The sequence below is a fragment of the Rana temporaria genome, chromosome 1 (genome assembly GCF_905171775.1).
Source record: "Rana temporaria chromosome 1, aRanTem1.1, whole genome shotgun sequence".
Lineage (NCBI taxonomy): Eukaryota > Metazoa > Chordata > Amphibia > Anura > Ranidae > Rana > Rana temporaria.
The window spans coordinates 575,701,590-575,845,768 of NC_053489.1; the positions used below are offsets into that span (position 1 = coordinate 575,701,590).

At 44.1% G+C, this 144,179-nt stretch overlaps 1 protein-coding gene across 3 annotated transcripts; it reads left to right on the top strand.

The window, feature by feature from the left end:
- Window positions 1-27,299: 27,299 nt before the first annotated feature.
- On the top strand, window positions 27,300-120,925 carry NMU (neuromedin U). 3 transcript variants are annotated; one of them, XM_040334796.1, is made up of 10 exons: window positions 27,300-27,640; window positions 71,572-71,630; window positions 81,587-81,631; window positions 81,714-81,773; window positions 87,621-87,650; window positions 87,745-87,795; window positions 101,043-101,117; window positions 105,091-105,144; window positions 110,251-110,289; window positions 120,578-120,925. In XM_040334796.1, the coding sequence occupies exons 1-9, from the start codon at window positions 27,487-27,489 to the stop codon at window positions 110,284-110,286; spliced, it is 564 nt and encodes a 187-aa protein (XP_040190730.1). In that variant the 5' UTR covers window positions 27,300-27,486; the 3' UTR covers window positions 110,287-110,289; window positions 120,578-120,925. The 3 variants fall into 3 exon arrangements, with proteins under 3 accessions (XP_040190730.1, XP_040190734.1, XP_040190733.1); XM_040334800.1 differs by lacking the exon at window positions 101,043-101,117 and having other exon boundaries at window positions 27,302-27,640; XM_040334799.1 differs by lacking the exon at window positions 87,745-87,795 and having other exon boundaries at window positions 27,309-27,640.
- Window positions 120,926-144,179: the final 23,254 nt, after the last annotated feature.

Consider the following 144,179-nt stretch of genomic DNA (forward strand, 5'->3'; position numbering starts at 1 on the left):
GCCGCCCAGGGGGGGGAAAGCATCAGAAACTCCTGCAGCAGTAAATTCTGGATGGTAGGCGGTGTTTCACATGTGTAGTCAGGATGGGTAAGAAGTAACCGCGTTCTCCTCATCCGCCTAGCCAAATGGGTAATAACTCTGTCTGTTAGGAAAAGTGACACATCTTCATTCTTGTGCTGGGGGTTTCTGTCTGGCAGCTTTAAGTGCTCTATCCTCTCGATCCAATCATTGTGCAGCCGAATCGGGACGATCAAAGAAGTGGGCCTCTCCCAGGGAGGCGTATTGTAAATTAAGCTCCCTGAGCCTTTTCTTAACATCATTGAATGTAGCGCGTCTCTTTTGCAATTCAGCCGAGAAATCAGGAAACAGTGATATTTTGGAGTTGTCAATCGCCATTTTTCCAGACATGGTCCTGGCCTTAGTGAGAATCGCATCCCTGTTTTTTTAATTGAGGAGCTTAAACAGAAAGGCCCTGGGATAGTTACTGTGAGCCCTTTCAACAGCAAAAAGTGGTGAAAAGGCATCTTTGCAAAAGGTGGAAATAAGACTTTGCTCTATAAACTCCACAGGGTTTTTACCCTCGGCCCGCTCAGGGATGCCCAGGGCGCGAACATTATTGCGCCTCATGCGATTTTCCATTTCGTCAAGTCGTGCAGCATATTGTTCAGTGAGGTGACAATTATAATTCAGGTCTCTCTGCATAGGAACTAGGGGTGTTGAATATAATCGATGCATCGATGCATCGCGATTCGGGGCCCCCCGATTCTGCATCGATGCATGTGACCCCAATAATCGATGTCGGGTGACGTCATCCCGACTTGCCACGCCCCTCCCGGGAGATCGCTCCGAGCAGGTCTTTTAAAATGTTTTATTTGTAATAAATGCGGTTTGTAATCCATTGTTTGGCAATCGCTGTGTGTGCTTTTTTTAAATTTATGTAGATTCATACCTCGTAGCTCCGTGTGTAGTAACTGTACATGCGATCATGTGACTCCATGGTCCGGCCCGCCTCTCTCTTCCTCTGTCCTCTCACATCCCTCGTCTCAAAGTCTCTTCTGATGTCAGCCCCGCCCGCCTCTCTTGTGATCTGTTACTTTAGCTATAGACGATGGGCGGGGCTGAGAACGGACATCAGGGGAGATGAGAGGCAAGTCTGAGCATGGAGTCAAATGAGGGGAAAGTAATATACACACGGAGACATGAGGTATGATTCTGCATATGTTGTAAAAAGCATATTACAGCCCTGGCTATAACAGCATTTATTATCACAGATATTTTATCAGCAGTCTGACTCTTACACGTGCTCTGCATGTGCTGACATTTCTCTGACTCTCTGCACATTCCACTGTGTTAACTCCTAGTGTGCTGGAATGTGCAAAGAGTCAGAGAAATTTCAGCAGACAGTGCAGTGCAGTGAAACTCACAGGGCTTTGTCAATTGTGAAATCTAATCCCTGAGTCCTGCCCCCCCCCCCTCCCAGCAGCCATGTGTATTCCTGTGCACTTTTTAAAGGGGAGTTTCACCCTATTTACACCCTTTAAAAATGCACAGATGACAATGAACCCTCAATAAAAAATATCAGCAAGGACTTGGAAATGTGTCAATTGTAATAGAAAATAAATAACACGGTAGTCCTCGCTGTACTGATATTTTCATTGAGGGTTCATTGTCATCTGTGCATTTTTAAAGGGCGTATTGATGACAATGTCAGCACATAAAAACACACTGAAAATGCACAGGCAAAATCATGTATTTTCCTCATTGTTCCCTCCAATCATCCTCTGTGCGCAGAACAGCATGTAAGTACAGAGGAGGAGGGGGTGCTGTTATCCGGGGACACAGGGAGGGTACGGGCATGTAGTGGAATCTGATGTGTCACCTGTGATAAGTTATTGTCACTGCAGGGACTGGGCTGTATGGAGGAGAAATATAGACCATCTCCTGTAGCATGTCTGCAGTCTCTGACCATCTCCTGTATCATGTCTGCAGTCTCTGACCATCTCCTGTACTATGTCTGCAGTCTCTGATCATCTCCTGTAGCATGTCTGCAGTCTCTGATCATCTCCTGTAGCATGTCTGCAGTCTCTGATCATCTCCTGTACTATGTCTGCAGTCTCTGATCATCTACTGTACTATGTCTGCAGTCTCTGATCATCTCCTGTACCATGTCTGCAGTCTCTGATCATCTCCTGTAGCATGTCTGCAGTCTCTGATCATCTCCTGTACTATATCTGCAGTCTCTGATCATCTTCTGTACTATATCTGCAGTCTCTGATCATCTCCTGTACTATGTCTGCAGTCTCTGATCATCTCCTGTACTATGTCTGCAGTCTCTGATCATCTCCTGTACTATGTCTGCAGTCTCTGATCATCTCCCTGTACTATGTCTGCAGTCTCTGATCATCTACTGTGCTATGTCTGCAGTCTCTGATCATCTACTGTACTATGTCTGCAGTCTCTGATCATCTCCTGTAGCATGTCTGCAGTCTCTGATCATCTCCTGTACTATGTCTGCAGTCTCTGATCATCTACTGTACTATGTCTGCAGTCTCTGATCATCTCCTGTACTATATCTGCAGTCTCTGATCATCTCCTGTACTATATCTGCAGTCTCTGATCATCTCCCTGTACTATGTCTGCAGTCTCTGATCATCTCCTGTACTATGTCCGCAGTCTCTGATCATCTCCTGTAGCATGTCTGCAGTCTCTGATCATCTCCTTTAGTATTTTGGGGGGAGAGCCATGCGCACTTGCGCTGCAATCGTGATGCATCGTGATGCATCGCCGAATCGAATCGAATCGAATCGTGGACTTGATAATCGTAATCGCATCGAATCGTGAGACCGGTGAAGATGCGCAGCCCTAATAGGAACCATGTCATCTTCCACTGTACTCACTCTGCCTTCTAGGGCAGAGGTTCTCTCTCTCAGTTTTTGCATGTCATGGCGCACATATGATATTTCAGCCTTATGGACAGATTGCAAGAAGTCACAGCAGTGAATATGTCCCTCAAAGTGGGTTCTGTATTAACCTCACTGGGGGAGCCATGCTGAGGCCTAGTGGCAGTGTCTTTAGGGGTACTCACTGCGTTCCATTCTGGAGATAATCCGTCGGCATCCTCCAAGGGGACTGTGTCATCCGCCTCTAAAATGCCCCCAGAAGTTTCCCCCACAGCAGGTGACCCAGCCAAGGCGTCTTTGTACGACTTTCCACCAAACAGGAGCTTTTGTGCAGCCTCCTTGTACTGTTCCTTAGCCGTGCGGTGTGGACCGGTACCATCTTGGCTGTGGCTGTCAGCAAGGCCTTTGGTGGAGTTGGTCCTTTTAGACATGGCTCAGTCGCCGCAGAGAGTCTGATTAGGATCCAGATGCCTCCGGGTACTGGTACTGAAGGATTAGGTGCAGCTGCAGTCCAGATTCGTTGAGGAGAAGGAGTATTGCATGGATAACCGGCAGAGCTGGAGACATACACGTCCTTCTACATAAGCTGCTAAGCCACGCCCCCCCCACATGAACACTGTTAAAGTCTATGGGACACGAACATGAAAAACCAAAAGTGCTAATTTTAAAGGCTTATATGCATGGTATTGTCATAAAAAGTGTTTGGGAACCCGGGTCCTGCCCCAGGGGACATGTATCAGTGCAAAAAAAGTTTTAAAAACTAACGTTTTTTTTGGAGCAGTGATTTTAATAATGCTTAGAGAGAAACAATAAAAGAGAAATATTCTTTTAAATTTCGTACCTGGTGGGTGTCTACAGTATGCCTGTAAAGTGGTGTAATTTTCCTGTGTTTAGAACAGTCCCCGCACAAAATTACATTTCTAAAGGAAAAAAAACTTTAGAACTGATCGTGGCTGTAATGAATTGTCGGGTCTCGGCAATACAGATAAAACTCATTGAAAAAAATGGCATGAGTCCCCCCCCCCCAGTCCATTACCAGGCCCTTTGGGTCTGGTATGAATATTAAGGGGAACCCTGAACCAAAATGAAAAAAGAAAATTGCGTGGGAGTCCCCCCAAATTCCATACCAGGCCCTTTAGGTCTGGTATGGATATTAAGGGGAACCCTGCGCCAACTTTATTTTTTAAATGGCGTAGGGGTCCCCCTCAAAATCCATACCAGACCCTTCAGGTCTGATATGGATTTTAAGGGAACCCTGCGCCAAAATTAAAAAAATTGCATGGGGTCCCCCCAAACATCCATACCCGGCCCTTATTCGAGCGCGCAACCTGGCAGTCCGCAGGAAAAGAGTTGGGACGAGAGAGCGTCAGAGGGGGGCAGGGGCACCCATTTACATCACTGGGAGAAGCATCACTTGGCGGGAGCTGTCCATGGAGGCGGAACTGTTGCTGTTTTTTTTTTCCTCAGGTGGCGCAAGATGGGTTTACATCGCTCAACATTTTTAATTTTAAATTTTTTAATAAACGACATGTCCCGAAGTGTCTGTCATTTTTAAAATTTTTGACACTTCTTTTTGTGAAATATTAGGGATACAGTGTACCGTTACCAATTCACATAGGGGGGGGGCGGGATCTGGGGGACCCCTTGTTAAAAGGGCTTCCAGATTCCTAAGGATAAGGGTCTGTTATGGATTTTTGGGGTGCCCCTACGCCATTTTTTTATGACAATACCATGCATATAAGCCTTTAAAATTAGCACTTTTGATTTTTCATATTAATCTCCCATAAACTTTTAAACAGTGTTCTGTGGTTTTCGTATTTGCCGCGAACACTGCATAATGTTCGCTATTTGGCGAACACCCAATGTTCGAGTCGAACTTACGTTCGACTCAAACATTGGGCTCATCCCTAATAATCACCAATAGGTTTTTTATTTTTTGCTATATAACGGGAAATTTGGAAAAAAACTTTATTTTTTGTTATACAATTTTGTATATAAATAATTTGGGTAAAATAACCCAAATCAGAGTATTTAGTTATTTAGTCTGTGTGAAAGTTATAGTCTACAATTTATGATTATGTATATATATATATATATATATATATATATATATATATATATATATATATATATATATATATATATATATTGTAGCAGAGCGTCCCAGAGAGAGCCTGGAAAAGTCCTGGGGTTTACACCTCTCCCAGGCTCCTTTCTTATACGTTTCTTATACGTTCAGGGATCTCTAAACTCTGATCCAGTACGGGTGTTGGCCCTCTCCCCCAGGCCAATTTAAGCTCACCTGTGCAGACAGTCTTTGCTCTGTCCTGGGAAACACAGTTGCTACTGAGCTGTGAGAGAGCAAGGAGGTTGGTAAAAACTCTTAAAGCCTTTGTGTGGAAGCTGACAAGCTGTAGGCTTGCTCAGCTTGGTAGTGAGGGCCTTGATTTTGTATAGTTAGAGCCAAGACGTGGCTAGGTTTTGTTTTGTTTCTTCTCTGCACACTGTACAGCACCTGTAAATAGACTTTGTGTATAGCACCAATAAACACCCCTCTGTTTTCACTTATCCCATGGACTTGGTATCTGTGCCTGCTCATCCCAGGGAGCGTTTGTACCTGCTACCTTTCCCCCAGCTTACATATGGTGGAGAATGCGGGCAGCAGTAGTAAGTTACTATTTAAAAGGCCAGTACCTAAAGTGACAACATGGAGGAAATCCTCAAACAAATCGTGTTATCCAATGCTGCACTGCAGCAAGCCAATGCTATTGCACAGGAGCAAACCAAGGCGCTGTACCAACAGATTAATGCTGCACAAGAGCAATCGCAGCGGCAGATTGGTGCTGTACAGGAGCAATCGCAGAGGCTGTTTGAACAGCTTGCCACTGCTGAAGAAGCGGATAGGAAAACCCTGACTAAGGTTGCAGAAACGCTAGCACAGTGGGCACCTGCGGAAATCAAGGATATTGGAAGCAAGCCTTCAACCATCCATGTGGCTCGCTTTCTGTCCAAGATGACTACAGATGATGATCCAGAGGCCTTCCTGTTAACATTTGAATGGACCGCTGAGAGGGAAGGTTGGCCTAAAACCCAATGGGCAGGACTGATTGCCCCCTTACTGTCTGGTGAATCGCAGAAGGCCTACTATGATCTGGAGTCGGCAGAAGCGGGAGACTATGAGAAGGTAAATGGGAAATTCTGGCGCGACTCGTTGTCACCTTGGCCGTTCGAGCACAACGGGTCCATAGCTGGTTCTTCCAAGTTGAGAGGCCCCCAAGATCGCAGATGTTTGGTCTAATCCACCTGGTGCGAAAATGGCTACAGCCGGAGTCCCTGTCTGCGCCACAAATAGTGGAGCGTGTGGTCATGGACCAATTCCTGAGGTCACTGCCAATCCCCCTGCAGAAGTGGGTGAGTCAAGGAGACCCCAATTCGGCAGATAACCTGGTGGAACTCGTTGAGAGGTACTTTGCTGCTGAGAACCTGGTCACCACCCCAACAGCCACACGGACTTTCCACCCAAAGCCACGGTCTCCCCAGGCAACCGGTAAGACTGTTCCAGGGGAAGTGGGTGGTAAGCATGGCAAGGAAGTAGGGGGGAGGATTTTTGGTGCCAGGACTGAAGTTTGGCATCCAAAACAAGGGAAACCACTGCCTGTCAGCAAACCGAACTGGGAAAACATCAGGTGTTTTCGTTGCCAAGAACTGGGACATGTTGCAGCAAACTGTCCATTGACTGATGAACCAATGCAGTGTGATCTGTCCATTAGAAGGCAGTCTATGTTTGCTGCTGTTTCATGCGCTGCTGCGCCAAATGTGGGGAAACACATGTGTCAAATGACTGTTAATAATAAGCCTATTATGGCCTTGCTGGACTCTGGAAGTCTGGTTACTTTGGTTACAGCTGAGATGGTTGAAACTATGAATTTTCATGCTAAAAAAGTTGCTGTGATCTGTGTACATGGGGATACCCGGGAGTATCCTATAGCCACAGTTCAGTTTAAAACTGGCTTTGGTATGGTGTCCCATGCGGTCGGACTTGTGCCCCACTTGGTGCACAAGGCCATCATTGGTAGGGACTTCCCTAAGTTTTGGGAACTGTGGGATCGTCCCGACCCGGTCGCAGTACCTGACTCAGTCGCAGAGCCAGAACTCCTGGCTACTTCTGATATTGGGGGTTCAGGGGACTCATCTCGGGGCTCTCCGAGCTTTCCTTTCTCAGTTATGGCAGGAGAGCTGGAGGAGCCTGAGGAAGTCCCCACAACCAGTAGAGCCGGACAGCCGTCTGCTGACTCTGAGCCTACGTTGGAGTTTGCTGACCTTAATGTGCACAAGGAAATTTTTGGTACTGAGCAGAGAAAAGACCCTACCCTCACCAGGGCCTGGGAAAATGTAATGGTGATTAATGATGTACCTGTTGAACCAGATTTTCAATTATGTTGAGGTCAGGAGAATGTGAAGGCCATGGCAAAACCTTCAGTTTACGCCTCTTGATGTAATCCCCCCATGAATTTTGAGGTGTGTTTAGGATCATTATCCATTTGTAGAAGTCATCCTCTCTTTAACTTCAGTTTTTTTCACAGATGGCATCAAGTTACCATCCAAAATTTTCTGAAATTTTATTGAATCCATTTTTACTTCTACTCGTGAAATGTTCCCTGTGCCACTGGCTGCAATACAACCCCAAAGCATGATTGATCCACCCCCATGCTTAACAGTTGGATAGAGGTTCTTTTCATTAAATTCTGTGCCCTTTCTTCTCCAAACGTACCTTTGCTCATTCCGGACAAAAAGTTATATTTTAACCTCATCGGTCCACAGAACTTGTTTCCAAAATGCATCAGGCTTGTCTATATGTTCATTTGCAAAGTTCAAACGCTGATTTTTGTGGTGAGGACGTAGAAGAGGTTTTCTTCTGATGACTCTTCCATGAAGACCATATTTGTACAAGTATCTCTTTATAGTGGAATAGTGTACCACAACGCCAGTGTCTGCCAGATCTTTCTGGAGGGATCGTGCAGTCAAACGTGGGTTTTGAATTGCTTTTCTCACAATCCTGCGAGCTGTTCTGTCTGATATTTTTCTTGGTCTTCCAGATCTTGCTTTAACTTCCACTGTTCCTGATGACTGCCATTTCTTAATTACATTCCAAACAGAGGATATTGACATCTGAAAACGCTTTGCTATCTTCTTATAGCCTTCTCCAGCTTTGTGAGCGTCAACTATTTTCAGTTTCAGTTTTCTAGACAACTGCTTAGAAGAACCCATGGAGCTGATTGTTGGGGCAAGGTCAGATGAGTCTGGGCATTTAAAACCTTTGAGATTGACATCACCTGGTCTTCCCAGCAAAAAAACAAAAGAACAAAAGCTGGACAGCCGCACTCCAAAATTTTCTTTAAAAGAGATGTCTTTATTTTCAACTGTGCCTACAGTCACTGCAAGCCCACAAAAATCAGTATGGCCAACGTTTCGCACTGGCGTCAGTGCAAAGCCATGACTAAGCACTGACGCCAGTGCGAAACGTTGGCCATACTGATTTTTGTGGGCTTGCAGTGACTGTATGCACAGTTGAAAATAAAGACATCTCTTTTAAAGAAAATTTTGGAGTGCGGCTGTCCAGCTTTTGTTCTTTTGTTTTTTTGCTATTACCGCATTGCCAGCACCCTGGTGGTTCAACAACCCCTGATCATCACGAGGCTCACCTGGAGCGGTGAGAATTCTACCTGGTCTTCCCAGACGATGATTGAGAACAATCCATGACACTGGCAGGTCTCAGGTTTGAAAAGGGGGCAGTACATGCTATAAATTCTGCAGGGTGCCCAAACTTTTTTGTTTTCTCTAATTTTTCAAGTGTAAATGATGGAAATAAAATCTAACTTTTTTTGACATATTATAAGAATGTCTAATCTGTAATTTGATGCCTTTTGGAGATCTTTTCATCTTTCCTTGTCTTAGTTATGCACATTAATACAATTTTTTACCTGGGGTGCCCAAACTTTCGATCCCCACTGTAACTAAGTTTAAAACAAATTGCTGAAAGTTTTTGAAGAACCTATATATACTGTATGTAAAAATTGATCGGTCCTTTTGTACTAAATGACTAACCCATTTCTTGAGGCCTGTCATGAATATGCATCATGTCTGTTTGCCTACCTGATCTCCATGTGGTCATTAGAGGCAGATCCTGTTCTGGTTTCCCTTCTTATCACTTCCTCTTCCTGTATGGCTCCACCCTAGTCCATCCCAGGAAGCCTATATTAACCTTTGCTCTACAGGTCTGCAGTGCTGTTCAACAGTGTTCCAATGCTCAGTTCCTGTCTGCAGTGTATTGCTAGTTCCTGGTTGCAGAGTGCTACGATCTTCTTCCGTGTACCGTTTTGGCTTGTCCCCGACTTCCCTGTCTGCCTGTGCCCCTGACTATTTGCATGTTCCACGGCTATCCTTGTCTGCCTGTTGCCCTGACCTCGGCCTGTCCATCACCACTGTTTGTTCTGCTGGCTGCTTCCCCCTTCTCCCTGCGGAGTGTGATCTGAGGAATCCCGGGAACGCGACCTGGACCCAGTTGCGGCCAAGACCATCCCTACCACCAAGGGCTCTGGTGAATACAAAACTGGGTCTTAGACTCCGCGCCCTGGGTGATCTTGGGTCACGCTTCCTCCCTGCCAGCAGTAGTCGGCTATAGGGTTCACTTCCCTGCGGTGCATCTCTGACCCCTACAGGGTGCACTTGTCACCTGGCCACAGGTGACCTGACAGTTTGAACAGCCATGAACCCGACCGACGTGCCGCTTCCTGCAGATGACCCATTACAGGGCGTTGTTCACAGACTCGAGACGCATGAAGCTAATCAGGCTCAGGTGATGCGTTTCCTTCAGGATCTGGCTTCCCGCTTTGATCAGCTTCAGACCTCGTTGGGAGCCCCGAATCTACAACCCCAAGTACAACCAGCGGCAGCGGCTGCGCCCGTCGCACCAGTCGCAGAGTCGCATTCACTGAAGCTACCACCTCCAGTCCGTTTTTCTGGAGACTCCAAGGCCTGCAGGGGGTTTCTTAGCCAGTGCACCATCCATTTTGAACTACAGCCTCAAAACTTCTTGTCTGATCGGGCAAAGGTAGCCTATATTATTTCCCTCCTTTCCGGTGAAGCTTTAGCCTGGGCTGCCCCTATGTGGGAGAGGAATGATCCGGTAGTTTCCAGCCTGTTCAACTTCCTAAAGCTCTTTCGGAACATCTTTGAAGAGCCGGCTCGGGCCTCTTCAGCAGCCAGTGCTCTGCTACGTCTCCGCCAAGAATCTCGTTCAGTGGGTCAATATGCTCTTCAGTTCCGTATACTCTCTGCTGAATTGAGCTGGAACAATGAGGCCCTGGTCGCTACCTTTTTACATGGCCTCTCTGACCGAGTGAAGGACGAATTAGCGGGAAGAACCATCCCCGTCGGTCTGGACGATGTCATCTCCCTGTGCAATCAGATCGATATTCGTTTTCAGGAGAGGTCCATTGAGAAAAGACACCAGCACTCCCTAGGTCGTAGTCAGTCTGTGCTTCCCTCACTTAGTTCCGTAGACCACCCCCTGCCTGCTGAGGAACCTATGCAGTTGGGCCGGACCAGACTAACACCCGAAGAACGTGCTAGACGCAGAACTCTGGGCTTGTGCCTCTATTGTGGAGGCAAGGGCCATCTTCGTGCCTCCTGCCCGTTTCGCCCGGGAAACGCTCAGGTCTAATACATTTAGAAGGTGGAGTATTGGACCCAGAAACATCACCTTCCCGTCTGCTCCTTCCGGTGTCCCTTCATGTAGGCACTTCTCCCCTATCGATCTCTGCATATCTGGATTCCGGGGCTGCCGGCAACTTTATGGACTGGAGAACTGCTTCTTCTATGAAGCTTACCCTTTCACCCCTCACTACGCCGCTGGTAGTCTCGGCAATTGATGGCACTATTCTCCCAGGGGGTCCTATTCGCTTCCAGACACTACCCATTAGGATGTCGATAGGGATTCTTCACCAGGAATGGATATCCTTTCTCATCCTACCTAAAGCCTCCACTCCCATTGTATTGGGCCTTCCTTGGCTACAGCTCCACTCTCCCCATGTGGACTGGGCTTCTGGGCAGATTCTGGCTTGGGGCCCTTCATGTTTCTCGTCATGTCTTTCCAAGGTGACTCCTAAGGGGGAACTTCCGGTTGCTACCACATCAGTATCTTCGGATCTTCCCACTGCTTACAGCGATTACCGGGATGTGTTCTGTAAGAAATCAGCCGAGGTGCTTCCTCCCCACAGATCTTTTGACTGTGCCATTGACCTTGTTCCTGGAGCAATTCTGCCCAGGGGTCGCACATACCCTTTGTCCATCCCAGAGACCCAGGCCATGTCTGAGTATGTCGCAGAAAACCTTGACAGAGGTTTCATTCGGAAATCGTCATCGCCTGCAGGAGCAGGGTTCTTTTTTGTTGCCAAGAAGGATGGTACCTTGAGACCCTGTATTGATTATCGAGGATTAAACGCTGTTACTATTAAGAATCGTTACCCCTTACCCTTGATATCTGAATTGTTCGATAGGTTGAGGGGTGCCTCCATCTTCACTAAGTTGGATCTCAGGGGGGCGTACAACCTCATTCGAATACGAGAAGGCGATGAGTGGAAGACTGCGTTTAACACTCGAGATGGCCATTATGAGTATCTGGTCATGCCTTTCGGGTTATGTAATGCCCCAGCCGTGTTTCAAAACTTTGTCAACGAAATCTTCAGGGACCTGCTGTACCAGTTTGTTGTCATCTATCTGGATGACATTCTAATCTTTTCGGAAAATCTGCATGTCCACAGGAACCATGTTCGCACTGTACTCCAGCGCCTCAGAGAGAATAATCTCTATGCCAAACTGGAGAAATGCTCCTTTGAATGTTCTGAGGTCCTGTTTCTAGGATGCTTTGTTTCAAGCTTGGGCCTTCGTATGGATCCTGGGAAGGTCTTAGCCATTACCAATTGGCCTCTTCCTGCTAGCCTCAAGGCCACACAGCGCTTTCTTGGTTTCACAAATTATTATAGGCAGTTCATCAGGAATTATTCTTCCATTGCCGCGCCTATTATCGCTTTGACCAAGAAGGGTGCTAATGCCAAAGACTGGCCTCCCGAAGCTGTCTCAGCGTTTCACGATCTGAAACAGGCCTTCGTCTCTGGACCTCTTTTGAGGAGACCAAACCCTGAGGAGGCATTCTTTATTGAAGTGGACGCTTCTTCTGTGGGAGTGGGAGCGGTGCTTCTTCAACTTTTTGAGAAGAGACGTCAACCATGTGCGTTCTTTTCCCAAAAAATTTCTCAGGCAGAGAGAAATTATGCCATCGGTGACCGGGAACTTCTCGCAATTAAATTGGCGCTAGAAGAGTGGCGTCATCTTTTGGAGGGTTCTCCTCACTCCATAACGATCTTCACCGATCACAAGAATCTACAGTACTTACAGAATGCTAAACGTCTGAATCCCAGACAGGCCAGGTGGAGTCTCTTCTTTTCCCGTTTCAGTTTCACGATTACATACAAACCTGGTTCCTGCAACGGTCGGGCTGATGCGCTTTCTAGATCCTTTGACACCTTGGACGAAGATCTCACTCTTGAACCTGAGCCGATCATTCCAACTTCATGCATTGTTGCCCATTCTACCACCCTGGACTCTAAAATTCCTCCTGGTAAGACCTTTGTCCCCACTGAGCTAAGAGCCAAGATCCTTCGTTGGGGACATGATTCCAAGGTGGCGGGCCATGCTGGTTTCCTCCGGTCCTTCCTACTCATTAGTCGTCACTATTGGTGGCCAAATCTCCGCTCAGAGGTTAAAGACTATGTCAAGGCTTGTCATGTCTGTGCTCAGTTCAAATCCTCCACACAAGCTCCTGCTGGTCTCCTCATGCCCTTGCCCATTCCCAAGGAGCCCTGGGCTCACATCGCCATGGATTTTATCACCGATCTTCCACTGTCTGACGGTAATACGGTCATTTGGGTGGTAGTCGATCGGTTCTCCAAAATGGCACATTTTGTTCCCCTTCCTGGTCTGCCTTCTGCTCCTGCTTTGGTCCCCATTTTTGTTCGAGAGATTTTCCGTCTTCATGGGGTTCCTTCTCATATTGTTTCGGACAGGGGTGTTCAATTCACGTCTCGTTTTTGGAGAGCCTTTTGCAAATCCCTCAATATTGCTTTGGATTTTTCCTCTTCTTACCATCCTCAATCCAATGGGCAGACGGAGAGGATTAATCAGGAGTTAGAGGTTTTTCTTCGTACCTTAGTCTCCGCTCATCATGACGATTGGTCCTCTCTACTTCCATGGGCGGAATTTTCCCATAACAATCATGTGAATACCAGTTCGCAGAGAACTCCCTTTTTTTCAGTGTATGGAAAACATCCTCAACTTCCACTTCCCATGACCTGTTCTCTGGATATCCCAGCTTTGGCTTCAGCTCAAGAGTCATTCAATTCCATCTGGAGCGACGTCCATGATTCCCTCCGGGCAGCTGCCGACAAATTCAAAGGCTTTGCTGACCACCGCAGGCGTAAACCGCCTTCTCTTCAACCAGGGGACAAAGTCTGGCTCTCCACCAGAAACATCAAGCTCCGAGTTCCTTCTCTGAAGTTTTCTCCAAGATTCATTGGTCCATACACCATAATGGCTAAGCTGAATCCAGTTTGTTTCAAGCTTCAGATTCCCAAAAACCTCAAAATCTCTAACTCCTTCCATGTTTCCCTTCTGAAGCCTTTAGTCCTTAATAGGTTCTCTCGTCCTCTCCCCACCACGGCACCAGTCTCTGAGGAGAATCAGGAATATGAGGTCAGTCAAGTACTGGATTCCCGACTCTGTAGAGGCGCTCTTCAGTACCTTGTTCATTGGAAAGGCTTTGGTCCTGAGGAGAGGTCTTGGGTTCCTGCATCAGAGGTCTTTGCACCTCGTCTATTGAAGAATTTTCATCTGAAGTTTCCCTCTAAACCCGGACCCAGGCAGGGAAGGGGGAGGCCTCGTAAGAGGGAGGGTACTGTCATGAATATGCATCATGTCTGTTTGCCTACCTGATCTCCATGTGGTCATTAGAGGCAGATCCTGTTCTGGTTTCCCTTCTTATCACTTCCTCTTCCTGTATGGCTCCACCCTAGTCCATCCCAGGAAGCCTATATTAACCTTTGCTCTACAGGTCTGCAGTGCTGTTCAACAGTGTTCCAATGCTCAGTTCCTGTCTGCAGTGTATTGCTAGTTCCTGGTTGCAGAGTGCTACGATCTTCTTCCGTGTACCGTTTTGGCTTGTCCCCGACTTCCCTGTCTGCCTGTGCCCCTGACTATTTGCATGTTCCACGGCTATCCTTGTCTGCCTGTTGCCCTGACCTCGGCCTGTCCATCACCACTGTTTGTTCTGCTGGCTGCTTCCCCCTTCTCCCTGCGGAGTGTGATCTGAGGAATCCCGGGAACGCGACCTGGACCCAGTTGCGGCCAAGACCATCCCTACCACCAAGGGCTCTGGTGAATACAAAACTGGGTCTTAGACTCCGCGCCCTGGGTGATCTTGGGTCACGCTTCCTCCCTGCCAGCAGTAGTCGGCTATAGGGTTCACTTCCCTGCGGTGCATCTCTGACCCCTACAGGGTGCACTTGTCACCTGGCCACAGGTGACCTGACAAGGCCCTAAAGTGCCAGGACAGTACAAATACCCCCAAATCACCCATGTCTGGAAAGTAGACAGTCCAAGGTATTTAGTAAGAGGCATGCTGAGTTTTGGGAAAATTTGAAAAGTAAATACAATTTTTTCACAAATATTGTAGTTTTAATAAGTTATTTCTCACACACAGAATAGGCATACTTGCAGTTATAGCTCAAAACACATTCTGGTATTCCTCCCGAGTATGGCAATACCGCACTTGGGAGACTTTTTCACATACTAGCTACATAGAGGGGCACAACATCTAAGGAGCACCTTCAGGTATTTTGGGGCATAAATTATTAATCTAAATCCCTGACTACCTCATATGTGTAGGCCCTGAAGCACCAGAACAGTGGAAAAACCCCACAGTGATTTCTAAGATGCAAAATTTGTCTTTTGAAAATGTAATTTTTTGCCACAAGTTTTTGGAAAACGTGGAAAGAAAATGTATATATTTTTTCTAACACACAGCATAGGCATACTTAGAATTACACCTCATAACACATTCTGCTGATCTTCCAGAGTATGGTGATACCACATGTATAAGGCTAGGTTCATACCTCTGCGTTTTGCAGTGCATTTTCAGTTATGCAGAAATGTACTACAGTAAAGTCCATCTTACATGTTCATAACTGTGCGTTTTCAACTGGTGCGTTTTTTGGAAAGGGTCAGGGACTTTTTTGCCTGCAACAGGTTGCATTTTGGATCCATAGACTTCAATGAAAATGCAGCAGAAATGCAGGGCTTGCGTTTTTTATGCATTTCAATTGCAATTTTGCTGGTTTCTCCTGCATGACAACAGATACCTCCTATAAACACAAAACACATCAAAAACACATCAAAATTCATGTGGAAAAATGTATGTGAACCTACCGTGTTTCCCCGAAAATAAGACCGGGTCTTATATAAATTTTAGTCACAAAAAACACACTAGGGCTTATTTTCAGGGTAGGGCTTATTTATTTACGGTATGTACATTGAAACAAAAGTTTTTCAAATACCGGTACAGTCATCTTCATTTTCTTTTGAACCATTGGTCCTAATCTCTCATTTACAGCAAGTCTGTCTGGCTGGTTGTTGCTTTAATAAAAATCCTGTTCCTTTACTCCCCCTTATCAAGTCAGGAGTCTCCGTTTTTTAGATCATTATTTTTGGTACTGTGATACTGTGTCATATTGTGGTCTGAGGTTCAGTTTTATACTGGTATACCGTTAAAAGTATGGGGTACGGTACCTGTTTTTTTTTCTGCACTGAGATCTGAGGTGATGAGGAGTTCGGATTTGGTGATGTCAGCCCACTCCGTGCAGTGAAAAGGGAGGGGGCGCAGACGTCAGCGGGAGGAGAGGAGGAGAAAGAAGAGCCGGATTGCCGCTGACGTCAATGCGCTGAAGACGGCATCTGGAGGGAGGAGGGGAGGGAAGAGAATAGCCGCGATCCCCGGCTGATGCGCTCACAAAAGGAAGCAGCAGCAGACATCAGCCGGGGAGAGAGAAGAGGACCTCCGGCGGGGCAGCGGTGGGTGCATACTTTGTTTTATATATACCGCAGCAAACAGAGACCTTTAGCCAGCATTTAAAAAAGTTTTATTTTCGGCGATTTACTAGGTCTTATTATCGGGGTAGGGCTTATATTGCAGCCCACCCCGATAATCCAGGTAGGGCTTATTATCGGGGTAGGGTGTATTTTCGGGGAAACACGGTAGCCTAGCCTAAAGCCAAACCATTAAGAGAGGCCCAACATCACTGCAACCTGTTACAATATATTGAGTTCATTTGCCACTAACCAGTCTAATGTTTTCTTTTGGATAAAGAACCTTAACTGTTTTCAGGGTATCAATATGTGTGCTTCCGGTAGCAGTGCAGTATCCATATGTTTAACCTGGTATGTCTATGAGGCTGATGTTGTTCTCAGAGTCAATGCAGTTGAACAGAGAACCCAATCTGTAAAGTGGCTCCTGTGGGGGTAGCACTACACAGTCATCTAGCAACGTTACATTCTCTTTACCAAACTATTTATTACAGTCCTGTATGCCTTGAATTTTGAGGACAAAGCATGTTGTACACGTTAAAAACCATGACTTAGCTTCCCTGTCAGCCTGGTATCCTTTTTCCAATAAGGACCTTATATGGATCTATATATGTAAATCCTAACAATGAACTTATCCACAAGCTTGATTAGGTCTCAAGGAAGTCTCTCCCTTTCCATCTGCTGTAAATCAAGTGCAGAAACACGGTTAGACTTTGGAACTAATTGAAGGGGGTTATTGCTCACTTGCCTGGGGAGGATTCATTTGTCAATACTGAACTTCCACCCTAGGCCCTTGATTATCATCCAGGTTGAACACATAGCCTTGCCTAGAATGTTTTCCTTAACCTCTTTTCAAATTTACCTGACTAATACAGAAAGGAAGTCTGGGGCTATAAAATTATGTTGACAAGCAATTATTTTATGTTGAATCCTGGACAGTAATGGTTTATCTAATAAATGGTTTTATTTCTCTCCATCCAGTCCTGCGAGCTACACAGCAATGCCACACAATAAAGTCCCACCTGGCAGGTGGCTATGGAATAGATCTGATCTTTATCTGATGCTGTTTCTCTTTCACTTTCAGGTAATCTCATCACCCCCACCCTGTGACTGGACAGTGAATGGTGAAGAACACTGGGTGAACTATTCTTTTTATCAGTCTTTTCCACTCCTTTCCCCAGATTACCAAGGTCTGGGGGCAAAGGTGATGCCCTGGACAAGATCCACCACCACTTAATCTGTGAAGGGCTGGAAGGGGGTGTGTCAGCAGCAGTCTGAATGTAGCGCCCTGCTCCTGTTGATTTGTTAATCTAGTTTTCTGAGCTGTAGTTTAGCTCAGAATGATTATGCCAAATTATGGGTTTCTGTTCCAGTTCAGCTACGTTGCACATTTTCCACTTGATTGTGGGTTTCGCTGTCACCAGGAGTCAAGGTTGGAAATGCAGTGAGTTGGGTGTATTGGGTGTCTTTTTCTCAGAAGCAGCCCAGTGGGTGTGGTCTCTGCCGCTGTGCATTCTGGGAGGGGATAATTAAGGGACAGACACCGTTCTGGCGGGGTCTTGCGATCCTGACACTGGGGCACAGTGGTGACAATTAAAGGGCACAGTGGTGACAATTGGCACAGTGGCAACAATTGAGGGGCACAGTGGCTGCGTTTGATGGCATTTGATGGCATGGCACAGTGGTGACAATTGATGGAACAGTGGCTGCGTTTGATGGCATGGCACAGTGACTGCGTTTGATGGCATGGCACAGTGGTGACAATTGATGGCACAGTGGCTGCGTTTGATGGCATGGCACAGTGGTGACAATTGATGGCACAGTGGCTGCATTTGGTGGCATGGCACAGTGGTTGCATGTGATGGGCACAGTGAGGCTTCAATTTTTTTTGCGCCCCCCCCCCCCCCCATTTTGAGCACCAGCCGCCACTGTTCCAGACATTTGTAATGTTTGTAGATCCTGGGACACACACACACACACACACACATGTGTGAAGGTAAAGTGTCTGCAGGGAAAAGTCAGGGAAGGGAGGGGGAGAGATAACAACCATCTGAGAGGAGAAGTGTGACAGGCAAAGATGAATGGATCTGTGTGAGGACTACAGGGAGCAGGATGGCCGGCCAGATAGTGGCTGAGGAAGGGAGGAAGATGCCAGGGAGAGAGAGAGAGCATTGTAGACACAGCCAGAACTGACCTGTAAAGCCAACGTGAGGAGACCTGTTACCACTGCTGCCCGAACCTGCTGGGAGGAAACTTCAAAGGCCCCCCATGCACCTAGGACCCCTGGGCAGTTCACAGAAGTGCCTGTGCATTAAGACAGGAAAGCCCTCCCCCGCTCTCACAGTGTCCCCCAGCTTTTAGGGAGAGGAAAGCAGGCAGCGCTGGGGGGAGACCAGGCACCTACAGGAGGATCACATGTGGCTAGAACAGGGAGGCAGATCGGTGCGCTGTGACAGTTACAGAAATGATGCCGACAGGAGGGAGAGATACACAGCATCGGTTCTGTAACTGTCAAAGCGCACCGATCTGCCTCCCCATCAGCGGGCCCCACTCGGCTGCGGGCCCCATAGCGCCTGCGTGGGTCGCTATGGCGGTAGTTCCGCCACTGATCATCATATTCCTGGCCTGGGGCTGCGTTCCGGTACGGGAAACCCACGTACTGGGCACGCGGAGAGGTGCTGGTACTCTCCAGGGCCATTTTTGGAAGTGGCGGTACTGAGTACCGCCGCGTTCCAGCCCAGTTAAAGCACTGTACACCGCTCAAAAAAATTAAAAGGAACACTTTGAAAATATCAGATCTCAACGGGCAAAACTCTCATGCTGGATATCTATACTGATATGGACTGGGTAATGTGTTAGGAATGAAAAGATGGCACATCATTTGATGGAAATTAAAATTATCCACCTACAGAGGCCTGAATTCAAAGACACCACGAAAATAAAAGTGAAAAAATTATGCAGCAAGCTAGTCCATTTTTCTAAAATTTCATTGCAACAACTCAAAATGGTCCTCAGTGGTTTGTATGGCCCCCAAGTGCTTGTATGCATGCCTGACAACATCAGGGCATGCTCCTAATGAGATGACGGATGGTGTCCTGGGTTATTTCCTCCCAGATATGGACCAGAGCATTACTGAGCTCCTGAACAGACTGAGGTGCAACCTGGCTGCACCGGATGGACCGACACATAATGTCCCAGAGATGTTCTTTTGGATTTAGGTCAGGTGTAGTGTCATCTGGGACTTAGCCCAGATGATTGACGTGCGGATAAGGCGCATCACGCGTTACGAAAATAGCCGAACTTGGAGTCGGCTCTATACGGCGCCTGCGCAGTCAGCTCTACACTGCTCCTAGTCTGTGCGCAGGCGCCGTATAGCGCCGTATAGAGCCGACTCCCAGTTCGGCTATTTTCGGAACGCGTGACGTGCCTTATCCGCACATCAATAATCTCGGCTAAGTGCCAGATGACACTACGCCTCTTCATAGGAACGCCTACTCCCCGCGGGAGTGAGAACCCGGAAGCCGGGTGGAAAAGAATAATAAGACGGTATGTACAGCGATAAAAAAAAAAAAAAAACAGCATACTGTACATGTCGGAAGTATGCTGGATGTAATGGTATACACTTGTTTTTAGGGTGAACCTCCGCTTTAACCTTGCACCATGAACAAAGTGCTTACTCCTGTTACTGGTTATTGGCTCTACTTTCTTTCAGTGCAAGTCCGGTCCTACATCAACTGGGTGGGACAACAATTTTTTTCATGTCACTTTTTCATGATATTTGCGCAGCCAATTATCAAATGCAATTTTTTTTTCTAAAAATACACTTAAATGAACTGTATAGCACAGAAACTCAGGTCCCATGGGACTGCCTTAACCTTCTTGGGCATTGAGTTAATCAGAGCTTTACAAGTTGAACAAGTCCTTTTCCACTCCTCCATGACATCACAGAGCTGGTGGATGTTAGAGACCTTGCGCTCCTCCACCTTCCGTTGCCCCACAGATGCTCAATAGGGTTTAGGTCTGGAGACATGCTTAGCCAGTCCATAACCTTTACCCTCAGCTTCTTTAGCAAAGTATTGGTCATCTTGGAGGTGTGTTTGGGGTCGTTATCATGTTGGAATACTACTCTGCAGCCCAGTCTCCGAAGGGAGGGGATCATGCTCTGCTTCAGGATGTCACAGTACTTTTTGTCATTCATGGTTCCCTCAATGAATTGTAGCTCCCCAGTGTTGGCATCACTCATGCAGCCCCAGACCACGACACTCCCACCACCATGCTTGACTGTAGGCAAGACACACTTGTCTTTGTACTCCTCACCTGGTTGCCGCTATACTGTACATGCTTGACACAATCTGAACCAAAGCTTATCTTGGTCTCATCAGACCACAGGACATGGTTCCAGTATTCCATGTCCTTAGTCTGCTTGTCTTCAGAAAACTGTTTGCAGGCTTTCTTTAGAAGAGGCGTCCTTCTGGGACGACAGCCATGCAGACCAATTTGATGCAGTGTGCGGCGTATGGTCCGAGCACTGGCAGGCTGACCCCCCCCCACCCCTTCAACCTCTGCAGAAATGCTGGCAGCACCCATATGTCTATGTGCACTTTAATTTCTTTGGTCGACCATGGCAAGGCCTGTTCTAAGTGAAACCTGTCCTGTTAAACTGCTGTATGGTCTTGGCCACTGTGCATGGTCTTGGCAATCTTCTTATAGCCTAGGCCATCTTTATGTAGAGCAACAATTCTTTTTTTCAGATTGTTAGAGAGTTCTTTTGTCATGAGGTGCCATGTTGAACCTCCAGTGACCAGTATGAGAGAGTGAGAGCTATAACATCAAATTTAACACACCTGCTCCCCATTCACACCTGAGACCTTGTAACACTAACGAGTCACATGAGGGGTGTACTCACTTTTGTGAGATACTGTATGTGCGCATTTGTGTGTAGGCACGCAGGGAGGGGGGGGGGGGGCCTTAACATTTTTTACAAATGTTATTATTATTTTTTTACACTTTAAAAAAAAAAAAATTCTGTCAACTTTATTCCTACCACAAAGGGTGGAAATCACCCCTTGTAATGGCTTTCAGCTTTGATAGGTACCATGGTCCCATGGTCAAGGGTCTGTTATCTCCCTAATTATGCCTCTGCCCTCCAAGTCAGCCAGTCCAACAGAGACCTGTTTCATAGGCTGCTTACTGGTCAGGGAAACACAGACCTGAAACTGAAAGTGATGAAATCCTTGTTGCTTCTGGGTTCATTCATCCCAAAGGAGCCAGCTTGAACATCTACAGCAGTTTGGAGCTCACCAGGGAAACAGAAGAGCCTGGGAATGGTGTTGGGTGGGGAAAAGTGATCGGTAAGCTGTAGAGACGCTCGGATCACTTTTATCTAAATGTCGACAATTGCCGTCTGAAGAAAACAATACCAGTATTTAATAAAACCACTCCTTCTGTATATACTGTGCATGGCCAGGACGGCAAGTTGCTAACCTGGTGTTCATGCCAGTAACACACATCTTGCCCTAGGTTGACAACACTCACTCTCTATACTGTATTTATAGAGTAGCAACATTGTCACCCTAGGACAAGAAATATGTTATGACTACAGAACATCTCCACCTCTCCTCTTTTCCGTATTAAAGGGAGGAGTTGTTCTGAAGTGTGAATTGTGCTGAGTAACAGCGCTTGAGATAAAGGCTCATTCACAGGGCCGTACCTCACCCAAATCAGCAGATTTCTACAGTGGGTGTGGCCAGGTGGGTGATCAGCTGTGGACAGGATACCTATACAATCAATGACAGACTGGCTGTTCCTTGAGTGATTACATGCGGCTAGGACAGATGAGCGGCTCTGTACTCAAACTATATGTGTCCAAGGCTGTTCATCCATCACTAAGCCCTGGTTCACACAGTTGCAGCTTTAAAATTGCGCTACTTCAGCGCGATTTAAAAGCCGCACATCATTGCGATTTGTACATCCGATTGCGACTTCATTTAACAGAAGCCAATGCAAGTGGCAATGAAATCGGAAAAAAATACTGCAGGACCCTTTTTCAAAGTCGCCACAGCATGAATCGCAGCTGCTGGATCGGTTTCATTGCATAATCACTTCATGTGCAACTACATGCAAACAGCTGTGAAGCCTTTCCAGACTGCCATTGATTTGTACAGCGCCACAGCTAATCTGGCCGTAACCACCACAGAAATACACTGATCTGGGTGCTGGGCTTTCATGAATTACCATGTGAGAGAACCCTTCATCGGGCTGGGACAAGAGGTCAGCAGGAGGGACAGCTGCCCTGGGCACTGTGGTATCATGTGAGGTGGGGGGCACCACAGGGAGATTGAGGGGGGGGTTTGTGTTGGGAGGAGGAATTTGGGGGGCAGCAGGGGGTAAAATTTATTCTAGGAAGAGAAATTTGACGGTGTGGGCTAGGAGTGGTGATTCAGAGTTGATTTTTGTTGGGAGGAGGGATGAGAGAAGCACAGTTTGGCATGTTCCCCCTGGGCTCTAGGTGACCTTGTCCCGGCACTGCCCTTTAGGGCCCTTTCACACGTACGGACAAACGGTCCGTTTTTTACAAGTCCGTTTACGGACTTGTAATGTATCCCTATGGGATTGTGGACGTTAGCGGATGATGCATTCGCTAACGTCCGTAACGATCCGCTTTTTCAGACGGAAGAAAACCCTATTTTTCTTCCGTCTGGCGGAACGGATTGGATTTGTATTCATTCGATTCCCCATAGGGGAGAGCGGAGGAAAGACAGGGCGGTCTCTGCACAGTGTGCAGGGCCCGCCCTGTCCGCCGACAGCTCAGCGGGGATTTACGGATGATCCCCGTTGAGCCGACGGACACACACGGGCGGATCAATACGGATCCGCTCCGTGTGAAAGGGCCCTAAGGGTTTGATTATACCAGGTGTAATAATAATGCGCTGGGCAGCCTTGCAGCCAAATGCTTTGTTTCCTATCAGGCCCATTCATACCACCCTATTGCAGTTGCCTGTGCAGACCACATTAGGGAGACCCTCTCTATTCGTCTTGTTTACCGTCTTTATCAAGAGTATTGCCAGTGGATCCACCAGCTTAGTGGAGAATCTGTCCGCTGATCCTCGCTGAGCAGGCAGATGACAGGTCAGCTGGTAGTTGGACAGCCAGTTTGGACTTCTGTCATTCGGTCCGATCCGTGTGACCCCCATTCCGTCTGTTTTTGGCAGATGGGATCGGATTGGATGTCGGTGGGTATAAAAGGACACATGTCCGTTTACATCCACCACTCCATAGAGTGCAATGGATGGTCCTCCTCAAAAATCATCGGGCGAACCGGATCGGTCTGCCCTTGTGAAAGGGGACTAAAAGTAAAAGAAAATCCCAAAATTTGGGTTGTCATTGCAACAGAAATAGAAGATACATGTACACTAGTTCTTGTGACCCGATAATCAGGATAACCAGGATTCCTCCACTTTGGAGATATTTTCTCCCACTTTTTGTTGTGGCTATGGGACAGGAAGTATAGGAAAATCTCCTTAATGGGAAAAAAAAGATTGTTATAACCCTCCCTTACTCTATTTAATATTAAAAAAAAAAATACTTTTAGCTATACAAACATATCATACTTACCTCCACTGTGCCGTTTGTTTTGCACAGAGTGGTCCTCGTCTTCTGGGGTCCCCCAACGCAGCTCCTCCCTGCATCGGTAAACCCCCTAGGAAAAGCGTTCTCCCTGGGGGGTTAACTTGCGGGCCTGCTCCCGAATCCAGTATTTGCGTCCATAGACACAGAATGTCAAACTTGGCCCCGCCCCCTCCTCATTTTGATTGACAGCAGCGGGAGCCAATGACATGCGCTGCTATCAATCTATCCAATCAAGGGCAGAGAACCCCGGTCAGAGAAGTAGATCGTGTCGCGGGCGGGGGAACGAATGGGCTTAGGTGAGTAAAAGGGCGGGGGAACGAACGGGCTTAGGTGAGTAAAAGGGCGGGCTGGGGGGCTGCTCAGTGTCAGAAGTTTTTTCATAGGATGCATTAAGGTGAAAAAATATAAGGGTTTACAACCCCTTTAATTTCACTTTTTGACTTTTCAATAAAGTAAATGCACCACTGCCATCCTCCTGCACACTTAACACTGCATTCTAGTGTAGCTGCTGGTGGAGCCCTGTAGATCAGGGGTCTCCAAACTTTTGAAACAAAGGGCTAAATTTACTACCCTTTGAACTAGGCCAGTGGGAGTATAAAATGCCATAGGCTTAGTGGTCAGTGGGAGTGGACTCTGTTGGGATTGCCTAATGTAAGGAGGGACTCCGCTGGGGGCACCTGATGTAAGAAGGGACTCCGCTGGGGGCACCTGATGTAAGAAAGGAAACTCCGCTGCGGGCACCTGATGTAAGAAGGGACTCCACTGGGAGCACCTAATGTAAGGAGGGACTCCGCTGGGGGTACCTTATGTAAGGAGGGACTCCGCTGGGGACGGGACACCTAATGTAAGGAGAGAGTCTGCTGGGGGCACCTGATAGAAAGGAGGGACTCCGCTGGGGGCACCTGATGTAAGGAGGGACTCTGCTGGGGGCACCTGATGTAAGGAGGGACTCCGCTGGGGGCACCTGATGTAGGGAGGGACTCCGCTGGGGACGGGACACCTAATGTAAGGAGAGAATCTGCTTGGGGCACCTGATGTAAGGAGGGACTCCGCTGGGGGCACCTGATGTAAGAAGGGACTCCGCTAGGGGCACCTGATGTAGGGAGGGACTCCGCTAGGGGCACCTGATTTAGGGAGGGACTCCGCTATGAGCACCTGATGTAGGGAGGGACTCCGCCAAGGGCACCTGATGTAAGGAGGGACTCCACTGGAGACGGGACACCTGATGTAAGGAGGGACTCTGCTGGGGGCACCTGATGTAAGGAGGTGCTCAGCTGGGAATGCCTGATGTAAGGAGGGGCTCTGCTGGGAATGCCTGATGTAAGGAGGGGCTCTGCTGGGGGCACCTGATGTAAACATCCCTTGTAATAGAAATAAAGCATGACATGACAGGTCCTCTTTAATGTGAGATCTGGGGTCAAAAATATCTCAGATCTCACACTTACACTTAAATGCAATTAAAAAAAAAAACTTTTATTTTTTTAAATAAATAAATATCCCCTTTAAGACCATTGGGCGAAAATGACGTTTGACGTTGCTCCCGTCATCCAATGGTATGGAGTGGAGCAGGGGCAATCATTCCCTCACTCGACTTACAACTTCTGAGGGGAAAGGACCGAAGGCTCCGGTAAGCAGCAGAGATGACCGGGACGCGGCGTGGGAGGGGGGTGGGCACCACCAATAAAAGTGATCTTGCGGCGAATCCACCGCAGAGACCACTTTTATCTGAAAGCGGGCCTGTCCGCCATTGAGGACTGGACTGCCCACTATCTGCTGCCACGACAATGGTATTCAACACCAAAGTACCGACATATAAAGACAGTGGGCAGCCCGGAAGTGGTTAAATGGTACATGTTTAGGAGATATTTACACTACCTATAGGCAGTGGCGGCCTATCCACTAGGGGTGCCACCCCCTAATCAATGCGTCCAGCCCCTAATCTACATACAGGGTAGCCGGACGCATGGAGTCCAAGGTTTTTTTTTTTTTTTTATAAAGCATGTGATAAGAGCCAGAGGCTCTAATTGGCTTAAAAAAAGGGTGGGCTCTGGGGGCGCAGAGCACTGCGCCATGAGCCCACCCAGTTTTGTGACAATTAGCAAATTAATATTCGCTCTTGTCTTCCTGATTGTCCTCCTGGCCAATCTAAGACCCGATTGGCCGAGAGGAGAAGTGAGCGTATTGCCTGCCGAGGGAAGGAGGGGGGAAGCCACCCAGGACGCCGCCACCGTGAAGCCGAAGATGCAGGGGGAAGATGCAGAGGAGGAAGCCGCCACCATGTAGGAGGAGACAGAAGGAGCCAAAGCTGCTAGATGGGGTAAGTGGTGGGGGAACAGAAGAGCGAGGGACCGAACGACCTGGGGGGGTTGGCGACGGCTGTCTTGTTTGACACCCCCCAAAATGTCCAGTACCAGCCTCCACTGCCTGTAAGTATTATTATTATTATTATTATACAGGGTTTATAGCGCCAACAGTTTGCGCAGCGCTTTACAAAATGAGTAATAGGTGGATTCAGAAAGAGTTAGGCCGGCGTATCAGTAGATACGCCGACCTAACTTGTAATCTGCACCGTCCTAAGTTTAAGTGTCTTCTCAAACTGAGATACACTTAAACCTATCTAAGATACGACAGCCTGCGCTGTCGTATCTTAGGGTGCAATATTTAGGCTGGCCACTAGGTGGCGCTTCCATTGAGTTCGGCGTAGAATATGTAAATGACTAGATACGCCTATTCACGAACGTACGTGCGCCCGTCGCAGTAAAGATACGCTGTTTCCGTAAGAGATATGCCGCCTAAAGATAAAGATGCCCCCTAGGTGGCGTAGCCAATGTTAAGTATGGCCGTCGTTCCCGCGTCGAAATTTGAAAATTTTACGTCGTTTGGGTAAATCGTCCGTGAATAGGGCTGGATGTAATTTACGTCCACGTCGAAACCAATACGTCCTTGCGGCGTACTTTGGCGCAATACACACTGCGATATGTACACGGACGGCGCATGCGCCGTTCGTAAAAAACGTCAATCACGTCAGGTCACCCTCCAATAACATAAAACACGCCCCCTCAGCCTAATTTGAATTAGGCACGCTTACGCCGGCCACATTTACACTACGCAGCCGTAAGTTAGGAGGCAAGTACTTTGTGAATACAGTACTTGATTCTCTGACTTAAGGCGGCGTAGCGTAAATACGATACGCTACGCCGCCTTAAAGTTGCGGCAATCTACCTGAATCCAGCTATAAGCCTAATTATAGGCTTACCTATAGGTAAGAGCAAAAGATGGAAGTTTTCTTCCTCTTTAGGAATACATACTGTAGAGATTTTTTATAAGCAGAGTTTAGTGTGACTGTAAGAGACCAGAATGGAGCAGATAAGAGAAGGTCATACAGGAGTTACAATCACTCTTGGTGATCTACTTAGTATTTGACGTTTACAAAGAATAATACATAGCTAGCTTCCAAATCTACTTTTCAAAGTGACTTTACCAACAAGGAGCAGTTGCCCTCTGGGGTAGGAAAGGGTGTATTTTTAGCATTTAGTGGGGATCGGTGCTGTGTGATGCACTGTGCACACTGACAGGCGGAGATACATCGTCTGATGACGCCAATCATCGTAGTGCTTACCGCGATCCTCTGCCTGCATCAGCCGCCGGGCTCCGCTATATAAGTGCTCCGCGCACACAGAGCCGGGAGTTGTCTGTAGGTACAGCCAGGAGGGGTGTATCTAGAGCTGCGCGCTGTCCAGTGCTGACCAGGAGACCTCCAGTGATGCTGAGCCCGTGCAACAAGCAGATCCCAATGCAGACCAACAATGAGGAGAGAACGCAGGGCAAGTCCCAGCACTGCAACTTCAGGTGGCAGCCACCTTATGGGCTCTTGTTGCTTCTCATCATTCTGACTTCATGGACCAGCATCTGCCAAGGTAAGGACACCCCTTATCCTGTGTCTCTGAGACCCCCAAACTCCCCCTTACTAATCACTGGGCAGACATCCAGTACTTGCAGTGTGAAACTCCCTGCACTCAGTACACTGCTTTGGAAACTTTTTATCTTAACTAGAATAAATGCAAGAGGAAGACACAATTATCTATTATAATTATCTTTAGCTATTTTTCTGGCAAATCTTTGAATATATTTATTTTTGCATTTCCAGAGATAGATGCTGCATCAGGTGTCTTGTAGTACTACAGATCTCAGCATTTAGACTTATATATACTTTAAATACTTTGATTCTTTGTAGTTGCAGAATTGTGGATTTCCAGATACAGGTTCAAAAGTAATTTCTCTGCCAATGGTTTTAGTTTTTTCAAACACTGGGGAGCTATAAAAGTTTATTTGAGATAGGGATTTTCTATTTTTATTTTTTTAGGATCTAGTGGGGCTTTTTCTAAAGAAGAAAAAAAAACCTGCAAGACAAAAGCTCATTATGAAATACTTAACTTAATTCAAGCTATTGCAGCAGTCCCTGTACACCACTGTGACCGGCGACATGTCTCCCGGAGTTATTTCCTGGTTCGCAAACTCCGGCGCTGTGATTGGCCGGAGCCGCAATGGTGTCATGCATTCGCAGCACAGCTCCTGAAAAAGCGGGACACGAGCGAGCCGTTTCTTCAGTGCGCATGTGCCGAAGACGTCGGCACATGCAGGTACAGTGAATATCTCCTAAGACCCCTTTAACACTAAGGTGCTTTGCAGGTGCTATAACACTAAAAATAGCGCCCGCAATGTTCCCTGAAACAGCCAGACTGGAGCGGTGCGCTGGCAGGACGTTAAAAAAATTCCTGCTAGCAGCATCTTTGGAGCGGTGAAGGAGCGCCGCGGTGTGTATACAGCTCCTCCATCACTCCTGCCCATTGAAATTAATGGGCACCGCGGCCATACCGCCCGCAAAGCACCGCTGCAGTGGTGCTTTGTGGGTGGTTTTAACCCTTCTTTGGCCACTAGCAGGGGATAAAAGTGCCCCGCTAGCGGCCGAATACCTCCGCAAATGTGATGGTAAAGCGCCGCTAAAAATGGCCACCGCCGCCCATGCCCCAGTGTTAAAGGGGCCTAAACTGTGCAATGGTTTACGAGATATTCACGGTAACTACAGTACAGGTAAGCCTCATTATAGGCTTACCTGTAGGTAAAAGTGGTGTAACAGGGTTTACCACCACTTTAATATAAGATAAGACAATCTGAAAATCTTTATTAGTGTGTTAAAACATAAAAACAAGCTTTTGTCTCTCCAGAGGAACCCCTAAAATATTTTTCAGGTCTTGGGGAACTCAAACTAATTTCACTGGGAGGCAATGGCAAAAATGCTCTTATGTTAGTGGTCAGTAGGAAGAGTGCAATACGTAAGTGGTCAGTGTGTTCCCTTTTCAGACAGCTAAAAAGGTCATTTATGTCATACCCCTGGCTTTGTCAAATGCTGTTGGACCGGAAACTATCTGGACACCTATCAGATGGGGGGGGGGGGGGGGTCAATCAGCTACTGCTTAAGACCCCTTTCACACTGGGACGGTGGGGGCGTCGGCGGTAAAGTGCTGCCGAGTCTGTAGCGTCGCTTTACCGTTGTTTTAGCGGCGCTATTCGCCGCTAGCGGGGTGCTTTTAACCCCCGCTAGCTTTGCCGGTGGCTCGGCGGTGCTGCCCATTGATTTCAATGGGCAGGGGCACTTTAGGAGCGGTGTATTCACTGCTCCTACAGCGCCTCAAAGATTCGGCTGGCAGGACTTTTTTTTACCGTCCTGCCAGCGCACTGCTCCAGGGCTTTCACACTAGAGTGAATGGTGCCACTTGTTCAGGGCGCAATTCTATAGAATCCTAGGGGTTGCTAGGGCTTCCTTAATGAAGGTATAACATTTAGCAACACATTGCTACACTTAGAGGCGCCTCTCTTCTCTTTTATGCTCTGTGGCTCCTGCTGGATTTTGCTTCTAATCCCCTTGTGGAGGCTTCCATTTGTGGATGGACATTTTATGGTTACACAACCTATTGCATTGCTATAATCTTTTTATATGGTCTATAAACTGAAGGATTTATGAATAAATGGTTGTGGAACGAATCATCTGAGTTTACATTATTTCTTATGGGGAAATTGACTTTGATATACAAGTGCTTTGGATTACAAGCACATTTCTGGAACAAATTATGCTCACAATCCAAGGTTTTACTGTAATTGTTTTTAAAGTGTATCTTTGATGGGAGATTCTAACCTGGGAAGTGGCAGCAGGCTTACTTTGCAATGAGCAGTGACGGTATGTGATATGCAGTAACTCAGAGTAACAAGTGAAAGATAAATTTTGATTGCTTGCTCTGGATTGCACCTTATTTCTATATGCCTTATTAAATACACCAGCGAGCTCGTGTTTGGGTTTTTGGGGAAAACCAATGTTGGCACTTCTACTGGAACCGGCTTATAGAGAGATATTATATCATTTTGCATCCCTCAAAACTAAATTCTAGGTCTTCATAGGTTTCCCTGCAGCATTCTGCTGCCCACTTTTAGTGAACTGTTTACCTCCAGTAAAGATGTCCAGTGGTGGTATTCAGGGTTGCTGCTAGAAATCACGGGGCCCCGTACAGCCTACCTGGCGTGGCCCCCACCAATATATCAAAACAAGATTTTCACAAAAAATACACAAAAATCTTTATTAGCGGACACAAACATAATAGAGAATCTGTGTGAATTAGCTCTTTTTTAATCGTTTTTTTATTTTTTACATTTTAAAAATGTATAATTTAAAAAAAATGTTTACAAATTTATTTTTTAACAGGACAATGAAGCCAACAGTGCCACGGGGAGGGGGGGGGGGGGGGTCTGGTGCATCACAGTGACATAGGGCACATGGGGGGATCAGAAGTGGGCAGAACAAGGAAGGAGATCGATGCAGGGGAAGGAATTACAGGAATGATGCCCTGTGTCTGTGTCTCTCCCTGCAGCAGCTGAAAGCCAGAGGGAGGGAGAGAAACCGACTTTCAGTAGCTGCAGAGAGCCGCACAGGGCATCTTTCTGTAATTGCACCTCTGCCCAACCACACCCATTCCTCCTGCTGTTTGGGCCCCCCTGTGTGCCTGGGCCCCCTACAGGAGGGCTGGTGGTCCCCCCCTATCAGCGGCCCTGGTGGTATTGGGTCTCTGTGTATATCTTTAAGCAATACCTGTTTTTCTTTTTCAGTTTTGGATAGAATGAGGAAGGGTCAGACCAGCCTTTCTCCACCATGGTTCTGTGGCTCCAGAAACTGATGTGGGTTCTTGAGCCAGGAGAAATTTCTGCCCCTTATATATGTAATTTTTATTTTATTTTTTAACACATCACCAATGATCTTTTTGGTTATATAAAAGGAGTAATTCTTCCCATTGATCCTGATCCCAGTAATCAGTAAACTGTAGATGTTGTAAATTTTTGACAGGGGTTGCTCTATGTTAAAAAGGTTCAGAAAAGCTGGGTTAGACCCCGAGTCAAGTTTATTTTGATGTCTGTGTTGCCACCGGGGACATTGGTCCCTCTTTTTTTACTGGTGATGACAAGTTGTTTACAGGACAGGAGGTGATGAGAGATGTTCCAATGGGAACACCTAGACAGTTGTCTAGGATGGGGGATTTCCCTAATTTTGGAAGATTTCTCTGGGGCAGGAAGCAAAGGTAAATTTCCCAAAAGGTAGAGAGACAGCAAAAAAAAATACAAAAAATAAACTGACAAGGGTTTAAACTATTTCCTACTTTACCCAAAATGAAGAAAAAGTAGATGCTACGTTGCCTTTTAATAAAAAGGGGTGACAGGTCCTCTTTAACACGTTCCTATGGTGAGCAATGGGTCTAATGATAGGTTGGCATTACTCTGTAGAAAGCACTCGGCCTTATTTTGGAGGCAACACCCAATACATATTCAGTTGTCTGCCATGTTTCCATATATGTAAAAAAAAGAGCTGGTCCTCGAATACTAGGAAATGTATTATTTTTTATAGACATGGAACTTTCAGGAAAAACGCAATCATCCTGCATTTATATACTGCCCATAGCTTCCTGTGCAGTTAAAACCTGGTGTGAACTGGCATTATCACCAGACAGTAAAAACACTATAACTTTTTGATATTCTAATGCAAAAATGTTCCTAATTATTAGAAACCACCTAAGGTGTATCTATCAACAAAACTATATTTTCTACACTCATTAATAAACAGTTAACCTTTGCCAAATCAAATCATGTTTTTGTTAAAGGGGTTGTAAAGGTTCATGTTTTTTTACCTTAATGCATTCTATGCATTAACCTCCCTGGCGGTATGATTCTTTCAGAAAAAAGGTGCTGAAAGCGGTACCATTATTTTGCATGGAAATTTGGCGTTTTAGATTGCAGGCCTGCAATTCTTAGGAATAACTCACCTAAATCTGTCCAAACCAGAGTCTCTAATAGACTATGACAAAGTTTGAAACACAAAATCATAAATTATAATATAATAAATAATAACAAATAATAATTTAATAATAACAATAGTTTTTATTCAATAAATTTTAACAAATAATATATTCAGATACTCAGATTTTTTGGGGGGTCAAACAGGGGTGCAAAATCATAATTCAATAAATGTCTCGGGTGTGAAATTCTTTAAAGCACGGTATGGCGCAAAGTCCAACATCGCAATCGAGACAACAGTAGCGCGTTTCTTTGCGAATTTTCCTTCCGCTGGCGTCGCACTTGGAGCAGCAAACCACACACATCCGTGTGGGTGCTGTTTTTTTTGGAGTGGGTGGTACGTGGTCCAAAAAATGACGACCAGTTAGTCGCTCTGGATTTACAACCCCAGAAGCCCGTCGTCCAGAACGGTTTACCGCCGTTGGCGTTTGGTGTTTGAGGAAAATTTGTTCAGCCACCTTCCACATAAAGTCTGCATGGACCATAGACCTGACATTTTTTTTTTGAGCAGGATGAAAGAGTTCCAAAGACATTGCTCCAAAAGATGTCGGAAAATCTTTTTATAATATTTTTTTTGCTGCTTTCTCATTGCAGGGTAAAAAGTCATGGCCTGGTCAGCCCTGTCCACACCTCCCATCGTGTGGTTGTAGTCCAACACCACCTGTGGCTTTCGAACGTCTTTTCCACCTTTGGTATGGACCATGGCGGTGGAGGTATTATGGACCGTGCTCAAAAGGGAAACGTCCTTTTTGTCCCGCCCGAGCTTTTTATTTGGAAATCCTGACGGCATGTCACGCCGGTTAGGCCTCACAGTCCCATAAGCGTCTGTCCTATTCAGAAGTAGGAACTCGTATAGTTCTGGGGACGTATAGAAATTGTCCGTAGTGATACAGTAGCCCTGGTTGAGCAAGGGCTCTATCAATGAAAGGACTGAAGCGGTTGCCATTCCATAGTCACTGAATCTCCGTGAGAATTTGGTCCCTTTGCCAGTATACAGTACTGAGTTCCAAATATATCCAGAGCTGGACTCACAAAGCATAAAGGATTTTATCCCAAAGCGAGCGCGCTTAGACGCAATGAATTGAATCCAGCTTAGGCGACCTTTGTAGGCCATGAGACTTTCGTCTATTGTAATGTCCCTCTCAGGTATGTAGGTCCGCTGGAAGTTCTGCAGGATCTGGATGAGAACGTTAGTCAAATTCCTCGTTATTTGCAAAGTGCAAATATTTCATCATAAGTGAAAACCGATATTCGGACATTACTGTTCCAAAAAAAGGTGTGGCCAATAATTTATTTGTGGTCCAGTACCACTTTTGGAGTGGTTTTCCCACCACTCCCTGTAAAATTAGGAGGCCAAGGAATTTCCATATATCCTCGCTGGTCACAGGCTCCCATTTTCTGCGCCTTGAAAATAACTGCTGGGTAGCAGATTGCTGTTCTTCATACCGATTTGTCTCCAAAACAATTTTGTCGATCACCTCATCGGTCAAAAAAAGTCGGAGGTATTCTAAGGGATTGTCATCCTCCATGTCCACTTTTATTCCAGGTGATCCTGTGAATGGAAACCTAGGGGGCGCTACGTGCTCCGTAGCGCAATCAATTGCGCACCAGGTCCGCACGTCGCTGGGCACAGGTGCAGGATCGTCAACCACATCGCTTTCTGCATCCGACGACAAACTTTCCCACACGTCGCTGTCGCTCAGCTCCTCCGCAATGGATTCGGCATCGCTGTCGCTGTTTGGCAGCAGGTCGCATAATGAGTTTGATGTAGAGGCGCGCTTTGCCATTATTGCTGTGCAGTATACAGACACTGGTACAGTAATGGTACAGTAATTCTGCAGACAGGGCACTGTAAAGCACTGGGGGGGGGGGCAATCAAAGGTCACTGTATTTTTTTTAAAATTTTATCCAATAATATCAGTGTGTTTTACTGTGTTTTACATTGTTGCTACTTATAGGATTTGAATACCATACCTTACACATTTTCCCCTTCGCTTCATGCTCGTTTTGTCTAGGGGAATCGGCTATTTGTTTTAAAATATGATCCGTACTTACCCGTTTTCGAGATGCATCTTCTTCCGTCGCTTCCGGGTATGGGTCTTCGGGAGCGGGCGTTCCTTCTTGATTGACAGTCTTCCGAGAGGCTTCCGATGGTCGCATCCATCGCGTCACTCGTAGCCGAAAGAAGCCGAACGTCGGTGCGGCTCTATACTGCGCCTGCGCACCGACGTTCGGCTTCTTTCGGAAAATCGTGACGCGATGGATGCGACCGTCGGAAGCCTCTCGGAAGACTGTCAATCAAGAAGGAACGCCCAGTCCCGCAGCCCATACCCGGAAGCGGCGGAGAAGATGTATCTCGTAAACGGGTAAGTACGGATCATATTTTAAAACAAATAGCCGATTCCCCTAGAAAAAACGAGCATGAAGCGAAGGGGAAAATGTGTAAGGTATGGGTGAACCTCCGCTTTAATGCTGCTTCCACTTTTCCCCCATGTTGCATATATAGTAGTTATAAATTATATTGGGTCTGCGATCAAAAGTAACACTTCTGTCTTTGCAGATGACACTAAGCTATGCAGTAAAATAACGTCCTTACAGAATGTCTCCAATTTAAAAGCCGACCTCAATGTCTAATTGGGCGACTATGTGGCAGATGAGGTTTAATGTTGATAAATGTAAAGTTATGCACTTGGGGGCTAAGAATATGCATGCATCCAGGGAAAATCCGATTGCCTCTCGGGGGATCAGGAAGGAATTTTTTGCCCTGCTGTAGCAAATTGGAGCATGCTCTGCTGGGGGTTTTCGCCTTCCTCTGCATTAACTGTGGGTATAGAACTGGGTATATGGGATTGTACGATATTTTTTATTTTATTTATTTTTGTGGTTAGACTGGATAGATTTTTTTCAACCTGGCTAACTATGTAACTATGTAACATAGCCAGCGCCTCCCAGCTGCCGCCTCAGAAGCCTGGGGCAGTAGGTAGTTCTCGGATCTGAAAAGCAGGATTTCATGGAATTCAAGAAAAAATCCAAATTTATTTATTTCCTGCACAGACGATGTTGCTTAGCAATGGCTAAACAATCACAAGAATCAGCAGATCAAGCACAGGTGTCATTTTTGGATCAGCCTATTAGAAGCTTGTAACCAGTAGCCACTCTAGTAGAATGTAGGATGGACAGAGCTATGGAATGTTGAATAATATAACAGTGGGAAGCAACTAACTATTACTATGTTGCTATAGTTCCACAGAATTTTTTTACAATTAAATTAGGGGAGGGGGGTAAAAACAGTGTGATGGAAGGGGTTAGGTCAGTAGTGGCTTCTGCTATGGTGCCCTCTTCCTTGTGGGTGTGGTCCTCTCTCCTTGCAGGGGAGTAGTTCATACGAGGTAGAAGATTCCAAGAGACTTTCAAAACAAGGATGTGAGTGTATATGTGACTTTATTCTTCCCTTTTGTGGGCACCCCTATAATAGGGACATGTTTGCATAATGTTTCCATAATATGGACTGATCTAAACTATGGGACTTTGATTAGGTCCCAGCGCAGATTACTGTGCAATATAGAACTGGGATGGAGGGAACACAGTTGGCTTGGGACTAAGGATGAGCTCCGGCGTGTTTACACAGCCCTCACGCAGAGCCCGCCAGAAATTCAGCACTGCGCTGCACTAATCACAGGCAGGGAGACATTTCCCGATCTCTGCAGCCGAGCATCGGGACAATGTCTCACTGCCTGTGATTAGCGCAGCGCAGTACCGACCTCCTGGCGGGCTCTGCATGTGGGCTGTGCGAACGCGCCGGAGCTCATCCTTACTTGGGACAGGAGCAGTGGTAGCTAGTTGATGGATGTGGTCTATAGGGTCAAGACACATCTCTCTTGGGCATCCGGGCCACTGTAACCAGTCCTCAACTTCAGCTCATGACCCTGCATAGGGTCCCATCTGAAACCACAATATACAGTAGGGATCGAAAGTTTGGGCACCCCAGGTAAAAATTTGTATTAATGTGCATAACGAAGCCAAGGAAAGATGGAAAAATCTCCAATAGGCATCAAATTACAGATTAGACATTCTTATAATATGTAAAAAAAAAAATAGATTTTATTTCCATCATTTACACTTACAGAAAAAAATATGGCGTCTGCAAAAGTTTGGGCACCCTGCAGAATTTATAGCATGTACTGCCCCCTTTGCAAAGCTGAGACCTGCCAGTGTCATGGATTGTTCTCAATCATCATCTGGGAAGACCAGGTGATGTCAATCTCAAAGGTTTTAAATGCCCAGACTCATCTGACCTTGCCCCAACAATCAGCACCATGGGTTCTTCTAAGCAGTTGTCTAGAAAACTGAAACTGAAAATAGTTGATGCTCACAAAGCTGGAGAAGGCTATAAGAAGATAGCAAGGCGTTTTCAGATGTCAATATGCTCTGTTCGGAATGTAATTAAGAAATGGCAGGCATCAGGAACAGTGGAAGTTAAAGCAAGATCTGGAAGACCAAGAAAAATATCAGACAGAACAGCTCGCAGGATTGTGAGAAAAGCAATTCAAAACCCACGTTTGACTGCACGATCCCTCCAGAAAGATCTGGCAGACACTGGAGTTGTGGTACACTATTCCACTATAAAGAGATACTTGTACAAATATGGTCTTCATGGAAGCGTCATCAGAAGAAAACCTCTTCTACGTCCTCACCACAAAAATCAGCGTTTGAACTTTGCAAATGAACATATAGACAAGCCTGATGCATTTTGGAAACAAGTTCTGTGGACCGATGAGGTTAAAATAGAACTTTTTGGCCGGAATGAGCAAAGGTACATTTGGAGAAGAAAGGGCACAGAATTTAATGAAAAGAACCTCTGTCCAACTGTTAAGCATGGGGGTGGATCAATCATGCTTTGGGGTTGTATTGCAGCCAGTGGCACAGGGAACATTTCACGAGTAGAAGGAAAAATGGATTCAATAAAATTTCAGCAAATTTTGGATGGTAACTTGATGCCATCTGTGAAAAAGCTGAAGTTAAAGAGAGGATGACTTCTACAAATGGATAATGATCCTAAACACACCTCAAAATCCACAGGGGATTACATCAAGAGGCATAAACTGAAGGTTTTGCCATGGCCTTCACAATCTCCTGACTTCAACATAATTGAAAATCTATGGATAGACCTTATAAGAGCAGTACGTGACAGACAGCCCAGAAATTTCAAAGAACTGGAAGACTTTTGTAAGGAAGAATGGGCAAAGATAGCTCAAACAAGAATTGAAAGACTCTTGGCTGGCTACAAAAAGCATTTACAAGCTGTGATACTTGCCAAAGGGGGCAGTACAAGATATTAACTCTGCAGGGTGCCCAAACTTTTGCAGACGCCATTTTTTTGTTTTCTGTCATTTTGAAAGTGTAAATGATGGAAATAAAATCTAACATTTTTTGACATATTATAAGAATGTCTAATCTGTAATTTTATGCCTTTTGGAGATTTTTCCATTTTTCCTTGGCTTTGTTATGCACATTAATACAAATTTTTACATGGGGTGCCCAAACTTTCGATCCCCACTGTAGGGAGGCCTTGCAAGTGTCAATAATAACAGATCTATCACTGCAGAAAATGTAGTAATTTTGTAGGGATGTTTCTGTAAAACATTTCGGGAGGTTGTCTATGAAAATATACATTTTTTTGTTGACAACTTTCACTGACGAGGTTTAAGAATTTGACTGAATATCTTGGTTTAATTTATATAGCTATAGCTTATACATTGTACTTACTATCAAATAATGAACCATTTTTGCTAGTATATTTGAATTTCTGCCAATTTTGTTGTTCTCTATAGTTAGGTAAACAGCCTACTGTAAGGTTTGCAGCGCCTCCAGATACGTACTAATTTCATTGTCATGCTGTCTTCTTGTGTGGATTCCTTTTGGCTGCTTTGCGTCCTGTATATCTGTCAGTGGCTTTCCTGACTTTGCCCAACCCGCTGACCTCGCAATAGACACATGGAGAATTCCTCTTTCCTGTCTGTTCTCATAATTTGGTTTTCTCCAAATACTGCTCATTAAAATGCTATACATTACAGAAAGTAGGAACTGACAGCTGAGTAAATGAGATTATTAGGGGCATTGTGTGTATGTACCTAGTTGTGTGGGTAGAATTTTATATTGCTAGGCATTTTAGAGCTTGTGCATATTCTGTGTCACATTATTTTGGGGAGATATTTTTAATGGCATGTTAAGCATCTAGGAGGAATATTACATTGATATATACAAAACAACAGCAAAGTCTGTGGGCACCAGCCCACAAATGTAATTACTTATATCTGCTTTCCATAAATGGCAAGTCTAATGAAAGTTATATCTGTGTATGGCGCAACACCTCAAAAAAAACACTGGTAGTTTGGGCTTATTTCCTCCCCTCGACATACACAGCCAGGCACACAGTATTTTTAGCAGTCTTTTTCTGGCTCAGGAATCAGTCTAGGGGTTTCTTTTTTTTTCTTTTTTATTGAGGAATAATGAACTTGGATGGAAATAAGGAGCATAGGATACCCCGGAACTGTAGAACTGCTAACTACTTTTGGCCCTTTCACACGTTTTTTTTAGGCGGACCTGAACGGGCGCTCCGTGTACCTCTATGGAGCCACCGATGTCAGTGGTGACATGCCCGCTGAAATCCGACCCGCTCCCAATCCGCCAAAGTATGACGGAGGAAAACTCTACTTCTCCATCCGTCTGGCGGATCGGATGATGGCGGACTCTACGGTCCGTTGTCATCCAATCCCCCATACGGGAGAGCGGCTCTTTGACAAGTTGGTCCCTGCACAGTGTGCAGAGACAGACCTGTCATCTGCCTACTCAGCGGGGATCGGCAGAGCGATCCCTGCTGAGCAAAGTGGAGCCCGCACACGGACAGCCCCATGTGAAAGGGCCCTTACTGTGGCTCCACTTGTCCAACTCTTGACAAAAGACTTTACACCCTCAGCTGCACAGCATCCTACAGTATTGCACCCCCGATTGGTTGCACTGGCACGATTCTAGCTGTACTTCTCCCAGCAAAAGTCCCACATAATCTGTCACAACCAGGGGTCAGGCTCAAAGAACAGTTGCTATATCGTTAGCGAAGCTATCACCAATTTGCAGAAAAGGTACACAGGCAGTCACCCTGGTGAATGACGCGGGCTCACCTGAGGTGCAGAGTCTAAGTACTAACCAGTGTTCACCAGATCTCCTGATGGTGGAGATAGATTTTGCTGCATGTTAGTACCTGGTCTCGGTCCTCAGGATCGCCCCACCAGGAGGTGAGCAAGCCAATGTCCAATGGTGGATAAGCAGGTAGGGATCAAACAGAAGCGTAGTCAGGAAACAAGCCAAAAGGTCAGTAAGGAGTAGTTGTAGGTTGGAATCATGCAGAAGCATAGTTGAGGATCAAACCAGGGGTCGATAGAGTGTGATAGCAAAATATGGACGGCAGTAGGGAAGACAGGAGCAAAATACTGGCTGAGAGAGCATGATAATTTGGCAAACAGGAAGTTCATGGGAGGAGCAAAGAGTTCAGGGTTCAAGACAAGATCATTCAAGGAGTTTTTTAGGGAACAGTTCAGCATTTCAGATAGCTCAGCAAGAAAAGACATTGTTTGACACAGCAGAGATCCCGGGTTCAAATCCAAGCCCTGACAGAATCTCGATTCTGTCTGTGATCTGTCCTTTTCCCGGAGACTAAAGAACTTTGCAGTCATTCTTGCACGCCTGGGGTCTTGTACTCACTCACAGAACCATCAATTTCCTCTTGCTGTTATCCAACAGGCTCTTTCCCTTTAAAGGAGGTGAAGACTCACTCAGCTTCTGGACAACTTGGGCTCTCTCCTACAGCTTCTTTCCTAGCTTTCCTCCAGTGAGCTTTTACCTCATTCCTAAGCCAAGCTGGGAACCCCACACCTTCAAACTGGCTTCTACCCAGGAGGGCGAGACCCTGAAATGCTGCCTACACCAGCATGCTGTAATCCCCCTTGTGCTGCTCAGACTATTTATGGGCTCTTCCCCCCCACCTTCTGGGCAAACCTCCCTAGGGAATGGCTGAATTCCCATAAATATCCAGACTGCAGTCTCTGCTCTCCCTCCCACTATGTTCTAGAAATCTCTAGCAGAGCAACAGCCTGTGAAAACCTGAGCCGCCCTAACCAATCAACTCCTGCTCTACTGATCACAGTGAAGCCAAACTAAATTTACCTAGCAGCTTCCCTAAACCTAGGAGGGTGTGGCACCCCAAAGGAAGGATAGCATTTCAGTCCATGGCTAAAATTGGGGACCAATAAAGGATATTGGGCGCCAGTCACTTTTGTCTTTTTAAAGTTTTATTTCAGAATGGTCAAGGAGGTGAGGGTTAGGTGTGCCAGATACTGTAGAAGATCACTTACAGCCTCTCCAGATCAATGTCCAGTTTCACAGTGTGAAAACCTTTAAGCTGACTTGGCAACACTGTAAGCATGCTCCCAAATTTTAGTGCGTCCTCCACGTGAGTCACCAGGCCCTTCTGAGAGGTAAGACTTCTTCCTGGCTCTCTCCTTTATGGGGCCTCCTCTGGGTCTCCTCCTTGGCACAGCTTCCTTAGTGGCAATTGATGGGCACACTGGCAGCATCTGATGGGGCACAGTAGCGGTAATTGATGGGCACACTGGCAGCATTTGGGACACAGTAGCGGCAATTGATGGGAACACTGGCAGCATCTGATGGGGCACAGTAGCAGCAATTGATGGGCATATGGGCAGCATTTGATGGGGCACACTGGCGGCAATTGATGGGCACAGTGTCAACAATTGATGGGTACAGTGGCTGTGTTTGATGGCACAGTGGCGGCAATTTATGGCTACAGTGGCTGCATTTGATAGCACAGTAGTTGCGTTTGATGGGCACAGTGGCTGCAATTGATGTTTTTTTTTTTTTTCAGTTTGTTTGCACCACCCCAAAAATGTTGAGCACCAGCCGCCACTGAATAGGTGTGCGCACACATGCACACTCCGCCTGCTGGTCTCTGGTAAAACCTGGACACGGGGTAGAAACTTCTTCCCTCCCATAGCCTGTGTACTTCTGAGCCCAATCTGGAAATTACAGAACCTGAACAAAACTGAAAAGCCAGTCTTCTCCACTCAGAACCGATATTCCAGAGCCCCTCAATCTATATTGTTGAGCCTGTTGTCCTGTGTGATCCTTACCTCTTACATAGTGACAAGGCCTACCACTTTAACAGTATATTCAGCATTTGGGTCATACCAGGTACGCCCTTTAAACTTTAAATTCGTAAACAAAGCAGAAAGTTAAAGAGTAACCCCACTTTGGTTGAGAAAAAAGCATTCCCCTTTGGGTGATCTACTGTATGTACATTACAAGGATTTTAACTTTGTTGCAGATTCCTACCTTTTGTTATTGTGAGGAAATCCCTCCGTGTTTGTCTGTGTCCCGGTGAGAAAGTGAATCTAATGGGAGTGGTTTCATAATTATCAGTCATCTGCTGCAGCTGCAGACCTCTAATGAGGAAAGCTGCTGGGTCTGCATCCCTTTATATGCGATTTATTATTTATTATTTTCTATTGGGAGTATCTCACCAAAAATTACATTTTTGTTGCAGGGGATGCCTAAAATCTGACTTGTAGCTTAGGGTAGACTTTTGGGAAAATCAGTGAGCCAATCATACAAGCAGGCTACAACTCCAGGTAGCCATATTACATTGCATTTTACAGAAAATTACACAGCTGCAGATTGAAATTACAATATGACTTGTGTCACAATTGTATACGCTATAATATTATTTCTTTATTTGCTATTTTTCCCCTCCACGAAAGATGCCCTTAAAGTGGATGTAAATCCGATTCATGAAATTTGAGCTGGGCACATATATCTGTAGTGTTTTCTTATCTCTCTCCAAAGCACTATGTCCCGTAGCTGTCTCTTGCTCTGTAGCTCTGTTATCAGCCTGATAACTTCTCACACTTTCTCTGAGATGAGAGATAGAAGTGTGTGTCGGGGGAGGTTGCTATAAATAAGAACACAGCTTGCCGTCTCAGAAAAGACCTCTGCACATTCCTTTCTTCTTTTACCAATGTGGAGTGGGGGGGTGTGCCTTTCCTCCAATCAGCTGTCTTGGCTGTATGCCAATAATCCACTCCCAGTGCTAACCAGGAAGAGAAAAAATTTAACACGAAGAGCACTTTCTAAAGAATATATACATGTAAAACCTATATAGGGAGATTTGTTTCATCCCTGTGTATCATCTGAGGCTGTTCACTTCACCAGATATATGTGAGGGTTTACATCCTTCTCACACGATCGGCCTGCTTGGATCCGCCTGTCCATTTTTAAGGCGGATCCGAGTGGGCCACCAATTGACTTCTATGGGCAGGCCGATGTCAGCGGATATGTGCGATACGTTCGCCATCTGTCCAGCCGATGGGATCGGATAAAAACGGTTGAGGCTGTGTGTTTTCATCTGATCTCCCCATAGAGAACAGGGGGGCTCTAACAGGCCCATCTCTGCACAGTGAGCAGAGACGGACCTGTCATCCACGTGCTCAGCAGGGATAAACAGATCGATCCCCCGCTGAACTAGTGGAGTCCATTCAACGGATCCCCCCTGTGTGAAAAGGGCCTTAAAGTTAATCTCCAGGAATCATCTAACCTCTGTAAATTGTCAAAACAAATAACACTTTTGCCTTGTACACACGACCAGTTTTCACAACGAGAAAACTGAAATTTTTTATATTGGTCGTGAAAACCGTTTGTATGCCGGTCGTTTGAAAAAAACGTGCATGCTCAGAATCAAGTATGCAGCCCAAAAGGAGCCCAAAGGGTTGTGCCATTTGAAAGGAACTTCCCCTTTATAGTCTCGTAGTATGTGATGTACGTCACCGCGCTTTGGTCGGACTGTTTTTTGCATGAACGTGTGTATGCAAGTCAGGCTGGCATCGCATACTAGCTCATTATAAAATACAGTGGGGATCGAAAGTTTGGGCACCCCAGGTAAAAATTTGTATTAATGTGCATAACGAAGCCAAGGAAAGATGGAAAATCTCCAAAAGGCATCAAATTACAGATTAGAAATTCTTATAATATGTAAAAAAAAGGTAGATTTTATTTCCATCATTTACATTTTCAAAATGACAGAAAACAAAAAAATGGCGTCTGCAAAAGTTTGGGCACCCTGCAGAGTTAATATCTTGTACTGCCCCCTTCGGCAAGTATCACAGCTTGTAAACGCTTTTTGTAGCCAGCCAAGAGTCTTTCAATTCTTGTTTGAGGTATCTTTGCCCATTCTTCCTTACAAAAGTCTTCCAGTTCTTTGAGACTTCTGGGCTGTCTGTCACGCACTGCTCTTTTAAGGTCTATCCATAGATTTTAAATTATGTTGAGGTCAGGAGATTGTGAAGGCCATGGCAAAACCTTCAGTTTACGCCTCTTGATGTAATCCCCCGTGGATTTTGAGGCGTGTTTAGGATCAGTATCCATTTGTAGAAGCCATCCCTTCTTCAACTTCAGCTTTTTCACAGATGGCATCAAGTTACCATCCAAAATTTGCTGAAATTTTATTGAATCCATTTTTCCTTCTACTCGTGAAATGTTCCCTGTGCCACTGGCTGCAATACAACCCCAAAGCATGATTGATCCACCCCCATGCTTAACAGTTGGACAGGGGTTATTTGTGCCCTTTCTTCTCCAAACGTACCTTTGCTCATTCCGGCCAAAAAGTTATATTTTAACCTCATTGGTCCACAGAACTTGTTTCCAAAATGCATCAGGCTTGTCTATATGTTCATTTGCAAAGTTCAAACGCTGATTTTTGTGGTGAGGACGTAGAAGAGGTTTTCTTCTGATGACTCTTCCATGAAGACCATATTTGTACAAGTATCTCTTTATAGTGGAATAGTGTACCACAACTCCAGTGTCTGCCAGATCTTTCTGGAGGGATCGTGCAGTCAAACGTGGGTTTTGAATTGCTTTTCTCACAATCCTGCGAGCTGTTCTGTCTGATATTTTTCTTGGTCTTCCAGATCTTGCTTTAACTTCCACTGTTCCTGATGACTGCCATTTCTTAATTTCATTCCGAACAGAGGATATTGACATCTGAAAACGCTTTGCTATCTTCTTATTGCCTTCTCAAGCTTTGTGAGCGTCAACTATTTTCAGTTTCAGTTTTCTAGACAACTGCTTAGAAGAACCCATGGTGCTGATTGTTGGGGCAAGGTCAGATGAGTCTGGGCATTTAAAACCTTTGAGATTGACATCACCTGGTCTTCCCAGACAATGATTGAGAACAATCCATGACACTGGCAGGTCTCAGCTTTGCAAAGGGGGCAGTGCATGTTATAAATTCTGCAGGGTGCCCAAACTTTTGTAGACGCCATTTTTTTGTTTTCTGTAATTTTGAAAGTGTAAATGATGGAAATAAAATCTAACTTTTTTTTTACATATTATAAGAATGTCTAATCTGTAATTTGATGCCTTTTGGAGATTTTTCCATCTTTCCTTGGCTTCGTTATGCACATTAATTCAAATTTTTACCTGGGGTGCCTAAACTTTCCATCCCCACTGTACTTACCTTAGATCAAAGCTGATGCAGCAGTCCCCGGCGACTTGCCTCCCGGAGTTATTTATGGGTTTGTGTACTCACATCACTCCCGCACATATGCGCGGGAGCCGCCGGTCATGGCGCGGCCGCTGAAGAAACGGCTCATGGCGTTGGCGCAAGCGTATATGGTAAATATCTCCTAAACTGTGCAGGTTTAGGAGATATTTACAGTACCTACAGGTAAGCCTTATTATAGGCTTACGGTTACCTGTAGGTATAAGTGGTGTAACTAGGTTTACAACCACTTTAACGTGCGTTGGAATAAGGCATCCCTTTGAAATTAGTGGACTACCAAAGCACCCTGAGATCCCAATGCACTACCATGCCTTGGTGCATTAGGATACCATTTAAACATCATGTTTTGATACCATTCAAACATGGACCTGCATTGCTGTGCATTACCACAACACAGACATGTAAATTGGACCGTGAACACTAATGTTTGTTTTATTTGCCGCAGTAAACAATACTTTAATAAAGAAGCAAATTACACAACTAAAGCTGGCTATTCAGTAGATGGGTCAAAATTTAGACGGTTCGGTACAAACTGTCCGAATTTCGATCCATCTATGACTGCTCCTGTTCAAAAGATTGACTTATAAATGTTCCTGTTGGAAAATTTATATTCGATCAGTACTGTAGTGCTGGTCAGCAATGATCGCAGGTAGGATTTCCGCATCCACATTAAATGTGTGGATGGGGGAATCGGGTCAGTTTTTTTTTGTTAACCCTGCTGGCTGAAAGAACAAAACTGAGCCATGTATGGCCAGCTTAACAGTAATTATTCCAAGATATATTAAAAGCTGTAATCCTTATAAATTGAATATATACTGAATAATCCTCTCAGCCCATTATGTGTACATGTAGGCGTAATATACCCAAGCACATCATTATGCCAAGTCCCAGCTGCTACTTTGCTGTCCGATCTTATTATAATATCAGACACATCACATAGTACTAATAACTATACCAGTACATATATGATGTTGAGTTTTATGATTTTTTTTCAGAAATACAATAACCATATGTGACACACTGATTCTTTTTAATCTGACATTGCCACTCTAATATAGCACCATATATGTTCTATAAAACTGTAATTTTTGGATAGGTCCTACAGGTTTTCTAATATGGGTGTCCGTTTATGAAGCAGTGAAGAGAGGTGATCCCAGGGATCACCACTGATCACAGCCCATAAACAGTTTATGAAACAGAGATAATCGGGGGGAGAAGTGTTTGAACTTGTTCTCCCGCCGATTATCTCTACACACAGTGAAGTCTCATAGACTGACACAGAAACGGCCAGTTTATGAAGCTGTGATCTGTGTCAGAATTCACACTCCCCGATTCACCATCTCAGAGGTGGTGAAGCGGGGAGTGAAGAGGGAATCCCGGGGGTTCTGAGGAGGAAGGAGGAAGATTTTTAACTTCCTTCTACCTCGTTCTGACCCCCCAACACTGTAACCATGTCCCCCTGTAATATTTATGTGTATACATATATATACATAAATATATATAATGTATACATGTACATATATATATAATGTCTGTGTATATACAATGTGTGTGTGTGTGTGTGTATACATATATATATTATGCAGGGGGACTCGTTATTTTAATTACATGAACCACGTGTCTTTCAGTGAACTGAGCGGTGATAATTTATCACTGCTCAATAAACTGACATCTCCGTATTTCTGTGAATTTCTGGTCCGTTCTCCACTGTTTGAAGCGTTGGAAGATCACTTCACTCCTCCAAGGGTGAAGCGATCTTCTCCGCTTCATAAACAGGCACACAGAGGAGAAAAATCTTCACCGTGAATCCCGGAGAAAGAAGCCGTGAATAGATTTCACTGCTTCATAAACGGACACCTAGATGAGAAGAACATGGTGATGTATTGCCTTTTTAAAGCGGAGTTCCACCCAAAAATGGAACTTCCGCTTTTATGAATCCCCCCGGTGTCACATTTGGCACCTTTCAGGGGGAGGAGGGAGCAGATATCTGTGTAAACCAGGTATTTGCTCCCACTTCCAGGCATAGGTCGCCGCGGCAACCTACATCACGCCCGACGCCTCCCCCCCCCCCCCCCCCCCCGTTGTCTTCTGGGAGACACGCATGTCTCAAAAGACAGCAGGGATCAGTAGGATCGCGCAGCGCGACTCACACATGCGCTGTAGGGAACCAGGAAGGGAAGCTTCACTTCCTGATTGCCTTACCGAAGATGGCATCGCCTCCACCCGAGAGTCTAGGGACAGATGCTGTCCTAGGTGCCGACATCATCGGTACCTAGGACAGGTAAGAGTCCTAATATTTAAAGTCAGCAGCTGCAGTATTTGTAGCTGCTGACTGTTATTTTATTTTTTTGGCGGAACTCCGCTTTAATATCAGCTCCTATCACACTGACTATAAAACAAACAGCAATCCATTAACATTCACTCTACCTTTATTTTTAACAGCTGTTGAAATAGTTAACCACTTCCTTACTGGGCACTTAAACCCCTCCCTGACCAGAGGACTTTTTGCGATTCGGCACTGCGTCGCTTTAACTGACAATTGCGCGGTCGTGCGACATGGCTCCCAAACAAAATTAACGTCCTTTTTTCCCCACAAATAGAGCTTTCTTTTGGTGGTATTTGATCACCTCTGCGGTTTTTATTTTTTGCGCTATAAACAAAAATAGAGCGACAATTTTGAAAAAAAAAAATATATTTTTACTTGTTGCTATAATAAATAGCTAATTTTTTTTTTTTTTTTATGTTTTTTTTTTTTATCCTCAGTCTAGGTCGATACGTATTCTACAAATTTTTAGTAAAAAAAAAAAAAAAAAAATCGCAATAAGCGACTGGTTTGCGCAAAAGTTATAGCGCCTACAAAATAAGGGACAGAATTATTTTTTTTTTTTTTTTTTTTTACTAGAAATGGCGGCGATCTGCGATTTTTATTGGGACTGCGACGTTATGGCGGACACATCGGACACTTTTGACACATTTTTGGCGCCATTCACATTTATACTGCAATCAGTGCTATAAATATGCACTAATTACTGTATACATTTTTTTTTTTACTAGAAATGGCGGCGATCTGCGATTTTTTTTATTGGGACTGCAACGTTATGGCGGACACATCGGACACTTTTGACACATTTTTGGCGCCATTCACATTTATACTGCAATCAGTGCTATAAATATGCACTAATTACTGTATACATTTTTTTTTTACTATAAATGGCGGCGATCTGCGATTTTTATTGGGACTGCGACGTTATGGCGGACACATCGGACACTTTTGACACATTTTTGGCGCCATTCACATTTATACTGCAATCAGTGCTATAAATATGCACTAATTACTGTATAAATGTGACTGGCAGGGAAGGGGTTAACACTAGGGGGTGAGGAAGGGGTTAAATGTGGATCCTAATTAGTGTTCTAACTGTGGGGGAAGGGGGGTGACTGGGGGGGGTGACCGATCTGTGTCTCTATGTACAAGAGACACAGATCCGTCTCCTTTCTCCCCTGACAGCACCGCTGTCTGCGAGAGCCGGGAATGAGAGATGATCTCATATGTAAACATATGAGATCATCTCTCATTGGCCGCACAGATCGCCTAGGAAACGGCTGCTCCGATTGGCCGTTCACGGCGATCTGTGACTGGCTGTGTCCAAGGGACACGGGCAGCACAGCAGTTCCCCGCTGCGCGCTCGGGAGCGCGCGCGGGGAACGTGCAAAGGGGCGGCCGTAAAAAGACGGCCTGTTAGAGATTGGGAGCCGCACTGAGGCCGTACAAAGTCGTACGGCCGTCAGCAAGTGGTTAAAGGAGAAGTCCAGCCTGAGCTTTTTTGGCTGGGCTTCTCCTCTGGGTCACAGGAGTGCAATTCATTTTGCACTCCTGTGAACCGTTTTCAGCAGGGAGCGGTCTAAAGTCCGCTCTCTGCTGAAGTCACTGCCATCAGTCGGGGCATCGCGTCATCCAGACTTCCAAGTCTGGCTTCGCCAGCTGCCTTGATTGATGACAGTCCCAGCGTCTCAGCAATGCGGTGCATACTAGCTCATTATGCATTTTGCCTTACAGGTTTAAAAAAAAAAAAATGTGCGCGTTTTCTACCGCTTTAATAAAGGAATAGTATTTTGAATGTCATCCTTAGTGCCGACCATCCCTTTCCATAGGAGGAACATTGTTTAATGAATCGTTCAACTTCTTGATTTACATTGTGAGAAGAAGCAGTAAGGCAAAACCTTAGTAATTAGAGATAGAAAAGAAAATCATTTACCGCACTGTGGACTCTTCCTTAAAGGTTCTTCAGCAAAAAACATGCTGCCATTCTAATAAACAAGAAGAGTTGCAGCAGCCTGGATTGCGGTGATTCATTTTGTTTTCTGACTGAAGGCACAGGAGTGTAATGAGCTTGAATGGCACCCAGATTTTTCGCAGTCGAGCCTGTGGTGAGCAGTATACATATCTTCTTTTGGAACTTGTATGTAATGAATAAATAATGCGACCCCTTAGAATTGTAATTAACAACAAACGATATAAATGATATTAATGAATGTGCACTAAAAAGATGATTTATTACGTACTTGATTTATTTAAAATTTACTGTAGATCTAAAATAAAAACTATACATTCTTTTTAAAAGGGACTCTTTTTCTAATTATTTGGAGTCAATTTTTAATTTTTATTTTTTATGTAGCGCCCCCTTACTTTCAGTATGGGCACTACGCTTAAGTTAGTGGGGAATGGGAGAGTTACCTTGCTCCCATTCGCTATTTGTTCAAATTGTGGGACGTCTGTCATTCCAGAAATGTCCACTGGGTCAGTCTGTGGTCCAGGGATGCAATGTCATCCCTGGCCAGTAGTTGGCGCCAGAAGGGTTCTGGCAAAGTACGTTTCTCCAGCAGCCAATCAGAGGAGTTTTTCCCTCAGGAGGAGTATATCTGTGACAGGTGTCATGTGTTCTAAAATCTTCGCGGGGTCCCCGTTCCAGGTGCGGCATCCACCTTCAGGGTGCGCGCATCCATGGACCCTGTCGGTGTGGCCCACCTGGCCATAGTTGCAGACCACTTGGAACCTCATCCGGAGGTACAAGGGGACCCCAGTGACTGGCTGGGTTCCCGGTTCTATTGAGAGGATACCAGGCTGGGTGCCGTTCGATTGGGGAGTCGGTTTGAGGAGAACCCAGAGGCAGGTCGTCCAACAGAGCCTGAACGAACCAATTGGGGATCCGGTGACCAGAGTATCGACAGGTATGTTTGCTGTCATCTGGTGACCGATGCAGAAATCTACTGGGAGGATTCGCTCCATCTATCTATCTAACTCAGTTATTGTAATTGGCCTGTGGCAGAGGCCCGAGCCGGGTCTGTGAGAGAGGCCCGTTCCTCCCAGAAATCCTAAGTGACATCTCGGCTGCCAGGCCTGTAAAAAGGGGTCTGTCCGGGGGCACTTTACCCACTCAGTTGGAGTGGCGACGTGTTACAAATTGGTACTATGCAGAGCAGTACTGACTGTTCTATTTAATGTCCAGGCCTGATACTGCAAGGTTCTTCCTCTCTCTCTATTCATCAACTTTGTCTCTCCCAATTGATGTTGATGTTGGCCGTGTTGGCCTGGAAAATAAAGCATTGGAAAAACCCTTTATTCACTGTCTGGACCTTCGCTCACTGTTCGTCTCTACAATTATACCCCTAGACAACGCCAGGGTAACTTAATAGGCCAATCCCAAATCAAACAGCGGCTCCTTTGGGGGTAGCGCTACACTTATTACCATTGTATACATGATACGCTCCTGAAAACAGAGCCTATCCTTTGTTCTGAAATGTTGGACTGAGCCATTTGGGGGGAGGGAGCGAGGGAGTTGATTTACTACCCTGGCTGATTTACTTCTGTTTTTACATGTCAGCTTGAGCTATTGAGACCTGTAAACAGAATGTCAGGAGAGAATGAAAAGCACAAAGGTCAAGAGCAAAGTTGGGAAACATACAAGCAGTTCATTGCCTATATGAAGTGCTTGTCTAAAGAGTAATTCCAAATTTGTTGAGAGAAAAGAAAATGATCGCCTCTGGGTGATAAATGTACATTGCAGGGATTTTAACAAACGTGTTGTAGATTCCTACTCGATTTTGCTCTGAGTGTTCTTTGGATACTGTTTTAATACCACATTACAATTGGTCTTGTGCAACAATTGTACTGTATATGCTATATCATTTTTTATTTTTATTTACTATATTTATTTTTTCACGAAAGTGGAGTTAACCTTTAAAGTTTATACCCACGCTAGGCAAAGTAGCAGTCAGGCTGCATAGCTAGAACCATAGCATCTCTGTTTTTATCTGCATTGTCTCAGTTTACCATCACTCTGGCACACTCTTTGTCACATACCTGGTTGAAGGCTTCCCTTGCGGCTGAGTGCAGAACACCCCTGAAGGTGATACAGGAGATGCGGTGCCCAGAGAAGCATGGGTTGTCAGCTTTGGTAGCCTGAAGAGCTCAGGAGCTAATCACCAGATACTGGTAGGAACAAGCCGGATGCACTGTAGGGAAGGTGTCCCTCAGAAGTTCCAGGCATACTTGGCAGCAGGGTAAGACAGGAAACAAGATCAGGAGCCAAGGCCAGGGTCCTGCAGGTCGATCAGTCAGGAGCAGAGGCAGATAGCAGGAACAAGCCAGGGACATACACAGCTAAACAGGCAGCAGCGGAGTCAGTAATACAAGCCTGGATCTAACACAAGTAATCAGGCAGCAGCAGAGTCGGTAGTACAAGCCAGGGGTCATAGCCGGGAATGGAGCTGACACAGGTCAGTGGCAAGCCAGGTTGGTAACAGGGAATCCAAGATCAAAATACACAGCTCCAGCATCTATCACTTTATGCGGGTGCCACCACATACACGCATTCCTAATTCCGATTCAGAAACGAACGACCGCCCGGCGCTTTTTTTTTACGTCGTTTGCGTTCGGCTTTTTCCGGCGTATAGTTACCCCTGCTATATGCGGTGTATCCTATGTTAAGTATGGCCGTCGTTCCCGGGTCGAATTTTGAATTTTTTTACATCGCTTGCATAAGTCGTTCGCGAATACGGATGGACGTAATTTACGTTCACGTCGAAACCAATGACGTTCTACCGACGTCATTTAGAGCAATGCACATGCGCAGTTCGTTCGGCGCGGGGACGCGCCTGAATTAAATGTTACACGCCCCCTAGCCGCGGAATTTGAATTCCGCCGGGGGATTTACAATACGCCGCCGCAACTTTTGAGGCAAGTGCTTTCTGAATAACGCACTTGCCTCAAAAACTTGTGCCGGCGTAACGTAAATCAGATAGGTTACGCGGATCTAAAGATCCGCTGACCTATCTGAATCTGGCCTCCTGTGTGTGTGTGTGTGTGTGTGTGTGTGTGTGTATGTGTGTGTGTATATATATATATACAGTATATATATATAAAATGTACACCAAAACTTTCCAAAGAGCCATCTCATGTAAGGAATTGCTGTGTCACAGAGTTTTGATTGACTAAAATTCTTTTTTTCAAGCAAAACAATACTAATAACTGAAAATCTGTAGCTGATGTAAAAGAAAATTAGAAAATAAATGGTGTGACATAGCTTTAGGGCTAAACGACTCAATAAACGCAAGCATTGTTATAGATTTTGAGTGTAATTTGCCATTATCCATCCAATTTTGATGTGCTAACAAATGCCTCAGTCAGCCCTGGGTACTCTTTTATTGCAGCAATATTTGTGTAAAGTGGTAAACAGCTTGAATTAAAACGAAGGTCTTCTATCATCTAACAAGCAAAAATTCTGATATTTCAAAAAAGACAAGAAAAAAGTAAGAAGCGCTACTATTTTACTTTCATCAAAATTATATTTTTTACAAACTTAAATTTTTTCTTGCTTTTTTACCGTTTTATTTTCTAGAAATTAAAATGTGTTAAAAAGAAAACAAATCTTAGCAGCAGTTTCCCTTCTCCAATAAGCACGGTATGCATTACTGAAAACTGAAATAACTCTATATATGTGCACTTGACATTTGCCAGCCCTCCTTCAATGTAACCACATTATTAGTTTATCATGCAGGAAAAATGACATTATGGAAATACAGTAGATTGGAGAGCTAAGTTAAGCAATATATTTTACTAGTTGTCATATCGGTGAATCAATTAGTATCAAGATCTGAATGCATCAACATATTCATTAATTGCTGCATATTTATACTGTCAAGTCAGTGTAGACTATCAGCAGCCCCCAATGACACCAGTGTACATAGCTAATTAGATCAGAGCTGCCTAAACATGAATTGAATGAATGAATAAAAACCCAGGTGGCATTTTCTGTCAAGTATAATCTGAATTAGCAGCCTGGTCTCTGACCATCACCAGCATTCTTGTTGGATGAAGAGGTAGCCAGGTCTGAGTTTTCACCTCTCAGTTTAATTGGGTTTAAATTTTAGGCTTGTAAAGGCATCAGTCCTACTGCTTATGACAAAAGATCTGCTCCCATGTCAAACAAATATTTGCTGTTCTTTTGTTTGAGTTTCACATGCAACTTCATGCTGTGTAATAGCAAACATTTCCTAAGGCTTTTATTGAGGCAATAAGCTGCCTTAACCACTTCCATAATGTAAGCCGTCATATGACGTCCTGGGTTTTCAGTGGTGATATATGAATGATGCCGGCGATTCCCTACACCATAGGAATAATCATAGCAGCTGTTCAGCCACTTGATCGTTCTTATACGTGCCGGGTGGGGACATCCCTCCACCTCCCGCCACCCTCCGGTGCTTCTCCGGGCTCGCCCATGCAATCGGCATAGAGAAATCCAAGGGACAGATGGTCCCCGGCAATCTCTATAACTCTCGGAGGCCCAGGCATGACGTTATGGTTCCATGTCCGGACCAGCGGAAGAAAACTTTTTTTATCTCAGGCTCTTCAGCCTGGAGGAGAGCTGTGGGGTCTTATAGACCCCACATCTCTCCATAATGAGGACCTATCATGCCCTATTCCTATTAAGGGATGTTTACATTCCTTGTAATAGAAAAAAAAGTGATCCAAATATTTATTTATTTTTTAATAAAATAAACAATATATAAAATAAAAAATTAAAGCTCCTCGTCCCTACGCGCATACGTAGGTCGCGCTCGCATATGTTAACAACGTTTAAACCACACATGTGAGGTATAACCACGAACGTTAGAGGCAGGGATGGACTGGCCATTGGGACTACAGGGAGTTTCCCGGTGGGCCGATGGCTCAGTGGGCCGGCTTCAGTGGACTGCCACCGCCCTCCGCTCCTCTGTCTCTCCCTTCCCACAGCGCTCACCTGGGGGGGAACAAAGAAGCAGGGGGAGAACTAGAGGAGCAGGGATGTCGACAGAAGAGCATAGGGGAGGGGTCAGACAGCTGACTCAACACCTATGGCCTGGGAGTTTCTCCCTTCTGCCTAATCTTGTCCCATAAGGGGGGCACCGAAATGATTCTTTGCCCTGGGTGAAATAATGTCTAGCTTCCCCACTGGTACTGCCTAAGAGTACCAGTACCGGCTGTTCTACTCTAATACAGTAGAACGGCTAGTGGTTAGTGAAGGGGGAGAGGGGGCTTGGGTGGCTGGGGGGGGGGGGTGCGGGAGTTGTCCGGCCACCATGGGAGAGACCTGTCAAAGTGGGCCAGTCTGGATGAAGTCCAGGGCCAAATTTCTGTCCCAGTCCAGCCCTGGTTAGAGGGAGATGGGAGTGTCATGGTCTGGGGCTGCATGAGTGCTGTCGGCACTGGGGAGATACAGTTCATTGAGGGAACAATGAAAGCCAACATATACTGTGACATACTGAAGCAGAGCACGGAGACTGGGCCACAGGGCAGTATTCCAACATGATAACAACCTCAAACACACCTCCAAGACGACCACTGCCTTGCTACAGAAGCTGCGGGTAAAGGTGATGGACTGGCCAAGCATTTCTCCAGACCTAAACCCTATTGAGCATCTGTGGGGCATCTTCAAACAGAAGGTGGAGGAGTGCAAGGTCTCTAAAATCCACCAGCTTTGTGATGTCATCATGGACCAGTGGCAACCTGTGAGGCTCTGGTGAACTTCATGCCCAAGAGGGTTAAGGCAGTGCTGGAAAATAATGGTGGCCACACAAAATATTAACAATTTGGGCCCAATTTGGACATTTTAACTTAGGGGTGTACTCACTTTTGTTGCTAGCGGTTTAAACATTAATGGCTGTGTTGTGAGCGATCATTCAGCTCAGGGAGAAAAACACTGCCAGGTCCAAGACATGGATGCCTAATTGAAATAAAAAAGTGGAGGGGTCGTGGCGCTGTCTGAACTAGAGGCTGGGTGTACCAAGCGAGGTACTAACTAATATATGATCCAAAGTGAATGAGTGATGGATCTGATAGATACAAGTGCCTGAGTGTATTATACGTGAAAGCTTAAATGGCATGTATTGTACACTCTAACATACATGTGATATAAGCATAATATGTGGTATGCAACAAGCGTAAAAAATGCAAAGATTAAAAAATAAAAAATGCAAAAATAAATTGTGGCACTTGGCCGCAAGGGTGGTCGGCCACTAGGTGGGCTACTAAAGTAGGTAGCCACCAAGGGCTAAAGTGTTAAGTTTATTTTAATTTATTCTACTATACCCACTTAACACTTTAGCCCTTGGTGGCTACCTACTTTAGTAGCCCACCTAGTGGCTGACCACCCTTGCGGCCAAGTGCCACAATTTATTTTTGCATTTTTTATTTTTTAATCTTTGCATTTTTTACGCTTGTTGCATACCACATATTATGCTTATATCACATGTATGTTAGAGTGTACAATACATGCCATTTAAGCTTTCACGTATAATACACTCAGGCACTTGTATCTATCAGATCCATCACTCATTCACTTTGGATCATATATTAGTTAGTACCTCGCTTGGTACACCCAGCCTCTAGTTCAGACAGCGCCACGACCCCTCCACTTTTTTATTCCATTTTCTCTGTGACCCCTAGGGGTTCACTTATCGGGGGGCTGCAGTCTTTAGTCGCACTCACACTTAGCGTGTTTTGAGTATATTCATATTATTTTTACCACCCCAGTTCTTTGCTCCACCCATACTATTCGCTCCTAAGCGCGGTAACCTCTCCACCTATGGATGCCTAATTGACAGGTGGCTCTGACTTTCAGTGTGTGCGGCTGGAAACCAGAGCCAGCCATGCCCACCTCCTCTCCAGCCCAGAGCTCCAGTGAGCTCTCTCTCTCTGTAGGAGAAGAACAGAGAACAATGACTGACAGTCACTGCTCTACACTTAGAGCAGACCAAGAACAGCGATTAGAGATCATGTCATCAGCTCTAATTTTTCATGTCGTTTTTAACGTTGTCGTTTTTTTACGTTGTAAAAAATGGTCGTGTGTGGGCTTTAACGACGTGAAAAAAACGTGCATGCTCAGAAGCAAGTTATGAGACGGGAGCGCTTGTTCTGGTAAAACTAGCGTTTGTAATGGAGTAAGCACATTCATCACGCTGTTACAGGCTGAAAAGCGCACATCGTCTTTTACTAACACAAAATCAGCTAAAGCAGCCCAAAGGGTGGCGCCATCCGCATGGAACTTCCCCTTTATAGTGCCGTCATACGTGTTGTACGTCACCGCGCTTTGCTAGAGCATTTTTTTTTCACGATCGTGTGTAGGCAAGACCGTTTTAATTTGCGGTTGAAAAAAAACTTTGTTTTTTATAGACCCTTAAAAACATAATTTTTTAGAACCCGAAAAACGGTCGTGTGTACACGGCATAAGGGCGGCTCCACTTTTGATGGAGGAGCAACAATTAGATCTTTGAACAGCAGCCACTCTGAGAAGAGGGTAGCATTAGATGCACTAGCAGATTTAGATCAACTTGACTAACAAAAAAAACTTGACTAACAAAAAAAGCTGAATTTTTAAAAATAAATTATTTGCACATGATTGGATGTTCTTTGCAATTTACATTACTTTGTTTCACCTCATTTACTAAGATAAGTGAACATTTTACACTGAAAGTGAACATGTTCTACTTCCTTGTTTACATTTGTGGTTGAGGTGCCGTAAAAACACATAGTTGAGCCACGTTTTATCAACCCTCTAACTGCTCCCACTTAAGCATCGGATGTGGGGTGAACACATGCTGCAGCCAGCAGGGCCGTCTTAATAACATCATGGGCCCCTGGGCAAAGTAATGCTCTGGGGCCCCTACAATGGAGACAGTGCAGGTAAACAGAAATCAAGTAGGTAGGAAGTAGGTGATATCTAGGGTGTATAGGGGTCAGAGTGCTGGGGGGATATCTGGGATGTAGAGGGGCATCCCGGGCTGCCCCAATTTCGGGGCAGCCTGGGCTCAAAGACCAACTGCTTTGCGCAAAGGGCAGGGGCCCCCCATGCAGCTGGGGCCCCTGGGCAGTGCCCAGGTGTGCCCTCTCATTAAGACAGTCCTGGCAGCCAGTATGCTTTGCATCACAGGGCAGAAGACATTATCCCCCCATTGCATTCAGTGGGTGACAACGCCTGTCCCACAACCACGGGCTATCCATATGGATGCAGTGCAGTGGTACAAGTTTTTAGGGGTTAAAACAGGCTGTAAGGAGGGGATATAACGCTTCCTCACTGCTTGTCAAATGCCCTCTGAAGAGTGATCTTCAGAGGGCTAAAGCTAGTGTAAACTAGCCCTTAGTAAATCAACACAACCATGTTTATTGCTAACATACGTTTTGCGTGCCTCAGGAGCAGCGAATATTTGCTAAGCCGTTCAGTATAATTTCAATGAATAAAAAAAAAATCATATAAATAGAGCCAAGATTAAGAGAGAGATGGGCACTTTATGATTGGTTACTTTCAATAGAGATGTAACAGTGTAAGAATATGAAGCAGATCTTCAAATGTTATTTTCTGATTTTCTCTTCTAGAACCTGGAATTGGTGTAAGCCATTGATTCCAGGAACAGAACTAATCATCACGGTAATAAAATCATTGTCTGCTTCTGTAATTATATTTATAATAATCTAGGCAATAAGCTGTAACCATATCAAATTATTAATTAAGAGTAACTGTTCAGGATTTATATCTCCGCTTTAGCTTACATAATTAGCATCTGGAAGTTATCTGCAGGAGAAAGTGTTAATGGTTTCTCCAGGTAGACAGACTGAGCAAACTATTATGGTTCTATAATCACAAGATAGAAAATGTTGTCAGATGACAATTTACTTTTCAGCACTCAGCTACATTAAAAATAATACCTTTTGATTTACGTTTTAATTTATGAAATTTGTACCGTTTACTTCTCCATTATAATGAATGCTTTTTAAAGTACCAGAAGCATTCTGATCCACCATCGGGGCAAGACAAGCCCTGTCCACTGTGCCCTTTGCGAACCTGCCAAATTATTGTGGCGATACGCTCGCCCAAATTCATTGTATTATATACGACAGTGCCATTATTGTATGCCATTATTGATGCTGAATGGCATGACTGATGTGGATTACATCACACAACATAGTGATTAACTTTGTTATTAACTACCATATTTATCGGTGTATAAAACACACCTTCATTTAAAGAAGGATGTTTCAGGGAAAAAAATTACATTTTAAATAAAGAATTTTGAAGCAAAATAAGAGTCAGTGCCCATCAATGTAGCATTATCAGTGCCCATATGCAGCCTCACCATTGCCCATCATTGCAGCCTGATCAGTGCCAATCTGCAGCCTCACCATTGCTCAATAATGCAGCCTGTCAGTGGCCATCTGCAGCCTCACCATTTCCCATTAATGCAGCCTTCTCCGTACCCATCTGCAGCCACACCATTGCCCATAAATGCAGCCTGTTCAGTGCCCATCTGCAGCTTCACCAGTGCCCATCAATGCAGCATCACCATTGCCCATCATTGCAGCCTGATCAGTGCCAATCTGCAGCCTCACCATTGCTCAATAATGCAGCCTGTCAGTGCCCATCTGCAGCCTCACCATTTCCCATTAATGCAGCCTTCCCCGTGCCCATCTGCAGCCACACCTTTGCCCATAAATGCAGCCTGTTCAGTGCCCATCTGCAGCCTCACCATTGTCCATTAATGCAGCCTGCTCAGAGCCCATCTGCAGCTTTACCATTGCCCATTAATGCAGCCTGCTCTGTGCCCATCTGCAGCTTGCTTAGTGCTCATCTGCAGCCTTGTCTTTGCCCATCAGTGCAGACTCACCAGTGCCAGATTATACAGAGCCGAGATCTCCTGTGTACTCGGCTGGGGTGGGAAGATGCTCTTTGCACGGTGAGTAGGCTTCTCCCCCCTCTTGCAAAGTATCATCATTCCTCTCCTCACACTGACAGCGCATGAGGAGAGAAGAGGCGATAAGCGGCTTTCATCACACTGATCAGTGTTGCCCACTAGTGATGCCCACTAGTGATGCCAATCAGTGCCCAGCAGTGCTGCCTTTCCGTGCACATCGGTGATGCATGTCAGTGTCCATTAATGCCTTCTCATCAGTGCCTTCTATGAGTGCCAATCAGTGCCACCCATCAATGTCCAACCAAATAAATATTGCACTGGAGATAAAATCGATGTAGCTACATAAACTGAAAAAATGGTGCAAGTAATACCAAACGGTACCAAAAGCAGTCATAAAAACATGTAGCTAAGTATGATACTGGTATAAAAATGTGTACAACGATACCACTGCTGAATCCAGATGAGGAGAGGTTAACATCAGTCCGTCGGCATGTAGATGTCCCATGAAGGGAACTATCACAACTCCCAGTGGATGGCTGTACAATCCCAGGTTGATAGAGGGAAGTGTGGCAGATAGTAAGGTCCCGCCGGCATGTAGATATGAAGGCACAGCAAAGGAGCCCTTCAGATTGACACGGCAAGCCCCGCCGGTGTCCGTGACGTTACTGGATCTCCGACGGAACTCCCTGAAGGCCCAGAAGCCGGCGGAGAGGTGAGTACCAATCAAAAGAATTTTGATCGATCATAAAAATTAAATCGATTAATTAAAAGTTAATTTGCACAGCCCTAAAAAAAAAAACTGATACTTTCAAGCACACAATGAACAATTGAGATGGATGGAAGAATCCCCTTCCCTCCACCTGAATGGAGGAATCCCTCACCTACCCCACCTGGATATTGCTGCACCCACCACTGTCAGAATACACTGAAAAGGAGCTGCAGTCAATTGGCTTCAGCTGCAGATCAAGAAAATATTTCCAGCATGTCTGTTCAACAGATGTCGATCAAAGTATGGACTTCTGTCAAGTGGGGGCAGTAACACACTAATCTAGCTTCAGCTGATCCCTGCTCAATCCGCCAAATTTCAATCAGTTTATAACCAGCCTTAAAGCGGGAGTTCACCCGAAAATTTTTTTTTAACATTAGATTGATGCTAATTTTGTGAAGGGGAATCGGGTGTTTTTTTTTTTAAATCGAAGCAATACTTACCGTTTTAGAGAGCGATCTTCTCCGCCGCTTCCGGGTATGGTCTTCAGGACTGGGCGTTCCTATTTGATTGACAGGCTTCCGACAGTCGCATACATCGCGTCACGAGTAGCTGAAAGAAGCCGAACGTCGGTGCAACTCTATACGGAACCTGCGCACCGACGTTCGGCTACTTTCGGAAAATCGTAACGCGATGTATGCGACCGTCGGAAGACTGTCAATCAAATAGGAACGCCCAGTCCCGCAGCATATACGCGGAAGCGGCGGAGAAGATCGCTCTCTAAAACGGTAAGTACTGCTTCGATTTTAAAAAAACTACCCGATTCCCCTTGACAAAATGAGCCTCAATCTAATGTTAACAATTAAGTTTTCGGGTGAACCTCCACTTTAAGCCCTGTACACACGATCGGATATCTGATGGAATCTAATCCGATGGATTTTTTCGTTGGATATCCGCTGAAGCTCACATTCATCAGTCTTGCCTACACACCATCAGTCAAAAATCCAACCGTGTCCAACGCGGTGACGTAAAACACTACGACGTGCTGAGAAAAATGAAGTTGCGTCTTGATTCTGAGCATGGGTGGATTTTTGACCGATAGACGATCGTTTTTTTATCCATAGTTAAATTTTAAAACATTTTTAAAAGGAATCAGTTAACTATTATGTCTCTATACCCTGTAAACAGTCATTTCAGCAAAAAAAAAAAAAATTCCTTTACAACTCCTTTAAGCTCACAAACCTGTATACCCTTTATGGACCAGAGCAATTTTAAATTTCTGCTATGGGCCAGTTTCGTCAACGAAACACTTTTCTGGACAAAAAAAAAGGCTTTATTTTGATTAAAACTGCAAACTATTAGCAATGATGTAGCAAAACGCCGTAGATTAAAAAAATGTTTTTATCTTTATAAAATTACAATTCTGGCACAAAGTTATTTACAAATGAAATAATTGTATATCTATATACTGTATATATACAGCACTGATAAATATCGAATAACTAAATGTACAATTCATATACCATTAATAACCTAAAAAGGCAATCCCAATAATATGTGAAAATGAATATACCATAAAGTGCATTGTGCTATAAATAAATCAAATATCATGAATAATTAGCAGTGTCCTATGTTGTAAACACACTTCTAATGCCGCGTACACATGATCATTTTGCTAAAAAATGACGTTTTCGGGCTCTAGAAAAAACAAAGTTTTTTTCAAGTCGATCATTAAAACGGCCTTGCCTACACACGATCGTGAAAAAAAATGCTCTAGCAAAGCGCGGTGACGTACAACACGTACAACGGCACTATAAAGGGGAAGTTCCATGCGGATGCCGCCACCCTTGGGGCTGCTTTAGCTGATTCCGTGTTAGTAAAAGACGATTCGCGATTTTCTGTCTATTACAGCGTAATGAATGTGCTTACTCCATTACGAACGCTAGTTTTACCAGAACGAGCGCTCCCGTCTCATAACTTTCTTCTGAGCATGCACAGATTTTTCACGTCGTTTGTTTCCTCTGTGTTATGTGGATTTCCCTGCCTTGAAGTATAATTGCTCTTTTCAAGGTTTACTCTTATGCCGCGTACACACGATCGGAAATTCCGACAACAAAACCGTGGATTTTTTTTCCGACGGAATGTTGGCTCAAACTTGTGTTGCAGACACACGGTCACACAAATGTTGTCGGAAATTCCAAACATCAAGAACGCGGTCACGTACAACACTACGACGAGCCGAGAAAAATGAAGTTCAATGATTCTGAGCATGCGTAGAATTTTTGTGAGTCGGAATTGCATACAGACGATCGGAATTTCCAACAAGAACTTTTGTTGTCGGAAATTTTGAGAAATTCTGACAGCAAATGTCCGATGGAGCCTACACACAGTAGAAATTTCTGACAAAAACCTCACATCGAACATTTGTTGTCAGAAATTCCGACCGTGTGTACGCAGCGTTACTCTGCATTCTTTCTGGTATAGAATATGTTAGAGGACTGGATCACATTAATTAAAAACTATGCTAATCCACCTTCCTTAGCCCACATACATAAAAACCCTAACAGAGTTGTTTACTTATTTTAGTATGGCAAAATCGGCCTTTAGCACTTTTTTCCTCCTCTGGGCCGCAATCTTCTTTAGCACTGACCACACCGACAAAGAAAGCTCTCATAAACTGCTTGCTGTATTCTGAGCATCTTTCGGAATATGGTCTAAACAAGTCTGTTGGGGCACACTACACAGTTGTGGCCAGCTCTAAATTTTGGTCCAGAGGAAGTAAACACCTGAGGAGACAGAGGTACATAAGCAACCGGGCTGGGGGTACTGACTTAGTTTAAGTAAAGGCGTTAAGGTGGACTAATCTAACTCTCAATAAAAGTAAACTAGTCTTTTAAAAAACAACAGAGAAAATGCATAGTAGACATGGAAATGCAAAATATTTTCCCAACCAAATATTGTTTTGGGCGTTTTAATTCTATAACTATAATCTTCCAAGGAACGGGATATCAATTTTGGATGGACAGACCTGGGGGCGCAAACAAACTGAAAAAAATAAACATCAATTGCAACCACTGTGCCCATCAAACGCAGCCACTGTGCCATCAAACGCGGCCACTGTACCCATAAATTGCCACCACTGTGCCCATCAAACCCAGCCACTGTGCCATCAAATGCAGCCACTGTACCCATAAATTGCCACCACTGTGCCCATCAAACGCAGCCACTGTGCCATCAAATGCAGCCACTGTACCCATAAATTGCCACCACTGTGCCCATCAAACGCAGCCACTGTGCCATCAAATGCAGCCACTGTACCGATAAATTGCCACCGCTGTGCCCATCAAACGCAGCCACTGTGCCATCAAATGCAGCCACTGTACCCATAAATTGCCACCAATGTGCCCATCAAATGCAGCCACTGTGCCCATCAAATGCAGCCACTGTACCCATAAATTGCCACCACTGTGCCCATCAAACGCAGCCACTGTGCCATCAAATGCAGCCACTGTACCGATAAATTGCCACCGCTGTGCCCATCAAACGCAGCCACTGTGCCATCAAATGCAGCCACTCTACCCATAAATTGCCACCAATGTGCCCATCAAACGCAGCCACTGTGCCCATCAAACGCAGCCACTGTGCCCATCAAACGCAGCCACTGTGCCATCAAACGCAGCCACTGTACCCATAAATTGCCGCCACTGTGCCATCAAAGGCAGTTACTGTAAATCTCAATTGCTGCCAGTGTACCCCATCAATTGCCGCCAGTGTGCCCTATGAAATGTTGCCAGTGTGCCCCATCAAATGCTGCCAGTGTGCCCCATCAAATGCTGCCAGTGTGCCCCAGCAATTGCCACCAGTATGCCCCATCAATTGCCGCCAGTGTGCCCCGTCAATTGGCACCAGTTTGCCCCATCAAATGCTGCCAGTGTGCCCCCCCCCCCGGCACTTACCTGTCTCGGTCAGCGCTGTCCTCTACGCTCCCTCCAAGTCCTCAATGTCTTCTCCCGTCCTCTTCTGCTATGATTGGACGCCTGATAGGTGTCCAATCACAGCGCCTGTTGCTTCAGCCAATCAGGTGGCAGGTAACCAGTGCACCTGATTGGCAGAGAGGCTGGTCAGTGTAGGGAAGCGATTTATTTCATTCCCTAACACAGCACTGTGTAAACAGCGAATGCACAGCATTGTGCCTGCTGTTTAACAATTTGGAAGCCTATTAGAGCCCATGACTCTAATCAGGATGCCTATTAGAGCCGACAGCTCTAATCAGGCACTTCCAAATACACCCCTGCCACTGTAATTCATATGCCTGCTGCCCAAAAAGAGGCCAGACACCTGAATAAGGGGCGGAAGCAGCGACAATAGATAGATTCATGCAATGCATGAATCTATCTATTGTTGATTGACGGGTGAAGGAGAGAGGGGGCGGCGCTCCTGCGCCCTCAATGGAAAAACCTCCACTGCTTGATATCATCCAACCTGGAAGACCAGCAGCAACAGCAGGACGAAGTAAAGCTACTGGAGGCAGTGCCCTAAAGAGGGTGAGTATTGCAGTGAAAGCTGTTTTTTCTTTTGTTTTTGTTTTTTTTTAAGCACTAGGCACTGTTTTTTTTTATATCCTGAAGTTTGGCTATAAACACCATGGGGCATTGATATGGTCAGAACTTCTTACAAAAGAAATTTGAGTAAACTAGAACCCCCTAAGCAAAGTAAACTTTTCCTACTTTTTCCAGAATGTGTTAAAATACAAATGATAACTCATTCTGTATAAGGGGTTGTTTGATGGCTTGTCTTGTCATTAAATGTGCATTTTAGTGTTGAGTCAAAGTCTAATGTAGATTATTTGCTAAATGTTCTGTGTCTTTCTGTGGAACTAGTATTTTGTGATTTATGTTAAATTTAATGTGATTTATTTTTCTGCAAGGAGACTAGGCGTTAGTCTGCTGATATTTATATTCAAAATATATTTGTGCAACATTACTCTTGGATTTCCCAGATTTCTGTAATTACTATGTTGGAGATGTTCTATTGACTGCTCTTAATATTTTTCTAACAATAAGGGTCCTTTCACACGGGCTCCAATTTGCTGAGCGGGGATCGCTCTGTCGATCCCCGCTGAGCAGGCAGATGACAGGTCGGTCTCTGCACACTGTGCAGGGACCGACCTGTCGGAGCGCTGCTCTCCTCTATGAGGGATCGGATGACGACGGACCGTAGAGTCCGTCGTCATCCGATCCGCCAGATGGATGGAAAAGTAGGGTTTTCCTCTGTCACACTTTGGTGGGTCGGATGTCAGCGGGCATGTCACCACTGACATCCATGCTTTTAAGTGCAAAGAAGGGATTTTGGGTCTTATAGACCCCAGATCCCTCCATAAATAGTGTGACGGTATCGGTATGATATCCCCGTCAAAGATTCCCTTCTTCCATAAGAACATCACCCAATATTCCACTATCAGGAATATTCCTGAGATCGCCCATTAAGCCACACATTAGTCCAGGCTTACTGCTAGAACAAGACAGAGTTTAATGTTGTAACACACACAGCTTATATGTCATTTCCAAAACTGTTACAATGACAAATCTCCGCCCCCCCTTACACAGTGGGGGGTCTTCAATACAGCTCCCTTGAAATAAAGATATTTCTTTGAACTACTCAGTATCTAGCCGGTTGGGCTCCGCATATAGAGAGATAATTACCACAATGAAGCAATCAGCATAATTAACATGAGCCACTTATCTAATCACAGTAACCAGTAAACACAGGGCTAGAACAATTAACATTTGAAACAGGGCTGGCTGCAGAAGGGTAAATACAATTAACAGCCTTAAACAAGCAGGGAGGATTAACCTGAAGCATATAGGTAAAAAGTCCTTCACAATGGCCCCCCTTCTTCTCCCTGCTCCGGAAAACCCGGTTGGACCTTTCCTGGTCCAGTAGGGTTGACGGGTTCAGAGCTTTTAGTCCGAGGTTAACTCCGTTTGGCGTGACTGACCTCCCTTGGCAACTGCTTCAGACTCAGGTATGCCACCGGGTCGTCAGATCACACGCCGGTCAGTCCCCAAGTCTTTGTGCGATCTGCAAAGTCACCAGAAGTCAGTGTGAAGACGGCGAATGGGTCTGTGCGCTGCCATCTAGGTGTCCCGCTATGGGAGGGGCAGGTTATGGCTCTGAAGTGACAGTCACAGGAGATTCATAAAAAGGAAAAGTTATATTTGTTGAAATGCTGTAGCACTGGTGCTCAGAGTCCGGGGGGGGGGGGGGAGGGGACTCAGAGCCCCATAAGGTCAGCCACCCCCTGCTCCTTCCGCAGCCGCCGGTTCTCCTCTTTGAGCTTCTCCAGCTCCATCTCCAGTTCATGGAGCCTGGGGGGGTCAGCCCGCTGTGACCTCAGGTGGTTGTTCTCCTCCTCCATGCGGCTTATGCACTCCTCCAGCTCTATGTACTCACGGATCAGATCCTGCTTGCTCATGTCCTGCAGGCTTTCCACGTGGTCCTTCATCATCAGGAACTGGGTGGTGGTGTAAGGGGCCAGCGGTGGGCCCTTGGCGAACATCTCGGCCCGCATCTGGGGCGCCCGCTGCGATTCCATCTCCTCCAGTCGCTTCTTCTCCTCCCAGGTCCGCTGGTTATATGACTTCCAGGACCTCTTCTTCTTGGAGGGTAGCTGGCGGTGCCTCTTTCTGCCCAGCTCCCTCCAAGGCCCCTCCGGCTCATGGCTGTCGCCCATGACCAGCTGACAATGGTGTTCCCTGTTGTCCGTAATAACAGATTGTACCATGAGGGCTTCGTAAGGGGTGCCCAATGGTTCTTCCTGACCCAGCTCCTGGGGATCCCAAGCCGAGTCTACACAATGGGCTGCTGCTGGTGGGCGGTACCCAGGTTGAGACCAATTTGACCTGGTGTTGTCATTCATGGGGCAATTCTGCTTGAAGTGACCCAACTGTTTGCACCGGAAGCAGCGTTGTTCGTTGTCCTCCTGGTGTGGGTAGCGAGGGCTAGATGTCATCGGTCTGTTAGGCGGTTGGTATCTAGCGGCTGGTGGGTGTGAGGGCGCCGTTGGTTGTGGAGGTTGTACCCGTGGTGTGACCTGGTTTGTCTTGCGAGTATCCGCATATTCATCCGCCAACTTCGCGGCCTCTGGTAGAGTCATGGGCCTGCGATCCCTCACCCAATCCTTGACGTCCGTCTGGATGTGATTGTAAAATTGCTCCAGGAGCATTAGTTGCAAAATGTCCTCTGCGGTGGTGGCCTGGCTGCTGTTAACCCAGTTAGAGGCCGACAAGGACAACTGGCATGCCCATTCCGCGTAAGAGTCTTTCGTGGTTTTGCGTGAGTCCCTGAACTTCTGTCGGTGGGACTCTGGGGTTACTGCATAACGAGCCAGGAGCACTTCTTTAACCCTGGCGTAGCTATGGATATCCTGATCTGGCACGGTCCGGAAAGCATCAGAAGCTTTGCCTGACAGTTTGCCCGACAATATTGCAACCCACTCTCTTCTAGCTATTCGGTGCAGGTTACATTGTCGCTCAAAATCCGCCAGGTAGTTATCAATTTCACAGTCCTTTTCATCAAAAGCTTTAAAAGCGCTAAACGGAATCTTCCTTGTGTCTGCTGTGCTGTACTCACTGTTTGGAGGATGTGCGGCTGCTTGTTGGACTGCTGCCAGTTTTAACTGTAGCTCTGCGTCTCCTTTTTGTTTATCCTTCTGTAGTTCTGCGTCTCTTATTTGTTTATTTTCCTCCGCTAACAGGTCCATCACTTTCAGCACCACATCCGGCGTTGGGTTCGGGCCGAACCACGCTAGCTTCTCTCTCATTAGCTTGTTGGCTGGCGATTCCTCCTCCTGAATCACTGGTGTCTCCATCTCTTGTACCGCTGGCGTTGCTGCAATCCCGTTCTCCTTGTCTATCTCCATTGATTCTGCTATGATGACCCGCTTGGTTTTGTTGCTAGCAATCCTTCCACGAACTTCCAGTAGTTCTTCCAGTGTCTGCTTGGAATCCGGGTGTGAAGGGGAATAGAAGGGAAAATCCCACTGCTACCAACCAATTGTGACGGTATCGGTATGATATCCCCGTCAAAGATTCCCTTCTTCCATAAGAACATCACCCAATATTCCACTATCAGGAATATTCCCGAGATCGCCCATTAAGCCACACATTAGTCCAGGCTTACTGCTAGAACAAGACAGAGTTTAATGTTGTAACACACACAGCTTATATGTCATTTCCAAAACTGTTACAATGACAAATCTCTGCCCCCCCCCTTACACAGTGGGGGGTCTTCAATACAGCTCCCTTGAAATAAAGATATTTCTTTGAACTACTCAGTATCTAGCCGGTTCGGCTCCGCATATAGAGAGATAATTACCACAATGAAGCAATCAGCATAATTAACATGAGCCACTTATCTAATCACAGTAACCAGTAAACACAGGGCTAGAACAATTAACATTTGAAACAGGGCTGGCTGCAGAAGGGTAAATACAATTAACAGCCTTAAACAAGCAGGGAGGATTAACCTGAAGCATATAGGTAAAAAGTCCTTCACAAATAGTACCTGTCACATGCCAATTACTGTCACAAGGGATGTTTACATTCCTTGTGACAGCAATAAAAGTGATCAAAAATAAAAAAGAATTAAAGAGACAGTGTAAAAAAATAAAAAAAATAAAAAGCATTCCTTCGTCATTGTGCGCAGAAGCAAACGCATACGTAAGTCGCGCCCACAAATGTAAATAGTGTTCAAACCACATATGTGAGGTATCGCCACGATCGTTAGAGTGAGAGCAATAATTCTAGTGCAAGACCATCTCTGTAACTCTTTTTAGGTAACCTGCAAAAAAAAAAAATGTAATCTTTAATGCAACTCATTTAAAATGTGCTATGCATTTAAAAAAATAGCATAGTGTGTTTTAAAAGTGCAGCAGTGTGAAATTATATGTGGTGCAATGTGAAAGCAGCCTTACTCTATGATATTGTGCTCTATAACTATTGACTGAACATAAGGAAATATTCAACATTTTGATTTGGCACCAGTACAGAAACAGGGAACTGGGTTTGGGACTTTGAATGAGGCATGTGGATGACACATGCCTCCATCCCTGAAAATTGAAAGAAAGAAAGGGTTGGGACTTTAAATGAGATGCGTGTTGATGCAAACAGTATGTATAAGTAAATAAATAAAGTTGTATAGCGTAATAAACAGGCTCAAACTTACCAACCAAATTGCAAGCCGAATTCAACTGTCTAACTTAGTATGTTAAAAGCAGAGGATTGGTTGCACACATTTGCAAATATATAGATAAGCCACAGGCCGCCTACAAGCCTCTCTGCATTCCTGTGGTCCTAACTAAACTTTTCTAGTTTCCTCAGTAGAGGCATACAAGTGCTAATGAGTAGATGGAGAGCAGGTGACTAGGGGTGTGTGTCACCAGCCAGCCTCCATCTAAAATAGGTGTAGCAATAAAGAGCACTGGAAAAAACGCATAAGGGTAAATATATAAGCATCAAAATCGCATCTCCATCCCTATTGGTAAACATAGAACTGGGTTTGGGACTTTGAATGAGGCATGTGGATGACACATGCCTCCATCCCTGAAAATTTAAAGAAAGAAAGGGTTGGGAGTTTAAATGAGATGCGCGTTGATGCAAACAGTATGTATAAGTAAATAAATAAAGTAGTATAGCGTAATAACCAGGCTCAAACTTACCAACCAAATTGCAAGCCAAATTCAACTGTCTAACTTAGTATGTTAAAAGCAGAGGAACAGAGGAGTTCCAATGTGGACACCTGTTCCCAGGGCCAGGACAAGGGGTGGGCAGGAGGAGAAGCTGCCCTGGGCTCTGTGGTATCATGTGAGGAGGGAGGGTGCCACAAGGAAATTGGGGTGGGGAGGGAATTTGTGTTGGAAGACGTAATTTGGGTGGCAAAAGAGGGTAAGTCTTTTTCTAGGAGGGGAAATTTGGGGGGGCTAAGAGTGGTGGTTTAAGGAAACGTGTGTTGGGGAGGTGGATTGGGGAAGAATTTGTGTTGGGGTGAATTTTTCTTTTTTGTAAGGGAGGAATTTGAGCTGGGGGGGATATGTAGGTGTGGGTGGGGCAAAGATGTGTGCTGAGAGGGTGGGTTTGTACTGGGAGGAGGGGGAATGTATGTTTAGGGGGTAAGGATGCAATCTGTTTGCCCTGGGGTATAGGTAACCTTATCCCGGCACTGCCTGTTCCACCAGCAAGGGGGCATTTCTCTCATTTTGGAGAGATTTTCTCTCACATCCAGTTGTGTCTAAAGGACAGAATTAAAGGGAAATCTTCACAGGGGGAAATACAGTTTTGCCTTTAGGTCTAATTAGTATAGAAATATATTTTTCTAGGCAATATACAAAAGGAGAAATATAATGTTCTAACTGTCTAACTTAGTATGTTAAAAGCAGAGGAACAGAGGAGTTCCAATGTGGACACCTGTTCCCAGGGCCAGGACAAAGGGAGGGCAGGAGGAGAAGCTGCCCTGGGCTCTGTGGTATCATGTGAGGAGGGAGGGTGCCACAAGGAAATTGGGGGGGGGGATTTGTGTTGGAAGACGTCATTTGTGAGGCGTCAGAGGGTAAGTCTTTTTCTAGGAGGGGAAATTTGGGGGGGGGGGCTCAGAGTGGTGGTTTAAGGAAACGTGTGTTGGGAGGGTGGATTGGGGAAGAATTTGTGTTGGGGTGATTTTTTCTTTTTTTGTAAGGGGGGAATTTGAGCTGGGGGGATAAGGATGCAATCTAGTGCTCATACATCTTGGGGGGGGGGCACAGTTTGGCATGTTTGCCCTGGGGTATAGGTGATCTTATTCCGGCACTGCCTGTTCCACCAGCAAGGGGGCATTTCTCTCATTTTGGAGAGATTTTCTTTCACATCCAGTTGTGTCTAAAGGACAGGATTAAAGGGAAATCTCCACAGGGGGAAATACAGTTTTGCCTTTAGATCTAATTAGTATAGAAATATGTCTTTTCCATGCAATATTCAAAAGGAGCAATATAGGGCCAGATTCAGGTAGATCGCCGCATCTTTGCGGCGGCGTAACGTATCTCATTTACGTTACGCCGCCGCAAGTTTTACGGGCAAGTGCTTGATTCACAAAGCACTTGCCTGTAAAGTTGCGGCGGCGTAACGTAAATCCTCCGGCGCAAGCCCGCCTAATTCAAATGATTCGGCTAGGGGGCGTGGATCATTTAAATTAGGCGCGTTCCCGCGCCGAACGTACTGCGCATGCGCCGTCCCTTAAATTTCCTGACGTGCATTGCGCTAAATGACGTCGCAAGGACGTCATTGGTTTCGACGTTAACGTAAATGGTGTCCAGCGCCATTCACGGACGACTTACGCAAACGACGTAAATTTTCAAATTTCAACACGGGAACGACGGCCATACTAAACATTGACTGCGCCTCATATACCCAGGGGCAACTTTACGCGTCGCAAATCTTACGTAAACGTCGTAACTTCACTGCGTCGGTCGGGCATACGTTCGGGAATTCGTGTATTTTGCTAATTTGCATACTCGATCGGGAAAACTACGTCGGCGACACCTAGCGGCGAAGAAAAAAATTGCATTTAAGAGCCTTACGCCTGTCGGATCTAATGCTTATCTATGCGTAACTGATTCTATGAATCAGGCGCATAGATACGACGGGCAGACTCAGAGATACGACGGCGTATCAGGCGATACGCCGGCGTATCTCTTTTGAGAATCTGGCCCATAATGTTCATTCATTTTTTAGGTGACCATAGTTTGCTTTGATATCATACAGTAGCTTATAAGAAGATCTTTGACAAATTCAGTTTGCATATTATTATAGAACATTACAGTGGTTTACCAGTAAACACCTAATGAAGTATGATTTGAAATTCATGTTTTATAGGTGCTCCCTTTTCATCTCTTGTGCTTCGAGCAGATCAAGAGCTTCAGCTGTGGAATGAGGTAAGCCAAGTTCAATCCAGGAAATCAGAGTTTGTATCTCTGTGTTCTACATTTTTATCATTCTGCATTCAGTAGGAATTCCTTTTACCCATTCCCAAGTGCCAATCTACATGGCAAATGCAAAAGAAGGAATTCAGGACTCTTCATCCATTTAATTACAATTAGTATGAAGACAAGCTCTGTACTCTCCGGGCAACTGGCTGCATGGTCTGTTCAAAGCTGGGGTCTGGCTAAGGGTGGGGGTTGTACCAACTTACAGTACTAATCAGAATTTTTTATTTTGTTTTTGTTTTGGATCAGGGATGGACTGGCCATTGGGACTACCGGGAGTTTCCCGGTGGGCCGATGGCGTAGTGGGCCGGCTTCAGTGACAGCGGACCGCTGCCCCCCTCCACTCCTTTGTCTCTTCCTCCCCAAAGCGCTCACCTGGGCGGGAACAGAGAAGCAGGGGGAGGACCAGAGGAGCAAGGGGGACAACAGAAGGAGCATGGTGGGAGGGGACAGACAGCTGACTCAACAGCTATGGCCTGGGAGTTTCTCACTTCTGCCTAATCTTGTCCCATAAGGGGGAGCACAGAACTGATTCTTTGCCCCGGGTGAAATAATGTCTAGCTTTCCCACTGGTACTGCCTATAAGAGTACCAGTACCAGCCGTTCTACTCTAATAAAGTAGAACGGCTAGTGAAGGGGGAGAGGGGGCTTGGGTGGCCGGGGTGACAGGAGTTGTCCGGCCGCCATGGGAGAGACCTGTCAAAGTGGGCCAGTCTGGATGAAGTCCAGGGCCACATTTTTGTCCCAGTCCAGCCCTGTTTTGGATGCAGTGGAGAAATAATAGAATTTCTCTGGGATTTTTATTGATGGTAATCTTTTAGCCAGGGAGATTTCCCATCACTTCCTTTCCCAGAAACCAGGAAAAACAGACAGGACATTATGGAGATTATCTTCAACTTCCAGACACCTATAAATAGCTAACAGAGGTTCTAACCCTTCCTATGAAGTCCTTTCCTGTTGCACTATACTATAGACCAGGACCTGATGATTTTTTAATAACCAGTGAGGATGAAAGTAAGGATTTTGGTGAAATCAATTCCCCGTTAAATTAGCAATTTTGCCACAAGAGGAGAATGTACTGAAGCAAAAGCTCCTGATTTTGCTCACTAAAGTGTATCTCTAGGCAAGACCTTTTTTTTGAGGCCTGAAAATGCAAGAAAAGTACAAATATTTCCCAATCGACCCCTTTTTTAAAGTAGACAGTCCAAGTTGGTGAGGCACTTTTTTGAAGTTGTAATTTTTTGTCAACATTTTTTGAAAAATAAAGAAATTAAAAAGGCGCATTGCGGGCGGTATTATCGGCCGCTAGCGGGGGTTAATACCGCACCGCTAGCAGCCGAATCCCGCGGCAATTCCAACGGTATAGCGCCGCCCCAGTGTGAAAGGGGCCTTAGGGTTCCTGCATTCTGGATGAGGTAGTAAAGCAGACTTCTTTGGACAGCAGCATTGTCTAGTGTTAGACTAAGGGCCCTTTCACACAGGCAGACCATTCAGGTCCACCTGCCAGTTTTTTAGGTAGACCTGAACGGCCGCTCCTCTATAAAGCCACGGACGTCATCGGTGACATGCCCGGTGACATCCGATCTGCTCCGATCCGCCAAAGTGTGATGGAGAAAAACCCTACTTTTCCTTCTGTCTGGCGGATCGAATCGGGTGACAACAGACTCTACGGTCCGTCGTCATCCGATCCCCCATAGGGGAGAGTGGCGCTCTGACAGGTCGGTCCCTGCACAGTGTGCAGAGACCGGCCTGTCATCTGCCTGCTCAGCAGGGATCGCCCTGTCGATCCCCGCTGAGCAAAGCGGAGCCCGCACACAGACAGCCCCATGTGAAAGGGTCCTAACAGATTAAGATGGACTTGACTAACAAATTGAAGATGAACTCCAGCTAACACATTATAAGCAGTAACATCAAACAGTGTTTTCTGCTTTTTCTCTTTTTGGGATAAAGGTTTTACATAAATGAATAACAACTGATCACACTGTAAGCATCCCTGTCAGTGGTAAATTAATTGCTACTGTGTCTGGACAGCTTGTTCTGTTAAAGCAGACCTTCAGTCATTTTTTTGACTTTCCATCTATTAAATCTTCTGCCCTTGTTGTTTTAACTTTGGATAGTAAAAAATAATTTCAGCCAGTAAATACCTTATACAGCCCACTTCCTGTTTTTTGTTTGGTCATTAGCCTTGGCTTATGACATCATGCACAGCTCTCTCTCAGAATTTGCCAGAAAGGGAGGGGGGATGAGTCATAAGAGGGCCAATTAAATCTGCATGGCTGCAGAGCTGGAGGTGTGCCTCTGTGTGTCTGTGTAAATCCAGGAAGTGAACAGGCAGTATCTTCAGCTGCCCACAGTTAAAATGGCTGCAGCCAGACTTAGTGGAGGGAGATTTCTGCAGCATATTTGGCAACTACAGAATCACAGTATATATAAAATAATATGCAAAGTGGTTGGAGGGAAGCTTCAGAATGGAAAATATGTTTTTATTACAAATGATATGAGCAGACTGCAATTCATCTTTAACCACTTGCTTACTGGGCACATAAACCCCCTTCGTTCCCAGGCGAAATTTCAGCTTCCGGCACTGCGTCGCTTTAACTGACATTTGCGCGGTCGTGCGACGTGGCTCCCAAAAAAAATTGACGTCCTTTTTTCCCCACAAATAGAGCTTTATTTTGGTGGTATTTGATCACCTCTGCGGTTTTTATTTTTTGCGCTATAAACAAAAAAAGAGCGACAATTTAAAAAAAATATATATATTTTTTACTTGTTGCTATGATAAATCTCCCATTTTTTTTTTAAAAAAAGTATTTTTTTTCTCATTTAAGGCCGATATGTATTTTTCGACGTATTTTTGTAAAAAAAAAAAAAAATCGCAATAAGCGACTGGTTTGCGCAAAAGTTATAGCGCCTACAAAATGGGGAACAGAATTATGATTTTTTTTCATTATTTTTTTTTTACTAGTAATGGCGGCGATCTGCGATTTTTATTGGGACTGCGATATTGCGGCGGATGTATCGGACACTTTCGACACAAATTTGGGACCATTCACATTTATACAGCGATCAGTGCTATAAAAATGCACTAATTACTGTATAAATGTGACTGGCAGGGAAGGGGTTAACACTAGGGGGTGAGGAAGGGGTTAAATGTGTAGCCTGGGTGTGTTCTAACTGTGTGGGGGAAGGGGGGTGACTGGGGGAGGTGACCGATGCTGTGTCTCTATGTACAAGAGACACAGATCGGTCTCCTCTCCTCTAACAGCACGTGGAGCTCTGTGTTTACACACAGAGCTCCACGTCCCTGCTGTTACCGGCTGTGTCACCGACAATCGCGTGTACCCGACGGACATCGCGGCCGCCAGGTACACGCATCGGGTCCCCAGCGATGCAGCGGCACAGTGGTTACCCGCCGCGCGCCCCCCAGTGGCGCGCGCGGGTAATGCATTTCAAATGACGTCCAAAGACGTCCAGTTGGCACCTGAGAACCGCACTGTTGACGTCTTTTGTTAATAGCGCGGGTCTCAAGTGGTTAATGTAAGTTGAAAAATAATAGACTTACCAGCTAGATCAGGTGAAAATTAAGGAAAAAAAGCTTAAAGTGATTGTAAATGATCACCTTGTAAAACAACCCATTCAACCCAACCTTTTTTTCCCTTTTTTGTAAGTGATCACATTCCCTTGGTTCTCAACTGCATAAGAGCTGGAGGGAGGAGGAGAAGCAGCACACTGAGCTTCCCAGTGAATGGCTGCACAGTGAGGGGGCGTGTCAGGACAAATCTGATCATTGGAGGAGAGTACACTGAGTTCCGAGTATAGCTATAGAACGGAACACAGTGTGTTCACCTGCTTAGTGTGGTCAGATTTTTTTTAAGGAAAGCAGAGTAACTGGTAGGATCACCAGGGATTTCACATAAAGGAAGCAATACAAAGAGAACAGGATATTTTCTCGTACAAGTACATGGTACAGCAGGCACATATCAGAAATATGAAGGGTTGGGGTAACAAATGCTTTAAAGAAGAAAAGAAATGCAGACACCACATCTAAGAATTAGTGAGCTGTAATTTAATATGTTTTTGGTTTGGGGGTATAATACGGTTTTAAGATGCTTAGGTACAATTGAAAACTCACCCCACTTTCCTTAATTCTCCTGATGCATCTCCCCAATATGACAAAATTATACTGCAATCTTCGAAACTTTGTATGTTTACAGTGAATGCCCAGAACTGTATAACAATGAAACTCCAAAGCAAACACTGTACACTACTACATTCATTTCTTTCTGTCTTACTGCCCAGTTCTGGGAAGCACAGTACAGCAGTTTCAAACATACACCCTTGGCCATTGGTGTGCGCAGCCTATTATATTAGGGTGTGCACCCCAGAGCACAAACACACATGCGTGTATATTATGCAGAGCAAGTGGACTGTGTCAGTAGAGCAAAGATTGGTGTCAGTAGGGCACTGGAAGTTGTCAGTTGTTTTTTATTTTTATTATTTTTGTATTATTTTTTACAATTTTATTGTTTTAATTATTTTTTACAATATTATTTTTTATTATTTTATTACAATTTCTTAGGAGCCCCATTGGGAGGCTTTGGTGAAATTTTAAGGGTCTAAACATACCCCTGATGTCTCACTTTTGCATTTTTTTATATTAGTTTGGAGTTGCATTCAGAACTTATTGAAAGGTGCATTTCACTGGAAATTGACCTCCTTCTGACTTGCATTTCACCACTTCAAGAGTGTTTTTCATCTCTGTAATCTTTTATGTGTAGCGCTACCCCCTTAGGAGCCGCTGGATTTTTGGGTTCTCATGCACAGCCAGGCAACAGGAATTTTCTGGCATTCACTCAGTAGTCAAAAAACGTTGTTTTGTTTGTAGCGCTCACCCCCGAAGGAGCCGCTGGTTGATTTTGGGATCGGCCTATTAAGTTAACCTGGCGTTGTCTAGGGGTGTAGTTGTGAGAACAGAGATAGTGAGCGAAGGTCCAGACAGTGAATAAAGGGTTTTTCCAATGCTTTATTCTCCAGGCCAACACAGCCAACATCAACACAAATTGGGAAGGATAAAGTTGATGAATTATAGAGAGAGGAAGAACCTTGCAGTATCAGGCCTGGATATTAAATGGAGCAGTCAGCACTGCTCTGTATAGTACCAACTTGTAACTCGTCGCCACTCCAACCGAGTGGGTAAAGTGCCCCCGGACAGACCCGTTTCTATAAGCCTGGCAGCCGAGACGTCACTTAGGGTTTCTGGGAGGAACAGGCCTGTCTATAGGCCTGGCTCTAGGGCCTCTATCACAGGCATATTCAATAACTGAGCTAGGTAGACAAATGGAGTGAATCCTCCCAGTAGATTTCTGCATAGGTCACCAGATGACAGCAAACATACCTGTCAGTACTCTGGTTACCGGATCCCCAATTGCTTTGTTCGGGCTCTGTTGGACGACCTGCCTCCGGGTCCTCCTCAAACCGACTCCCTAATCGAACGGCACCCAGCCTGGGATCCTTTCAGTAGAACCGGGAACCCAGTAAATCACTGGGGTCCCTTTGTACCGACGGATGAGGGTTTGTGTGGCCTGCAGTTTTGGCCAGGTGGGCCACGCCGGCAGGTTCCATGGATGCGCGCACCCTGAAGGTTGATGCCGCACCTGGAACGGGACCCCGCTGAATTCTCCTAGCACATGACGTCTGTCACAGATATACTCCTCTGCAGCACGCCCCGTGAGAGAGAAAACCCCTCTGATTGGCTGCTGGAGAAACTTACTCTGTCAGAACACCTCTGGCGCCAACTGCTGGCCAGGGATGGTATCGCATCCCTGGACCACAGATTGACCCAGTGGACATTTCTGGTATGACAGAAGTCCCAAATTTTTAACAAATAGTGAATGAGAGCAAAGTAACTCTCCCATTCCCCACTAACTTTAGCGTAGTGCCCATACTGAAAGTAAGGGGGCGCTACATGTTTTTGGTTTATGTGGCGGGGGTGTTAAGGCATGGGATGCTCAGAACTGTAATTTGAATGCAACTTGAGGACTTGAAACTGTCTTTGGCTAACAAGACAAATCACAAGGCTGTCCTCGGTTAGGAAAAAACGGATCAGCTCAATTTGTGAAAAAAGGTTTCCGATTGCTGAATACAGGTGCACTATCTCTGTAGAATATGCCCTGACTCCTGGCTGCTGTTTAGGTTCCCCAAGCAAAAGGTGTAGGGTAGCTGTATTGGCTTTAATGGCTCTAAGCTGTCCCTTGTTAGAAGGCTAGCTGGTTATTGCGCCTGGCTGCTTCTCTATATGCTCTGGGGTTAGTGGTTTAAGCTACTCACTCGGTCCCTTAGGTGAATCCTGTAGAACAGGTAACTGATGAACAGGCCTCCCGTGGGACAGGTCCCAATGGCTCCCAGCCTAGCTGAGGCTGAAGGTTATGAGGCTTCTTCTGCTGCTCTCTCTTCCTCTGGCTCTTTCCTTCTGCCCAGGGGCAGAGCCCCCCAGCATAGGGTTCCCCTCCAGTCAACTGGACCTTGGACTCTGCTCCCCACCTGGTCAGGCTCCAGAATATTTATGGGCTATCACTCCATCTTCTGGGGTGCCCACCAACTCTAAATATTTAGGCCTCAGTTCTAAAACTCTCCAGGCAACAGATACTCAGCCCTTGGAGCTCTGCCAAACAAACTCTGGCTCCTCCACCTATAGAGGAGCCCAACAGCATTTTTCTACATTGTACACACAGAGGGTGCTACATATGGAAATTCAAAACCTGCTTGATGCAAACAAAAGCCAGTCAACACAGGTCCCCAACAGGGACATGGGCAAAGAGGTTCTAGCTATTCCTTATGCCGCGTACACACGACCGTTTTAAATGTCATGGAAAAAACTCAGTTTTTCTCGACGTGATTCTTGTCAAGCCTGCTTTGCATACACACGATCGTGAAAAAAAATGCATGAGCAAAGCGTGGTGACGTACAACACGTACGACGGCACTATAAAGGGGAAGTTCCATTCGATTGGCGACACCTTTTGGGCTGATTATACAAATTTCCCTTCTCATAACCTGCTTCTGAGCATGCGCATTTTTTTCCCCGTCGTTAAAGCCTACATACGACTGTTTTTCACGTTGAGATATTTTTTTTTCGAACCTACACACGGTCGTTTTTAATGACCAATTAAAAAAATTGCATTTTTCTCGTCATGAAAAACGGTCGTGTGTACGCGGCATTAGTCTTTTCAAACTAAATTTAAAAAAGGTCTGACTGAAGATAAACTGTACATTTTGGAAATATTTAATCTCAAGGGTACTCACTGTGCGTCATTGAGCTTTACTGCAAACCCACATAAACGTTTCTCCTACATAAATTGGAGTTTAGCATGCGGCTGGTGTATAATGGAGCAGAACAGACCTTGCCATAATACTGTATATAGCAACAGGTAGACATTTTTACATTTCTGTGTTCATGTTTTCAACCAATGAAATGTAATTTAATCTGGGTTACTGTTCATAAGTGACTTGACACTGCTTTATCAAAAAAAAAGCAATGAGGAAGGTCTTGTCACTCTACTTATATGACATCCTGTTTGAAGGCCAGCTTACTGGAAATGCTTTGTTAGCTTTATTAGCTGATAATAGAGGATAACATATTAAAGTGAAGTAGATAACAAGATTGCATGCAATTTTAACTTGAACTATCGTGCTATAGAATCATACATATATATTTTTGGATTGTTTCATGTTTCTGTTATTAAATTAAGTTTTATTTTGGGAATACTGTACTAATTCTATGATGTATACTAGTAATAATTTCTAGTTAAAAATAATATGTCAATCCAGTATTATGACTATAAATCCTAAATGCAGAGGCACCTATGCAGTAAGAATATGTTTTTCCTTTTTTTTTTTTGTGCTCTTTGGCCATCTATAATTATTAAATGTTATTTTTTGCAGGCATATTATTTGGGGAAAATTTGAATATATTGTTCACTTGTTAAAGGGTCTACTTTTTTCCAGCCTATTGTAACCTTTTGTACCTTCTCCAAATTTAAAGGATATTTAATGACAACATTTTTTTTTAATTATTTTTTGTAATGTGAAAAGCATTTTTCCTGGAACTCATATAGCCTGGCGCAGACAGCTATCTCACATATGTTGTAAAAGTGGAGCAGTGTGCTCCAAATTCATGTAACAGTCCAGAACTTGTCCTTGAATTTGGCTCTAGTTGCACCACTTTTAGAACACATTGGAGACACTTTGGTAAAATCTGTCTCTGCACGCCAAAATAAAATCGGTCCTAATTATCTCCGCTATCGTAAGATACAAACTGTAAAATGCAAATCAATTTATAACTTTTTTTGAAATGCATATCTGAATATTTTTTTGTTGTTATTCTGCCTCTTAGGCCTTGTACACACGATCGGACAAACCGATGAAAACGGACTGAAGTTCAGTTTCATCGGTCCAAACCGACCGTGTGTGGTCAGTTGTCCTTCGGTCCAAAAAAAGAGAACTTGCTTTAAAATTGAACCGATGGACGCCTAACCGATAGGTCAAAACTGGTCGTTAGTACACACGACCATCGGTTCAAAATCCACGCATGCTCAGACTAAATGAGGGGACGGGAGCGCTCGTTCTTGTAAAACTACCGTTCATAATGGAGTAAGCACATTCATCACGCTGTAACAGACAAAAAAGCCCGAATCGTCTTTTACTAACACGGAATCAGCTAAAGCAGCCCAAAGGCGAATGGAACTTCCCCTTTATAGTGCCGTCGTACGTGTTGTACGTCACCGCGCTTTGCTAGATCATTTTTTAAAAACGATGGTGTGTAGGCAACATCGTTTTAATGATGAAGTTGGGAAAACTTTGTTTTTTCGACATGCTGAAAAACAATTTTTTTTTTCATGCAGAAAAATGATCGTGTGTACGCGGCATTAGGCCTCGTACACATGACCGAGAAACTTGACGTAAAAGAAACATCGTTTTCCTCAACGAGTTCTTTGTCAGGCTTGTCGAGAATCTTGTCAAGCTTTCTTTGCGTACACACTGTCAAGACAAAATCTCATCGTTCTCAAACGCGGTGAAGTACAACACGTACAACGGCACTATGAAGGGGAAGTTCGATTCCACTGGCACAACCCTTGGGGCTGCTTTTGCTAATTTCATGTTAAGTAAAAGTTTGGTAAGAGACGATTCGCGCTTTTCAGTCTGTTACAGCGTGACAAATGTGCTATCTCCATTACGAACGCTACTTTTACCGAAGGTGCGCTCCCGTCTCATACTTTATTCTGAACATGCGCGGGTTTCTAAGCATACACCCGAACGTGTTTCTCTTCGTAAACCAGCCCAATGAGAAACACGACGAGGAAATTGAGACTCCCAACGAGAAAAAAGTGAAATTGTTCTCTTTTTTTCTGGTTGAGAACCACAACAATTTTCTCGACGAAAAACATACACAAGACTGTTTTCCTCTGCAAAAAAGCTCTGCCACCAAGTTTCTTGATGGATTTTGTTGAGGAAAATGGTGGTGTGTACGAGGCCTTACAATTCAACACTGCCACAAATTTGTGGAAAGTTATCTTTACTATCTGGGAAGTGAGATACCTTATCCGGAGTTAGTAAACCAATACGCTGGAGCGTATTAGATTAGAAGATACTCTCGGGCATGAAAGACACATTACTGTTTGCTATCATCATTGATAAAAGCACTGAGTCCCAATGCCCTCCGGCATGTTTGCACAATATAAGATGAGGACCATCTCACCTATAAGTGATCAGTACTGCTTTACTCAGTAGAGTTAATGCTTTGAACTTTTATACAACAAAACTGTATATTTTCCAAAATATATTGCTTACAGAATTGCTGATGTCAGCATGTTACATTTTTACACTCCTTTGTGACTTTCCTGTCTACAGATAGATGATGCATGCTCTGAGGTGCTGTCAGATTCCCATCTTGAGGTGAGCCTATGTTAATTATCTCTTCTACTCACTACAGTATAAAAATAGAGTTGCGACTTAACTAGCTTTTTTTCGAATGCAGGTATCCAGCACTTTAGAAGAACTTTGCTTTGTGGTTAAGGGAATAATGCAGAAGTCTCAGGTAAGTCACATGTGTCCAAAACAAGTTTAAAATGTATATAAAGTCATTTTTTTTCTTTTTTGGATAGAGTGGGGAGGGGTTATAACCTTTAGTTTTTTGTTGTTGTTGTTGTTGTTATTGTTGTCTGTGTCCCTACTGGGGGGATTTACCCCCCTCTTTGTACTGGTAACCCAATGAGAGGAAAGCTAAAATTGTAGAGTTGTACACAGAACAAGTACTAGAAACAACAATCTAACAGGGGTATCACCCTCAGTTTGATAGATTTCCTCTTATGTCCTTTACACACAAAGTTTTTTCCGACGAAGTTCCGACAGAATTCCGCTCAAGCTGTCTTGCATACACACGGTCACACCAAATTCCGACCTTCAAGAACGCTGTGTACAGCACTACAAAGAGCCAAGAAAAATTAAGTTCAATGCTTCGGAGAATGCATCGACTTGATTCTGAGCTTGCGTGGTTTTTAGTCTGTCGGAATTGCATCCAGACGAACGGAAATTCCGAAAAAAATTTCATCTGAGAAATTGAGAACATATTTTCTATCTAATTCCGTTGGAAATTCTGTCTGAAAAAGTCAGATGGGGCATACACATGGATGGAATATCCGATGAAAAGCTTCTGTCTGACTTTTTCTGTCGGAAATTCGGCTCGTGTGTGAAAGGCATAACTTTCTCTTGATGGCCACTGTCATTAGGCATTAAAGTGATACTAAAGCTTCAATTTTTATTTTTTAAATAACAAACATGTCAAACTTACCTCCACTGTGCAGCTCGTTTTTCACAGAGTGGCCCCCGATCCTCATCTTCTGGGGTCCCTTGGCGGCTGTCTCGGCTCCTCCATAGCCGCCGACTACAGGACTCGGGCCCCCATCCCCCGACCCTTCTGTCATTGGAGTTGATTGACAGCAGCACAAGCCAATGGCTGCGCTGCTATTAATCTATCCAATGAAGAGCCAAGAAGAGCCGAGAAGACCAAACAAAGGAAGAGCACGTTTGTGGCGCTGGACTTTCCAGGGCTCAGGTAAGTAAAACGGGGGGAGGGGGGGGCTGTGGGCCAGTGATCGTAAGATGTTTTTTCACCTTAATGCATAGGATGCATTAAGGTGAAAAAACATTTTACAACCCCTTTAAAGTGATGAACAAATCTAAAATTTTGAGTTGCCACTAGATTATAAAAATAAAGGAATACAGGGGAAAATCTACCAGAACAAGAATATAAGGGAATTCTACCAACGGCAACATTTGAGATTTACCTTCGCTATTTGTCTTGATGATCACTGTCACAAAGTAGGAATGTGAGGAACAAATCAAAAATGTTGAATTGTCACCAGAACAAGAATAGAGGGGAATTCTTAAATTATTATTCTTTTTTCCCCACAAGATATAGTATATTAAGCTTGGCCACCGTAACTGAACCCTATTGAAATTGAAAACATTACTCTTGACTGATTCTTTGATTAAAGTACTAAGTAGATGCAGCAGTGGAACTGTTGTTGAAGTAGGACTGTGGGCATACACAGTTGGGGTTTTACTGTTCTGGTGAGCCAGGCGGAGTGATCTCAACTGCATCTAATACTAAGACAGGTGATGCTCAGCTCAACACTACATTCTCTAGATCACGTGCAGAACTGGATATCAAACTGGCTTTGTTCAGGTCCCCTAAGCTTGTCACTGAAGTCACCTGGTCTTCCCTGGTTAATCTGAGACGTGGCCTTAAAATATATGTGTAGTCAATACTTTTTTTTTACGTTTTGGATAGAGTAAGAAAGAATCAGCAACACTGTGACTTTTTAAGTACTGTCTCTCTCCAGCATTGTCACTGAAACAGAAATGGGTGGAAAACCAAAATTTACAGTTACTGGCAAAACAGGAGGCGAGGGTAAACTTTCCAATGGGGACACTTGTTCCCGTGAGGAAATCCTTGAAATTTTAACCCTTCTCTAGTCTAGCACACACAAAAGATTAGGAACACACAAAAGATTTAACTGAAGGGCCCCTGTTTCTGCAAGTACTGACCTTAAGGGCTCTTTCACACGGGCGGACCGTATGTCCGCTTTTTCATCCATCCGTGTACGGATGAAAAAGGGACATACATTGGTGCCTATGAGATCGCGGGTGTCAGCGTATGAACATCCGCTGACACCCGATCTCGCCCGGTTCCAAATTCCTCCGATTTTGCAGACGGAGGAAGCCCTTATTTTTCGATCCGTCTGCGGATCAGGTGAACACGGACAGACGGTTCGTGTTCATCCGATCCCCCCATAGAGGTGAGTGGAGAAAAGACAGGGCGGTCCCTGCACAGTGTGCGGGGACCGCCCTGTCATCCGCCGGCTCATCGGGGATCAACGGAGCGATCCCCGCTGAGCAAGCGGAGGTTCACGGGGCGGATCATCACTGATCCGCCCCAAGTAAAAGAGCCCTTAGGAGGTGATCTTTTGTAGAAAGACTCTACAAAGGGTATAGATTCACCTTCTAAAGTACACACAACCGGTTTTCCCGTCTGGAAAACTGCCATGACAGCTTTTGGCCGGGAAAACTGGCCGTGTGTATGCTCCATGACAGTTTTTCTGACAGGAAAACCGCCGGGAACCCTGGCAGGAAAAATGAGAACATGTTCTCTTTTTTTCTGCCGTGATTCCCGGCTGTCTTTTTTCCGGCAGTTTTCGTATGGTAAACACTGCCCATAGGAACTAGATAATGATAGACACATTCACCTGCATTGCTGAATGCATAGCAGATATTGCAAGTTCCACCCTGCAATAACCAGAGTGTAATGTAAGCACTCCAGTGATTGTTCTGCATTACCTGCATCCACATGGAATTATACCATTTTACAGATGAGATAGAGAGGTCAATATAACCAGGAAAAATTAGGAACCAGTGGTGTAAATGGGAATACTTAAAGTGGTTGTAAACCATTACATATAACCAGTCAGGTCAGGGCCATCTTTAATATTGATTGTACCCTGGGCTAACACTTTCTTGGGGCCCCACCAAATCTACTTATCAACTATTTGCAGGTAGCGTGGGCTGAAGGGGCAGCTGCTTTGGTCCCCACAACATTAACTGGGCCCATGGCAGCTGCCCCTTTTGTGGAGCATACACATGGCTGGGTTTCCCAGCCAAAGCTCTCATGGCAGTTTTCCTGCCAGGAAAACTGGCTGTGTGTAGGGGAAAAATCTGCTGAGCAGGTTCTCGGCATTCCCCTCGGGTTTCCTAGTGGTAAAAAGTCAGCCGGGAAACCCGTACGTGTATACAAGGCATAAGGCTGGCAACACAAGTCTGCAAAAAAAAAAAAAAACATGCCCATAACAGAACTTGAGAGCATTTCTGGCAGATCTACAGCTACAGTATTGTTCTGTACCTTCAGGGTCTTTGAAAGATAAAACACGGGGGGATATGCATGTACTATTGCAGAAACATACAGGGAGTGCAGAATTATTAGGCAAATGAGTATTTTGACCACATCATCCTCTTTATGCATGTTGTCTTACTCCAAGCTGTATAGGCTCGAAAGCCTACTACCAATTAAGCATATTAGGTGATGTGCATCTCTGTAATGAGAAGGGGTGTGGTCTAATGACATCAACACCCTATATCAGGTGTGCATAATTATTAGTCAACTTCCTTTCCTTTGGCAAAATGGGTCAAAAGAAGGACTTGACAGGCTCAGAAAAGTCAAAAATAGTGAGATATCTTGCAGAGGGATGCAGCACTCTTAAAATTGCGAAGCTTCTGAAGCGTGATCATCGAACAATCAAGCGTTTCATTCAAAATAGTCAACAGGGTCGCAAGAAGCGTGTGGAAAAACCAAGGCGCAAAATAACTGCCCATGAACTGAGAAAAGTCAAGCGTGCAGCTGCCAAGATGCCACTTGCCACCAGTTTGGCCATATTTCAGAGCTGCAACATCACTGGAGTGCCCAAAAGCACAAGGTGTGCAATACTCAGAGACATGGCCAAGGTAAGAAAGGCTGAAAGACGACCACCACTGAACAAGACACACAAGCTGAAACGTCAAGACTGGGCCAAGAAATATCTCAAGAATGATTTTTCTAAGGTTTTATGGACTGATGAAATGAGAGTGAGTCTTGATGGGCCCGTGGCTGGATTGGTAAAGGGCAGAGAGCTCCAGTCCTACTCAGACGACAGCAAGGTGGAGGTGGAGTACTGGTTTGGGCTGGTATCATCAAAGATGAGCTTGTGGGGCCTTTTCGGGTTGAGGATGGAGTCAAGCTCAACTCCCAGTCCTACTGCCAGTTTCTGGAAGACACCTTCTTCAAGCAGTGGTACAGGAAGAAGTCTGCATCCTTCAAGAAAAACATGATTTTCATGCAGGACAATGCTCCATCACACGCGTCCAAGTACTCCACAGCGTGGCTGGCAAGAAAGGGTATAAAAGAAGAAAAACTAATGACATGGCCTCCTTGTTCACCTGATCTGAAACCCATTGAGAACCTGTGGTCCATCATCAAATGTGAGATTTACAAGGAGGGAAAACAGTACACCTCTCTGAACAGTGTCTGGGAGGCTGTGGTTGCTGCTGCACGCAATGTTGATGGTGAACAGATCAAAACACTGACAGAATCCATGGATGGCAGGCTTTTGAGTGTCCTTGCAAAGAAAGGTGACTATATTGGTCACTGATTTGTTTTTGTTTTGTTTTTGAATGTCAGAAATGTATATTTGTGAATATTGAGATGTTATATTGGTTTCACTGGTAAAAATAAATAATTGAAATGGGTATATATTTTTTTTTTGTTAAGTTGCCTAATAATTATGCACAGTAATAGTCACCTGCACACACAGATATCCCCCTAAAATAGCTAAAACTAAAAACAAACTAAAAACTACTTCCAAAAATATTCAGCTTTGATATTAATGAGTTTTTTGGGTTCATTGAGAACATGGTTGTTGTTCAATAATAAAATTAATCCTCGAAAATACAACTTGCCTAATAATTCTGCACTCCCTGTAGTTCATATATATTTTAAAATTTTGCCTTGAAATACATTTTAAACCCTCTGTTAAGTTTATATTGCTGTATGCAGTCTGCTGGAGAGGTTCATCCTACTATTTGTTCTGGCGGCCATTGTCACTGAGACAGAAAGTCGGGGAAAGGCAACATTTTTGAATTGTCAGACGAAAAATAGATGAGGGTAAACCATAAGGCCTCGTACACACGACCAGACATGTCCGCTGAAACTGGTCCGCGGACCAGTTTCAGAGTACTGATCCGATCGTGTGTACAGGCTAGCGGACAGATATCCAGCGGACAAAAGTTTCTTAGCATGCTAAGAAACTTGTCCACTGGAGAGCTGTCCGTCGGACATGTCCGCTGGTTAGTACGTCTAACCAGCGGACCGAAATCCTGCGCATGCGTCGAATTGATTAGACGCATGCGTGAAAGCATTAAACTCGCGCGATAGAGAACGTCGGTGTCGTCTACGTCACCACTTTCTCTGTCCGCGGGGATTTCGGTTTGATGGTGTGTACAGCCATCAGACCAAAATCTCCGAGCGGACATGTCCCCTCGTGTGTACGGGGCCTTAAATGGCAACAAGTGTTCTGGTGACAACTTTCTTAGATAAAAGATAAAAGTTTTAACTTTAGGTAGATTTTCTCTCATTTTATGTTTCTGCAGGACAGTAAGTTATGGGAAATCTCCCCAGTTTTGGCTATCCACATTTTTTGACAAACATTAGATTGTAGTCTTATGGCTGCAACTGTGATAAATGGATTAAAGTGCAAAAAATAAATATTTAAGCAGGCCTTAATAGTTTGATAGCCTGCTTTTAGAATCAATGCACAAAATATATTTTGTTAAATCCTCCACTCTTTGATGTTTACAGGGTTCAGAAGAAAAAGGCGACTCAAAAAGGGTGAGTACTGTGTTCCACACTAAGAATATTACGATTTTATTGTCCTTGAGCTTTTTTTGAAGTAAAATAGCATTTTAATTTCTTTTCTGCACAGTTCTTATTTCATTATTCTAAGAGTCATGACTCAGGAAAATCTGACATCACGGTAAGTTAAAGTTTATAGGGGAACCACATTCAAACTAGATAATGATAGACACATTCACCTGCATTGCTGAATGCATAGCAGATATTGCAAGTTCCACCCTGCAATAACCAGAGTGTAATGTAGGCACTCCAGGGATTGTTCTGCATTAACTGCATCCACGTGGAATTATACCATTTTACAGATGAGATAGAGAGGTCAATATAACCAGGAAACATTAGGAACCAGTGGTGTAAATGTGAATACTTAAAGTGGTTGTAAACCATTCCATATAACCAGTCAGGTCAGGGCCATCTTTAATATTGATTGTACCCTGGGCTAACATTTTCTTGGGGCCCCACCAAATCTACTTATCAACTATTTGCAGGCAGCATGGGCTGAAGGGGCAGCTGCTTTGGTCCCCACAACATTGACTGGGCCCATGGCAGCTGCCCCTTTTGCCCTGTAACCAGTAAGGTGACTGGCCTCGGGTGATACACAGAGATTAAACAAATTCTTCCACAAAAATTGTTCCTGTTTATCTACGTCCATTCAAAGTACAGAATTTACACACGATCTCTCAGTTCTGAAAAGCAGAAGGCAAAGAGCTGAAGTTACATATGTGAGGAGAGTAATGATCCCCCTTCACACAGCACATAGGAACTGAGCTGAGGCTGTCAATCAGATGGAGGTCCCTCCCTTGTCACCTTTTTTCTCTTGGTGTCAGGTAGAGCTGCACGATTAATTGTCAAGAATCGTTATCGTGATTTTTTCCTGATGCGATCTTCACAAAGTATTTCCCGATCCTTCTATGCAGAGAATTCTCTCTGCTCTGCTGAAGCCACAGCTGTAAAATCTGGGCAGTCTGCCAAGAATCAGAACATTCTTTATCAGTGGAACCTTAAAGGGGTTGTAAAGGTTTGTTTTTTAATTTCTAAATACGTTCCTTTAAGCTAGTGCATTGTTGGTTCACTTACCTTTTCCTTCGATTTCCCTTCTAAGGCCCCGTACACACGACCAAGTTTCTCGGCAGATTTCAGCCAGAAACTCGATCGGAGCTGTATTCTGCCGAGAAACCCGGTGGTGTGTACACTTTTGGCCGAGGAAGCCGACGAGGATCTCGTCGGGCCAAATAGAGAACATGTTCTCTATTTACTCGTTAGTCAATGAGGAAACTTGGCTCGCCGAGATCCTTGGCGGATTCACAAGGAACTTGAAGAGCAAAACGATGTGTTTTGCCCGTCGAGTTCCTCGGACGTGTGTACGGGGCCTGAGTGTGTTTTTTTTCCCTTTGTTTTCTTTGAATTTCTCACTCCCTGTTCCTCCTCAGTAAGCTGTTCAGTAAGCTGTTCTGGCTAACTAACCACCTCTCGGATGATGGTGGCAAGTTTACTGAGGAGGAACGGGAAGTGAGAAATTCAGACAAAGGAAAAAGACATTTAGAAGGGAAATCAAAGGAAAGGGTAAGTGAACCAACAATGCACTAGCTTAAAGGAACCTGTTTAAAAAATAAAAAACAAACCTTTACAACCCCTTTAAGTCTAAACATTGTAACAATTTGTCTTTTACATCAAAGGAATAGACTTATGTGTGTAAATTAGGAAAGCTTAACCACTTAAACACCAAACCTTGTGATGAATAAAAAAAAAAGGTTAGCCCAAATTTTTTTGTATAATGTGAAAGATACGCCGCGAGAATCGTGAAAGAATCGTGATCTTTATTCTAAGCAAAAAAATTGTGATTCTCATTTTGTCCAGAATCGTGCAGCTCTAGTGTCAGGAAAACTTGTCAGAAGTGACTCATGCTTATAGCAGAGAAACAAAACAGAGGTCGGATATGACACTTGGGGCCAGTTTACACCACATGCAGTCCAGTGCATTTTTTTGCTAATTTTTTTGCTAATTTCTTTGGGGGTCAACAGCATTATTTTATGAAGCATATATGTATTTTTCTCAGAATAGTCTGTATAAGGTGATAAACTACATAGCCAGTGCTTACAAAATCTGTAGTTTAGGTTGCCCTACTTTTTTTGCTTATTCTGTGAGCACAAGTCTGCCATCCTAGATACAAATATGTGAAACCCAGAATGGAGAGAGTCACTGATGCTAGAATGGAATGGAGTGCATTAAAATAGAGGTCAAGGAACTTTTCTATCTTTAGGAAGCCCTCATTATTGTGACTAAACTTTTTAATCATTTATCTGCAGACAGAATTTTTTTATATATCAAGCACTAAATCTTTGCCACAATCTGGATAAAGGCCCGTACACACGAACGGATATTCCGACAACAAATGTTGGATAGCCATGCTCTCAAATTGTTCGACAACAAATGTGTTCCGTCGCATTATCCGATCGTGTGTACACTAGTCCATCAGACTAAAATCCAAAGTACAAACACGCATGCTCCGAACCAATGCTAACCTTAAGACAACATTAGCAGAAGTTGCCAAAAGGGTGGTGCTAAAGAGCTAAAAAACAACGTAGTTTCATGTATGTTGGCTGAAAAAGTTCTGCCATCTGTATTCATGTAACTTCATGGCCAACACCCTTTGGACAAAATTCCACGGATTTGTCCGATGGAAGTCCGATGTGTACGAGGCTCAACAGTTCATATGGGCACTTCTGGTGCCACCATTACACCAAAATTGTGTGCATTGGAGGTGTCCTCTATTGACAATCTCCACCCACCATAGTGGCAGTCTGACAACTAGAACATCCATAGATCATGCCTTTTAATTGTTTAACAGAACAAATCTGCTTTCTCCTTCCAACATCACTTACTGCCTCTTCAGCAATCTGCTGTCCTAGGCTGCATAATTTTGAAATAGAAAGGATACATGCAAGATCACATGACCTGACAACCAACAAAAAAACAAAAACCCTACACTATCATATACCAACAGTTGATCCAGAGGAAGGCAAAAAACAATAAAACATGATCCAATTTGCTCCAGCAGAGAGGAAAATTCCTTCCTGATCCCTCAAGATGCAATTGTATTTTCCCTGGATAAACTTTACCTATAAATATTAGTATCTAGTTATATTATGTGCATTTAGGTTAGTATTGATTTTTAGCCACCGTTTTAGAGGGTTCTTCACTATGACATCTTGGCTTCAGTGAGGCATTGGAACAGTGAGGCATGGGCACAGTGAGGCATGGGCACAGTGAGGCATGGACACAGTGAGGCATGAACACAGTGAGGCATGGACACAGTGAGGCATGGGCACAGTGAGGCATGGGCACAGTGAGGCATGGGCACAGTGAGGCATGGACACAGTGAGGCATGCACATGGACACAGTGAGGCAAAGTGAGGCACAGTGAGGCATGCAGATGGACACCCTAGGCTTATACTCGAGTCAATAAGTTTTCCCATTTTTTGTGGTAAAATTAGGTGCCTCTGCTTATATTCGGGTCGGCTTATACTCGAGTAAATACGGTATACCATTTGGATTTCCAATCACTTCCTGTTAAGGCTACATTGGTCACTGGGACAAATAAAGAGGGTGAATCTCACCAACAGGAACACGGGCATCAAAAAATGAATACATGTATAACTAACTTGACAGGGTTGACAATCCTTCACTATTCTTTCAAGCACAAAAAAGTTTAGATTTTAGATACATTTCAAAGTGGTTGTAAAGGCTGAATGTTTTATCTTTATTTTCTTTACCTTCATGCATTCTATACATGTAGGTAAAAAACCTTTTATGCGCTGCCCCCCCACACCCCCTAATACTCACCTGAGGTTCCTCTCGATCCAGCAATGTCCACTGGAACCTTGGCTGTCCTGGGTCTCTCTCTGTCCTCATTGGCTGAGACACAACAGCAGGAGCTATTGGATTCTACTGTCAATTACAAAGAACAGAGCAGGGGGCGTGCCTAAATCATGGCTCTATGGGGTTTATTTACTAAAGGCAAGTCCACTTTGCAATACAAGTAGTGCAAAGAAGTAAAGTCGCTGTAGATCCGAGGGGGACATGCAAGGAAATTAAAAAACAGCATTTTAGCTTGCACATGATTGGATGATAAAATGAGCAGAGCTTGCACTTGTAATGCAAAGTGGATTTGCCTTTAGAAAATCAACCCCTATATGCCTTATGGATGCATAGAACGTGGCTTGGGAACGAGCAAGCACCAGTGCCTCCAAAGCAAGCAGCTTGCTATTGGGGGCACTGGTCAAGGGGGAGGAGCAAGGAGAGCTGGTGGGGGACCAGAGAAGAAGAGGATCGAGGTTGCTCTGTGCAAGACCATTGCACAGTGCAGGTAAGTATGGCATGTTTGTTAATTAAAAAGAAAAACAAAGCTTTAATATCACTTTAAGATGTAGCCTATGAGATAGTTAGGATCTAGTGGGACCACTGAGACATGGAGTGCAGTGTCACAGAAATTATAATAGAATACTGTTTGTAGGTGGTGGGTCAATTTTCAGGACATTATGGGGGATATTTGCTCTAAAACAGAGATATTTTTTTTGCTGATGTCAGGTTTTGCCTGTCAATTTGTATATTTTACAAAGTAGATATTGTTGACAGCCTATTTTTTGTTTATTTTTTAGCTTAGCCTCTGGGTATGATGCCTACCAGACGTAATAAATAATTTCTGGGTCTCTAGCCGCTTTTGATTTTTATGCTGTCTGAGTATCTTTATTTCACACAAACTTTGCACTCTAACATATTGCAGAATGCACAGTAAATTGTTCTGGGTGTATTCAGGAATAGTGAAATAAGCAATGATTATGTGCAGAGTCAGTGACTAATTAATATTTTTAGAGTAGTTGGGCTAAAGTCGATTCTCAGGTTTTCACACATTATAATTGCTTGTTGAAATGCCTTATCCTGAAACAGTTCTAGGTTATTAAAATATTTCCTTTAAAATGTATTTAAAAAAAGAAAAGAGCGTGCACAGATCTGACACAATAAACCACAGTCTTTATTTGTTTAACCCTTTGCACTGGCGGTACGCATATACTGTATATGGCAGCGCAAACTGTATCCTATGCTGTGCTGCATCATAAAGGTGTACCTTTGTTTGTGTTGGCAGTGCGTTCTATTGTGTGCCCACGACACAGAGATTATGCTGTCACCAACAGCTCCTGATCTCATGTCTAGTACACACAAAAATACTGTTTTCAAAGCGATCGTAAGATAATCTTAGGCCCCATACACACGTCCGAGAAACTCGACGGGCAAAACACATAGTTTTGCTCGTCGAGTTCCTTGTGAAGCCGCCGTCTAAGTCTAAAAGATGCTACACCCACTAAGTCTAAAAGATGCTACAACCTTCTAGACCAGGGAGAAGCTCCAGAGAGCTTCCAGGATGAGTCACTTTTAAAAAACAACACTTACCTGTCCAGCGCGTCCACCAAAGCCGAGTGGTAGCTCGGCTCTCAGCTTCCCCTGCCACCATTCTCTGTAAGGGAATCGGGAAGTGAAGCGCTGCGGCTTCACTGCCCGGTTCCCTACTGCGCATGCACGAGTCACGCTGTGCAGTTCCACTGGTTCCCGGTGTGTTCTGAGAGCCGAGTGTGGGGGGGTGACGCAGAGATGCCGGACTCCCGCGGGAGTCAATAGCCGGAAGTGGTGCAAATACCTGTTTTATATAGGTATTTGCAGCCCCTCCCCCCTGAAAGGTGTCAAATGTGACATCGGAGGGGAGGAGGGTTCCGAAAAGCAGAGGATCACTTTTGGGTGAACCTCCGCTTTAAGCAACTTGGTAACCAGTCGTGGGCCACAATGAGCGGAGCAGGCGGATGACATGTCACGTCTACTCTATAGGCCCTCTGATCCGCCCAGATGGAAGGGGACGAATTCCCTTCTGTTTTTCAGATTGGAGGTAAGCTCGTGTAAACGGACATCTGTCGATCTATAGGGTCCCATTTGGTCGGGCTGGTCGTGTGAAAGGGCCTAAGACTGCTTTCACACTGATGTGCTGCAATTTACCCACACCGCTGGTGCAGCGTAGTGCACCTGTGTCTTTCCTGCGGGTTAGCTGAACTTTGCCATAGACTCCACCTGTGGCAAAAGCCAGCGCTGTAGAGGAAGCATGGGCTTATGGGGCGCCGCAGCCACTTTCTTCCTCTACCACCAGCTTCATTCACAACACTGTGCCGTGGTATGGCGGGTCGGCAACCTGCGATCTGGGCTTGACAACCCGCCATTCCAGAGCAGGAGGTCGCGGGCCACATCAGAGGGCTCTGCGGGCCACTGGTTGGCCACCCCTGCACTAGAGGGTGCTACATATGTGTGCGGAGAAGTCTAGTACCAACTGGCTCCAGCTGCTGATCTTCTTGTACGGATATAAAGATCATGAACAAAGGGTTTGTAAAAAAATGTGGATAATTTTATCTTTTCTAACAATAAAGATTGTGTGATCTTGTGCCGAATCTGTGCACGCTTCCTTTTTTCTTTGTATATGTTTTAAAGGTTTTACTTAAAGTGTATTTCCACGTTTGCAGCCAAATTGCGATAACTCCTACTTCATATGTGCTACATGTTCTCACTCACATAGCATTATTTTAAAAAAATAGGTTCCTAAATTGCTGCTTTCTCTTTTCTGAAAACTTCAGAATGCAAGTTTTTCCTCTACTGTGCAGTGTTGAGGGGGGTTGGGTACTGTACTGCAGATCTCATTATCAGTTGAACGCTGTCATAACGGGTTAAAGAGTCTGGTATGTCTTTTGTATGTTAATGAAGAGAAACTCGGTTGATGATTTACTAGGCAAAAAGGCTGTTCATAGAAATTTGCTAATAGAAGTGCTAAGTGAATGTGGTCAAAATAACTTTGAAACAAAAATCCATCCATGTGCAAGAAAAAGAAAAAACAGCACATGATTGGATGATGGAAGTAAGCAGAGCTTCACATCATTCTCTAAACTATTTCCCTTGCAAAGTGAATAGTCTATTTGCCATTAGTAAATCAACCCTGTAGTGTCCTCAGTCTTTGCCTGGGGACAGGCCTGCTTCAAAAAAAAAATCGAAAATGTAAGAAATATGTATTAAATATATACTTTTAGGTATGCTGTGTGAATGTGACTGTGAAAGGGGAAACACTTTAAGAAGCATTTTCTTAAGAACTGCTAGAAGGATTGGTGCATTATGAAGTTTTCTGCTGAATTATACTCTTTGAAAATAATTAATAATGCTAAACTCAGAACTGATGAACAATTTAATAAATTATTACTAAAATATATCCTGGCCTACTTAAAGTGCATTAATTGTGTTAAACTAAATAAAATAAAAAATGTTTTCTATAAGATACTACATTTGGACATCTTCCTAATTCCTACAGGTTTATTAAAATCTCCTTTATGTATTTTGTATATAATTTTTTTCGCTATTAAGTTGGATGGCATTTTACTGCTTGCCAGCATTATTTTTCATTGTCACATTTTCCTTTGTTTTGGATTGCATCTATAATACCGGGCCAAATGTACCAATGAAGCAGTGCTTTTAACCTCCCCGGCGGTATGATTCTTTCAGAAAAAAGGTGCTGAAAGCGGTACAATTATTTGCAAGGAAATTTGGTGTTTTATACTGTAGGCCTGTGATTTTTAGGAATAACTCACTTAAATCTGACCAAACAAGATTCTAATAGGCATCCCGGGTATGACATTTTTTTTAAAAAAAAATAAAAAATTATAATATAATAAATAATTATAAATAATTATAGCAAGTAATAATATAATTAAAATAAAAATTATTCAATAATGTAATCATATCAAAATCACTGACATTTTCTCAGTTGCAGAATTGTTGCTGTCATTATTTTTTTTTTTTATGACGAATTTCCCCGCTAATCGCTATCGCACAATTCTGCAAGTGATTATAATTTATTATCGCTGTTTTCTAGCTGATCTAAAACCATTTTTGACATAAAAAGACACTTTTGGTTGCTATGGACAATCTACAGTTTTCAGGCAGAAAAAAAGGTTTTTATTATATAAAAGTACATGCATGACACTGGGCAGACCACTAGGGACAAGGGGGGGTGTGTTTTTTTTTTTACATACAGTACTGTAATCTATAAGATTAGAGTATACTGTATGTATAGTGTTTGTTTACTTTTTTGAATTTGGCGCCGATCTCCGCTCCCGTGCGTCGTAACGTCGCAGGGAACGGAGATCGGCGGCACAGGAGGACGCTGTGTGAATCGAGCGAGGTCCCGCTCGCTCACACAGCGTGGTGACATCGCTGGATCCAGGAGAAGGTAAGCCAGCACACGCTGCAGGCTCTGCATGTCTACCCCGAGCGTGACTCGGGGTTAACGATTTTGGTAGAAAAAATCAACCCCGAGTCACGCTCGGGGATACCGCCAGGGGGGTTAAATGTTTCAGAGAACCTATAATTTAAAACTAACTTAGTATCATAGGCGTGCGCACAGGGTGTGCCAGGTGTGCCTAGGCACTTCCTAATCACTCTGTGCAGCACAGATTCCCCCTACTGCCCTGGCTCCCAGCTTTCCCCCCTATTGGCTGTTGCTGCTGGGATGTTTTAGGAGTGGGGAAGGGGCCAGTAAATATGTAATTTACCGGCCCCTTCCCTTTCTGAATGAACATTGTGAGTGATCGGTAGTGTGTGTTTGGGCTTTTGGGTGCACACCCTAATGCAATAGGCTGCGCACACCTATGCTTAGTATCAACCTCTTGCAATCCCCTATACAGCAGATTGTGAATACAAATTTCCCCAAGGAATGGGACTTTTTAGGCACAGGTTGTGAAACGATATTTTAAAATTCTAATTTATTTATAGTATGAAAAAAGTATCAGAACAAAGTAGCAATCATATATAAAATAATTATAAAAACATGGGATATTAAACCATCAAATGCATATAATGAATGAAAAGCATCCATGATATAAATACAAAATACTATTTGCATTTGGAATCACGAATGCAAATTGTATCTTGTGTTTATATCATGGATGCTTTTCATTCATTACGTGCATCTGATGGTGTATACATGATGGTTTAATATCCCATGTTTTTATAATTCTTTTGTATATGATTGCTACTTGTTTCTGATACTTTTTTGATACTATAAAAAAATTTGAGTTTTAAAATATAGTTTTCACAATCTGAGCCTAAAAATTCCCATTCCTAGGGGAAATCTGTATTCACATTGAATCGAGAGAGGTTGGCCATTCAACAGCAGATATAGCCTACCTCCAATTTTTTTATATTTACCTATACAGAAGATTGGGAAATAAAGAACGAGAGAGAGAGAGCAGAGTAAAAACAGCCATAGATGGATCGAAATTCAACCAGTTCAGCAGGAACCAGCCGAACTTTGATCCATTTAGGGACAGGGTGGTTTTACTGAAGTCAATCTATCGATCAACTCCACTACAACCAACCTGTCTTTTTTTTCATGCAATTACTGCCGGTGGATATAGCAGCCAGCAGTGATCATTGTATCCTGCTGGTGGGAAAACCTCCCCGTGCTTCTCACCAGCAGAACACAATAGTGCTACAGGAGGGATTCTGTTGTGAACACTGAGGCCCCGTACACACGGCCGAGGAACTCAACGTGCCAAACACATCGAGTTCCTCGGCCAGTTCAGCCCTGAAGCCGCCGAGGAGCTCGGCGGGCCGAGAGCTCCCATAGAACAACGAGGAAATAGAGAACATGTTCTCTATTTCCTCGTCGAGCTCCTCGTCGGCTTCCTCGGCGAAATTGTACACACGGCCGGGTTTCTCGGCAGAATTCAGCCAGAAACTCGGTCGGAAGCAGAATTCTGCCGAGGAAACTGGTCGTGTGTACGGGGCTTGACTGTGTTGAAGGATAGAACATTGCATAATGTATGGCTAGCCTAACAGAAAGGTAAGTTATGACCTGCAAGTAGACTGGACAGAAATGCAAACCATTTGGTAGGTCATTTTATGTGATTCGCCTGTGTAACTGTTTGCCTGGAGTTTAGGTTTAATTATGCAACATGCATTTAATATTTTTGGCTTTCTTTAGCAACCACATTTCTGCTACAGCTATTGTTGGAAAATCTCACTTTTCTGATATCTCCAATAAAACTTTGCAGTAAAATTGTAGCCAGGCTATGGAAATTTAAATATTTACATATTATTACAATGCAGCAAATGACACAGTGGAGCAATTTTTCGTTATCATTGACTATTGATACTGCGAAGTCTTTCAATTTGGGTTTAAGAATTTTTCTAATTTCCATCCAAATGCTGTGTGCTAATTAGTGCTTAGTGTGCTAATATTGGAAATTAGAAATGTGACAACTTACCAAGTCATTGCTACGGATCTGATGAATATAAAGCCCAATTTTAGTTTAGGCAATGAATGTAAAAACTGGTCCCCAGCAGCTTGAAAAAAAAACAAAACAAAAAAAGCATTGGAAGGCTGCTGAATATATGGTTCTAACCAGTGAGCCTGTTTTGTTTTATTGGACATCAAAAGGAATGGGAATTTTCATCATAACAATGGAGTTCCACTGGGAAAAAATATATATTATATAATCATTCAGCTGACACAGCCACCTAGTGGTAGAACTACTAACTACAGTATAACTTATTTAAATGGTTGTTGCACCTATGTTTGTATAAACAGCATGCTAATACCCCCACTTGTTAGGCTTTAGGGGTACAGCAACATACATATATTGTGATCCCTGATCCAGATGCTCCGGGTTGTTATTTTTGCTTTTTACTATTGGGCTTGTACAAGCTGTCAGGTCTATCTGAATCGTTATGTTAGCTGTTGCCCAGAAGTCTATCTCTTTTACGTGGAATTTCTGGAGTTACATAATTAATGTTGTAGCATTTGTCTGGAGTATCGTTGTTGGTACCCGTATTGTAAAAAAATAAAGAACTATATAAAAAATTGTAAAAAAATAGAAATACCCCACTCAACATGTAGTTCTCATTTAAGTCCTATCTTCTTCCAAAGTTTTTTAAACTTTGGTTTTTGGTAGTAGTTTTGTCAGTCCCTTTGACAAGGTTTATGTACAGATTTGCAGAGAAGGTATATGGCAGAACCTACATCTCGATGTGTAGTGTTTGCAGAACAATGGATGCAGCTTTAATATATATTTACTTCTCAAGAATTGGTGGCTTTTGCATTTCTTCCCATGATGTTGGCTCAGGCTGTGGTATTGTGCAAACCATATATGACAATGGTCTAGCTGGGATGCCCTTATCACAGATTTTCTGACATTGTAGGCAGTTCAGCTCTCTTCTTTTCAGGGGATAAATCTCTGACACAATTTTCAATTTCAGAGATAAACTATTTTTCCTGCACTATTTATATGGCTTCTTGCTCATGTTGTTGTCTAGACGGTGGTGACTTCATGAGGCTTTGAACTTGAAGGTGTTGTTTCATTAATAATTACATATATTCTGATTGTTACCTTTTGGTGTCTGGATGCAAAATTCTGAAACTGTTTTGAGATAATATAGGTGACTCACTGTATACCTTCCTTAGGAACATGGTTTTCTTCCAAAGATATCGATGCCTTTCAATGCAGGTTTCTTTCCATTCCATAGCTTATATGAAGTTTTCTCTGTTGCTTTTCCAGGCAACCAATTTTAGAGATAGATAGTAGGCTGTCATAATTTCCTCTCCCTGGCACATACTGCTTGCCATCAGACCCTCCACATACTTTCCCTGCAAATACTGACCAACCTTATTTCTACCACACTCATCTCCTGCATACATTGCCCTTTGCAATTTTCTTCTTCACATATTGCCCACAATCATACCCTCTGCACTTTTGTCCTTCACATATTGTCCACAATCATACCCTCTGCACTTTTGTCCTTCACATATTGCCCACAATCATACCCTCTGCACTTTTGTCCTTCACATATTGTCCACAATCATACCCTCTGCACTTTTGTCCTTCACATATTGCCCACAATCATACCCTCTGCACTTTTGTCTTTCACAAATTGCCCATAATCATACCCTCTGCACTTTTGTCCTTCGCATATTGCTGACAATCATATCCCCTGCTCACCTCTCCGGTGTCATGACGAAAATGTTCCCCCAGGTGATAAGGACCCCCCTGTACTGCGCAGGCGCAGCGCTTATGCAGTACGAACCTCAACTGAGCCTCCAAAAGTAGCCGAAATGTAGAGCTGAGAGTCAGCTTAGTTTAGCATTAAACTACATGTCTTAGCGGGGCACATTGCAAAACCCACCCATCAACAGTTCAAAACCCGCCCTTCATTTGTTTTAACACACCCCGCTAAGATGTGTACTTTATTGCTAAAATCATCCCCGCCCCTTGCAGAGTAGCACCAGCATCGGGAGCATGCGGCATGTGTCAAAGTCATTGTGCAGGCGCCGTGTAGAGCTGACTCTCAGCTCTACATCTTCGACTATTTTCGGAAGGCTTGTACTCAGGGCCAATCCGCCCTATAGGCTCACTATGCAAGCCGCTTAGGGCCCCGCAAAGCTGCAGAGGGCCCCCCAAATTACTAGAGGCCCCACCTGGTGAGAAGTCATCCCCTCATCCCGCTTCTCAACTCGCTGGATGGGAGAAGAGGTAACTAGTCAGCACCCCCCACTTCTCACTTTAATGTAAGATGTCATTTCTGACAGCAGAACACCCCCTCCCCCTGCTTCTCAACTTTAATCTTTAATGTGACATGTCACTGTTGGCACCGACCCCATCCTCCGCTTCTCAACTTTAATGTGACATGTCATTTTGCTTAGGGCCCCAGGGAGGTCAGGATCGGCACTGCTTGCACTGCACAAGTGCCGCGCCTGTGCAGTACAGGGGGGTCAGAAATCCACCGGGGGGAACTTATTCGGCAGAACACCGACACATACTTACTGGCCACTGTGGTACCCTCCGCACCCTCTGCTTTATATATGGGGTTCTGTCATACCTTCCTCACTTATCGCATTAGTATATTGTCTGCTGGCATACCCTTTGCACCCTTTTACACATACTGGTCAATGTCATATCCTCTGCACTCCTCTGTTATACATATTACATTATCTGTAATGTGCTCAATCTTGTCTAGGTGTTTGTTTGTTTTTTGCATAATCATCGAATCAATAAGCTAGCAAATATAACTATGCCCTTTTGGTTATTTCAGTCTTCACAACAGCTGAAATCTGTCAATTTATTTGGAAAGGCCATAAACAGTAACCATGAGTGGTGATTTTGTATTTTCTTTAGAATCATATATAAGGTTTGTGGTTTGTAATATACATGACCATTGTGTTGTTTTCATGTAACTGCAAAAAAGACATCCTGTGCACTCAAAAGTCCTCATTTGTCTGTCTTCATGTCCTCTCAGTCATCTGTTCTGCATCCTTTGCTGCAAATCGTTCCTCAACTGCATGAAAGAAGGATGAAGAGATTGAAACCTGACGTATGTAACCGTATTTTATGCATTATCATCCTGTTTCTTTTCTTTTCTTTTGCAAATATTACCCCAGTTTGTGGTTTGTATAGACATCCTATGTTTGTGTCATTTGCATGTAGAATGTAGATTATATAAATATATATACAGTCAGCATATACAGTGAAATAGTTTAAACCTTTTCCATACAGAACCTTCTGCTTTAGTGGTAAAATGTTGTTGGAAAAGACATACACGGATTCAGCTATTTCCTGATAGTCTTACATTACAATTTTAAAACGTTATTGTAAAATATATTGTAAAAGTGATTCTGGCTTAATTCTCACTCTAGATAAAACCCAAAAATTATATCTTCAGACAAAAGACATAATAATTATTGGTGATTACTAGGCCATCCATGCACATAATTCAATCAAAACAAGCATTGTTTGCAACAGTCCAGTTATATAAGGCTTAATTATTGGGCAATGAAAGTCCCCTAAAAAGTGTTAGAAACGCAGTGTGTTAGTGGCCACAAGATTGCACGGTACTGTAGTATTATGCAGTTTGGCACAGTCCATTTTTAAAAGTAGTGCATGCACTACATTTTGTGCAGTCTGATGCAATTTGCAGCCAGGGCCAGATTTACATCTCAGGAACCTATAGACAGAGAAGGCAAAAAAAAAGACAGTAAGACCGACCTTCTTTTTTTTTTCTGGATATTTTACTTCTGTTCTGAGCAAAAATATGGGTTTAGGAGTGCGTTATGCAGAGAATCAGGGTTCACCAATGCATTACGCTCAGAATACGGGGATCATGTTCTGTGCTCAGTATGCAGGGTTAAGGAGTGCATTACACTCATAATACAGGGTTATTGATTGCATTACTCTCATAATGCAGAGTTAAGGAGTGCATTGCGCTCAGAATGCAGGGTCAAGGAGTGCATTACACTCATAATACAAGGTTATTGATTGCATTACTCTCATAATACAGGGTTTTTGATTGCATTACTCTCATAATGCAAGGTTAAGGAGTGCATTGCGCTCAGAATGCAGGGTCAAGGAGTGCATTGCGCTCAGAATGCAGAGTCAAGGAGTGCTTAACGCTCAGAAAGCAGGGTTAGGTAGTGCATTACTCTAGGAAAGCAGGGTTAAGGAGTGCATTACTCTCCTAGTGCAGGGATCAGGAGTGCGGTGCACTCAGAATGCAAGGTTAGGGGGTGCATTACACTTAGAATGCAAGGGTAAGTAGTGCGCTGCACTCAGAATGCAGGGTTAAGGAGTGTGTTTTGCTCAGAATGCAGAGTTAGGGAGTGCATTAAACTCACAATGCAGGGATCAGGTGTGCGCTACGCTCAGAGTGCAGGGTTAAGGAGTGTGTTACGCTCAGAATGCAGAGATCAGGAGTGTGTTGTGCTCAGAATGAAGGGTTCAGGAGTGCCGTACACTCAGAATGCAGGCATCAGGAGTGCATTAGTCTCAGAATGCAGGGTTCAGTGGGGGATGGGGGGGTGTGATGTGAAGGGTGGTAGAGGACACTGCTATGGGGGTGGCCCTGCCCATAGCAGTGTCCTCTGCCCCTTCACATTACCTTCCCCCACACACAGTAGTGTCCTCCACCCCCCTTTCCACTATAGCAGGCTCCTACCTCTGTACACAGCCGAGAGCAGGAGGCAGCACAGTTCTGGACAGAGGACAGGAGCGGGAGCTAGCAGAGTGACTTTTCATAATAACAAGCTGGTGATTGGTTGCTTAGGACCGCCATGTATCCTAGAAACCAATCACCTGCAGTTCAACTTAAAAAGTTAATTTGGCCAGCCCGTCCTTCTGCCCTTTGTCCTGAGTTATGCTGCCTCCCGGTATCTGCTGATCACTGATTACAGCGGCGGCAGCGGTGGTGGAGGAGACTTGGGGGGGAGTTGGACATAGAACGCATGTCTGAAGAGGCTACGTGGAGAGAGGAGGAGCGGTGGCTAGAAGGTGGAGGTTGACAGGTAGACTGCAATTGACAGGTTGCCGACCCAATGCAATTTCAAGTGCACTTTGCACTTGTAGTTTGCACTTGTAGTGCAAAGTGGATTTGCCTTTCATAAATAACCCCCACTGTGTGGCTGATATATTATTTTAACAGTTATCAAGAAGTTAGTCATTGTACAGCCATTGTGCAATTGCTGTCTGCCTCTAGTGCAGTGGTTCTCAACCTTTCTAGTGCTGTGACCCCTTGATAAAATTTCCCAAGTTGTGGGGACCCCTAACAGTAAAATTATTTTCCTATCGTGGGTTGTCGGCACCCAAGGTAAGACACGTAATTTGCACCCCTAACCCACGGACATTTAGCGCTCCCTGAGTCCCTTCCACTTGTATAATATTAAAACCCCTTATAGTACATTTTAGGATGCACCACCCTTTCTCGTTGTTCTCCTTTCTTTCCCTTTTATCTCTCTCTATCCTAATTTCTTGTTTGTTATCCCCATCCCTTTCTTGACGTCTTTCTTGTTCTTTCTCTTATTCTTTCTCTCCCTTTTTCTTTGTTCCTCCCCCTCTTTTCCTCTCCCTTCCATGTATTCTCTATTTTTATTCCTTCTTTTACTCCCTGGTGGGGAGTATGGGATCAGTGGCAGTGCTGGCGGGGAGTTGGGATCAGTGGCAGTGCTGGCGGGGAGTTGGGAAAGCCAAATTAGGTGCTCTTGATCAAGGTTATCTGCTGATCTGAGAACTGTAGTGGAGACTTTTAAAGGCAACTCTAACTGTGTCTCTGACTTTGTGGTTTCTCGTAGCAGTGACACCTATGCTAAAATCAGCAGATAGGGTCTCCTCCAGCCCCTCCCACTTCACATTCCTCACCAGTCAGCTGACCTCTAGTCCCTGCCTCACAGCTATGCAGTGAACTGAATGGGCTACTGTGAAGAGGCTGAGTGGGCGGCCGCAGGCTTCAGGAACAGCCCAGGTTCTGGGGACCCCTGGCAAATCCTCATTTGACCCCCAAGGGAGTCCCGACCCCCAGGTTGAGAACCACTGCTCTAGTGGCTAGTCTGCAAAATGTCACAGCAAAAATTTAACAAAGATAAACATTGTAAATGATAATTTAAAATAAGTGTTCACTGATAATACATTATACATAGTAAAGAACCCTTTTTATGAAGTCACAGAACAATGAATTTTGCATAACCTGTGCATAAGTTCCTTTGTTAAAACAAAAAGAATTAGAAAAATACGTTTCTGAGCTTCCAGTGCTTTGAGAACAAACACATTACAAGAATAGTTGAAGTCTATCACATGCTAAGATAGCTAGGATAATCTAGTCACAGAATGTGCATTAAAATCTTGTACATTTAATTATGTATTTATTTAAAGAACTGTAGACCGTCATTGTTCTTGCTTAATTTACCATGTGTTTGTTTGTCTCTTGGGTTTGTGCTCCATCTTCATTGTATTTGTGCACAATGTATCTTCATTTCACAACGGCACAGAGATTTCAAAGTATGCCAATCAAAACATATGGGACATAACACATTTTCTGAAATGAAAGTCTAATTAGTGTAGAACATTGTTTTGTTGATCTAAGCACATGCATTAAACAATGGCTCCCATAATGTCACCATATTCACTGTGCTAATACTTACGGTATGTCTTGGAAGCCTACATACACAAAGATGCAGGCAGTATGTGGAACTTCCAGTGTATTATCACCACTTCCACATGCCATGCCACAAGTCTTTTATTGACATTTACTTTCAGTGTGGAGGGTAAGTATTTTTCACTTTTAAAATTTAAGTCCACTACAGCGTCAATAGTTTTGGAAAATGTGAATGTGATTGAAGCACAGAAAATGGTTACAGTTGCTGTTTATGGGTGCCAGTTACACTTAAATATTTGTTTCTAGGTATTTACAAAATTGTAACATATTTATTGGAAGGTTATGCCTTTGTCTGTTTAAATGGTGATCTGCTGATCAAGAAATAATTGAATCAAGAAAACAACTTACTGTTTTTTCCTAATTTTAGGAGGAGCTCCAGGGACCTGGAGGTGTTCTAAGCAGAGGCTACTTTGTGTTCAGGGTAATTAATGTTTTTTTTTTTTTACAAACAAAATGTACAAATCTGAAACAATGAAAACATGGAATGCTGTTTTTTTAAATAGGGTGGTCATTATCGCCTTGAATCTGACAATTAAAATTCTTCACAATATGCATCCTCAGTGTGACATCCTTATCGGTTATGAGTACCGCAGGGGCCTCCAAACTTTTAGCTTATGAAATGTTATACTGTTCTTCAACCCCAAATATTTATTATATAAAAATGGAGGTTTATATCAAATGTTTTTATTTATTTGCCATTATTACTGAAAATCATTTCCTAAAATAGACACAGAAGGATTGTATGATTTGTAAACAAAGCCATAAATTCAATTTTTTTTTATTTTTGAATACTGTCGACACTTCCCCTTGATATCAGCCGCTGGCATTATGGTTCTTACAGTGCTGAATTTTAAAAACATGCACAAAAATCAGTTCTTTGGCATTGCTATTGCTACTTAAAGCGGTTGTAAACCCTCCTATCTTTTTCAGCCAAGGAAGCTGCCATCTTGGCCTTTGTTCAATCTTCAACTGCCATGAAGCTGCACATGTGATCAGTTATGACACCAGCCATTGGATGGTTTGACAGTTTGGTTGAGAGCACAACCAATGTGCAGTTAGCATTCCTGACATGCCGGGAATGTTAACAGTTTTTTTAAGTGTTACATCGATGGCTTTACAACCGCTTTAAAGGCTTTCCAACACACTTTGAGGTAGGTGTACCTACTGATTCCCCAGCGTAGTTTGAAATGTGTGGGGTATGCTCAGTACAGGAAGTGAACATATATGTACTGTATATCCTTTCTGGAAGGAGAAGAATGGAAGCTCACAGACACACAGCACTATTAAACAAAGCTGGTAAGGACACACAGCTGATAGAGACAACTTAAGGCAGCTCTTGCTCGTGGCTGGCCATCCAGACCTGGGTAATATCGTCTTGCAGCCAGCCACTTCACATTTAGTACAAGGCATTGGCATGGAGCTCTAGAGAGACCTCAAAATAGCAATTCATCTAAATGAATCCTGCCATTATTTATCAACCATTTATTGACCTTCAGATATTTAGTGACCCCCAACAATTTCATCAACTGCTTTGACAGGACCATCAACCCTGGGAGGGGGGGGGTCAATATTGACCACTTTGGAGAACTCTGAAGGAAATTAACCACCTGTAATGTCAGTAATTTCACAATTCTCCAAAGTGGTGATGTTCAGAAGGAGACCTGAGGCCCCCAAAATCATTCCAGATGCTTGCCGCTGCTCTGATGGGTGCTGCATACTTATATGATAACAGAAAGCTATGAGCAGGCCTACAGTAAATACAACTTAGTTAACTGTAACTCAAATTACTTGTTATTACACATCATACAGTACAATACATAGCTCCAAGGACTACTTGAATATGTTTGGATTTATACACCTTTTATTGTCACATAGAATCTCTCAAAGGCAATAAAGAAGGTGACCTACCATTAGTTATTTGTGTCTTAATCTCCTAGCACCCTTAATGCTTTTTCTGAGGATTTATCCCAGCTTTGCCTCCCTAACCTTTTAGTACCTACAACCGACAACAAGAAACTTTCAGCAGACATTTTACTTAAAACAGCAGTTTATATCTTTCAACATTGTGTCTACACAAAATGAGAACATAACCACTTGTATTTCTATCGTGCTTACCTATTGTAGGGTCTAAGGGCTGGGGGTGAAGATGCATAATGGTTAAAAGTCAGTCATAAGCTAATGGATAAGGTGCATGGTTGCCTGTGATCATATAGGCTGACCACAGTAGTCTACAGGATGCAGTCTACAGCCTGTAGGCTGATTAAGAGAATGTTGAAGGCATCATAACAGTGATACAACATGAAGCACTCTATGGTTAGTGTCGTTGTGCCTAAGAAAAAAGAGATGGTTGCTGGGAGGACCAACAGATATTTTAAAATTAAAATGAAATCTATCAAAAAAAGGGCTTGCAGGAGAGAACTGCTCCAAGAGAAAGCATAATAATGCTATTTAACGTTTGGGTTATTGTATATGTGATAACCTTGAACAAATCACATTTGAGGACATTTGATATCACAGACTGTTATTTATTCCATAGTGTTGAAACTAAAATGCAGATCAAATATTGAACTATATATTGAAATATAGTTTTAAGATATGTTTACAAACCTCAGGCATACAGGCAGTCCCCGAGTTACAAACATTAGAGTTATGAACGAGGGAGTATACTTACGAGGGAGAAACAAAAAGTGAAGTGAAATCAACCCCTAGGGAGGGAAATGCACTTATCGTGGGACAAAGGTGTCTCCACTAAATGTTTGTCACCACTCCTTGTTTCCACGACAGCCCAAAATTTTCAAAATCCAATTGTCACAGGGACATGATGTGAGGTGAAATCTTCTGAACAGGGGCACAAACAACAGAATAAACATTACAGGGGTGTTAACCCTTCCTTATGTTATCCAAAAAAAAAAATATTTTTTTTTTGGCTGGAGTCACACTTAAAATATTTACCTGTTCCGACTTACATACAAATTCAACTTAAAGCGGTTGTAAACCCCCATCTACTCTCCTAACTAGTAACACCTTCTTAAAGCTAGTGTCCCGCTGCATCCATCTATCGTTCTCAAGTAAATGTCACTATTCGTTTTATTGTTTAAATCCTTACCTTTGTGAAGTCTCTTTCCTCTACTATGCCGGCGCCATTGTTCTTGTGGTCTTCCGCATCTGCTACAGTGAAAACTTCCGCCCACAGTTGATTGCGATGGCTGTAATCCCGCGCGTGCGCACTATACACTTCTCTGTTCTCTATTAATTTACTTTTATATCTGTATGCAGCCCTAGCTGCATCAGTAATCCAGGCTTCCCGCTCTGCAATCTGCTCGGTGGATTTGTTTTGCACCGTCTTCCTCCTTCATACCTTGTGACGTAAGGAGTCACAAGGTAAACATCCATGAGCCTCTGCGGGCGGGGGGAGGAAATAACGCAGTAAACCATCGCGCGATGTCGGGGCTGAACAGAGATTTTGGCCGGCATGGTCTCGGCTGGCCGGACAAGCTATCAGACGGCGCTTGCGCGGAGTGACGTCACGACTCGGGATATCGGCGATATCACGAGAAGGAAGAAGGTAAGGAACAAAACAAACAGAGAGACGCATTGGGGATATAAAGATAGATATGTAAATAGAAAGAGTGAAATTTGGGTTTACAACCGCTTTAAGAATAAACCTACAGGCCTGATCTTGTTTGTAACCCAGGGACTGCCTGTATAAAGAAGGCACACATTAATGCAGCTTTGTAGTCATTAACCAGTGGGAGCCAGATACCCGCTCCCCCTAGTGCAAAAACAATTTATGTTGATGGGTCTTATCCCTCCCTCACTGCTGTGAACTAGCAATTTCAATCACTGTGATGTGCCATGTTTCTATCTATCTAGATAACGCACCAGACTCATACCTTTAGAATAATAAACTTCTGTTGTGCTTTTGCATCCATTTACCTTCAACACCAAATCCTCCCAGGTTTATATACTGTATATCATATATAATATATATATATATATATATATATATATATATATATATATATATATATATATATAGATAGATAGATAGATAGATAGATAGATAGATAGATAGATAGATAGATAGATATACATGTGTGTATATATATATATATATATATATATATATATATATATATATACATACATATACATAAAGTGTGTGTGTGTGTGTGTGTGTGTGTGTGTGTGTGTGTAGATAGATAGATAGATAGATATATAGATAGATAGATCAGTAATAATGATTTTCATTTTAATGTACTTAAAAGAAAAGTTCAGGATTAAAAAAATATATATATTTATACTCACCTAGGTGGATGCAACATTGATCCATCTGTCCCCCACCGGCTCTGCAGTGAGAACTGAGCGATCAAACACCACTATTCACTCAGTTCTCCCCCTCCAATCTCACTGAAGTGCTGGACTGTGGAGGGGGTGCTGGGCTGTGGAGGGGGTGGGAGAGGACGGCTTAGGCTCTCAACGGATTGCTGAGAGGCTGAGCCATGTTTCGTTCCAGGAATCTGGGTGGATTCTGACCTTATGGCATCAGCCAACAACAGGTTTTAGCCCACTGTCTGCTGAAAATGGGTAGAAGTGTGGCCAAAAAGCCTTGGCTATACTTTTCTTAAAATACAACAATATATCGGCTGACTACCAGCTACAAGCACACTGGTTAAAATCACTAAGTCTCGTTCCCCCCACAGCTTTGTTCTGGGTTATCTCTCACACATTCCCTACTACTGTCGTATCTTCTGTATGCACTTTGCTACACTTTTATGCTGCTTTTTTTTCACAACTTGACTTACTCAATGAATACCTTGTTGTGTATCCACAACATCTGCATTATTACACTGTCCACGTTTTTATTGAATTGCTTTGAGTGAAATGTGGTGAAGATTAATTGGTGCTGAAGGAAGTAAAACCAGATGAGATTTGGGCTGAGGCTAAATGAATGCCTAAGCACTATAGACCTTTTGTAATCCAAGAGGTTATACTAGTCCAGTAAGTTCTCTATATTGATAAAATGAAGCATGTGTTTGAATTGGTAGCTCACAGCAGCTAAGAAGGAATAAGCGACCTGAAGATACTTTTTTTTTTTAAGTTGGACATTTACCATTACAACTTTTGGACTGCACTGCTGCACAATTTTTTTTTGTAACAAGTAGATGGTTATATTTTGTTTTACTGTGCTTGCATGTTGTTTTTATTGGTTTATTTTGCAGGGATATTGATATAACCACAGAAGAGGCAATTATTTACATTTTAGAGGTTGCACTATATTAAATTAAATTGTATGGATAGTGCAAAATCTGGCAAAATCTTTCTCAGCATTCCCTATTTTATCAAACATCCTGTACTGTAGCTATGCCTGTAGATGGAGGCAGAAAGGGCATTTCATAATTCACACACCTTTAGCATGTACATTTGTACTAAAAATAAAACTGCTCATTAAAGTAGATATCAGCTTAGTAAACATGCATATGTCATATTTTCCATATGTCTGATCCAATCTCTTGTTGATTTTCAGCCACGTAATGGAAGGAGATCAGCAACTTTCCGCTAAGAGGTATTAGTAACATCATGTATTTAATGAGAACATGTATTTTTCAATCATTCTACATTAGTTATATTAAATGGTATTTTAAATGTTTTGTCCATGGTGATGTGCTTTTTACAGCATGAATTTTTTTTTTTTATGATGTAGTAACAGAACTAAAATGATCATTAGGGGCATATTTAATTAATATTTGCCGGTATAGTTGAACATTTACTGGAATTCGCTATACATTTATCAGTCAAAATGTAATATTAATATAATTCTATTATTATTATTATTATTATTATTATTATTATTATTATTATTATTATTAATATAATATTATTACAATATAATAACATAATAACATGTTTGGGATTGTCGAGGAATGCCCTGTAAATATTTAAAACATAATAAGCTGCCTTAGTTACTGGTGGCTCTAGCTGGAGCTCTCCATAGTGCTGAATCTTGTGTTTCTGCTAAACAGCTTCAGAAATTGGAGGGTTAAAGGGGTTGTAAAGGTAATTTTTTTTTCCTAAATAGCTTCCTTTACCTTAGTGCAGTCCTCCTTCACTTACCTCATCCTTCGATTTTGCTTTTAAATGTCCTTATTTCTTCTGAGAAATCCTAACTTCCTGTTCTTCTGTCTGTAACTCCACACAGTAATGCAAGGCTTTCTCTCTGGTGTGGAGTGTCGTGCTCGTCCCCTCCCTTGGACTACAAGAGAGTCAGGACGCTCTCTACGTTGCAGATAGAGAAAGAAGCTGTGTGTTAGTGGGCGTCCTGACTCTCCTACAGTCTAAGGAAGGGTGCGAGCATGACACTCCACACCAGAGATAAAGCCTCACATTACTGTGTGTAGTTACAGAGAGAAGATCAGGAAGTGAGGATTTCTCAGAAGAAATAAGGACATTTAAAAGCAAAATCGAAGGATGAGGTGAGTGAAGGACGACTGCACTAAGGTAAAGGAAGCTATTTAGGAAAACAACATTTTACCTTTACAACCCCTTTAAAGGAGAAGAATGGACAGCTTTTTTGGCCCCACGTCTCCTATGAATCACAGAAGTGCAGTTTGTTCTGCACTCATGTGACCCATTTTCAGCCAACAACCGTTCCAAAAAATGGAAAGATCCCGACTCTAAAGTCAGGATCCACCCACATGCCTGGACCGGCATCTGGCTCAGCCTCTCAATGAGCTGCTGAGAGCCTGAGCCAGCTATTCCTGCACCCTCCTCAGCCCAGCTCTCCAGTGAGTGCTGGAGGGGCAGAGCAGAGAGCCTCCGACTGACAGTCACCACTCACTGCTCAGTGAGGACTGAGATATGAGCGATTAGCTATTTTGTTCGCTCAGTTCACAGTTTTGGAAGCAGTGGGGACAGATGCAGCATCCAAGTAAGTATTTTTTTCAAAATAAATACTTCTCTTTTAATGTTTTTCTTCTACAATATAAGACCTATATGTCAAGCTGATACCCTTATGGTAATCTCCAAAACAGCGGCAAACACAGAACTGCATACTTATAAATAAATCAAGTCATATGTTTGGCACTGTTTTGAAGATTATTTCTCCAATAAAGACATATAGTGGCGAAACATGTTAAAATAGGGCTGTGGGTCACATGATAATAATATTGGTTCTTTGCTCATAAAAAGCAGAGTGAGATTTACTCTTTCACTCCCTCCTTATAGCCCAGGAGTACAGTGACGAGGAGCAGTTAAAAATAGTAAATTTGATGAAGGGAGTCATGAAGGGACTTATAGCTAGATTCAGTAAGATGGCCGCAACTTTGCGGCGGCGTAGCTTAAGGCATTTAGGCTACGCCGCCGCAAGTTAGCGAGGCAAGTACATGATTCACAATGTACTTGCCTGTTAAGTTACGGCGGCGTAGCCTAAATCGGGCGGGCGTAAGCGCGCCTAATTCAAATGTGTGTAAGGGGGCGTGTTTTATGTCAATAGGGCTTGACCTTACGTTTTTGATGTTTTTTTGAACTGCGCATGCGCCGGGCGCCTACATTTCCCAGTGTGCATTGCGGCTAAGTACGCCGCACGGGCCTATTGATTTCGACGTGGACGTAAACTACGTAAATCCCGATTCACGGACGACTTACGCAAACGACGTAAAAAATTTGAATTTTGACGCGGGAACGGCGGCCATACTTAACATTACTATTCCAACTAGGGCCTAGCTCTAACTTTACGCGGCCTATCTCTTACGTAAACGGCGTAAAAGTAATGCGTCGGCCGGGCGTACGTTCGTGAATCGGCGTATCTACTAATTTACATATTCTACGCCGACCGCAATGGAAGCGCCACCTATCGGCCATCCGAAATATTGCAACCTAAGATAGGACGGCGCAAGCCGTCGTATCTTAGATATGTTTAAGTGTATCTCTGATTGAGATTAAGTCGGCGTCGATTCTGAGTTAGGTCGGCTTATCTACTGATAAGCCGGCCTAACTCTTTCTGAATCTACCTATTAGTCTAGATATATATCAGGGAAAAAACATGAGCATATTTTGAGCAAATTAAGTACTTTAAATATTGTATTAAAGAATAAAAGTAAAGTTTTCCAGATCAAACATAGATGTGTGAGCCACAAAGTATAACTGGATAATTTTCCTGGGGCCAAATTCAAGACTAGATAGAATAGTTTATCTTATCTCAATATTCAGTAAATGAGTTAAAAAATACATTACATGATATTCAGGGAACCAGTAGAGTGAGCATTCACAAAGCTGTATAAGATACAACAATGTTTCATTTTGGAACAGTAAGCAAAAGGGAAAATGTGAAATCACATCAAAAATGCAAGTTTCAAATTTTTCCACAAAGGTCTCCCGAATGTCCCCGCTGTCACTCTGGTGTTATAATCTATTATCATATGTTCTTTTGGTTTAAGTCTGCGGTGCGAGGTTAAAAATAAAATATCCCAGTTTGCAACTGTTTTGAAACCAGGATGTAGGGAGTCATTACACTTAGTACATTGGACCATTTGAGCTCCTTATTTAGATTAGTGCACAGCAAAGCCTAGACATTCTGTCTATACTTTGCCAGATACTGGAGTTCGGTTCACCAGAGAACAGCCTCCCAAGGTCTGTCTGGAACCCAAAGATTATCGTTCAGCTGTAATAAGCTTTTAGTGATGTGTAGTTCAACATGTTTATTCTATGATTGTCAATCCTACTTGTTTTTAGAAATAATCATTTTGGTGTGACTTGGCACATTAAAACACAAGGGAGCACAAGTCAATGCACCTAATGCAACAGACTTTCTCCATGCAATAAATGTATCACTTGCAACTGAATACCATTTTATAGCTTATTCAGCATTCCCATGTCAAACAAAATGTATGCAAAACACTTATTTGCATGTGCTACATAGTAATTTTTCACTGAGGCCTCGTACACACGACCGAGGAACTCGTCGGGCGAAACACATCGTTTTCCTCGTCGAGTTCCTTGTTAGGCTTGTCGAGGAACTCGACAAGCTTGCTTTGCGTACTCATGGTCAAGACAAAATCTCCTTGTTCTCAAACGCGGTGAAGTACAACACATACAATGGGAGGTGAAGTTCGATTCCACTTGCACAACTCTTGGGGCTGCTTTTGCTAATCTCATGAGTTTGCGTGTTAAGTAAAAGTTTGGTAAGAGACGATTTGCACTTTACAGTCAGTTACAGCGTGAAAAATGTGTTATCTCCATTACAAATGCAACTTTTACTCCCGTCTCATACTTTATTCTGAACAAGCGCGGGTTCCTTAGCATACACACGCTCGAGTTTCTCGTCGAAAACCAGCCCGACGAGGAACTCGGCGAGCAAATTGAGACTCCCGTCGAGGAAAAAGAGAACTTGCTCTCTTTTTTGCTCGTCGAGTTCCTCGACAGTTTCCTTGATGAAAAATGTACACACGACCGGTTTCCTCTGCAAAAAAGCTCTTCCACCAAGTTTCTTGATGGATTCTGCCGAGGAAACCGGTCGTGTGTACGAGGCCTCATTTTTACATGATGCTTTTGCTTAACACAAACATTACGAAAATATGTTTTGCTCTGCCCTGAGTGCTGATTGAACTATGGCCATGTTTAATATGGTTAATATTCTTAACAAAATTAATAAATCCATGCACTGAAATAAAAAAAGGAAATGTTACTATCTGTAATTAAACTTAATTCCCCTTTGGGAGACATTGATGGTCCCATGAAACTGCACTTTAAACTCTGTATTCCAGCTTGGCTTCCCAAACCCCAAAACAGCCAAGTCTTTTTAACGTCTGTTTTGTTTGCCTATATGCCCACTGTTCTTACTCATCCTCATTTTGTGAAAGTCTTAAGCTCTTATTGGGAAATGAGGAAGAATTATGGTTAAAAGCAGTTGGGGCACACATAGCTCTTTGGAAGGGCTACTCAGATTTCCTTGTGCCATTGCTGAGGACAAACGTCACGTTATGTACAATATGATTAATTATATAATGCTACATCAGTGTTGCCAATCTACCAGACTGAAATTTACTGAAACAACCCCCAAAATTTCCTGGCACAGTAACATTTTTACTGACATTTCCAAAAGTTACTAAATTACAGATTTAAGTATACAAATTTCAGTATTTAGGCTACAAAAATAATACAATATGCAATTTGGAATGTGATTGAAAGATAGATATTAACCTCCCTGGCGGTATGATTATTTCAGATTTTAGGTGCTGAAAGCGGTACCATTATTTTGCAAGGAAATTTGGCGTTTTATATTGTAGGCCTGTAATTCTTAGGAATAATTCACTTAAATCTGTCCAAACAAGAGTCTAGTAGACATCCAGGGTATGATAAAGTTTGAAAAACAAAATCATAAATTATAATAGAATAAATAACTATAAATAATTATAACAAATAATAATATAATTATAATAAAAAATTATTCAATAATGTAATCAAATCAAAAAAACTGACATTTGCTCAGTTGCAGAATTGTCGCTGTCATTACTTTAATTCCTTTATGACGAATTTCCCCACAAATAGCTATCACTCAATTCTGCAAGTGATTATAATTTATTATCGCTGTTTTCTAGCTGGTCTAAAACCACTTTTGACATAAAGGGACAGTTTTTGGTTTCTATGGACAATCTACAGTTTCCAGGCAGAAAGAACAGTTTTTATTATACAAAAGTACATGCAGGACACTGGGCAGACCACTAGGGACAAAGGGGGTGTGTATTTATTTCATACAGTACTGTAATCTGTAAGATTACAGTATACTGTATGTATTGTGTTTATTTACTTTTTTAATTTGGCGCCGTTCTCCGCCCCCGTGCGTCGCAACGTCGCAGGGAACGCGTCTCGGCGGCACACGGGCACTGTGTGAATTGAGCGAGGAGACAGCTCGATCACACAGTGTAGAGGCATTGCAGGATCCAGGGACAAGGTAAGTAAACCATGCCTGTGGCTGCTGCGAGGCGATCCCGAGTCTGGCTCGGGGTTACCGCTCTTGGTTCTGAAATTCCACCCCGAGCCAGACTTGGAAATACCGCCAGGGGGGTTAAGGCAAAAAATATATTTTTTATTTTATTTTTGCTATAGTAAGTAATTAGTTCAGGGACTGGAGGGCAATAAATTAGAATAGGCAGGCACACAGACACATGCAATTGACTCTCACAGTGACAGCAGTCCACTCAGTCCACTCCATTCCAAACAGTACTGAAAGTCCGGCTGCTGGCTTGCATTGCTTCCATCCCACAGACCCGTACATGAGGCTCTGGCTGCTCTGCTTGGCTCCCTTGCACTGTGACATCACACTGCATGCTCAGGGACCACCTCCGCCAGACTGTTCCCCCACCAGCGCCACCTGAACACACTGTGGCAGGCACTCGGATTGGTCTCAGCCGTCTCTGGCATCACAGCAATATTTTTAACTGGCAACTAGCGTTGAGCGGACACCTGGATGTTCGGGTTCGGACCCGAACCCGAACTTTGAAAAAAAAGTTCGGGTTCGGCACCCGAACCCGACCCCAACTTTGACCCGAACCCCATTGAAGTCAATGGTGACCCAGACTTTTGACTACTAAAATGTCTCTAAAAAACTAAGGGAAAGGGCTAGAGGGCTGCAAATGGCAGCAAAATGTTGGGAAGAGCATGGCAAGTACTCTGGAAATAAATGTGGATAGGGAAATAACTTAAAATAACATAAAAAAAATGTAAATAAAAAATAAAATCATTTTGACCTAGGAGGACGAGTTCCATATGTAGTAGGAGGTTGAGGTGGATGTGGCGGTGTAGGTGGAAGCGGCGGTGGAGGAGGAGGAGGTAGCCAACACAGCAGGTTTTGGTTTTTAATTGATTTATTTTTTATATTAGGGTAAACCCCAAAAGAGTGAGAAAGATCTAGGGTTGCTACCTCATCCCTTTAAACCTGAACACAGAGTAATTACACAGGTTCTGGGGCTAATTTAATGTCGATAAGGCACCAAGTGAGTTTAAATAGCAGCACCTTAATCAGCCAGAGAACCTGTGTAATTAATATGTTTTTGCTTTTCAAAGGGATGAGATGGCAACCCTAGAAAGATCAGAAAAAAAACAATGGCTGGGTAAGGCCGGCCCGGTGTCTATTCTGCACAAGGTACGGACAAGTCCTCTGGGATCCATGCCTGGTTTATTTTAATGAACGTGAGCTTGTCCACATTGGCTCTCGACAGGCGGCTGCGCTTGTCTGTGATAACGCCCCCTGCCGTGCTAAATACACGTTCAGACAATACACTGGCCGCAGGGCAGGCCAGCACCTCCAAGGCGTAAAGGGCAAGCTCAGGCCATGTGCCCAATTTGGAGACCCAGAAGTTTAAGGGGGCATAGCCGTCATTCAGTACATGTAGGCGTGTGCACACATACTGCTCCACCATGTTGCTGAAATGCTGCGTCCTGCTAAAACGTTTCATATCAGCTGGTGGTGCTGTTTGTTGTGGCGTGCTGACAAAGCTTTTCCACATTTCGGCCATGCTAACCCTGCCTTCTGAGGTGCTGGCGGTGCCCCTGCTGCGTTGGCGACCTCTTCCTCCTCCTCTGCCTTCGCCTTGTGCTTCCACTGTGCCCCCACTGCCAGGTGGGAATTGCACCAGCAGCGCGTCTACCAGCTTGCGCTTGTACTCGCACATCTTGCGATCACGCTCCAGTGAGGGAATTAAGGACGTACATTGTCCTTGTAACGGGGATCCAGCAGCGTGGTCACCCAGTAATCAGCACCTGTTAAAATGTGCAAAACACGCCGGTCGTTGCGGAGACACTGCAGCATGTGGGAGGTGTATCATCTGTGTCCTCTGTATCCCCCCAGCCATGCACCAGTGATGGCCATGAGCTGGTCTGGATGCCATCCTGCTGTGAACATGGTTCCTCCTCCTCCTCCATGTCTTCCTCCTCCTCATCCTCCACCGCGTCATCCTCCAGAACTGTGCCCTTGCTGGACAATTGTGTACCTGGCCTTTGTTGGTGCACAAACCCACCCTCAGACACTTGTGAATGACTGCCCTGAAAGCCTTGGAAATTATCCCGATTATAGGCAGAGATCCACCTATATATTTCTCTACCTATAGCAAGAAGCAGGAACCTAGCCCTAAACAATGTACTGCACAGACAGTATATCACAGGGGACAGGTAGAGTGCTGGTGAAATATGCAGAGATTCACCTATATATTTCTCTACCTATAGCAAGAAGCAGGAACCTAGCCCTAAACAATGTACTGCACAGACAGTATATCACAGGTAGAGTGCTGGTGAAATATGCAGAGATTCACCTATATATTTCTCTACCTATAGCAAGAAGCAGGAACCTAGCCCTAAACAATGTACTGGACAGACAGAATATCACAGGGGACAGGTGGAGTGCTGGTGAAATAGGCAGAGATTCACCTATATTTTTCTCTCCCTATAGCAAGAAGCAGGAACCTAGCCCTAAACAATGTACTGCACAGACAGTATATCACAGGGGACAGGTGGATTGCTGGTGAAATAGGCAGAGATTCACTTATATATTTCTCTACCTATAGCAAGAAGCAGGAACCTAGCCCTAAACAATGTACTGCACAGACAGTATATCACATGGGACAGGTGGAGTGCTGGTGAAATAGGCAGAGATTCACCTATATATTTCTCTACCTATAGCAAGAAGCAGGAACTTAGCCCTAAACAATGTACTGGACAGAAGGAATATCACAGGGGACAGGTGGAGTGCTGGTGAAATAGGCAGAGATTCACCTATATATTTCTCTCCCTATAGCAAGACGCAGGAACCTAGCCCTAAACAATGTACTGCACAGACAGCATATCACAGGGGACATGTGGAGTGCTGGTGAAATAGGCAGAGATTCACCTATATATTTCTCTCCCTATAGCAAGAAGCAGGAACCTAGCCCTAAACAATGTACTGCACAGACAGTATATCACAGGGGACAGGTAGAGTGCTGGTGAAATAGGCAGAGATTCACCTATATATTTCTCTCCCTATAGCAAGAAGCAGGAACCTAGCCCTAAACAATGTACTGCACAGACAGTATATCACAGGGGACAGGTGGAGTGCTGGTGAAATAGGCAGAGATTCACCTATATAATTATTTCCCTATAGCAAGAAGCAGGAACCTAGCCCTAAACAATGTACTGGACACACACATTATATCACAGATGACAGGTGCAGTGCTGGTGAAATAGGCAGAGGGTCACCTATATATTGCTGTCCCTATAGCAAATAGCTGGAACCTCTCCCTAAACTATGTACTGACACACACAGTATATCACAGGGGACAGGTGCAGTGCTGGTGAAATAGGCAGAGAGTCACCTATATATTGCTGTCCCTATAGCAAATAGCTGGAACCTCTCCCTAAACTATGTACTGGACACACACAGTATATCACAGGTGACAGGTGCAGTGCTGGTGAAATAGGCAGAGAGTCACCTATATATTGCTGTCCCTAAAGCAAATATCTGGAACCTCTCCCTAAACTATGTACTGGACACACACAGTATATCACAGGTGACAGGTGCAGTGCTGGTGAAATAGGCAGAGAGTCACCTATATATTGCTGTCCCTATAGCAAATAGCTGGAACCTCTCCCTAAACTATGTACTGGACACACACAGTATATCACAGGTGACAGGTGCAGTGCTGGTGAAATAGGCAGAGTCACCTATATATTGTTGTCCCTATAGCAAATAGCTGGAACCTCTCCCTAAACTATGTACTGGACACACACACACACAGTATATCACAGGTGACAGGTGCAGTGCTGGTGAAATAGGCAGAGAGTCACCTATATATTGCTGTCCCTATAGCAAATAGCTGGAACCTCTCCCTAAACTATGTACTGGACACACACAGTATATCACAGGTGACACTGACAGGTGCAGTGCTGGTGAAATAGGCAGAGAGTCACCTATATATTGCTGTTGCTATAGCAAATAGCTGGAACCTCTCCCTAAACTATGTACTGGACACACACAGTATATCACAGGTGATAGGTGCAGTGCTGGTGAAATAGGCAGAGAGTCACCTATATATTGCTGTCCCTATAGCAAATAGCTGGAACCTCTCCCTAAACTATAAGATGCAGATCTCACAGAAATAAACAGTGCTTGTGTAGATTTCTGAAGCAGGATACACCTATCTGACACTGTCCCTCAATCAGCAGCAGCCTCTCCCTACACTAGCTAAAGCAGAGTGACGAGCCCTAAACGATAAGATGCAGATCTCACAGAAATAAACAGTGCTTGTGTAGATTTCTGAAGCAGGATACACCTATCTGACACTGTCCCTCAATCAACAGCAGCCTCTCCCTACACTAGCTAATGCAGAGTGAAGACTGTGCTGTGTGCCTCTATCTGATATAGAGGCTGGTCACATGCTGGGTCACATGCTGCACTGGCCAATCACAGCCATGCCATTAGTAGGCATGGCTAGTAAAACAAATGGCGATTGGCTGCCATGCAGCGCGCCATAAAATACCTGAACTCCGAACCCGAACCCGGACTTTTTCCAATTATTCAGGTTCGGGTTCGCTCAACCCTACTGGCAACATTTTCCCTGTCACTGGCAGGAGAAAATTGCTTATTTTTTACTGGCTGCCAGTAAAAATGTTGATGGTTGGCAACACTGGGTAACTGAAGGTTGCTGGTGCATTTTTTTTACCCCGCCCATGATATCATTTAAAATCAAGTGATAGATCAGTGTTGCTAAAAGAGCATCAGAGGGGGGATATAGTGGAACATTTTCTAAACAAAGCCTGGCTATGCTGAACGCAAGGAATGATTATATGACGCTTTTAAAACATTATATATTATGATTCTGTTACAGGTTGACTCAGACAGAAAAGAGGATACTGGAAATATTACTACAATGGCTTGGATACCCCATGCTCCGCACACTTGTAACAATCTTTCACTATAGAATGTAAAGGCTACTATGATAAATTATTTTTGGCTAATGCTGCCAAGTTATCCTAATTTATTAATTGTATTAAAGCATATTAAAATTATGAAATTGTTTTTCGGTGTTCTGCTGTGTATAATTATACTGTGTACTTAAAATGAATGATGTCAAGGGCAGTTAAAGAGATGTGCATGCAAAAAAAAATTGCTATTTCGATTTGATCTATTTTGTCCTTTAAATAAATGCACTCAATAGAGGGTTGTTTATAAAACAGACTCTTCTTCATTGCATTTGTGTCTTCATTTGTTTCATTTGCTGTATAAACTTGTCAATGACAATCAATATAAACCAGCTCTTTCTGGGTGTTTTTCATTGTTTTTGAGCTTCATAAAGTTTATTTTTGATATAAACAGTCGGGTATAAGTTGCATTCCAGGAATTCAGAAGTTTTACAAGTCAGTTTGTATCCCTTACAAAAGAGAGCACACGTACTGTATATTACAGTTCTTCAGTATAAAGATGCATCCAAATAAAAACTAACGTTAAAATATCATTGGTATCAGGTTATGTGCATTTGGGATTTTAAAGTAAACCTGTGCTTTACTCCTAAAGTAACATATGGTGAATTTTGTTTTTATTTTCCTGTGCTCCAACACCGCCCTATTCAATTCCATAGTCTCTCTCAAAAATTTGCAGCTTGCACAGGATCCTTACAGGCAATTTGGCAGTTGGGCAAAACCGTGAAGAAAAGTACAAATCTGACAGCAGAGAAGGTAAGTACAGATCTGACAGCTAGGGAGTGCAGGGAAGTGAATATATAAATCTGGCAGCAGGAGACAGCAAAAAAGGGTAGTACAGATATGGCAGTGAGTACAATTTTTTCAACTAGGGAGTGCCGGTAAAGTAGTACATATTTGGCTACAGGGGAGAGCAACAAATGGAAAAAGAAAATATGGACAGCCGCACTCCAAAAAACCTTGATGGTTGTCTTTATTTAAAAAAAAAAAGGAAAAATGCACTACAAGTCACAGCACACAACACGGGAGTAAAACAGCTGACGCATTTCGCACTATAAATTAGTGCTTAATCAGGAGCAAAAATGGAAGTACAGATCTCATATCAAGAAAGAGCAAGGAAAGGTAGTACAGATCTGGCAGTGAATGAATGAATGAATGAAAAATTTATATAGCGCGGCACATGCGAACTGAATCGCCTCTGGGCGCTTGTTGTTTGTGTCTCATGCCTTTCAGAAAAGCAGGGTTTTGATCTGCCCTCTGAAGGACAGGTGGTTTTGCTCCAACCGAATGCTGGTTGGTAAAGCATTCCAAAGCCTGGGGCCCTGGAAAGCAAACCTTCTTTCTCCTTTGGACTTGTATTTGGTTTTAGGAACCTTGACCAGATTTTGGTCGGTGGATCGCAGAATGCGGTTGCAATTGTGCGGTTTGATCTTGTCGCATAGATATCTAGGAGCCTTCCCATGGATGCACTTATGTGTCAGGCAGAGTGCTTTAAATGCAATTCTGAGATGGTCAAAAGCTAGATTTCTTCTCTCCAGCAACTCATACTCGGCAATGTTCGCCCGTAAACTTAACCAATCCCTCAAACCGTCACACATCTACAGACTCAAGAATAATAGGAACCAAGTGGTCACACACCCAAAAGAAGTACTTTCGATATTCACAAAATTTTACTCTGACCTTCTCTCTGCACCAAAACCCTCCCCACCCACTCTACCATCCACGTGGTTGAACAATCTCCCCTTCCCTAAACTCAATCAAACACAAATAGACAACCTTAACATGCCATGCTCAGACGATGAACTAGAACAAATTATCAAAACACTTAAGAAAAATTCCGCCCCAGGCCCAGATGGATTCTCATCACTCTATTACAAACAATATTCTCAGATCCTAGTCCCACACTTGAAGAAACTTTTTAATTGCATCTTAAAAGGCGATCACTTCCCAGAAGAGATGCTACTCGCCAACATGTCCTTGATCCCAAAACCCAACAAAGACCATACTCTCCCCCAAAATTACAGACCAATCTCCGTCATAAATAATGACCTTAAAATATTTAGTAGACTTTTAGCTAACAGACTTTCCTCTATTATCCCTACTCTCATTTCCCCCTTCCAATCAGGCTTCATCCCCGGAAGACAAATCACAGATAACATCAGACTAGTCACAAATATAGTCCAGGATGCCAAGATACATTCCAACCCTGTTTTGTTACTCAGCCTTGATATAAACAAAGCCTTCGACAGTGTGCATTGGTCATTCTTGGACAGTGTTCTACATAAATACGGCTTCACTGGCGAATTCTTACACGCATTTCATGCACTCTACCATAACCCCTCCACCAGAATACGTCTCCCGGGCTGTAACTCTGAGTTTTTTAAAGTAGGCAAAGGTACTAGACAGGGCTGTCCCCTTTCCCCTTTACTTTTTGCACTAGCAATTGAACCACTTTCCACAGCAATCCTCACCAACCCTAATATTAAAGGTTACTCATCTGGACCCGATACATATAAACTAAGCATGTATGCAGATGACATGCTACTCTTCCTCACACAACCGGTCAATACACTTCCTAACCTTCTACAAACCCTAAACAATTTTGCATCCATATCAGGCCTCACAGTCAACGTCTCAAAATCAATAGGCATGCCCATCAACATCCCCCCACTAGAATTAGACTCCATACGCTCCTCCTTCGAATTTTCTTACACCCCAGATTCTCTCCCATACCTAGGTATTTATCTCACCCCTAATCTTGATGACCTTGCAAGTAAAAATTACATCCCGATGTTTCAAAAATTAAGGGCGACACTTAAAATGTGGAAATCTTTCAAGATCTCTTTCCTCGGTAAAATCACAGCGATTAAAATGACACTCCTCCCAAAATTACTTTATCTATTTAGAGCACTCCCCATTAGAATTAATAAATCCCTTATCACCAAATTCCAATCTGATATTAACAAATTTATTTGGTCTGACTCCCACCCCCGTTCTCCTAGACAAGTCTTGCACAAATCTCAGAGATCTGGCGGCCTCGGCCTCCCAGACCTTTGGCTATACTACCTCTCAGCAAGATGGACCCAAACAGCACAATGGCACATCCCGCATTCCAAGATCCCATGGATAGCTTTCGAGAAATCCTCAATATCCCCTTTCACCATCTCAGGGATTCTCTGGGGAAATAAAATCTCAATTCCATCCCTAAATTCCCTTAACCAAATTGTAGCACATTCTTATCACTTATGGAAGCTCCATAATGGAAAATATAACCTTGTTTCTAAATCCCCACCGTTTGCTACATTCATAGGAGACCCAAAATTCATACAAAACTCCCCAATAGACCTTTCATGGTGGAAGACTAAAAACCTCACTACACTTAACAAATTTATTATAGGTACAAACTTCATCCCCTTCTCCACCCTGAAAGCTAAATATCAGATTCCGGATTCGGAATTCGATAATTTCATCCTTATCAAACAATTTTTCGAAACTCACTTCAAAACCACAAACACCCAATCCCCCTCTCATTTTGAAAAACTCTGTCGCGATTCCCCCAGGATGAAAGGTTTCATCTCAGAACTTTATTTCATCATGTCTAACAACACAGAGCCCAATAAATTATCATATATGCTAAAATGGGAACAAGACCTTAACTTTACGTACTCCCCAGTAAACTGGGACAACTGTATAACCAATCTACACAAATGCACCAGATCTATTGCAATCAAGGAAACAGCCCTAAAAGTGTTTATCAGATGGTATTATACCCCGACCAAACTCCACGCCATTTTTCCCTCAATCCCCTCCTCATGCTTTAGAGGCTGCGATGTTTCGGGTTCTTTCCCCCACATTTTTTGGTCTTGCGATAAGGTCAAGAATGTTTGGTCACAGCTTGAAAGTTTTGCCTCTAAAATTTCAGACAAACCAATCACCCTCACAATACATAACTGTTTACTTTTCTCCCCCATCACGGACCTTTCCACATGCCATATGAGACTCATCCATACATTATGTGTAGCCATACACTGGCTGATTGCATCTCAATGGAAATCCCCAATAATACTCCTAAATCCACTCAAACACAGGATTAACGAGATAAATTTGATGGAAAAAATCTCCCATACGCTACAAAACACCATGCACATTTTCAACAATAAATGGTCCCCCTGGTCTGAATATTCACCTCTCTTTTTTAATACAAACTAATTTCTTTATTATACCACATTCCCTTTAACATGGCTTCCCTCAATATTCTTTCAAGATCCTCCATGGTTCTTTCCCATCTCTAGGTAAAGCCTGTTAACCCCAATTGCTTTGCTGTGTCATATTATATTTCTGTTTCTGATATGAACTTACCACATCTTTTATAATTATGCTGTATCTTTATATTTTTCCAACTATGTACCGCTCTCTATCCTTTGCAATAAAAGTTTGTAAACAAAAAAAATAAATGCAATTCTGTCTTTCACTGGCAACCAGTGAAGGGATCTCAGTGAAGGTGAGATTGATTCCCAAGATTTTTTCCCAGTCACCAGTCTAGCGGCCGTATTCTGTACGACTTGAAGACGAGCGATTTGGTACTTGGGTAGCCCGAGGTAAAGGGCATTTGCATAGTCCAGTCTGGAATTCACGATTGTTCCCACCACGACTGCTACGTCTTCTTTGGGGATAAATGGAATCAGTCTGCGTAGTAGGCGCATCAAATGGTGCGCCCCGCTGACTACTGACCCTATTTGTGCGTCCATTGTCATGAAGGTGTCAAACGTGACTCCCAGACTTTTGACTTTGGAGCTAGGGGAGATGATTTGTCCCAGGATGGGAGATGGTGTCCAGTTTGTTGTCGGTTGTTTCTTCCGACTGGCATCGAAGATAAAGAGTTCTGTTTTAGTGCTATTGAGTTTGAGATAACTCTTAGTCATCCAGTTTTCTATTGAAGAGAGACATTTCTCTAATCTGAGATGATGATCCTTTTTATGGCAGATACGAAAATACAACTGCGTGTCGTCTGCATAAGAGTGATAGAGTAGTTCTTGGCTACTGATAATATCAAAGAGAGGACGAAGATAGATGTTAAACAGCACCGGTGATAGGGGGGATGCTTGGGGGACCCCACATGGCACCGTGCGTTTTTCTGACGTGAAGGATCCCAGTTTCACTGTTTGTGATCGGTTTCCGAGAAAAGAGGAGAACCATGGTAAGGCATCTTCTGAGACTCCGGCGACTTCTGTTAGTCGTCTCAGTAGCAATTTATGGTCTACTGTGTCAAAAGCTGTGCTTAGGTCCAGCAGAACCAGGAGACACGATTCTCCTTCGTCTGCGGCCTCGAGCGCATCGTCCCATATTTTCAGTAAGGCCGTTTCTGTACCGTGTCCGGGACGGAACCCGGATTGATATGGATCGAGTAGGTTGTGGGTGTCCAGATGCTGTTGCAGCTGATTTACCACCACTTTCTCCATTATCTTGGACAGAGCATTTAGACCTGTTATGGGACGGCGGTGAGTTGGGTCCATAGGATCCAAATTAGGTTTTTTCAAGATCGGCAGGATTGTGCCCTCTTTCAGCAGGGAAGGCACTATGCCTTCCTTAAATGACTGATTTATAAGCTGCGTGATCGGAGGCGCCAGGATGTCGGCACATTCCTTCAGTAGCTTGGTGGGAATGATGTCATTGGGTGCTGTGCTGTTGCGCAGCGCACCAATGAATTTTTTTGTGGTATCGATGGAGATGGGTTCCAAAGTGAACTTAGTTGATTGTAGAGGCGTTCCGTCGGTGTTTTGATTGAAGAGAGGGCTGAGTGGAGTATTGTTTTGCCGAATACTTACCCGAATTTTTTCAATTTTGTTGATGAAGAAATCCGATAGTTCATTGCAGAACTCTTGGGTGTCTGAAGTGGGGACTTCAAGACATCCCGGATTCATGGTCTGGGTGACCATCCTGAAGAGTTCGCGTGGGCGATTCATTGCGCTGTTAATCACCATGGAAAAGTGAAGTTTTTTGGCTTTGAAAATTTCCTTGTGATATCGTGTTGTTACTGCTTTGTAGAGGTTGAGGCGGTCTTCTGAAGGACTTCTTTTCCAGGCGGCTTCCGCCCTTCTGCGCTCTTGCTTCAATAGCGACAGCTGGTTATTGAACCAGCTGGACTTTTTTGTCCGGCTGCGGAGTTTGCGCTTTGGTGCTGCTAAGTCGGCTGACTGTAGCAGAGCTGCATTTATGGCATCCAAAGTATCTGCGGCTGCTAGCTGAGGAGGAATAGCCCCAATTCGGTTTCCCAGGGTAGATCTGAAGAGTTCCGAGTGGAGCTTCTTCTGAGATCTAGCCCAGTGTATTGTCACCGGCTTGGGTACTTTCATGACTAGTGGAGTTCTGGGAATTATGAAGCTAATTGCATGGTGGTCTGTCCATGGCAAAGGTTCATTTCCCAAGATGTTTATTTTCAGATTTTGTCTGAAAATTAGGTCGAGTGTGTGACCTGAAGCATGCGTGGGTCCGCATATAAGTTGCTGAAGTCCTAATCCTTCCAGGTGGTCGATGCAGGCCTCCGCGATGGGATCCTGTGAGGAGCTGGCCCACAAATTGAAATCCCCGAGCAGCAAAAGATGATTGCTGTTAAGGGAGTAAGTGGAAATGAACTCCGTTAATGCTGAAATCAACTGCGATTTGGGCCCAGGGGGCCTATAGCAGAGGAGAATGTGAACGGTCTCCTGAGAGTGAGCTTGAAGTTGAAGCGTAAGGGTTTCCATAAAAGGTAGAGGATTTTGAAGGACCGGTTTAGTGATTGCAATATAAGACTTATGAATCACCGCCAGGCCTCCTCCTCTTTGCCCTATTCTATTTTCCGTAAGGATGCGATAATTTTCTGGCACCAATTCTCCGAGAATGGTGTTGCAGTCGTCTGACAGCCAACTTTCTGTAATAAAGAGGCAGTCTAGATCGTTTTGTAGTAAGAAATCATGGATTTCTGAACGGTGTTTAACTGCCGATCTAGTGTTAAGCAACGCACATGATATGTGCTTGGGCTGTGTTGAATGGTTGAGATTTTTGATGATCGATCGTCGATCGATTCTCAAAAGTTGATCTGATTTTAAGGCTTTTGTGGTGACGGCAGGTAATATTGTTGCGAATTGTCTCAGACCCCAAATGGTTTCCGCAGAGTATCGCAGTTTAACCATTGTTGCCAGTCACCGTGAGGGGGGAATCCTCGCTCTCAGCAATCCTTGGTCCAGAGGAAGGCAAAAAAACCCTGGGCAAGCTGGCCGATGTGCTGCGGCAGGGAAAAAAATTCCTTCCTGATCCCTAAAGGCGATCGGCTCAAGCCCTGGATCAAAGACTGATGACTTAATGAGGGGAAAAGGGGGGGGGGGATGCTGGGTGTCACTGTTGCTGGGGTGCACCAAAATGGCCGCCAGGCAAAGACACAGGACCCAGGCTGGGGGGGCAATCAGGTAGGTAAGAAAATGATTCCACCGATCTGGTTGCTAACAGGGGGGGTGGAGGGGACCTCTAGGGGTGCAGGGGCGATAATCAAAGAGAACTGCCCTGTTGGTGGTAGGTGCAGGGAGAAACGGTCGGAGCGCCGGTAGGCCGCGGCTGAAGCCGCGGACTTTCCTGAGGCGCGGCGGCCGCGAAAAGTAGCAGTGGGGAAAGAGTGAGGAACGGAGGTACAGATCTGCCATCAAGAAAGAGCAGGGAAGAGAAGTACAGATCTGGCAGCGTGGGAGTGCAGGGAATGTAAATACAGATTTGGCAACAGGGGAGAGTGGGGAAGGTAAGTACAGATCTGCCAGAAGAGGAGAACAGGGAAGAGAATTACAGATATAGCAGCAGAGGAGAATAAGGAAGAGACGTACAGATTTGGCAGCAGAGGAAAACAAGGAAGAGAAGTACAGATTTGGCAGCAGAGGAGAACAAGGAAGGGAAGTACAGATCTGCCAGCAGAGGAGAAAAAGGAAGAGAATTACAGATATAGCAGCAGAGGAGAACAAGGAAGGGAAGTACAGATCTGCCAGCAGAGGAGAACAAGGAAGGGAAGTACAGATCTGGCAGCAGAGGAGAACAAGGAAGGGAAGTACAGATCTGCCAGCAGAGGAGAACAAGGAAGATAATTACAGATATAGCAGCAGAGGAAAACAAGGAAGAGAAGTGCAGATCTGCCAGCAGAGGAGAACAAGGAAGGGAAGTATAGATATAGCAGCAGTGGAGAACAAGGAAGAGAATTACAGATATGGCAGCAGAGGAAAACAAGGAAGAGAAGTACAGATTTGGCAGCAGAGGAGAACAAGGAAGGGAATTACAGATATAGCAGCAGAGGAGAACAAGGAAGAGAAGTACAGATCTGCCAGCAGAGGAGAACAAGGAAGGGAAGTATAGATATAGCAGCAGTGGAGAACAAGGAAGAGAATTACAGATATGGCAGCAGAGGAAAACAAGGAAGAGAAGTACAGATCTGGCAGCAGAGGAGAACAAGGAAAATAAGTAATGATCTAGCAGTGTTGGGAGGTCAAGAACAGATCTGGCAACAGGAGAGTGAGAAGGGAAGTACAGATTTGGCAGCTAGAGAATGCACGTAAGGGAAGTACAGATCTGGCAGTAGAGGAGAGTGAATAAGAGACAGACAAATCTGGTAGCTGGAAAGGTAAACACTGTTCTGGCAAGTGGAGCGCAAAGAGGGGAGGTACAGACCTTGCAGTGGACGTTAAGATCTGGCAAGAGAGGAGCAAGAAATGGAAAAACAGATCTGGCATCAGGACGGAGCAGGGAAGGGAAGTACAGATCTGGCAGCAAGGAAGGGAACTACAAATTGAGCAGGGGGAAAGATAAGGAATTACAATACAGATCGAACATTAGTTGAGGGAAGTATAGATTTGGCAGCAGAGAACAAGTAAGGGACATACAGATCTGACACAAGTGAAAAATTAGGAGGGGAAGTACAGATCTGGCAGAGGGGACAGCGGTGAATAAAAATACAAATATGACACCAGGGGAATATGGGGAAGGTAAACATAGTCACATTATGGTGCTGTCATTTTGCCCTATGAACTGCATTTCCAAAGATAGCAGATGATTTTTCACTAGATATTCTAGGAGCTATTCACCTATATCTATATATGTCAATGTGGTCAATAATATGATTGTTTTCTGTGAGAAGCTAAATGAAGAGTTGCCCAAATAAGAAAATATCAGTTCATTGTAATTTATTACATTTTCAATTTTCCCCAAAAAAATTTAATAAAAGCCCACATAAACCATTAGCAGGAATCTGACCTCAATATACTGTAGTGAGTCACATATGTGGTAAACACGCTAAAGAGAAAAACAGATTTTCAGCACTGTGTAATGCAGTAAGAATACAAGAGTCTAGTACAATAACAGATTGAGGCAGTAAACAAAAAACAAATATGTATTTTAATGAATATATAACTAGAATAAACTGTGGTATTTTATATTTCCTTCCACTAACACTTTAGCACTGATAACTGAAAAAAAAAAGATTTTAAAGATGAACTCCAGATTCACTTATATACACAGTAGATGTACTGCCCTATTTATATAGCTGCAGGCATCCCTCATGTGCACAGTTTAATAATCTTCTCCCCTTGAAGTTATGTCATTGAATACTCATCCATCTGCTAGGTGCATAAACATAAAATGGCTGCTTTCATCCTGCTTTCTTATGCCTTGTACACACCATCGGAATTTAAAATGGAAAAAGTCAGACGTATTTTTTCTATCGGATATTCCTATCGTGTGTAGCCCCATCTGAGTTTTTTTCATCGGATATTCTGATGAATTCCGTCGGAGTTTAGATATAGAACATGTTCTATTTTACTCCGTTGGAATTCCGATGTGATTTTGCCGGGCCTTACCCAACCTGTTTATTGGCAAGTGCTGAAGTAAGATTATTATAAGGACCGTTTATTTGCTCTCCCCTCTTGTATGTTCACCAAGTTAGACATACAGTACAGAACAGCTGTTTAAAGCAGATTTGGCTTATTTTGCAGTCCTTTAGCAGTCTGCTGTACACAGTATTACAGAAAGCTAATATAAAAACGAATTATCATGCATTTATCTTAGGTTTATTAAATATTTTATACATTTAATCAGTGTCTAATACAACATACATGCATAGTTGGAATAAAGGTTTCAATATTTATCTGGAGTTCTAATTTAAGGATCCACAAAAATATAAACAAAAATTACTTTATACAAATTAATACAACTAAATTCCATAATTGAGTGCAAAAACAGCCAAAACAATGCGAGAAAAAAAGAAGAAAACACATCATTTAGCCCCGCTGACAGCCAGTCCCATGGCTTTTAACAAGAGTTTTTACAAGGATATGATATTTTCCTATTATTTTAATGATTGTAAGTAAACATTTGATTGGAACTTTTATTTTTTAATTGTCCTGCACTTGATATGATAATTTGTATTGATAAATGTGAAATAAACATCTAGTTGGAAAATCAGTTTGACAAATATAACACATTCTTATTAGTTGTTATTGATTAATTTTATAACTAGACTGAATCAATTGTCAGTCGAGTGCATTAAATCTTTGTCAAATTGTATGAAAAACGTGATTTCAATGGTCAACCTGACTCTCCAGTGACTGTGGATAACATCTATTGAGAAGAGGTCTGTTTTTTTTCATTCAACACATATACAGTGAACCAATACAGATAGAATAGCAATTGATTATTAGCTGGAGGATAGCTGGAAGATATTTTCTGGTTAACACATTATCCATCGTAGTACTTGCCAAACTATAAGCTGTTGTTGGAAACTGTTAAAGATTGTGAGAACAATAATAGTTTCATATTGAATGAATAAGGTCTCTGACATTGCACCTATTTTTGAACATAAGCTCTATGTTGTCATTGTGTGTTTGAAATGCAAACGCTTGTATAACTATTTTGTGTCTCTGAAAGATGAAGCCTTTCTCTCCATATCTCTGTATTAGATTTTCCAAAGGTCACGCTTCTTATATGTAGCCTATACTGTATTCATAAGGATCTAGTTTCAATAACATCAGTAGAAAAGAGACATTCTCAATCAGCTGATGGGAGTAGTGTTATTGATTCATATACGATAGTTTTTTTTAAATATAGAGAGACTATGGGGGAGTTATCATCAAATAAAGATTGCTGTTCGTTCACCTTATAAAGAACAGTGTAACATATCTGTACATCACGCTCCAGTAAAAATGTTTGGCCTCAGAGCCATTGTGCAGAGAGCTATTACCATCTGAAGCTTCTCTGACACTGCTACGTCATTCTACACGCTAAAGAAAAAAGCAAGCTAACTGACATCATATTGAGATTAGCTAAATTACATAAGAGTCTCAATATCAACTTTGATTGATGCTATCAGAGACAATACTAAATTGACCAGGTCACTTTCATTTATCTCATAACATAGCCCAGCCTAAAGGAGTTGTGAATCAAAAGCTACAGTATGGGGGTTATTTTTGAAAGGCAAATCCACTTTGCATTACAAGTGCAAACTTCAAGTGCAAAGTGCACTTGAAATTGCACTGAAAGTGCACTTGGAAGTGCAGTCGCTGTAGATCTGAGGGGGACATGCAAGGAAAATAAAAAACAGCATTTTAGCTTGCACATGATTGGATGGTAAAATCAGCAGAGCTACCCCTTAGACTTACAGCGACTGCAATTCAAAGTGCAATTTCAAGTGCACTTTGCACTTGTAGTTTGCACAGACCAGTGTGCTCATGGATGCACCACCACAGGTTTGCGCTAACACAGAGAGATATAGCTATAAATACTGGCCAGCAATCATTAAACACATCAACAAGTGGAGAGAAAAAGGCCGCTGGATTCGGTGAGTCTGTACAGACCAGCGGATCCATCCGTTGGGATGGACTCCAGCAGATGGATATGTTGTGCATGTCAGCAAATATCCGATCTGCTGGAATCCATCCCAGGGGAGATATATCCGCGGAAAAAGATCCGCTGGCGTGTACACACCATAGGATCTATCCGCTGAAACCCATTTGCTGGGATTTATCTGCGGATGGATTCTATGGTGTGTACGGGGCCTAAGACTATGAATAAGCACTAGACCTCTGTGCTAAACACATCAGCTATATATATCCGACTGCTTCCTGTGTTTTGTAGTGCTTTTATCCTTTTGCACTAATAAAGGCTATCTTCTAAGGTTACTTTCGTTGTGCGGCCGTCCATATACCTTTTCTCCTGATTAAACACATCAAAGAGGAGGCGAACACAAGCCCCTTCCAGGGAACCATGGCAGAACAAGACCAGCACACCAATGTATCAGGCCTGACTGACATGGGTAAGTATATGATCCAGCATAACATGGTGCAGATGGGACTTACCAACTTCGATGACCATCCTGAAAATTACAGGATATGGTAGTTCACTTTCATGGATGCTGCTGCCGATTAGAACTTTGTTGGTATTGGTGGGCAGATCGATCTGCAGAAAAGTAGTCTGCCTGTAAATATACAGTGCATATTTTATTCCTGGACCTAAAATAACAGAAACATTCTATTTAAAGCAAGAAAACTTTAACCATAACTTTGTTTCAATAGGAGCTATAAATAACATAATTAAATCAAATCAGAACTGAAGAAAATTAATAAAAAATATGGTTGGTATAGATAAGAGGGAGAAGTTAATGCAAAACAGCTGGCCAAGATAAGAGCATTAATTAACAATCATTAAAATGTAAAATATAAGTGTACTTTCAAGGTGCTAAATTAAAGTTAATACAGTAAATGATTCATTATAATGCTGAAAACCTTTAAAAGTAACTTGCAGTGAATAATATCAAGGATGACATTGAGACTGCCTCCTTGCATAACCCTCTACTTGTGCAAACAAAGGGGCAGATCCTCAAAGAAATTACGCCGGCGTATTTGTTGATACACCGCGTAATTTCAAATTTTGCGCGTCGTATCTTTGTTTTGGTATCCACCAAACAAGATACGATTTCATCTGTGTTAGATCCGACAGGCGTACGCCTTAGTACGCCTTCAGATCTAAGATGCAATTTTCCGGCGGCCGCTGAGTGGCGTTCACGTCGTAATCCGCGTCGAGTATGCAAATGAGCTATTTCCGACGATCCACGAACGTACGAGCGGCCGTCGCATTCTTTTACGTTGTTTCCGTTCGGCTTTTTCCGGCGTATAGTTAAAGCTGCTATCTGGTGGCGTACTCAATGTTAAGTATGGCCGTCGTTCCCGCGTCTAATTTTGAAAATGTTACGTTGTTTGCGTAAGTCGTCCGTGAATGGGGCTGGACGCCATTTACGTTCACGTCGAAAACAATGACGTCCTTGCGACGTCATTTGGAGAAATGCACCCTGGGAGTTTTGACGGACGGGGCATGCGTAGTTCGTTCGGCGCGGGGACGCGCTTCATTTAAATGAAACATGTCCCCTACTAGCCGCATTTGAATTCCACGCCCTTACGCCGCGAGAGATACACTACGCCGCCGTAACTTACGGCGCAAATTCTTTATAACACTGTTATAATTCTGTATAACACATCTGCGCCGGGCGCAGCGTAGGTATGTGGATCTGCCCCAAAGTATTTGTACAAGTGATAGAACCAAATGGTGATTTACAATATATATATTAGAGAGCTGCGCATTATAAGGCTAAATATAGCCTAAAACCACCTTTACCACAGACTGAATAAACGTGCTTGTGATTCAAATAAGTTGTCGCAAATGAACATAACAAAAATGAAATTAAACAAATTATGTGTATGCAATGTCCTTTTAACAAATTTCCAATTGAGTCCAACAACACTGCAATGTCTACACCAACAGTGGTCAATTAGTGTCTCCTCTTTACCAGCATGCAAGCACACAGCCCACTCACGGAAACTTTTTGACCCCTATTACAGGTAGTCAAAAACAGCATTAGGTATTGTCTCGCTGTTGCGATCAAACAAGGGTAAACTCTGCACCCCACTAGCTGCGGTACTCCTGTGCCTCTGAATTTACATACCAGACCTCGGAGGAAGATAAAAGGAGAGAAGCCTCTCATAGTGTAGTATTTCCAAGTCTATTTAAATATGTAGGTTAAAAACACAACATCGTAGATAAATCACAGCTTTCAATATTGTACTATTAACGCCCCTTTGCACTCCACCTGCATTCTGCCATTTCAGAACATAGGTGAAGCGCAAATCGGCATTCCTAGTACAGTATTAAAGGCTGTGATTTATCTACGATGTTGTAAGTGTTTTTAACCTACATTTTTAAATAAACTTGGAAAGGCTGCACTCGGAGAGCCTTTTACCTTCCCTATTTGAGCGAGGTCTGGTATGTGAATTCAAAGGGGCAGAAGTGCAGCAGCTGACAGGGTGTCCTGAGTTTACCCTTGTATGATCGGAACAGCGAGACAGTAAAGTGGAACCTAATACTGTTTTGACTACTTGTAATAGGGCTCAAAAAGTTCCCTCAAATGGGCTGTGTGCTTGCATGCTGGTGAAGAGGAGACACTTATTGACCACTGTTGGTGTAGGACATTGCCGTGTTGTTAAACTCACTTGGCAATTTGTTAAAAAGATACTGCATACACATAATTTGTTTAATTTTATTTTTGTTATGTTAATTTGTCACAATTTATTTGAATCACAAGCATGTTAATTCAGTTTGTGGTAAAGGCAGCGTGGTTAAATAGCCTATGACTTAACATTCCTGGAAGGTATAACGAAGAAAGCTCTCGGAGCTAACCCAAGGGCCCCAAACCTTTAAGAATTTTTTCGGGCACCCTCTAGCCTCATATGTCAGCTTGTATAGCGGTATAGCATGGTTAATGGTAATAAGCCAAAAGGCTATGGTGGGTGAGGATTGAGACTTCCAATGGAAGGTTATCGATTTCTTAGCATAGAACAATACTATCCGCAAAAAGGTTTACATATTCTTAGAGATACCATCATCATCAATATAGCCCAATAAACACCTCAGGGGATTACATATATTGGGTAACTCTGTTAGGGAGATAATGAAGGCTCTGACCTCTGACCAGAACTTCCTAATCGGAGCACAGTCCCACATCAAGTGAAAGAATCAGCCATGCCGCATCGGGAGCACAATGCAGAGGGTAATCTATTTAGTTTGAACGGTAAGCATGGTGTAAAGTAAGGAAAGTAAAGTTGAAGGAAGAAAGGAGAATAGCAAATTCAGGCATAATGATAGGGAAACAGTCCTAATCCCAAATGTAACACTTCTCTGCGCCACTCCTGCTTAAGTGGGATTAGCATACCCGGACAGGCCTCTCTCACTGACCTGGCAGCCGGAGTATCACTCGAACCTTTGTAGGATAAAGTCTCTGCCACAGACCCTCCTTAAAATCAACTCTGCCACAGACCCTCTCTGATGCAGTTATGGAGACAATCCTCCTTAAGTGAATTACGCCTGGATCTCCATCAACTTGTCGCCCAGGTACCGACTGACATGTGATCAATCCTTCAGTGTCCGGCTACCTTGGTGGTTTGTCGAGGCCCTTTTGGATCGCCAGCCTCTCAATGGCGCTCCTCAGATGGACTCCCCACCGAACAGCAATACCGCTTGGGTTCCTCAAAGGTGGGAACCCAGTTGCTCACTGGGTCCCCGTCGCTGCTCAGATGTTCCGGGCCAACGTGGCCCCGGAACCAGGAACACCGCGTGGCACGCACGCCCCGGCCAGGTAGGCCATAGTGCCGGGGCCCCGTGATGTGGCCACACCCGACGAAGGAGAACCCAGCGCCAATGGCGTCTGCCCCATAAATACCCTCCCCCAGCATGCACAGCGAGGCTCAACCCTCCTCATTGGCTGCTAGGGAAGAGCACCCAAACCTTGACTCCACTGCTGCCATCTACTGCACAGGGATGGGAAGGACACCCCAGCACAACAGAATGAGCCCACAGCACAGCCAAGCTGAGACACAAACCCTGTTTTGCATTTAACAATTTGGATCAGAGTTTAACTACACGCTGATCTCCCTCTAAATTTAAATAGCACCGGTACTTAAAGTAACCAGGCACTACATATGTTTACAAACCAACTCTGAAACATGGTGGAGGGAGAATACACAATGGATTTCCATTGGACAAAGCCAAGGAATTTTGTGTGAATGGCGTTGGCCGTGAACTTGTTCTGTATAAAAACGGCAAAACTTTGTCGGCTAACAAACAGAAGCTACATGGTTTTCTGCTCTTTAACACCACCCTTTGGGCAACTTTTGCTAATGTTGTCTTATACTGTAGCTAGCATTGCTTCTGAGCATACATGTTAGTACTTTGGATTTTTTTCCAACAGACTTGTGTACACACGATTGGAAAATCCGACAAGACACATTTGTTGTCGGAAAATTTGAAAGCATGCTATCCCACATTTGTTGTAGGAAATTCCCGCAACAATTGTCCGAAGGAGTGTACAAACGGTCGGATTATCCGCCAAAACCCTGCCATCACACAATTCCCATCGTAAAATCCGATCGTGTGTACGAGCATTACAGTGTGCGGTAGTTTACTGGTCCAGATACCTTGAGAGACTGATGAATTCCAAGTTGCATCAGTAAATTCTACAGCAATTAGAGTATTTCTCTGTAACCTTAATGTAAGGCAATACAGCTTAGAAATTCTAAGAGCCCTTTCACACTGAGCCGCCCTGGGCATCGGCGGTAAAACACTGCTATTTTTAGCGATGCTTTACCGCCCTTTTTTGCAGCGCTTTTTGGCCGCAACAGCGCTTTGCCGGTGGTTCGGTGGCACTGCCCATTGATTTCAAAGGGCAGGGGTGCTTTAGGAGCGGTGAGTTCTCCACTCCTAATGCGCTCCAAAGAAGCTGCTGGCAGGAATTTTGAATGGAGCCCCTGTTTCAGGGCACTTTGCAGGTGCTATTTTTAGCGCTATAGCGCCTGAAAAATGCCCCAGTGTGAAAGGGGTCTTAAAATGTACAGAAAAATTAAGCAAAAGGATAGCTGAAAGAGAACAAATTCTATACAGTATTTTAGAATGATCAAGTCCTGACTGTTCCATTGAATGTAGATTAAAGACAAGACATCCAAAAATATATAAATTAATTGGAATAGGTTTGCATATGAGAGTGGACCAAAATATCTCCATAACAAGAAGCTAAAAAAAAAAAAAAAATTGAGATTGATGCTAATCCAGCATATATCTTAGTTATCAAACACAAGGCTTCACATATAATAACTATTTGTGCAGTTAAGATATGGCAATGTAATTTGATGAAGATCAGATCAAATTATTTAAAAAACATTCAAGTTCAAAATCAATTAGGGTGCATTCACACCACGATTTTGTCATCCTTTTTTTACTCACGATTTTAGCTTTAAAATCGTACAAATCTGTATGGCAAAAACTGCCATTCATTAATTAAGGTCCCCAAGTGCATCCGATTTGATCCGCATACGATTTGATACGATTTAAAATCGCATCAAAAATCGTGTTTGACCACGATTTTTGGTCCTGATTTGAAATCGTATTAAAATTGTGTCCGTTTTTTTTTTATATTGTGGTCAATGTAAATCGTACTAAATCGGATGACTGTGCGATAAATCGTACCCGATTTTTTATTACTAGGGTTGAGCGAACCCGAACGGAGGTCCCCGCAAATTCAATAACCAGACCCTTCAGGTCTGGTATGGATATTCAGGGGAACCCCGCCGTCAATTTAAAACAAAAATTACGTGCGGTTCCCCCTAAATATCCATAACCAGACCCGTTATCCGAGCACGTTGACCTGGCTGGCCGCAGAAAAGAGGGGGGGACAGAGTGCGGCCCCCCCTCTCTCCTGAACCGCACCAGGCCACATGCCCTCAACATGGGGAGGATGTCCCCATGTTGATGGGGACAAGGGTCTCATCCCCACAACCCTTGCCCGGTGGTTGTGGGGGTATGCGGGCGGGAGGTTTATCAGAATCTGGAAGACCCCTTTAACAAAGGGGACCCCCAGATCCTGACCCCCCCCTGTGTGAAATGGTAAAGGGGTACACTGTACCTCTACCATTTCACGAAGGAAGTGTAAAGTATTGTAAAAAAAACACACTGACACCAAAGAATAAAGTCCTTTATTAAAAAAAAAAAACATCCAGCGGTGACAAATCCACTCGTTCCCGGCTTCCTGCGTTGTCCTGATCCTGCGACGGCTGCGGGTGATCTCCCGCGATGAGAAGATCCAGCGTCGGGTGATCTCCGCTCCGGCGATGTGAAGATCCATCCATCCGGCACAGCAGCATCCCGGACCTCCTCTCACCGCTGGGCACAGCCCAGCGAATGAGCGGCTGAAGCTGTGACATTTCTTATATAGAGGAGGCAGAGCCACCCGTCACGTGACCCCGCCCCCTCTGACGTACCCTCTGCTACGTCACTGGGGAAGCCCAAGAAGAGGAAAGACCTTTTAATAAAGGACTTTATTCTTTGGTGTCAGTGTGTTTTTTTTACAATACTTTACACTTCCTTCGTGAAATGGTAGAGGTACAGTGTACCCCATCACACAGGGGGGGGTCAGGATCTGGGGGTCCCCTTTGTTAAAGGGGTCTTCCAGATTCTGATAAACCTCCCGCCCGCATACCCCCACAACCACCGGGCAAGGGTTGTGGGGATGAGACCCTTGTCCCCATCAACATGGGGACATCCTCCCCATGTTGAGGGCATGTGGCCTGGTGCGGTTCAGGGGAGAGGGGGGGCTGCACTCTGTCCCCCCCTCTTTTCTGCGGCCGGCCAGGTCAACGTGCTCGGATAACGGGTCTGGTTATGGATATTTAGGGGGAACCGCGCGTCATTTTTGTTTTAAATTGACGGCGGGGTTCCCCTGAATATCCATACCAGACCTGAAGGGTCTGGTTATGGATATTTAGGGGGAACCGCACGTCATTTTTGTTTTAAACTGACGGCGGGGTTCCCCTGAATATCCATACCAGACCTGAAGGGTCTGGTTATGGATATTTAGGGGGAACCGCACGTCATTTTTGTTTTAAATTGACGGCGGGGTTCCCCTGAATATCCATAACTTCAAAAATCTTCTTTTTCCCAGACATTATTTAAAATCAGGATCCGATTTTTTAGTGAAAATTTTGACATACGATTACATACGATTTTGTCACATACGATTCCATCCGATTTAACGGTCCGTTTATCGGATGGTAAAATCGTGGTGTGAACCTAGCCTAAACTGTCATATTTTCCTCAGAAATACAGCCATGTAAAATATAGTTAGCCAGATTCAGGTAGAGATACGCCGTCGTAATTCCGAATCTGCGCCGTCGTATATTTAAGCGTATTCTTAAATTGGGATACGCTTAAATGTTGCTAAGATACGACCGCCGGCGCCGTCGTATCTTAGCTGTCTATTTACGCTGGCCGCTAGGGGCGTGTACGCTGATTTACGCCTAGAATACGTAAATCAGCGAGATACGCCTATTCACGAACTTACGCTTGCCCGTCGCAGTAAAGATACGCCGTTTACGTAAGGCGTTTTCAGGCGTAAAGATAAACCACCAAAAAGATAGCGCAGCCAATGTTAAGTATGGACGTCGGAACCGCGTCAAATTTTTCACGTTTTATGTCGTTTGCGTAAGTCGTCCGTGAATGGGGCTGGCCATAATTTACGTTCATGTCGAAACCAATGAGTCTTTGCGGCGTAATTTGGAGCATGCGCACTGGGTTACGTCCACGGGCGGCGCATGCGCCGTTCGTTCAAAACGTCATTTACGTGGGGTCATGCTTAATTTACATAAAACACGCCCACCTCCTCCACATTTGAATTAGGCGCGCTTACGCCAGCACATTTACACTACGCCGCCGTAACTTAGGACGCAAGTTGTTTGTAAATACTGTACTTGCCTCTCTAACTTACGGCGGCGTAGCGTATATGAGATACGCTACGTCTGCCTAAAGTTAGGCACGTCTACCTGAATCTGGCTAAGTATGTGTAACCTTGTAAGTAATGTGTAGTGCTGGAGTCCGGCTTAGTTAGAGTTCAGTAATGTGCAATAGGCTGAATTCACAACTAACACACCAGAGTAATGAAACTTTTTACTTTTTTAAGTGGCTTTTTCTTTTAGTTGAACCCAATAACATTAGAAAATGATAGTCAAATTGCAAAAAGAAAGATACTATGGGCCAGATTCACGTAGAGCGGCGCATATATAGACCAGCGTAGCGCATCTCTGTTACATTACGCCGGCTCAATTTCGAGACGCAAGTACCGTATCCACAGAGTATTTGCGCCCAAATTTGCGCCAGCGTAACGTAAATTCCGAGGCGTAAGGCGGGGTAATTGAAAGTGGGAAGGAAGTGGGCGTGCTCCATTGAAATGAGCCGTGACCCCATGCAAATGAAGGGCTGGCGGGACTGCGCATGCTCGCATGATTCTGCACCTCACTGCGCATGCTCAGAACTCGGCCTGGCGCAATCAGTGAGATAGGAACTAGGCCCGGCGTACTTAGTGAGATACGCCCTGTGCATAAATAGGCCCAGACATACGCCCTTCCATTGCAAAAGTACATCCATGTGTTTCCCTTCCTGAAGCAAGGTGCTTTTGTTCTGTTGTCTGTTGGTGTTTGTTGGTTTGTGTAGGAGTGTTAGAGGAAAGTTTTATTGGAGAGTGTTATAGGAGATTGTATTAGCTGTCTTGCTGTGTGTTTTTTGTGTGTGTTTTTACTGTGTGTTTTTTGGTGTCTGTATTAGCTGTCTGTTTGTGCTGTCTGTTTTTGGTGTCTGGTTTTTGCTGTCTGTTTTTGTGTCTGTTTGTGCTGAGTGTTTGGTGGTGATATGGCACCAAAGAAGAGGAAGCTAAACTTCTCTGTCCGTGAGAAGAAGATTCTTGCCAGGGCCATTACCCTACATGGGCGATTTTTGCATGGCCCTGAGAGCCGGGACATCACCCCGGCCAGGAAGAAGCAGATCCTGCAGGACATTGTTGATGATATCAATGTTTTGGGGGGGGAGACGAGGACCGTCAGTGGGATCTCCAAAAAGATCAACGATCTGAGGCGCGTGGTCCGTGAGAAGCTGGCCAAGCTAACGGCACATTCCAGGGGAACTGGAGGGGGACCACCTTGCACCATCAGGCTGACTGCTGAGGAGCGTGCAGTGGCCCAGTGCTTCAACAGGCAGCAAGTGGTGGGCCTGCCTGGCTTTGACTCCGAGGAGGCCGTGAGGACAGGTACGTTTTTTTTTTCTATCTGGCGAGTAGCATGTGTGGGGGGGGAAGGGAATATGTGACAAGTGTGTGGATCCTCCAACCTGTGTATGTTTTGTGTCATCCACAGATGGCCAGGAGGGTGTAGGGCCATCTGGCCAGTCTGCACCATCTCCCGGACATCAGGCTGCTGAAGACCCCCAGGAAAAGCAGGAGTCCTCAGGGGAGGGGAGTGGCCACAGCTCACCTCATGAGGAGGATGAGGTTGAGGAGGAGGAGGTTGAGGAGGAGGAGGTCACCATTGCCAGTGAGATACTTCGCCTTTTGGATGAGGCTCCCCCTGTGGCTGGCAGCAGTCAGGCCTCCATCAGGGGTAGCCCCTCCTACTCCTCCCCCAACAGGGTTCCCCCCCAGGGGGCTCCCCTTCTCCCATGCCACAAGCCTCATCTGCAAGCAGGAAGGCCACACACAAGACCAGGTAATCTTGTGTGAGGGACCAGGCCCGTCAGACCCGCCATCTGGGTCAGGTCACCCAGACTTTGGCCCAGATGGAGGAGAGCCTGGCCTCCATAAAGGACTCAGTGAATGACGTGAGCTGCAACTCCCTGGCATTCATAAACTGCTTTAACGACCTGCAGACTGCCACAGCAGGCGTGGGTCAGGAGGTGAATGCCCTGACCCAGGCTGTCCAGGCCAATACGGCAGCCCTGAATGTTGGCCTCACCAGGATAGCCGTGGCCTTGGAGGGCAGGCCAGCAGGTGGGCAGACACCAGGGGAGGCTCCTCCTTCCCCTGATTCCCCCCCCATGAGTCTCCCCTGAGGGGCCGGGGCCGTGGCCGGCCCAGGCGTGGGTCACACCAACGCCGTTGATTTGCGGTGTACTTTTGTTTATAGTGTTTTTTTATTTTATTTTTGTTTTTACTGTGAGTATGATTTGTTTTATGTTTGTGAATGATGTATGAATGTGGGGGTGACATTCCTGCCGGAAAAGGGGTGTCACCCTCATTTGTGGTGGAGAAGGGTTCCCCAGGACCAGGGAGAAGTGATCCCCAGGTCCCTGTGAATGGTGTATGAATATACAGTGACATAATTGGTGGCGTTGCTGCTCCCTAGTACCGTGCGGTGTACTTTGGTCTAATCCAATTCGATGAGGATGTGGGGTGTGTGTGCTAGGGACCACAGTGGTGTGCGTGCATGCATTCTACTTGTGCCATGATTAATGTGTGTGTTTAACGTGCAAAGGTGCCTTCTGCGAGGCATCTCCTGGCTGATGCTCCCTCAGAAGACGGGGTACCCTCGGGCACGGGGGGATTGTGTGGTTCGGGGGTCAGGTCATCATGTATGTCAATCTCCAGGCCCCTTCTCACGGCGAAGTTGTGCAGCATGCAACATGCACCGATGATCTGGCACACAAAGTTTGGGGAATACAACAGGGTACCCCCAGACTTATCCAGGCATCGGAAACGGGACTTCAGGAGGCCAAAGGTGCGTTCCACCACTCCTCGGGTACGTGCGTGTGCTTCATTGTATCTTTCCTCTCCTGGGGTTTGGGGGTTCCAGAATGGAGTCATGAGATGGGGTCCAAGTGCATATGCAGAGTCACCTGGAAGGGAAAAGTCAGGAGGATGTTAGTCGTGCATGTGCCCCTCGTGATGTTTGCATCATGGGGGGGGGGGCAGTCATGCCTGACACCCATGTCACTCACCAACCAGCCAGCTGTCCCCATACACGTTCTGTTCAAATTCTCTTGGGATGTTGCTTTGACGGTATATGTAGCTGTCATGGCTGGATCCTGGGTGTTTGGCACGGACATGCCATATGAGGTATTGGGCATCGGCTATCACCTGTACGTTGATGGAATGCCAATGCTGCATGTGAGCGTTGTGTTGGTGATGTCATCTTTCAGGGTTGTGGTTAATTCCACAATGGCTTCAGGGCTGAATCTGAAGATGCAAAACACCTCAGAAGCAGCCATGCCAAAGACGTCTATGCATGTGCGGAATATCCTCTCCCGTGCCCTCCTCCTCCTCCTCCTCTGTTCCCTCCTCCTTCTGCGCGCCTCTAAAGTCACTAGTATAGCTATGAGCATGGATGCCCCTGGCATGTTGGCATACAGATTGTTGTCCTGCAAGTGTGTGTGCTCAGCTCGTCCCTAACGGTGTTGCTTTAGCTGACCTGCACACGTCTGGTGCAAAGTTAAGCCTGCTTTTATAAGGGGTAACTTTAGACCGGACATACAGCTGATGCGCACAGGGCGTAGCCTGCGCCGCACAAGCGTACTTTTGTGGATCGCCGTATCTCCCTCATTTGCATATTTGACTAGCAAAACAATGGTGCGTCCAGCGTATTTTTGCGCCACACG

Coding starts and splice junctions, on each gene's coding strand:
- NMU (XM_040334796.1), top strand. CDS start 27,487: ATGCTGAGCCCGTGCAACAAGCAGATCCCAATGCAGACCAACAATGAG. Junction 87,651..87,744: donor AAAAAGGCGACTCAAAAAGG/GTGAGTACTGTG, acceptor TTTTCTGCACAG/TTCTTATTTCATTATTCTAA. Junction 101,118..105,090: donor TGAAGAGATTGAAACCTGAC/GTATGTAACCGT, acceptor TCCTAATTTTAG/GAGGAGCTCCAGGGACCTGG.